At 33.8% G+C, this 105,612-nt stretch overlaps 1 protein-coding gene across 13 annotated transcripts; it reads left to right on the top strand.

Moving 5' to 3' along the window:
* Nucleotides 1–14,184: 14,184 nt before the first annotated feature.
* Nucleotides 14,185–99,307, top strand: LOC123550579 (15-hydroxyprostaglandin dehydrogenase [NAD(+)]-like). Of its 13 annotated transcripts, none has more exons than XM_053545525.1 (8): nucleotides 14,185–14,320; nucleotides 70,080–70,267; nucleotides 71,175–71,298; nucleotides 73,307–73,419; nucleotides 94,828–94,924; nucleotides 95,752–95,828; nucleotides 96,272–96,435; nucleotides 98,429–99,307. In XM_053545525.1, exons 2-8 carry the CDS (start codon nucleotides 70,175–70,177, stop codon nucleotides 98,550–98,552), a joined length of 792 nt encoding a protein of 263 aa, XP_053401500.1. In that variant the 5' UTR covers nucleotides 14,185–14,320; nucleotides 70,080–70,174; the 3' UTR covers nucleotides 98,553–99,307. The 13 variants fall into 13 exon arrangements, with proteins under 13 accessions (XP_053401500.1, XP_053401488.1, XP_053401497.1 ...); XM_053545513.1 differs by lacking the exons at nucleotides 94,828–94,924; nucleotides 95,752–95,828; nucleotides 96,272–96,435; nucleotides 98,429–99,307 and adding exons at nucleotides 73,961–74,057; nucleotides 75,427–75,503; nucleotides 75,824–75,987; nucleotides 77,152–77,894 and having other exon boundaries at nucleotides 14,188–14,320; XM_053545522.1 differs by lacking the exons at nucleotides 14,185–14,320; nucleotides 94,828–94,924; nucleotides 95,752–95,828; nucleotides 96,272–96,435; nucleotides 98,429–99,307 and adding exons at nucleotides 19,097–19,209; nucleotides 73,961–74,057; nucleotides 75,427–75,503; nucleotides 75,824–75,987; nucleotides 77,152–77,894.
* Nucleotides 99,308–105,612: the final 6,305 nt, after the last annotated feature.

The following is a 105,612-nucleotide window of genomic DNA, read 5'->3' as shown; positions in this document are numbered from 1 at the left end:
GGGTCATAATTTTATCACTTATAGCGTATACCTGTCCACTCATTGTGATTTATTTATTGCATCGACTTATCATATAAATTGTTATACGTGCTACTGAATGAATATAACATTTTTATTAAAAATACATACCAAAAATAAACATAACACGTGCTTGATATTTATTCAATGATGCGTGTCGCTTTTCTTAAAATTAACCAGTCGTGGAAAAAGGTATCTAAAACGATGCAAAACAATTAAAATTACGAGCAACGAACTAGAAGCAAATTCACTATTTACAGTTTTATTTTTCGGAATGATTTGCATAGCCACTTTTTATTTACAATGTGTTAGCCGTCAGTGGTGTTCATTATAGGTAATCCAAGCATATACATCAAGAACCATTACAGATTACTTGTTTTAACTGAAAGAAAGTGTTTTAAAAATTTCGAAACTTGCATATTTGTATGAGAAATTATTCACATTCCAATAGATATTCTACTCTTCTTATAGGATTATTTTGCGGGGAAAAAACAATGTCTATGATTGATTGTTCAAATGACTTTGTATGTATTTGCGATTTCCTCATACCCAAATTTCAAAACAAACGACGCAAATAATTATCTAGGTATCACATCACGTTTTAGAAACAAGCTGCAATCTTACTCCCACAACCTCAGACAATTGTCTATTACCATACAGAGTAAACGCATATTTGAACATGAATATCAATTAATTAAACCCAGTTCATAACTGTAAATAAAACTTAAGTGTAAACTGATTAAGTTATTATGAATATGATTATTAAGATAAATCTACTTTCCACAGAACGGAATTTAGCTCTTTTTAATCATACTCTTTAAAAGTAGTACATTATAAAGTTAACCAAACAGTAGTTCTATTGTTACTATAACACAAAGGCATATTATTACGATACGAAGAAATAATATAAAACAAAGGCAAGGAAATTTACAGAATAGATATATGTCTGTAAATAATGTTCCAATTCTGAAAATCAAATTGATATGGAATTAATTGAAATTAATATGATTTATACTGGTGAAAAGTCTCTTGAAATTCAATTACTGGATGACAATGTACTATATCTTATGTATTTTATCCATGTTATATTTTGCTGAATATGTACATTGGTGAGACTATAATAAATAAAAAGATAAATAAAAAAAATAATAATTCAGTTCTGAAAATCTGAAAAACAAATTGTAATTGCCGTTAATTAGAGGAGCATAAGCAGTAAAGAAAGAAATGTTCATAAAAACGAACATGCAATTCTGCATATGTGCACTATGTTCGACTGCCACCGCCCGAATTATCGTGGCAGGTTTCTTTGTTTCTTGCGAGAGTTTTCATCCTTATTTATTATTGAGTTACATATATTATATTATATCATGCTCCTAAGCATTATAGAATAATACCTTATAAGCTATAAGTTGTACAGTCTGGTATCAAAAGTCTAATTAAACCGCTATACATCTAGTAATTAATTCTGTGCGTACGCGTAAATCGTAATTAATGATTATATCTTAGCTAATTAGAACACCTGACACACATGACCTGCGTAGAAAAGCGAAAATATGTAGATACATAAAAATAATGAGCGCAGCTGATCTGTCACTGTTTCTTGACCATCTGGATGGGCAATAGATACGTTTAATTTCTTGTCTCAAAAGAAAAACCCTTAAGAAATACTTTTAACAAATTCTCTAACGCCCACTCTTGTTTTTGTTATCTCTCGAAAGATTTCAGTCAAAACTGGACAGGGTGATTAATGATCATTTTATTTAAATGCAACAGAACTATAGCGTTTCAAGCATTGCAAATTCAGTAAAATTAACATTTATTTTAATGCAACAGAACTATCGCAAATTCAGTAAAATTAACATTACTTACTGATTTTTTCAACGTTTGACTCACCATATATAACAACCTAAGAGTTTGATCACGAGGTTTGAGAGGGTCGATCAGGGTATTAAAATTATTACCCTTGATGTCGCCCATATTGGTTTCCAATCAAACAGTTTATACAGTAAATAAAACATTGGAAAATGATGTTTGCCATAAAATATGGTCACAATATTGCTAACCTAGTCACCAAGCAGCGACTGTATCTCAGATGTCATACCCAACTTTTTTCTTCTTAGGCGTCTTATCAAGCCATCCGTACTCAGTACTTTTAATAGAATACTCGTCTGAAAGTATAGCTGTCATGATTTATTTAAGTAATTGTATGTTTCACAATGATTTAACTTCTATCAGGCATAGATCTGCAAAACTGTTTTGCATAATTACTGAACAATCACTGAACAACTGTTCTAAGCAAATTTAATGAACAAACACTTTCATGAATAGACAATCAATCAGAATTTTGTTTCAGAATTCTTAAGCACAGAATGCTGAGAGGCTGTCACGACCAGTCTATACAGTATTGAACCAGTGAGTCTTTATGAGCTGATGTTATAGGCATCATACCTATAATTTTAAATTACTGAAATTGATATATTAAGATAGTGATGGTTGTTCAGACCAAGTATAACCCTGGAATCAGGATTTGATCATTTTTAAGTACAATGTTGTTTACTTTTTTATATTTGATACTTTATTTCCATACTGTTACTCTTGCAAGCAATCTTATACCTTTTAAACCAAAATTTAAATGCTATTAAATTATATAAAACAGTTAATGAAGACGAAACCTTAAACTAAGGTAGGAATTTATCAAGTAAAACATTTCCTGGCTTCTTTGGTGAAAGAAATGAAGCAGACAATTTGTACTTGGTGAAACATTCTTGTCTTAGAATTGCACTCGCTATCATTTATGTTTTGCAAAGTTTCAGATCTGAAACAAATATTTAGACTATTTAGGTGAAATGATTACCAGGAAACTATTTTGACTCGAGAAAAAATATTTAAATCCCATCCCTTGCGATACAAGACGCAGGGTTCAGCTATTTTCATTTCTACAGTCATGTAAAAACATATTAAATGTATATTACAAGACCGACGCCAAACGTTGTCAGATACAAATGGCGTCGTTTCATAACTGCAATTTATCGTTAAACACATAATAAACTGTTAATGGACTGCCGGTTTGTACAGGTTCTTCCTCTTTCTAAAATAAAATAATTGTCGAGCTGAACTATTTTCATTGAGTAAACGTAAATATTTAAAAAAGGAAATATAGTACAATGGATATATCCAAGATAAAATAATAAGTGTTTCAAACATGATATCATATGTAATAAGGAAGTTTGAAACATAATATTGCATGCTATAAGGAAGTGCTTTGATTAAGTCAATGGAATAATTGCATGATCGTTTTCTAGTAAATAAAGAAAGACAGTCTCTTGTTCATTTATTTTAAGAAAGGAATCAATTTTATCAGCCTTGATGAAGATCATAACTGTTTAACGTTTTAGAATTCGCAGCCATGATGTTAATGCTTGACGGAACTTTCCCGTATTTCCGCTGTGGTGCTTAAAAAGCCATTTTTCTCCCCGGGATGTAAGATTACTAATGTACTGTAAGTTAGTGAATAAATGCGTAAAATCATCTATTATATAGGCAGTGTTGAAAAGGAAAAAGTCGTTTTACATTATTTCTTTAATCATTCGAAGAATAAGGTATGCAAGAAAAAGAATATATCACTGTTTGTATTTGTGGATGGAAATATCCGGCTCTCAGGTAACAGGTTTTTTTTTTTGCTGTATCCCGGTAAAGCATTGTTACAGCCTAAACAATCACCGACAACACGGTCAGGGACTTTACTGACATTTTCAAACATTCTTCGTGCAAGACAGAGCATACACGTGTATCTCAACTTTCTTTTACTTTTATTTTACATTGTTTAAAAAAACGACGATCAAAAACGAAACAAGTGTTTAGACTTATTTTGCAACAGAGTCCTAACTTGTGTCTAAAACGAAACTCATCAAATCAGTGACTCGTGGTCGTATAGAGCGATAGTATTTCAGATGGATGACAAAATTCTGTTAATAATCTTTTACTTGTGTCGTATGTAATCATTCAATTATCACGCTATTTTTAAGGGAATTATCGATAGACTTTAGCATCTGATGATAGTCAGTACGCATGTTGAATTTAACGTTACAGATATGGTCAGATTAATGATTGTTGTCATCCTTGGTACTTGTTCAGAAATTGACAAAAAACAAGTGAAAACTCAAAAATGATCGTCGATGCAAATTGTAACTGATTTGTAACAGCTTTATTGTACGGTATTGCGATATTATGTTTTGCTCGAATACAAGGAAAAAGACCGAAACTATCAAATGCTGTAAAATTTCCCATAATCTTGCATTCCATGCTGTAAGGTGTTAGCAAGCAGACAGCCGATATCAGGCAAAAATATATACTATTAAAATATTTCAATCAATATATTTTTGGAAAGGACTTTTAAATATTAAAACAGATATATAAAACTAATTTCTATATGTTATGACTATTAATATAAGTTGGTCACTGAAGAGAATAGATATGTCAATAAGGGTTAGAGTTATCGGAGTATATAGCCCCTGTCAAAAAATACATAAAAAGTAAAGACGTAGTCAACTGACGAAATATTCAGCTAGTTTTTTTTCGTGCAACTGTTGAAAATCCAAGTCATATTTTTATGAAATAACAACCCTTCTTCAAATGACCTAGAAGAAAGATAACCTTTACAAATCATGTTATCGTCAGATTGAGAAATGAAACATACACGGTAGAAATTCTTTGCTGCAGTAATGCCTGGACGGGGCACCTCGAGTCTTTCTCCACCACAAGAAGCTGAAAAGACGGCCTATAACCTGTAAATGTGACGGTGTGATGTCATACCTAGCAAAACTAAAACAAAAGAGAAAAAATTCGTTTTATACGTCACATTAAACCGCTATTCACCTTGTCTTATTCCTTGCTCGTAAATCATAACTAATGATATTATAGTTGGTAATTAGAACACCTGTTGTACATTTTCTGCATGGAGATACGAATATATGAAGTTTATGATAGATGATTATAATAATGGGATCGGCTGGTCGGTCAATGATTCTTCTTTGACCGTACGGGCGATAGACGCCATAAATTCATCGTCAAAGATCACACTCGAATACAAGTAAAATGATTAATAATGTAAAATATCAACATTTTTGTGGGTTGAAAGGGTAACAGATAACATCTTTATTAAACATAAAAATAACCTTTTTTTGTAAAGTGTTAAAGGATAATGAAACTATTATTTTCAAAAGTGAAATCGACGGTGTAGGAAAGAATCATATGCTTTGTTTTTGTATAGACATGATACCTTCATATTTCCGAATTCAAGAAAACTATAGATAAAAAACAAAACCAGTACTGAAATATAACTGAAATTTCACGTTAAAACTAGAATCAAACGTAATGTTTTTCATTATAAAGGACTTACAACATGTGTAAATTTTGGTTAAAATCATTGACAAAACATGAAATGAAAATCAGGATATATTGCAACTGTGAATGGAAGATCTAACATTTTACATCCCAACTAATTACTCGTGAAATATTAACGTTGTTTACTCAGTGAAAGACGTTACGACCTTACACCGAACAAGAACTTGAACAAATGGTTTGATATGTGTAGCACTTCAAAAACGTTTTAAATGAGAATTAAGCGATTTAGCTAGACAATGCTTCTATTAGTTCAAGCAATTAATTTAGTGTAGCTTTAATGGAAATAAAGTCTGTAACAAGTTCCTTTAGAAGCATAGAACGCAACAAAGCCAAAACAAAATATAACTCAGATTCGGTTTGACTCGGTCTAGCCGTCAGAAGAAATGAAATATACACTGGCTGAAGTTGAAATCTATTATACTTCAATGGACTCCTTGATCCCCAAAGATCTAGACAGCCTTGTTATTACGCGCTTCTCAGCATTACAGCAAACAGTTAATTATAAAATGAAAAAGAAAGAAAGAAAAAAAAGAAAACCGCAATCGTTTTTTTTCTTCATTTCTTCACGTAACATTGATATATGAATACTTATTTATTCAGGACTTTACTCCATTCTTGCGTTGAACAATTTTGCGATGAAATGGGAGCCTACACAATATATCTACAATGTATGACACTTATAAAGCAGGGGTTGGCATGTACACGCTAGTAGTTTTGTTGATAGATTTTGGTCTGGAACAAGTGGCTTATAGAGGCAACCTACTTTAGAGGAGTCTAACATTTGTTACTGTTACAAAACACACTTTATAAGGACCAAACAATAAACTCGGGTTGCAATTTATCATGATTAACGTTTCTTGGCATCTGTGATGAGAGAAATGAAGCAGTTAATTGGTTCTTACCGGAATAGTCTTATCTTAGAATTGCATTCGCTACCTTTCAGTTAGTGCAACGTTTAGATGCCTGAACAAATATTTATACTATTTGCATGAAATATTACCTGAAATCTATTTTTAACTTGTGAAAAATAATCCATAAAAATGTGCAGGATCTCGGAATTAGTCCAAAGAAATGCAGGAAACTAGATGAAGTGTTTGCTTATTTGATTTCTTTATTTGTGTAAATGTTGATCTTTTTCTTAAGTAAGCTACGATTCATCTTTATGAACTGAGTTATTCGTATGTACTGTCCACAAGATTATGTATCAGGACCCATCTGTATAAAAGATAAAAGGTAAGGGGAGATTTCCCGGAAGCACAGAGCACCCAAAACACAGCCATAGAGTCATGCATCGCAAAGTAGGCCCAGAACAAAAAGAAGCTGTATCGGAAAATTATTGTAGTAAATATTGTTAAAACCATTTAACACTAAGTTACCAGCAAGATATACAAAGAAAAACTTCCAAAGCTTTTTATGTCCTGAATGGAAGCAACCCGCCAGGAACCCCTTTAGTTCCTAATGCAAAATGCATGCTATACTGATACTTGTTTAAATGAGTACAATCAAATATTTACAAACAACCATTAAGAGTAAATATTTTCAAAACAATCTCTAGTTCTTCCAAAATAAAAAGCTGGTGACAGAATGAACTAGTTACCATTGAATTAATTAAGCATTTACATCTGAATTATACTGTTATGATTATAACCGTCAAAAAGAGTAAATAATTTCAAAATATAATATGGTATGTTATAAGAAAGTGCTTTGAATCAGCCAAAGCATCCAATAAAATGTGTAGAATAACTATCCACATATGACTGTTTGCCGATTAGTTTGAGAGCGTATTGGTGAGACTGTTGGCTTACTTCATGAAAGACGACAAATTTCATCTGCTGATATGATGGTTGGGTAATGATAAAGTTTGGCAGATGAAAATATGACAAATGCCGTATTGCCAGTGGCATGCGCGCACACCTCAGTGTACAACATAACATTATCTGTACTGGCGTCGCAATGTCACTGTGGATTTGACGTTAGCGTGATTTTTGTAGGGATAATACACGTTTTTGTGTATTAACGTCTGCAAAAGGCCGCGAGAACGAATGCATATACCAAGAGGTTCTACAGACGTTAAGACATAAAACAAACGTGCATTGTCGCTATTCTTCTATAAAAATAATGACACGAAGACTAAATGTATTGTTTCCATATGTTATTACTGTACGATTCCGGTACAATTTTTAATTACCATTTTGTTTTTCTTGGAAACGGTAAACATGTTGTAAATATTTAAAACCGGGGCCAACAAATCAACAACACTGCCAAAAGCATGTATTGAAGGTTTTTATACGATTATTTCATTTCTCATTTATTACAAACATGACCTTACCCGTAGTTTTGCATATTTCTTTAAAATGCGGTAATAAAACAAGAACTTAATTTCAAGAATAATAATTTAACATTCGAGTTATTTTGAGTAAGAACACTTATTTCGTGTACGGATGAGTACGACAAGCTTTCAAGATGTATATGAATTCTGTGAGTAATTAAGCAAAAACATACCGACTGATATTTTCCAAAATCATTGCATTAATTCCTAAAAGCAAACAATCGCACAAGTTACACGCGATTCAATACATTCACTGTTATAGGCAAAAAACTCAACCGATTTCAAAAAGGAGTAAGCAGAGGAAGAAGCCCGTAAGCACATTGTTGGCTCTGTAGGGGAGAGGGCAATGTGTTTGTGGTATGTAACTGCAAAATCTGGTATAATAATAATAATAATAATAATAATAATATAACTGATACAGCAAAACATACTATGGATTAGACTGCATTTTTAATGCTACAAAAAGAGGTATATTACTGAAGAAACAAGACGTAAATACCAGATGTTCATCTGCGCAGTAATAAATATGTGTCGCTGGTACATTATTTCAAAAATAAAAATCATGTTTTAACAGCACGTGAATCGCCTTGTTAATACACGATTTTGCCCCTGTTAATACATGGACGAATCCTATGAAAAAAAGAATAAAGAAAACACGTTCATCAGACTAGTTGCAGAGTCTGTTCGTTAGAAGAATTGACATGTGAAACACTCCTCACACCTTATGCAATCTCTGTTACATAAACTCCACTGTCCCAAAAGACAAGCAATAATAACATCTGACAATATATTGACAATAAGTCAAAATTGAGCACCGTTAATTTCCTATCAACACCGGATATAATTTCTCTGAAATAATTGCTTCTGGTATATGATGGATATAATTTAGAAGTGATGGCTAATAAAACAACCGGTTTACAAATGATATTCTTCCTTGGGTCAGAAACGAAGCACATAATGTAAAAACTGAAATGAAAATATCGCTCAGATAAATGCGATCAGAGTCTTCTATTCAATTAACACTCCCTTTTAAATAATGCGAAGCAATGGAAACTCGTAATCATTCCGAATATTCTTAGAAGAAAATGTTATCAGGAATAAACGTTCGCTTTCGGAGAATTAAGAATGTTTTCCGTATTGATAGCATCACAAAACTTTACAGTTCTTTATGAATAACTTCTAGTGTTGTTAGCATTACTGGAAAGACAACTGTTTGAAGTACCAACATAAATATGGGTAATTTAGACAAATTGACACCAACTTCTTTGTCGAAAATAACAACGAGTTTGGAAAGCCATGCCAACAATATGAGAATGAAATAATGTGTCACTTCATTTCTCAGCAAACTTTCAGTTGACTGAAATGAAAGACCACAGCATTTACACAATATTGTTTTAAAAGACAATGTTAATTTTTTTTTTGTATTTTAGTAACAGAGCTGTTTCAGTTTTGAGCTATGCAAAACAACCGGTAATGACCAGTTTTATTTACACATTCCCATGTTAAACAAAGCGAGAGAAATGAAGCAGATACTTTGTCTGATATTAGAATTGCACTGTTGTCATTTATTTCAACGGAACAATTTTCAATATCTTAACAAACATTCAAATCATACAATTTTCATGATACAGAATTCCACTGCATCAATAAGATAAAATGAAACATGGTTTGCCAAAAGGGATTTAAAAGCTTCCCCTAATATAAAACATCTTCTAATATAAAATTCTAATCACATTTTGGTATTGTTAACAAACGGTCACACGTATACAAGTCTTCATAGGTAGTCGTATCTTTATACTGTTAGAAAAAATGAAATACGTTATTTAGCGATCCCTCTGATTTATTTTTCATTACAAGCTTACAAGCATAAAATTACCATATACTGTTCATGTAAGTCTTTAACTCTGCATTTAAAAAGATTCAAATACCATTCTGGTTTTTATTCTATAGCTATCTTTCCTAAAACAATCCTGACTCGAGAAATATTTTCAAACGAACAAAAGTCAACAACGGGGTATCTACTTCTGTCCTGATTTACAGACTTATATTGAATAAAGCAATGAGATACCAAGGTCAGTATTAAGCTAGTTAGTATAAGTTATTTTAAAAAGTAACAAAATGTTTTATAAAATACTGCATAAACATGTATATTAGATATGTACGGAGACCTAGTTGAAGCACATAACGCAGCTGATAAAAACAAAAGGTTTTACCGAGTTTACCTAATAGAAATAATGAAACTTGCCACATTCTCATGCGCCAAAGCACCAGCCTACGCTGAAGATTATTATTTTTCGCGAAGGACTCAATAATTCCAATGGACCAGAAAAATAGCAAAGGTTGAAGTACAGGGCGACTGAGACGCACAATGAAATATATGAAAAGCAGACTTGGTTGTTCATGAAAGGTGAGGAAAGTCAAGCATCATTTGCTTATCTCTTCCTGATATCCTGCAATATCATTTTCAGAGGTTATGACGCAATTGTTTTGAGACGTGCCATATGTTTGGTATACAGCCCATTTGACAGAGGGACGCTATATACCTCTTTGTGATCTGATGAAACAGGGCGAGGACTCTACAATAGAAAGTTCTTAAATCCCACTGGGACTGAGATGTTTTGATATCTGTTTTCTGGCCTGTTTCTTCGGACTCTTAATGGTGTTTCTCTTGATGCTCTGTCTTATGCAAAGGCATTGAGACAATGAGTTTTTTTATTCCTCATAATTTGTTTTCTCTATAAAGTTACAAGAGTATTTTTGTATTTCATATGCCATGCCTTCTGTTGCAGTTGCGTGTGTTATGGACTTTTTACTTACACTGAGATTTTGCTTTCAAACATGGAGAACGTTGACAGTGAGGTTGAGTACGCACCAAAAACCGGTTTAAACTGTTTCTGTGTATTTTGCTTTATCAATGTTTTGTGTGTGCGTTCGGGCGTGCGTGCGTGCGTGGAAGCGTGTGTAGTGCGTTCGTGATTGTGCATTAAAGTACATGTATTTAAGTCAGTAACATGTGTTGCAACGGAAACTCCGAGGATGGCCATAGATTATATTCCCAACCTATTTGAATGCTTGCATAAATCTGACGCATGCCCTGCAGGTATGTGTGTATAGTTATATGCAATAAAAATACTGAAACTTTATCAACAAGGATCTAACTATGTTTACTTGTATAAATTTTACTTTTTTGTTAATATTTCTAAAAATGTCATCAGTTTTATGATACCTTATTAAGTTATTGTTCAGTTTGTGTGACATATCATTCAAGTATTACCTCTCTTATTATTTTTAATTCAAATACGACAAAACGTTTACAAAATGGCTTAAATGGAAAATCATACACTTTTAAAAGTGTATATTCCATTTTTATTGATACCGTTACCTCACGGAACTGCTGTATTGGCTACATTATGCAACTGGGGATCTCCAATATTGTGGTATAAAATCATGATGCTATAAGAGTCTTTGCTCGTAATTTAATATCCGCGTTAAAAGATGATTTCCTAGAAATAATTGCTTTTTGTAGAAGATTGATATAATTTAGATGTGTGTACTAATAATTTCAATTGATATACAATACAATTTTGTCATTACTAGCAAAGAGAATATATTATGCGTGTTGTGTATGTGTATGTCTGTGCGTGTACGTGTACGTGTGCGTATACGGATGTGTCTCTGTGTGTGTTTATGTTCTGGTTTAGCGTATTTTTCAACAATTTTTCATATTAACGACGGTGTCTACTTTTATCAGTGAGCGCAATGCCCAACTTTATAGTGCTGCCTCACTGGAATATCACGCCGTAGACACGTGAAATGTTACCCCAACCAGTCACATTATACTGACACCGGGCTGACCATTCCTAGTATTATCCTCTTAATGCTGAGCGCCAAACGAGAATGCTACTATATAGAACCATTTTTCACGTCTATTGCTATGACGCGGTCACGGATCGAACCCACGACGTCCCGCACTGGAAGCGGGTGCTCTACTACTAGGCTATCGATGCAAATTGTATCGATTCTATCTGTTTCGGAAAGAATAACCAAAACATTTGAACTTGGAGTTTATTATTCGTTTATATTTTGGCATTATGTTGCAGAAGGAATCGTAAATAATCACCACGTGTCAAGAACGTATACTATGTATTTCCTAAATCAATGTATGCACTGATGCGTACAAAGTGGTCAAAATGACAACCACGTGAAAGTATACGCTTTGACCCTGTTTTTGAACGGTAAGTAGTTAAAAACCAACACGGATATTTAAACCTGCTACTTAATCTCACATCCAATCTCCATTCTACTCAGAGTGTAAAAAAGCTACCCCGCCAGGCAGATTCCTATGACGAGATAGCAGCAGACGTATCTATCTAGTATTGTTTTGAAACGTTTTGCATTTCGTTTATTTCCAGTTTCAAAAACTGTTGGTAAAACAGCTGGTTAAAATTAAGTATCTCATTTATCGAGATAATTATCTGAAACATTTGCTGGCATATATCATGAAAGATGAACAACGTGTCTTATCTACGAATAGCTTTTGTTAACAAAAACATTTTCTGAAAACCGTTCAATGTTTTTGTCTCTTTAGACCTTTCTATGAAATAAACGCTTCAAGTTGAGTTATTATTAGTTAGATTTTGGGGTTGAAAAAGTAAGAAAGCTGCACAATGTCGTTTTATAGGAAGCATTTGAATTTTACTAGCTCAAGGTCACCAGTCAAGGTAAAAGGTACGAACCTTTAATTTCATGTCTGCTCCTTCAACGAACGTGATTGACATGTTCCCCTTCCCAAGACAAAGTGCAGATCTTGTGCGCCGACTACGGGCGCTCAGGGTCAAGGTCATCAGTGAAGGTCAAAGGTTTGAACCTTTGGATTTCATATCTACTCTATTTCTCATAAACCCTGGGAAGGATTACGATGGTACTTGGGTGATATGCTCCCGTCCTGCAGAACCAACATGCAAACGATGCTGGCTGAAGGTCAAGGTCACTAATGTTTAAGTGTGAACCTTGGATATGGCCCTTTTATGACAGCTGCTTGGATGCAGGCGACACAAGTGTTGCAAGTGTTCCGAAGAACACGTCTCTAGTTTCTCAGATCTATTGTGTTATATAGAATATAGATAACTTGTAGACAAGTGTGCATTTAACCACAAAGTGGCCACATGAGAATGATGATAACGCGACAGTACGATGATGATAACGCGACCGTACGATGATGATAACGCGACAGTACGATAATGATAACGCGGCAGTACGATGATGATAACGCGATAGTATGATAATGAAATTGCGATATCACGATACTACGATAACATATATTTATCGTAATAATATATATAAATCAAAGCATTGAAAAGCTGATTGGATACAGGTATATTGTTATTGTTAGGCAGGGACAAAAACCTTTACATTAGTGAGATTTTTGTAAAAGCAGAAACGTTATGTAATTGTTATAATGTCTTTCACATAACGCTTTTTTAATCGTTTCGTCCACTTCTTCATTAAAAATAAAAGTATTTTGTATTCAAATTCTTATACAAATCAGCGCTCCCGCAAAACAAAATCATAGACCATAGGTTTCTTCTTGTAGGAAATACACTGATGTTATGGCAAAAAAAATGTCAAGAATTGCAGCGATAAAATGAAAGTTGGTGTCGTAATTAAAACATGAAAAATACGTGTACATATTGTACCAGTATTGATTCGTACGTAATTGTTTAAGGATCGATATACTGATGTTATGGCAAAACTGTCAATAATTGCAGCGATAAAATGAAAGTTGATGTGAAAAATACGTGTACATATGATACCAGTATTGATTCGTACATAATTGTTTAAGAATCAATATTGTTTTAAGTTTTAAAAATACGGTGCAACATAACCCTAATGCAACTGTATATAATGTCTATGACTGCTATCATTTGTGATCTAGGAGTCCAATGTATCTCAAAGGTGCAGTCTCATTTAAGCTTGTCCATAACGGGTCGTGATGAGGTTGTGACACATTTCGTTACTCCTCTTTGTTTAATGAATCATTCAACCCGAATATGCTACTGTTTTACTTGATTGTGTTCTATGCTTTCAAAAGTTTTTCAAATAAAACAACAACATGTTTTAAGTTTCGCGATATATGTGAAATTGGACTCATGCAGTAGTGTCATAAGTTTGGTCAAATGGAATCATTAAGTCAATGAAATGCATTTGTATAATTCTTTGGAATCATCAAGTCAGTTTAATGTATTTGTTTAGCTGGATTCCATTCAGACACACGATTAGACTCAGACTGAGATATTATTTTGCTGGGTTGAGTTCTACGCTCCCAAAGGTTCAAGCAGGAACAAAAATATAACATCGCGTACATATTCGTTACAATCGATCAAGCGAGATAAGAATAAATTATGATGCCTGTAAAACACTTGAAATTTAAATCACAACTTTTCTGTCAAGTGTATGTTTGCTGGACAGAATGAGCTTAAGCCTGTTATAATTAAATTACCAGGAATATAGAGAAAGACTTATAATTGAAACTTCGTTCTACCGGGTATAAATGGATTTAACAGTCAACAGGTATGTGTTCCATTTAGTGACATTTAAATATTTTATCAGTGTTTTTCCTTATATACTAAATCAAAACATTTATATATTTATCAATATTGTTAAATTTAAAGCACATTTAGAAACATCTGTATTAATAACGTGTGGAACTGACAGCAAAATCGAATCATGCAATAACGTAATTTTTATTAGTATATTACCTTAACCCATGTTTGAAAAAGGCACAAATCTACGAATTAGTAAATAATTTGTTTCATGAACTAAAACATCTATTTTAAACTGCAATTTTAAAAGCGACATATTATATCAACATGATTTTCTGCCATTTGACCCTTAAAGGTTAATATTGTAAGAAATAGTGTAGATATACACAACAAACAGTTCAACTCCGATTAAAGTTTTAATCTACACTAAAGTCATGTTATAACGAATATGTACTGCAGTTGTTTCAAAATGATAAGTTCTCCTTCTCTCACATATTAGCGACTTCTGCACCGTCTGCCCAGAAAACATGAAAGCAACCCCTTTTATATCAGTAATAAGATACTGAAAGCTATCTCCCAAATATGGAATGCTATCTCATAAATTATAGCATTAGCCCTGCCAGCTAGGTAGCCTAGACCCTAAATTTTTATTGAGCTACATGTTGAAATACACACTGACCCTAACAGCTGGCCCCAGCATTCTGCAGAAAGTAGCAGAGATTCTCTGCAATGAAATACTCTAAGTTGAAGAAAGTAAGACATTTTCATTTTAAATCTGTATAAAATTACAACACTATAATATTATATTAACTCATCATAAGACACTTTCAAGGGGGAAATTTAAAACGAATATTTGCATGTGCTCGACAAGTTTTAATATTGTTTTCACCTCATGTTATTCCCATTACACTTCATATTCACACTGATGAAATATTGTCTATATGAGCGGCGCCATGAGAAAATCAACATAGTGGCTTTGCGACCAGCATGGATCCAGACCAGCCTGCGCATCCGCGCAGTCTGGTCAGGATCCATGCTGTTCGCTTTCAAAGCCTATTGCAATTAGAGAACCTGTTAGCGGACAGCATGGATCCTGACCAGACAGCGCGGATGCGCAGACTGGTCTGGATCCATGTTGGTCGCAAACCCACTATGTTGGTTTTCTCATGGCGCGGCTCATATACTTGCTATCTGGTACGCTACTGTGCTACTGTGTGGATGGCTTACTAAAATGAAAAAAAAAAATCAATAGCCCAAAGCGAGCTTTTCAAACAACAGAAAGTTTTGCAAGTACATAATGAAATATTGTCTGTATAACTAACGTTTCCAATAAAGAAACTTTTCTATCTGGGTTTTTTCCCGTATTTACATTTCCTATATTTAGTATGTCTTAATGAATTAATAGCGAACGTTTTCATTAATCATTGCAATTATTATCACTTGCTTCATATAAACATAAACACTTCCAAATCCTCGGACTATTTTTACCGGTGATAAGTTACACTACAAAGTGGGCACTTTGGTAATCGACTTTGGTAATCGACAAAGTTTTCGTCGTAACAAAATGCGCTGAACAAGTTCATACGATTTGTCAAGGCAGATGGAATGATACGAATTTGGTATATATCAATCAGTTTTTAAGATTGAATATCCGTTACATTTTTGTCTTGAAGTTTAATTTATTAGATAATTGCAAAGAAAGTTTACAAAGTCAAGGGTTATTATATTTTGTATGAAGGAAATGGTTGTTTGTTTTAGAATCGAGTTCTTTTACAAATTCCTTTGCTGTTAAAACTTGCCGATATTAAAACTTCAACAATCTATCAATATCCTTTAAAATCAAGCTGTATCTCATAGGCGATAACAGCATAACACTTTTCCATCCCTCCTAGTCGATGAGATTGCTGTATAAGTTTCTGTCTAATATTATTCTGTAACATTTGCTTTTCGTTGATTTTCAGTTTCAAGAACTGTTTGAAAAACAGCTGGTTAAAATTAAGTATCTCATTTATCGAGATATCTATCCGAGACGTTTGCTGGCAAATATCATACGATGAAAAAGATGAACGACGTGTCTTATCTAGGAATTGCTTTTATCATTTACGAAAGTGAAATAAAGTATGAAAACCGTTCAAATTGTATGAAATCATTTACCTCTAATATTTACCCTTTGGTTGATGTAAAATTTGTGATACTAACATGACGAAAGAAATCGTCAATCTTTCAAAACCATATATTTCCAGGAGTTTTGGCTCCTGATGACGTCATAGTCTATATCGTACCTAACTGAAAATACTTACATAGAATATAAAATAGTGAATTGTGTTAACTGTAAGCAAAAAGAAAATGTATATCAGAAGATATGCCCTTAATTTTCTAGTTTTTAAAACGCTTATATTTCATTATTATTATTGTCATTACATACTCTTATTATTATTCCTAGGGACCTCCATGACAGTGTGGTTAAAGTCGCTTACTTTGAGTCACTTGCCCTTCACCGATGTTGGCTCGAGCCTCTGTTGGGGCGTAGAATTTTTCCCTGTGAGGAGGCCATCCAGCTGGCTTTCGGGAGGTCGATGGTTCTATCCAGGTACCCGCCCGCGATGAAATAATGCCTGGAAGGGCACATGGCCTTCCTCACCATCACAGACTGGAAAGTCGCCATATGGCCAATAAGTGTGTCAATGTAATTTTTTGTAAACATAATTCTGCATTTAGATATGTCGGTAAGTTAGTTCGCCTTTGTACTGTAAATAAAACGAATATTCTCTAGCTCCAAACTAGAGAGAAAATTCGATGCGAAAATAAATGGTGAATTGTTCAATTGTATAAATAGATTGTGTTTGTATAAATTTGGTTTCATAACGTAGAGTGTAACGTTATAAATGAACAATCGTAAAGAGACAGGCGCACCAATTTTCTAGTTTTAGCAAATACTGGCTGGTAATAATTTATGGTCCCTTTAGAGCGATCGCATTTCAGAAGGAAGGCACTAATTTGCAAACAATGCTTTATGTATGTCAAATGTTATCATTCAAACATCACGTTATATTTTAGAGAATAACTGCGGACGTGTTGGACTTTTTTGTCTCCTGAGACTTTTCTGTATAATAAACGATCATTTTGAGTTATTATTCAGTTGTATAAGATGCGTAACATACAGACTAGATATATTAATGTTTCGCATCAAAAGTAACAATATTAGCCACCGGACCACTGAGATCTTTGTAATAGTATTTGATACTACACTTGAAATACATGAAAAGTGTATAATAGACGATATAATTATTCATGGAACTAAAATTGCAAATGCGAGTATACAGCGATATATCATACATTCTTCCAGTAACCTTTATCATTATACAAAAAAGCATGTAGCATGTATAGTTAAAATCATACTTTCATTTGTATCTTTTGGATCATTTTGGATCATTTCACAGATTTTAAACTCTCTTTGCACAGTTGATCTTTGATTGATACATTATCTGCTGTTGTTGTCAAGGAGGTGGTAAAATAGAAATGCAGAATACATTCACACACGTTAAATAAATAGAAAATTAGAAATTGATTTTTTTTTCTACGAGACAAAGGCATGACTGACATAGCAGAAATAAGTAATAAATCACTTCAGATGTATCTGGTCATACAGTTTCCATGACTACAGTTTTCATGCTTTTGTGAATGTTTTACTTATAACTAATAGGCAATCAAGAAACAAATGGTTTACCGAGTTTTGTTCGTTTCCATGACTTCTTCAATAAAAATAAAACTATTTTTGATCTCAAATTCTTATACAGATCAGCATTCATTCGAAACGAAATAATAGATCATAGGTTTCTTCTTGTAGAAACTACACCGAGTTTTTGACAAAAATGTCATCAATTGTAGCGATAAAATGAAAATCAGTGTCGTAGTTAAGACCTGAAAAAAATGTGTACATATGTACTAATAATTATTATTGCATAAAAAGGATACCGCTATTGATTCGTATATAATTATTTAAGGATCGATATTGTTTCAATTTTGAAAAATACACTATTACATAACTCTAGTGTAGCTATATATAATGCCTTTACCTTATTTAGACTGGGATCGAGGAGTCCATTCAATGTATATGAGCCGCACCATGAGAAAACCAGCATAGTGGGTTTGCGACCAGCATGTATCCAGACCAGTCTGCGCATCCGCGCAGTCTGGTCAGGATCCATGCTGTTCGCTAACAGTTTCTCTAATTGCTATAGGCTCTGAAAGCGAACAACATGGAACCTGACCAGACTGTGCGGATGCGCAGGCTGGTATGGATCCATGCGGGTGCAAACCCACTATGTTGGTTTTCTCATGGCGCGGCTCATATGTATAATACAGCCTCACCTAAGTCTGTCCAAAGGGTCGGGAAGAGATTGTGGCACATTTAGTTACTCCTCATTAAGTTAATCATTCAAATTGTGTATGCTTCTGTTTTGATTGCTTATGTTCTATGCTTTCAAAAATTAATCAACTATCACAAAAACTTTCAAGTTTCCCGTTACGGCGGTAGAAATTTACATGTAATTATGGTTTTAGAAGTTTTGTCCTTTGGGATCATTAAGCCAATTAAATGTATTTGTGTACTTTGGGATCATTGAGTCAATTTGATAGATTTGTTTAGCTGCATTTCTCTCAGCCAAGTTCAAGCAGGAACAAAAATATAACAACGTGTACATATTCGTTACAATCAATCAAGCGAGATAAAATATAAAATTATGATGCCTGTAAAACACTTGAAATAAAGATTACAATTTTTCTGTTAAGTGTATGTTTGTTGGACGGGTTGAACTTAAACCTGTTAGATTTAGATTGGATGGGATAGAGATAAACGCATTGCAAGAAGACTTGAAATTAGAAGTTCATTCTGTTAATGGATTTAACAGTCAACAGGTATGTATTCCATTTAGTGACATTTAAATAGTTGGTCAGTGGTTTTCCTTATACGTTAAATTACATATACGCTTAACAAATCTTTTTAAGGAAACATTTATATATTTATCATTATTTTTAAATTCAAAACATTTTTTAAAACATATGTAGTAATAACGTGTAAAACTGACAACAAAATCGAATTCTGCAATAGCTTAATTGTTTATTACTTTAATTCCCCAACCCCTTTTGAAAAAGTCACAAATATACGAATTAGTAAGTAATTTTAAATAGTATATTTTATGAACTAAATTATTTATTTCAGACTGCAATTTTAAAAGCGACATCTATTACATAATTATATCGACATGATTTTCTGTCATTTGACTTTCTAAGGTCAAACTATATATTAACTCATCCCAAGACACATTTGAAAGGACAAATAAAACGATTTACATGTGCTCGAAAAGTTTTGTTATGGCTTTCACCTCATGTTATTCCCAAATTTCAGAAATACGTTTTTGGTTGCGGGTTTATCCCATTACCAAAGTTACAAGACATTTCTGACAATCATATAGCATCTTTATTTGATTCCTAATCACATGCAAAGGATGTTCATGTGCTACACAAAGAAGTCCCATTCATGAACAATGCGGATGCATTATCAATGATCCAGCAGTTCTTATTCAACCTGTATTCCTCACACCGACCATTTAGATTATACAGGGTCTATCAATGATAAGGTATTCCAGCCCATGGTTACATCACTGATTTCCAGCTAGAAATTTATTTCTTGTAAGGTCAAGCAGAGTTCATCTTAGATATGAGGCACATTTCTCATACATGTATATTTATAGATTGGCATTTAAACAGAAAATAAATCTACCTAAACCCGCAACCACCAGACGTCGATCTCAAGGCTTTGATTCATCTTACTAGGAGCATATAATTTCCACAATACTAACTGAAAGTTTATGCAGGAAACCTTTATCACACAAGTGTAAAAGGTATAGATAAAACCTCATCCAAAAATGTGCTCATTTTCTAGCGATGACCACGATATTTTTTGTATGTTTAAATGTATTTTACTATTTTACTTATTTAAAAATACCATTGTTTTAATGTGTTTTGTCTGACTTTTTGAAGACCGTTTACAAACAACGAATCCAACACAGTTTACGATTAGACGAAATGAGACATGTTGGATTTAAATTAGGAAAACGTTTTCCGAAATCGAACTTATCACCACTTTTTGAAATAAAATTGATACATGATATGAGTGATTTAAAAAAAGGACTGCCTCCATGGCCAAGCGGTTAAGATAGTTGACTTACTAACTTGCCAAACTTGCTGTTGTTTGAAACCCCATTTGTTCATTTGAGGAAGCAATCCAACGATTTGACTTTAAATCGCATAAAACAAAATGGTTGGAAATCTTAAATGTATCGGGTTTTCACAAATTTTGTCCGCACAGTACTGCAGGATAGGTCGGTGTTGTCTCGTTTTCATTTCATTTTAAGGTTTCTTATATTGAAATAACGCGTGTCTTTTCTTACATCTGCAAAATGTCGAGGGATTGTGCGGCGGGGAGAGGGCCACAACGTTACATATGAGATTCTAAGGGATTCTGCAGATGCTATAACAGTGAAAAACGTAGGTTAACATTATACTAGCAAAATAAAAAAGTGTAGAAATCTAAATTACATTATGTCGATAATGGCTTATTTCCGCTTTGGTTTCTTTTAATTATGCGTGATAAGGTCCTTACGCAGTTTACATCTTGCCACGGACCGCGCATACATAAAACATCATGGAAAAAAAACCCCACTGTCTCACAATGAATTAAGACGATACTGGATGGCTTTGATTAATAAATTTTATTCCTCTTATCTGATGCTCAGAAATGTACCTCAAGATATAAGGATATTCTTCGTAATTCGGTGTCGATATTGAATAGCAAGCGGTCAAGCTTTTCACGGCTGATTTGGATTGGTTCGCGATGATTTGCCGCGAAACGTCGCTGAGTAGCTGAAACGTTTTACCTGTAATGTTTCCGGTTAAAAATATCGGCGAAATGTACCGGAGATTCATCTAGGGAACCGTATGCGAGAATGACATAACAAGGAGCGTTAACCCCTGTTAAAACAACGAATCCAGAATCCCAGAATAAATTGATACAATAAATGTTATAGAGAAAATCACAAAAAAAGAGTGTTTACGAACGAACTGAGTTGCAAAGGGTACATGTTTACATGTGTAAGCTATCTAAAAAAATATCACTTGAATTTTAGAGCAAGCGTATAAACACTATTTCATTGGTTTGAATATGACGAACATTTACAGATGTTTTGTTCGAAAAATAGCTACGTTTCCAAAAAGAAAGTCTCACTAAATTCAGAAAAAAAATGAAAAGACAATGAAAACATGAACATAATACGATGTTTACGAAATGAAATAACTGATATCTTGACTTTACGTTCTTTGATGAAGGATATTGCAATAAATCATTGATTACTCTAACTTGGAGTATAAGTGCGATTATAAATTTAGATTTTTAAGATTGAATATCCGTTACATGTTGTCTAAAAGTTTAATTTATGCGATTATTGCAAACAAAGTCTACAAGATTAAGGATTATATATCTTGTATGAAGGAAACGGTTGTTTGTTTTATGATAGAGTTCGCTAGAAATGCCTTTTCTGGTGAAATTCTTCGATATTAAAACTTCAGCAATCTACATGTACAAATGTTTTTACTGTTTTTGCATTTAAAGTCCAACTGTGCCACAGAGGCGATAACAGTATTACACTTTGCCATCCCTCATGTTGTTTTAATTACGTCATGTATGTAAAACTATGCCCTAGCATCTCAAGAACTTTAAAACGCTTCATACATTAATATATAGCAATTATTTCATTCTTACAACTTGTATTGCAATATATTGATATTTACTTATTATACTTCAATAAATGAGATCCGATCCAATATGATTGTTTTTTGATATGTAATACCCGAAATCACTTGTGCACGTGTAGCTTGTGCTATTCACAGTGTGCATTTACAAATATTAAATGTTATTATATTTTGAATTCGATAACAATCTCATGAACAACCATTTTTTATATAAAAAATACCGGCTTTTACCCAATTAAAATTCTATTCATTAAAATCAGTATTGACCTATATTAACTAGGCTTAACGTAGTTTTCAGCATTTGTTTACTTTTATTCCTTTACAAACGACATTCAGTTTTAAAGGGGGACATTTTCTCCAGAATATCTCAAGTTTTCAGTCGTATGGGACAGTGCATGAATAAGGTCGGTAATTCTGTCAAAAATTTGCTTACGTGGTCTATTCAAAAGAAATCCAAAGTAAATAGATCCTAATTGTTCACGTTCGTGCAGAATGGGTGCTTTAATCACACATTTTAACTGCTAAAATGCATTTTGCATGGAAAGAGACGGTTTTCATGCTTAACTCCAATGATGGCGAGTATTATAGATCGAAAGAAGGTGTTTATTGTGAGCAATTAAGAGCATTTTTTTGGTAGCAGACCACCACTGACTGGCATTTCACAAGGAATTATTCACCACCTATTTTCTTTTAATTTTTCGCCAATTGATGATCGAGATTTCATGGAAAATATATGTAGGAAAAAGAGATGTTCTATAAATAAGTAAATAAATAATTAAATAAGATTTGTAGTTGTAGTTTTGATATGAAACAAAGAAAGATTGAATTAATGACCTTTAACCTACAGTAAAACATATATTGGACAGGTAGATTGTCCGTAAAGATGATGTTCGTTTACCAAATATTTCTGCTGTTTGGTGGTATATTGCTAACCGTTAAATATTTATTCAACCTAATATTTAAATTATACGTACTAATTAAGCCTTTTTTCTCATGAATTTACTGACAGATATAGAATTACTAGCACACAATTCAGATTTTGAATAATAATTTGACATGAAAAACCAGTTTGTTATTATTCAATGTTAAATTAACATTATTTTGCATCAAAATTGATGGGGAAACAAACTCTTTTATCTTGCAAATATTTATGGAGAGAAACATTTTCTTCTGTGCCATTTACACTTATAGTTTAATGTACATTTCTCTTTACATAACACATACTTACTGGAAACTATTGTACTTTTTCTCTTTACATAACACATATTTACTGGAAACTATTGTACTTTTTCTCTTTACATAACACATACTTACTGGAAAGTATTTTATTTTTTCTCTTTACATAACACATACTTACTGGAAACTTTTGTAATTTTTCTCTTTACATAACACATACTTACTGGAAACTAGCTCATATTTTGCGTGGTGCAACAATGCAGACATAAAAAAACTGGTTCTGCAAATAGTATTTGACCATGAATCTTTGAAAAGGGAACTCTGGTTTCAATGCCTGCGTTGTAAGTTATATGAAGTAACAATTACTCATTCATGCATGGTCAAAGCAAACAAAATCAAATATCTTTCAAGGATGACATGAAGAAAGATGGCATGTATAATATATGTGGATTTAACGAAACATTAAAGTTTTCTGACAAGTTTTAAAATTACATACTGAATCTCTATTAGAAATAATTATTAAGAGAAAACGTCCTGTCTTGAAAATGTAAAACGTGTATACACCAATAAAACATCTACCAGGATGAGAATTTCAGAACATGCATGCCTGTTTAAAAACACTTACTTTGATAACGACTTCCTACGAGGAAATGCGCCGCGCCATGAGAAAACCAACATAATGCGTTTGCGACCAGAATGGATCCAGACCAGCCTGCGCATCCGCGCAGTCATGCTGTTCGCTGTTTCTCTAAATGCAATAAGCTTTGAAAGCGAACAGCATGGATCCTGGCCAGACTGCGCGGATGCGCAGGCTGGTCTGGATCCATGCTGGTCGCAAACGCATTATGTTGGTTTTCTCATGGCGCGGCCAATCAGAAAATTTAAACTTGTATCAGGAAGAATAAACAAGATACAGAAAAACGTTACACAAAGGTGTATGGCAGTATTTCATCACTGTGAGTTTCGTGGGTTGGTTGATAATAATTGCTTTCGTATTTCTACAATTATTTATATTACTTGTGTAAATATGGATTTGTAAATTACGCGAAAATGTTTTGCTAAGTGGACGAAATCTGTATTAATTGTTGCAATAATGTGTTTATGAATACGGGAAAACTCTAGTATTTGTTTCAGTGTCTGAACTCTTTTGATATATTTGCTTCTTGTTGAATAAAATATATAAGATGAATACACAATAAATTATAGTGTTTATCATAAAATATAGATAAATAACGTTTGTGAACAGGAGTTTGGGATGCAATAAATTATCAAGATTCCAATATTTGTAGAAGTGTTACAATGGATCTATATTTTTTCATCGTCATCCGGAATAAACAGGTTGGTGTCCTTTTTTCATTCTTGTTTATTTATCATACCAGCATAATTTCGTCACTTTATTCTGTTTTTAAATAAGCCGCCAATGTATATACTCTTCGAATAGAGATTTAGTTTTGTACCCTCAAGCAAAAAAAAAAAAAAATCAGAAAAAATCAATAATTACAGTTACAGAGAATCTTTCAAAATTTCTGCCACACTTAATTTACCCATCATACAAAACTTTTTTTACTATGTTCAAACAACTAAGTAAAATGAGAACTGACTTTTAAGATCGGTCGAAGAAATGTAGCGGTGTGCGTTACTATGGTAAAGTTTTAAAAAAAAAAGGTTACAATGTTAGCTGATTTAGAATATATACGTTTGTATGATTTTTCGTTTATACTTATTCATTACTACGTTACTATGTAAGGTGAAAATGGCGAGAGAAAAAAACATACCAACCTGACAAGGCTCCAAGGTGAAAGTTTGAGCACTGTCTGCTCAAATGTTTTTGTAAACAGCGTTAGAGTATTTTTATTAAGTAGTATATAAATTGGGTCTTACCTTTGCATAATTTGGACATAAATATTCGAATCAATACAGATCAAACATACCACGTACAAAATATCATATGATAACAGCAATCTTTACGTGTGGCAGCAGTAAAATGTCTCCAAGTACCTAGGCTCAGTGCTTCTGTAATTCCTTGGCATTTGGAATACTTGAATTCATTCAGTGTATTTGTATTCTAGAATTAATTAATTTACGTGAACATTATGTAAACGACGATATGTAAGATGTAAACAGACGTTTGTATGTTGTTATTTAATTTGAATTGAAACAATAATATGTATTTCTACAGGAATCGCAGGGATTGCAAATTGGTCATATTTTGATATAGATTGGTGAAACAATATTGAAGCGTGTATCCCAGAAATTTAGTTCTTTGTTTCTTTATTTCAGTCTCTTCCATTTACAAAACATATACAAATACTGACTAAAGCATTTAAAACATAAGTAAATGGCCATTCAATTTTAGAATTATTTAGAGCGTCAGTGCTATATGCATTTCATTTATTAACCCGAAATTTCGAGATTTACGTAACTATCCTTACTATCTCGTAATGTTGACCTATGTAACTCGAAATTTCGACGTTACTAACTCGAAAGTTTGGGTTAGTATCGCGCGCAGATTCCAAAATATCCTTATGTCCAAGGCAATACGCGGGTCAAATGTCATTTTAGGGCATGTCCGGGTCAAACTGAACTCCAAACAATGATTTATTCAGCGACAAATCACTAAATGAGATATATTATTTCTTAAATAAACAAATGTCCACATATCAATGTAATCCATCAATGCATCTTCATGAAAGTAAACACCAATTCAGATCTCTATCGGGCGGTTGCGCATGCATAGCTGGATATCAAGTATATTTCAAAATATGGTCGAGCTCCCTCATTCACAAATAATACTTATTCAGCGGGGGATATAAATTCACGAATTTGCTTGTTATTAGAGGGAATTGAACATAATTTTAACACGAAATGTATTTAAAAATGATAGTCGGCGAATTGTAATAAGGAAAGAAGTTTATGAATTTTTCATCAAACATTCATCTTTCATCTAACATTTTTTCAAATTGCAAAACTAAACACCGTACTTTAACAATTTAAATGGTTCTCTTTTAATTTTTTCGCAAAGGTTTCGTAGGGTTGCAATTTTGTTTCGTTTATCCTTAGACGAATAATTACAACAGTAGTTTGATGAAGATTCATGAAGCGGTTCATGAGAAGAGGTCATTAAACGTGTTTATATTTTAGCTAAATTGGTCCCTATCCCCATTTGTAACAAAATAGCAGGAGACCTTACGATGTTGTTACACATCGAGTTTGATAAAAATCCATTACATTTTACATTTTGGTTAATGCGAAGAAAGGCATATCTACTTTTAGCTATAGTGGTCCCTAATAGGGCCCAAGTTCCTATATAAATAAATTTGGAAGAGGACCTTATAATGATGCTGCAGACCAAGTATGACAAAGATCCACCAAGCTGTTCATGAGACGCTGTATAAAGGCATTTCTAGTTTTAGCTCTAGCAGCCCCTAAAAGGGGTCAAATGTCCCAGCTGAACAAAGTTGGCTGCGGGCCTAATAAAGATGCTACAAATCAAGTTTGATTAGAAAACATGAGAAAAAATCAATTAAAGGATTTTTTTTATTTATTATTTTTATTTATTTCTAAAATAGGCCAACTGATCCCGCTTTAACAAATAGCATATTCGCTATTCATGAATCTTTGGACAATGACGTCCCACCTATAAAAAAAGTGAAGATCAAGCAAAACATACAATTGTAATTATTTCAATATTTCTATTTCATAAGCAAGGTTTGATCGTAGTCATTATCACATAGATAAACTGTATGCAGCGTACCTTCATTTCAGTATAATGAGATTCAGTCATTATATTGCATATATATAATAAAACAGATTTCAACTGAGTTCAATATTTGCATACTATACTTAAGAAACATATTCATGTATAATAAATCAGTTAAATAATATATAACAAATAAGTCAAAGAAAACAAGTACTCATTTTAATATGCAATCTGAATAAGTCACAAAAGCAAGAAACATTTTCATTATAACAAAGAAAAATTTTTAAAGTGCACTTCTCTACATAAAAGACTCTTATCACATCCTTATTCATGTGATACGCAGACCGTATTCAGCTCTTTCTTTAATTTGATATATATTGGTATTTAAACAGGTTTTTATCTAATTTATTAAACTTACTTATCATTTTGAGATATATCAATATTCTTGCTAAATATACTGAGCCAAAATTAGCTTTAAAACTGTGAACAGCGTCGTTTAGGATAAACGCTTTGTCTACATTTCAGTCAGCGTAGCACATTCAACAGAGTGAAAGAAATTGACACTCTCGTCCAATCAGGCAGAGTGTTGCATAAATCTTCCACTTTGATAAATTATCTATAATGCGTTATCAAGTAGTTTGATTCGCAAACTGAAGTCACGTGGCATAGGTAACGAAAACGAATTTAGACGGCGTCGCCGAAAAAAGCGCGTGTCAAAGAAAAGGTAAATTTATCACTGAACATCTAATTCTTTGCTAAATCATATTCGGTTTACCTGCTTTCACATCAATGAATTCATAGACGGATGAAGCTGATTTTGCCGGCCGTGCGTTCCTGAGTCTAATACCAACGTTATGATATGAAGCGCTTTACATGTATTGAAACATTTTGGTAACCTTAATTATACATGCACAGACTGTATAATTAAGTAAACATTTCACAGAATAAGTTTCTGCAGTGTAAAACCCAGTATTGTATAGTATGGACTGCCGGTTAACACCCGAGATAGAAGGACCAACTTGCTCGACTATTGAATGGTAAGTCATCAAGTGTTATCTGACATTAGAACATAATTTTTTATATTCTTTCTTCAAGTTTGATTTCGCTCAACAAAATTTAGTGTTGTTAAGGACCGTTTCGGTTAATAGCACAAGCCATGTATGGGCGTACATGAAACAATGCATAATAAATTCCAAAACACATATTAAGCAAATTAACTTACCTTAAATTCAAAATTCAAATTGTAAATAATTCGGAGCGAACGTTTATCAAATATACGAAACATGAGCCTGATGCTGATATCGCTGTCGTTCCTTTATGAAAAATAGGGTTATACCACAACATATAAACATTTTGCATCCAATAATAGTAACAATTTTACCTTAGCAATTAAAAACATGCCCATTTCACTATTGGTCATTTACATCAGTAAGTCTTTTTTTGGGGCAGGCGTGGGGAGGGGGTGGAGGGGGGGGGGGCGGTGCATGTAAATTCCATTCCAGTTATTATAACATCATTATATGATTGAAGAAGAATGTATGATGTATTGAAGCACTGTGAAGTTAATTTGTTTCATATCGCTTGTTATCATTTCGAGGTCAACAAATCGCTGATTTTCGATAGCGCGATAGCATTCCAATTCTCGTTTTCCGTTACTATGTTTGAACGAGACAAGTTCGCTTGTTGAGACAAAACCGCACATAACTAGGACTCAAAGTAACCATTTCTTTCCTTTCATCTGATAGTTAATTTCGTTTGGATATTTCTGTGTGATTTTTTTTCTTATTCATATAAACAGAAAATTCTGTTTTAGTCTGAACACTTGCGGAATAGGTTGTCATAACTTGGACCAGGGCGTAAGTATCCATACATACACTTAATAAATTCTTGTACTGTTTCTAGTTTTTTAAATGTATCTGTGAAGTTGTAAAACTTTCTTTCTATCGGCGTCAAAGACTTGTAACGTCATTAAAATTAGCTGTAAATATTCGTTGAAGATGACCACAAGAATATTTTGTAAAAAGCCTCTAAATATTAAGTTTATAGGATGAAGTGAACTTAAATTTGTTTGATTGTTATTTACTCGGATAAAAGAATAAATGGATTGCAGCTTGAAAATTTTTATTGGATGCTTGTTTGAACTTTGAAATTTTTGAATAATAATATTTTCTTGATATTACTAGCTTCCTGGACGTAACGCACGAAGTCGGGACAATATTGCGCTGCGTCACCTATTGCTATGAACCGACATTAATAATGTTGCTTTTTCCCCACAGTGTTTCATATCAAAAATGCATTTTTAAATGATATACAACTGAGAGTCATTCTTAATTAACCAGTCAGGAAAATTTGATATTCTAGTGAAAACTAGTAAACAGTAGTATTGCATGAAAATATTGAATTATTTTCATGGCCTGTTAAAGTAAACTGTTACCACTTAATGAAAGTCAGAATCTATTCCGGCGAGACAGTGAGTGTAAAAGTATCTAAGAGAGACACTAATTCTATTCATGCATGGTTCAGTTGGTAGTGTCAGCAGGAATTCAAAACAATATCATCTCGTATTTTACTAGTAATTGCTGAAAACCTTACATTTTACATGATATTTTACTGTGTTATTAAAGCAGTATGTTTTACAGACTGCAACCTACAGCAGTGATTTATCAACTACAATTGTAAGAATCTCATTGAATCACGTTCTTTCTATGCTCACAATCATTAAACATGTACATTCCATATAAACTAGACTAAGCTTAGAATGCCCACCGAATGCGAAAGATATGTCCTAACTGGTATTGCACGTTTCATAGATGATGACGTTTCGGCTGCATTATTCTTCAGTCATATATTTTATGTGTATCGTTAATTCCTAGTCTTCTCTTTTATTTATTCGTAATTGTTATCTGCGGCCTGAAGGCCGCAGGTATATTGGAATGCAACAAGTAGTATAGCACATGGGGACTGGGTGATTTCACGTGACTTTTTACCGATATGCGATTGGCTTATCGCATTTATGGAACGCCGTTTTTGCAATATAGCTAGCACTCTATAATGATATATAGAGAAATGTTTGTGACTTAGATTCCTCATTCATTATTTCATATAATTTATTCAAACTTTCAGCAATGATCAATATTGATACCTTGTTGTGCATAAGGGTTTTCATGTTAATTGCTCTTCAATTTCCTAGATTATGGTCCTGTGTTGTCAAGCAAGTCCAGGTGAAGGCATGAATTACATTTGTGAAAGCTCTAGTAAAGTATTTCAATAGTCAAGGAATGTGACCAGTTGTGCTTAAAGTTATGTTATACATGAAAGGGAAATATAGTTATTTTTGCTCAAAACAAAACTTTCAGAATTAAGAAATACATAGTTCATATATCTACTTGTAAATCATGTAGAATGGAGTAATATTTCTTACATTAAAGAGTAATGGTATAATAGAAACAAAACAAGTACGTTATTCACCCATAAGTTATACTATCAACAATTTCTGGTCTGTATAACTTATGGCCGCAGGAAAACTTTCGACTTGTAGAAATATTTGGAAATAAAAGTAACTACGCATGTTGGAATTCTTTATTTATCATGGGACTGTAAGAGAAAACCCTCCCGCTCATTGTTTAGAAAGATAAAACGATATTTTGCACGAGATAGAAAGAGCACTGCTATTCGGGTTTGCAAAAAAAAAAAAACAACAACAGCTAAGTGCAAACAATTGGAGGTAGAAATAAAACGTAATATGAAGTTACAGTAACATCTCTACAACAAGCAGAATTATAGTATTTTTCACCGAGTCCCTCTTTAATCTAATTGCATATAAGTATTAAGTAGGCAAAATTAAGTTGTAACTTGTTACTGGAAATGACTATTCTTGAAACAAGTTTCTTAGTTTGTCTTCAGTAAATAAAGTTTGATCAAATGTTGTTGTTCTTTTTTTTTTTCATTTTAACAATTTAATAAGAAAGTTGTAAAAGTAAGGAAGTTTAATTTGAATAAACCATCAGGTATACTGTACAGATCGACAATATTGAAAAACTGGCACAATGAAACTAAACGTTTTTGAAAATAAATTACATTATCAAAAGTCTAATCAAGCGAAATTCACCATCAGCTAGAAGAAACATATACTCAACAGAATATAGATATACATTTCATCTGTTTGGGGATCGGATATTTCGTAAAGGAAGCAGAAAGTTAAAATAATATCATACACCAAAAAATCATTACAACACCTTCCAGAAAATGATACGGTGCCCCTAAAGTGACATGTCACACACTTTTTTCCACTGAGGTAATGTGAGACGTTTTTATTTCGTTTAAACGAAATGATTTCGTTTTAACGAAATAACTATTTCGTTTAAACGAAATGATTTCGTTTTAACGAAATAACTGATTCGTTTAAACGAAACGAAATCATTCCGTTTTCACGAAATAACATTTCGTATAAACGAAATGATTTCGTTTAAACGAATAAGTTATTTCGTTAAAACGAAATGTTATTTCGTGTTATTTCGTTCAAACGAAATGATTTCGTTTAAACGAAATAGTTATTTCGTTCAAACGAAATGATTTTGTTTAAACTTATTTCGTTTAAACGAAATCATTTCGTTTAAACGAAATAAAAAAAAGTCTCACATTACCTAAGTGGAAAAAAGTGTGTAACATGTCACTTTAGGGGCACCGTAAAATGATGCTATTGAATTGATTCTTTTGGTGTGAATATGCGTAGTCTTTTTCAAATTTATGATTTAATCTTTATCGATCGACTTGAGGATCTTTGTTTTCTTGGATTATTTTGAGCTCCGAACTATAAATAAGTGTGTTATTCAGTACATGCTCTCTGTGTGGTATGCGTGATAACACTTTAAAACAGGATATTGTAATAAAATGTTATAAATTTGTTTGACCAAATTTTACCTAGCAAATTTAAATGTTAAGACACTCGAAACTAAAATTTAAATCATATCACACAATTAATGTTGGTCAGCATGTCAATATATATGAGCCGCGCCATGAAAATCCAACATAGTGGCTTTGCGACCAGTATGGATTAAGACCAGCCTGCGTATCGCGCAGTCTGGTCAGGATCCATGCAATTCGCTTTCAAAGTCTATTGCAATAAGAGAAACTGTTAGCAAACAGTATGGATCCTGACTAGACTGCGCGGATGCGCAGGCTGGTCTGGACTCATACTGGTCGCAAAGCCACTATGTTAGTTTTCTCATGGCGCGGCTCATATATATTTCAGTTTTCATTGAATAACTTACAATAGTTGCAACCGTAATTGCAATTTACATTAAAATAAAACGAGTCTTGCTGCTTGTGCTTGAGCATTTCAATAATTTTGCACATGTTCATTTATTGCAAAACTCTTTGCTGCCTCCGGATGTCTTTCAAGTCTTCTCCGAAAAACGAAACTATGCTATGGTCTAAAAGTACACAGATGATAAAGAAACAAATTATTATTCTACATATATGATTAGTTTCAAAATTGAGCCTTTCTCTGAACTATTGTTAATTTCAAAATTGTACATACTGTACAGAATATAGATATGGCCAAACTTGTCTACAAAAACCACCCTTTGGGGAGACAGAAATGGTCTTTATAGGCGGGTGGTCTTTATTTACAGGTAAGAATACATTAGGGTTGGGTAACTGAGCCATTTTGGACAATTCATCAAATCAAGTTTTCCAAAAAAATCAAAATAGTGTTTCGGGTATTTTTGCCCGAAATGTAATATTAACATGTATCCAATAACTGAAATAATAATACTTGAGAGATGCTGCCATTTGTTTGCAAGAAACACGCTTCATAGTTCTTAAGTGGCTCAGTTACCCTAATTTCCCCTATAATGTTCAAATAAGAAACAAAAGCAGCGTCCCTTCGAGCCAGGTGGTCTCTGTTCAGAGGTTTAACTGTATTAAACAGAACATGCCTCACAGTACAGATGAACATCTTCTTGCAATCTTGCATTTCACATGGCATAGGTAAACGCCAACTTATTTCATAGAAAGCAATCTAGTTTACTGCAGTTTCTAATATGCTTGTCTCTGTTAAAACACTCACGCTAGAATGACCTCACGTTAACGTGCGGTGACGTCAAAGTTTTTGTTGCGGCCAAGAAAGAACGCTTCTATATTTTATACCCTGTTTTAGAATAAGAGCGTATTAGAATCGAAATAATTTACTAGTATAGAGAAATCGTGTTTTAACACTATTTATACACTCGGTACGTCGTACAATAATTTTTGCCCTCGTGAAATTATTACGCTGGACATAGAACCGCCCATCGTGCATAAATAGTGTTAAAACACTCTTTTGCTATAAATTATTTCTTAATGAAAAAGGGCATAAGCGCAATAAACAAAAAATTCTGTGGAATTTTAATATCGGCTGTATCAGTCGAGAAGTAAGTAAAATATACCTAGTATCAGATGTTTAATGATGGTTAAGTGATTACTTGTCTTCTTTAGAAGTGTATCAGTACCATATTATATTTGTCGAAATAGATTCTCCAACATAGAACAAATTCATACATTATACTTAAATTAATATTAAAATGTCCTACCAAAATGAACTGAAGACTTGAAATAATATCAAGTAGGCTCTTGCTGTTTACTCCGGTACGACTAACAACATAAATATGAAGATCTGTGTTTCTGTTGTTAAGGTGGATATGTATGTTATTTTACTTGAAACTTCGGGGCCTTCTTGGCCAAATGATTAAGGTTGCTGGCTTCAAAATCACTTGCCCCACACCGATGTGTGTTCGAGCTTCGCTTGGGGTGTAGATTATTACCTCACCTGAGCACGAAGAGCTCAAGGATGAGCTTTTGTGGTAAGTGATTGTCCGTCGTCGTCCGTCGTCCGTCAACACCTCCCAGCCTAAACCACCAGTCCAATTTTGATGAAACTTCACAGGAATGTTCCTTGCATGATCCTTATTAACAATTAGTCAAAGAAATGAATTCCATACAGAACTCTGGTTGCCATGGTAACCGAAAGGAAAAACTTTAAAAAATCTTCTTGTCCAAATCCACAGTAGATAGGGCTTTGATATTTTGGTATGTGGCATCTTCTAATGATTCTCTGCCAAGTTTGTTCAAATTATCTCCCTACGGTAAAATATGGCCCCGCTCTGGGGGGCTAACATGGTGTACATAGATTTATATAGGGAAAAACTTTGAAAAACTTCTTGTACAAAACCACAGGGCCTAGGGCTTTGATATTTGGTATGTAGCATCATCTAGTGGTCCTCTACCAAGACTGTTCAAATTAATTCCCTAGGGTCAAATGTGGCCACGCCCCGGGGATCACATGGTTTATATAAGGAACATATTTGAAAATCTTCTTGTTCAAAACCACAGGGCCTAGGGCTTTGATATTTTGTATGTGACACCATCTAGTGGTCCTCTACTAAGATTTTTCAAATTATCTCCCTAGGGTCAAATATGGCCCCGCCCTGGGGGTCACATGGTTTACATAGACTTATATAGGGAAAACTTTTGAAAATCTTCTTGTCCAAAACCACAGAGCCTAGGGCTTTGATATTTGTAATGTAGCATCATCTAGTGGTTCTCTACCAAGTTTGTTCAAATTATCCCCCTAGTGTCAAATATGGTCCCGCCCCGGGGGTCACATGTTTTGTATAGACTTATATAGGGAAAAACTCTCTGTTCAAAATATCCCCCTTGGGTCAAATATGGCCCCGCCCAGGCTCGGGTCTCATGGTTTGTATAGACTTGTATTGGAAAAACCTTAAAGATCTTCTTGTCTGAAACTGGAAGACCCAGGCTTTTGATATTTGGTATGTTGCATTGCCTAGTGGTCTTCTACCAAGATTATTCAAATTATGCCCCTTAGTTGAAAAGAGGCCCCATCCAGGGATAGACTTATATAGGCGAAAAAAATCTTTTAGTCTGAATGTTCAAGGTCTAGGCCTTTGATATTTGGAATGTATCATTGCCTAGTTGATCTCTAACAAGATTGTTCGAATTATGCCCCTGGTGTGAAATGAGGCCCCGCCCTGGGGTCACTTGTTATATGTATAACTCATAAGAAATTTAGGAAAAAATTACTAACAATTATCAGATCATATTTCCTAGACTGTTTAATTATAATTATCTGATGATCCCAAGTGATTAGGGGTCACTGAGCTTGCCCTACTGATCTACTTTCTTATTTTACAAGATACAGCCTTGAAATTTGGATGACATGTACAGTTATGTACACCGATTTTAAAACTGACTTTCAGTGACCATGAATTTGACCTACTGACTTACTTTCTTGTTTTTAAGATACAGCCTTGACATTTGGATGACATGTACATTTCTGCACACATATCTTAATACTGACTTTCAGTGACCATGAATGTGACTTACTGACCTACTTTCTTGTTTTTTAAGATACGGCCTTGAAATTTGGATGACAAGTACAGTTTTGCACACCGATTTGAAAACTGATTTTCAGTGACCTTGAATGTGACCTACTGACCTACTTTCTTATTTTTTAAGATACAGCTTTGAAATTCGGATGACGTATACAGTTTTGCACACCGATCTTAAAACTGACTTCCAGTGACCATGAATGTGACCTACTGACCTACTTTCTTGTTTTTTTTAAGATACAGCCTTGAAATTTGGATGACATGTACAGTTTTGCACATTGATCTTAAAACTGACTTTCAGTGGCCATGAATGCGACCTAGGACCTACTTTCTTAATATTGTAGCATCAGTTTGACATTTGAAACATGTAGCTCATATTACTCAGGTGAGCGATCCAGGGTCATTATGACCCGCTTGCTAATATTAGGAAGCCATCCCGCAGGCTTACAGAAGGTCGGTAGTTATACCCAGGTGCCCACCCGTAATGAAATAATGCCTGAAGGGGCACCTTGGATCTTCCTCCACCATCAAAAGCTGGAAAGTAGCAATATGATCTATAATTGTGTCGGTTTGACGTTAAACCTAGAAAAAAAAACAAGTTAACTTGAAAATCAAACTTAAGTGACAGAATTATCATAGTGTGATGGATGAACGCATGATATACTATGAAGCTAATATGCTGGCATAATGCTGCAAATTACTTGTAATGTTAGAGGTCAAAAAAATTCGCTTTGTGAAATTGCTATGATATTTGATAAAATTCCAGCTGTAGTCTTTCGTAACTATGATTGGGAACGAGATTAATCAGTAAGTTGGCTTGTTTTGACAAAACCAAATATAACTAGGGCTCAAAGTAGAAATTGCTTTGTTTGTTGACAGTTGGAAGCGTTTGGATATGATAATATTCAGACTAAAAGGCATTCAATAGTTCACCACAGGTTTGCAGAGCTAACGCAAAGAATTGAACAACTTTGAATAAAACTTCTCTAGTTGTGTTATAAATCACTAATTGAAATTATTTTCATAGTAATAATATTAAAATAAAAATGCACAATACCACAACAAGATCTTGGGTTTTTACGTCTGACTTACCACATCTTCTAACATTTGCTTAAAACTACGATTGTCAATTTACAGATATTTACATGGAATTCCAGGAAAAGGTCTGTAGAAAGGAGCCACACTTTTGGACAGTTCAGCGCCGTTGAAACTCGCCATTTTCAAAGAACTGTAACAGTTGTATGTCTTCGTTTTGATACCTTTACAAAACTTCCCAGTATTGAAATTTCACATAGCAAGGTTAAACTGAAAGTTGAAAGTGAATTGAATACTACATCTTCAGAGCTCACGTATTCTGAAATCACATGTAGAAGAACTTTTCCTTAGTATCACTTTATTGGTAAATCTCTCATTGCAACAAGGTGTTTTTCCTGTGAAATACAAATAAGCTGTTGTTAGACCTTTGCTAAAAAGGCAGGTCTTGAACAGGAGCTTTCCAGCTATCGTCCTGTGAATAACGTATCATTTTTTTCAAAACTTATTGAGAAAGCCGTTCTTTACAGATTAAACAAACATGTTTATCAAAACAGTCTTTTGCCTAAGAACCAGTCTGCATATAGAAAATACCACTCCTGTGAATCTTCGCTGCTTCGGTTAGTTAGTGATCTTCTAAGTGGTATGGAGAAACAGGAAGTCACGGCCTTTATTGCATTTGACACTCGACCACGACATTCTGTTAGATGTCCTAAAAGCACAGTATGGTGTCTGTGAAACAACTCATCAATGGGTAGACTCCTCGTACTTGTGAGGTAAATATCAACAACAAACATGCATTAACTGTAAAATTTTTAAATAAACATTTCATAATATAAGTTTAGAACGAAATATTTTCTGCAGTGTACAGCATACTGTTTTATAGTATAATCGTATTGAATGGACTGTCGGTCAATACCCGAGATACAAAGGACCGAGTGTTAATTGCTTGACTTTTCACTAGCAAGTCAATCACCAAGGTTTTATTATCTGATTAAAAATAATTCTTTATATTTTTTCTTTTAGCGTAACAAAATATAGTGTTTTTATAGACTGGTCAATATCACAAACTATGGACTGGCAAATTATATAAACAGACGTGTAATAATGCGTAATAACATTCAAAACACGTATTAAGCTTGAAAATGACTTGCCTCATAATATTAACTTGTAAGTTATTCAAAATTATAATTGTCAAAGATAGATAAAATGTGAGACAGAGAATGCTGATGTCGTTCCTTTATATAAAAAAGAATGGGGTTGTACCATAACATACAACACATTTTGCAATCACTGGTAGTAATATTTTGTCTTTGTAAATGGAAAAATGCCCTTTTTCTTTTGATCAACTAGTTCAGTAAGTTTATTTTTGGGGGGCATGAAAATTCTATTCTAGTTATAATAACATCATCAAATGTTTGAAGAAGAATGTATGATGTATTGACGTGCAGTGAAGTTGATTTGTTTCGTATCGCATGTTATCTTTAGAGGTCAAAAAATCGTTTAAAGAAATTGCTGATTTTCGATAGCGCGATTGCATTCCAGTTCTCGTTTTCCGTCACTATGTTTGTGAACGGGATATATCGACAAGTTCGCTTGATGAGACAAAACCGCACATAACTAACGCTCAAAGTAACCATTTCTTTCCTTTCATCCAGAACAGAAACTTATGTATTAGTCTGAATACTGAAAGAATATATTGTCATAGCTTGGACCAGGGCGTAAGTATTCATATATATAATTAATAAATCAAGTACTTTTTAAGTCCTTATTTAAAATAATTTATAAATGAAAGCACATTCCAAGTTTTCGAAACACATTACATAAAACTCGAGAAGTAACGTCATTTTGCAAACGCGTACTTCGTATGACCCATTTCATACCGTTGCATAACTCTTGCTCATTTTCTTTAATTCGCCCAATCAAAATCCACATATAAGTTAGTGTTCAAAACTCATTGCAGAATTGTTTAGATCTAAAATGTAACATACGAATTATCAGGATTCTATTTTTATGATGGGAGGAGGAAAGTAGTAATTACAGGGCAAACACTCTCCGCCTGTCATTTAGAATGATACAAATATTATGCACGGCACTGGTGATGTTTGGAAAAAAACTGCAGTGCATATGTTTGATGGAACGGAAAAAGATACTAAAACGTTTTACGAAGTTACCGCAGAATCTGTTCAACAGACAGAATTATAAACATTGTTCGTTTAGTCCCATTTTATTAATTCGAAGTTCTAGAATGTGTTATTACGATCAAACTACATCCGCTTCACGTATGATCATCTTTACTGACCACTTTTCTTCGTTACTAGTAACATCTGTAAAACAATCAAATATCATCTCTAGTCTGGATATGGGCCAAACCCGGATACGGCGGTCACGTGAGCGGTATGAAAAAGAATCTCGCCGGTTTTAGAATAAAAGAACACTGTGGCGTACGCCGGTCACTTGAGTAACACATTTCAAATTTGTTATGATTTACTGTCATGGCCTGTTCCAAAATAAGTTTGCGATTTTTTCTTGTGTTTTGATATCTCCTTTATAAAGGTATTTTGGAGCGACTGCTTGTTATCTTTAGAGGTCACTAAACGTCGTTAGAGAAATTGCTATAATACTTTATATCATTCCAGCTGTCATTTTGCGCTACTATGTTGAAAACGAGATAATTGGCGAATAAATCCGCACATGATTTAGCTGACAGTCAGAATTTTTTGGATATTAACTGGTATTTTTTCTTCCTCATAGAATCATATTCCCACAAGTAGTCGTGCAAATAATTACATCAGTCAATGCTATTATGGCCTACCAAAATTACGTAGATAAGCGCAGTAATGGGAATGAGTTAGAAGACGCGGTAAATCAGGCGTTAAAACCGTTGGAATATTATGACAAGAGTATGCTGAATACCTTTAAACCGGGTTATACATCGGACATCATGCAGAAGTTTGACGTCATAATTCACTTATCAAAGCCTATATCACTATTGTTTTCCATCTTTATTTGACGAAATCGAAAACCAGATCATGTTAGAATTGACCGACTTCCCGCACCAGTGATTGTAAAGTGTCCAGTAATATGGACCAGCAAATCCTTAATTTGATCTATAAATAACTGTTACCATTAAGAATTTTTCCCCTAAAAGAAATGAGCCTGAGACTTGTACATGTTTAACCCTTAGCCTGCTGCAGGCGAATTTAACAGCCTTTGCAAACAGCTTGGAACCAGATCAGACGTCGATTAAATCGGCGTCTGATCAGGTTCCATGCTGTTTGCTACTCTGATAATATTTCTTCCATTTTGGAGCAAATTGAATGAACTTTACAATTTTAGCAGACGACATTTCCAGCAGACGACAATTTATCTAGCATGCTAAAGGTTAAAGATACTATATACACTGTTTAATGTATTAAAGCAACAATTTAGTTATTCTTGGCACAGTACTTGTAAAACTACTTACGATTTTGACAGTTCCTGTCAGTTTCAATCGAAGACATAATAACCAGGGATCCGCATCACGGTGTTGAGAATTTTGACGTATTTCATATTTCCGTCGTTTAGATCTGGATTCAATAAGAATATTTTTAGAGAAAAGAAGAAAAAGGGTTTTTGTTGGGGACAAACTATTTGCTTAAAGGCGAAACAGAACTGTCAAAGGCAAAGATAAACGCAAGTGTGATCGAGAAGTACATTATTGCGGATAGGTACATTAATTTAGAAAAATAATGATTGAATAAGATTCAATTCTGTTGCAGGCATGAATTTTCAATAGATAATATTAACACAGATTTTTATATGCATTAGGAATTCAAAACTTTGACATAATTTAGATTTATTATTATACAAAGAACAGCCAAAATTCGTCTCTTTTACATATTTTTACTTTATGATTTAGGCAGTAAAAAAAGGATATATTAAACAGTTTTATTACTGGTTACACAAATCAGTAAGTCATAAAAATTGTCAGCAAGTCCCTGAATCCATTGGGTTTTACTGTTTAATTACAATCACTAAAAGAAGCTGCAATGAAAAGTTTCGAAACACAACATAAATCTTGCAGATTAATGCCATTTTCCAAAAGCATCTTACTTCTTTTGAAATATTTCATACATTTCCACGCCAGTTATTATATTATAACGAAACGTCAATAGAATAACGTAAAGCATGCGCAGATGTCCCATCATGAAGTAATAATTAAGTATTGTCGGAATTCTGTATTTATCATTGGACTACGGAAGATAACTTTTATTACAATAAAATGGAGGCAGAACTGTAGAGATACTGAAAAGCATTACATGTGTTGTCGTAAAGGCTAGCTATAACGTAGATGTCATTGTGTACATTAAGATTAGTTTTCATTTTGTAGATTGTTTCAATAAATTGAATCTTCTGCTTCTGCATTCCATAACAAATTGTCTCTAAATAGTTCAAGGGTAAGCACTTTAAAAGGGCAATAACAACATTGTAAGTGTAGCGGCAAAGGAAATGAATATTCTTACTATAAAGTAGTATCCGATATAGATTGATTATTCCGTAAATGTTTTAGAAATGTATATTACCTGATACAAACATTTTGAACTAAGTTACGATAGCATATGAAGAGGCAACCTATGCCAAAACAAGCATTTATTTCTATTCATCACGTGATAATAGAAAGATACATTGAAAATATGTAGATATACCTTTCACCTGTCAAGAAAATGCTACCGATTATCAGGATATATTGTAAATAATACCAGGTACCGTACGTTACACGTTACATTAGGTTCTGTGCGATAGTAAAGATAAAGCGCGGAATCTTTATCACCATGTGTTTAGTTTTATGTTTTTTATTTTTGCCATTTGATTAATTCTTCTGTTTATGTTACTGTTGTAAATATGCACTACATAGATTAAGTCAACATTTGTCATTAATTGGACATAATTAATCATTATCAACCGACTCGATACTTTCCCTGGAATATGTTGAGCTCCGAGTGTTCTGCATACACAACATACTGCTAACATGCTTGGTATTAACTGGAAGTGTTAAACAATTGTTTTAAAGCAATTTAAATGGCAAAACATTTAGGAATTTGGAGTGTAGTCTTGATTTGCTCTCATACAATCATTTGGGCTACAGAGAAAGGTTGGTAAAAAGTACTTTGATTAGTCGTCAATTAAACCCAATGCATATCATGAGAGAAAAAGAAGTGTTTCTAATAGATAATGTATCTTTATATGATCATTAAAGGTATTTAATAAGCTATTGATTGGACTTTAACAGATGTTCCACCTGTCACGGAAAGCTGATATATTAAACTGTAAGTATTACTTCATTTTATATGAATTATATGTGATATAAAGAGGGTATTAACAAGTGTATGATCTTAATGTAAAAGAAAACCTTAACTACAGGGTTGGCTACGTGCAGTTCATGCAAAATACATTTCTATATGTATTAAATAATCTTTAGTTTAGCGAAACATGTTTTAGTTGATTATTTAAAGACCCACCACAACCTAGTGACATTCTTTTTTTTTCTCCCACAAGAACTTCGCGAAAAGCATTCTAATAATACTGCTTTATTACAGCTATATTACATGGTGACAGGTGGACAAGTTAGGCTTTCCCTGAATTAATATGTTTTCACAACCCCATCTTCAAACTTAATCAGTCAGTCGCTTTTCAGTATAGGATTAAAAACATTGATCAATAACTATCTTACCCTGTAGAAACAAATATTGATATAAACTCAGCACTGTTTTTAATGCTACGTTCATCCAAAACAATGTTTAGATATTAGACACATTGTCTTGGCCTAAACTATGTCACAGTAAATTTGTTAGAAGATACTTGTACTTCTCACTTTTCCATAAAACCTATGTACGATAATTACCATCATGGAAATACAAAAGCATACAATTATTTTGTAATGCGTCTTTAACATAAGTAAATATGTCATGAAACATATGCTCTTTTTGAATTTAAATATTGCTTTATTTATAAAAAAAAATGAAAGGCATCTTATTTGTAGGCTAATTAAGATAGGTGGGAAATCGCTGTTCGGTAGTGTTTTTTGTAACTCTAAAGACAAAGCAAATGAGGAAGTAAATTAAGGTCTTCATAAGCTTTTTGCGCAAAGAGCTTACTGAAGAATGCACGTTTAACAAACTATACAATACTAACTGTTCTGTTACAATCGGAAACATGATAGCCATGTTTACCTGCAATGATGTCAGTCATCAAATCCTCGTTGTTGAATGCACACTAAATACATAGCAAAATCATAATCATATTTCTAATGTATGTGTTATGACATTTTCTAATGCGACATAATATTTCCTGATGCTGCAAGTATTGTTTAATTTATTTCATGTTTGTTTTATATTGTTCGGCCAAATATTTTTATATTAGGATTTAAAACAAAAAACAAATAGTTTTATGATTTCCGTAAACAAGTAAAAATTGTAATGAAATGTTGGGGATAATATCAAGGACATTTCTAACAATTACTGCATTGATACTGGAGTGACAAATGGCAAGAAAATATTGAGCAAAATAATGTAATATGAACTGAAAGTGGCACAAATAAGATGAAAATAGCACATAGGGTATACAGCTTAAATTGAAAACAATGATATCTGAATAGCGTAAATACTGTAAAAAGCAGACGATTAATATCCATTCAGGAAAAGCAAAGTTTCAAAAACCTGACATCCTCAAACGGCAAACCGCGGCAGTACACGCATAGGCGCGTACACGACCAATGCGCACTCAATCACACAAAGACATAAACAAAGCAAAACACACAGGCATGATATTTTACTGTGTTATTAACGCAGTATGTTTTACGGATCGCAAGCTACAGCAGTGATTTATCAATTATAATTGTAAGAATATCATTGAGTCACGTTGTTTCTATGCTCACAATCATAGAAACATGTACACTCAATATGAACTATTTAAGATAAATTTTGAGAATGCCCGCCGAATGCTTAAAAAATGTCCTAATTGGTATTACACGTTTCAAAGATGAAGACGTTTCGGCTACATTGGTCTTCAGTCGTTCAGTTTATTCGTATTGTTATTTCCTAGTCTTTTCTTTGATTTATTCGTAACTGTAGAAATGTTTGGAACTAAAACAGACTAGCGTACTGTGGGAATTCTTCATTTATCATGGGACTGTAAGAGATACTGATTATCATGATTATACGAATCTTTTAGAAAGATAAAAAGATATTTTACACGAGATAGAAGGAGCACTGCTAATACAGCTAAGTGCAAACAATTGGAGGTAGAAACAAACGTTATACGAAGTTACAGTAAAATCTCAAACAAACAGAATTATAGTATTTTCATCGAATTTTTAATCCAGTGTATATAAGTATTGTTACGTAGGTAACATTAAATTGTAATTTGTTACTTTTGCTTGTTGTGTAGAAATGAAAGTTCTTGAAACTAGTTTCTTTTGTTTTGTTTATCGGTAGATAAAGTTTGGTCAACTGTTTTGTATTTTAACACTAAAATATTAGAACGAAGTTGTAATGCTACCTACATGTAGTAAATTTAATTTGCAAATACTAGAAGTTTCATATAACTAAAATATAATATACATGATAGCAATTATATAAACCACTTTACCCAAAACAGGCTACAGATATGGGATTTACAGAACATAATACACCTAATTAATTATTTTATGCTGCGTTTTTTTGAAGTTCACAATAGAGATCGACAATATTGAAAAAATGACATATGAAAGGATACGAAAATGAAATGTTTTGAAAACAGATTATGTTATTAGAAGGGTTCTCAAGAGATATTCACCATGAGACAGTAGAAACATACACTCAACAGAGAACAGATATACATTTTATCCATCTGTTTGGAAACAGGAAGCAAAAAGTTAAAATAATGTTATGTACCAGAACATCGTTACGACATGTAACATAATTATATAAATGCTATGGGCTTTTTTTTAGTCTTTGATTCTTTTAGTGTAAAATTTTATGCTTTGTGTACATATAGTTTTCAGTCAGTCTTTTCATAATTATGATTTAATCGTTATCAATCTACTCGAGGATCTATGTTTTCTTGGAATATTTTGAGCTCCGAGCTATAAATAAGTGTATTATTCAGTACATGATCTGCGTAGTTTGCGTGATAACACTTTAAAAGAGGATATTATGATAACGTAATATTGATTTGTTTAACCAAATCATACCTAACAATTTTAGATGTTAAGACACTCAAGACTAAAGTTTAAATAAGAAATCGTGATATCACACACAAAATGTTGGTCAACATGATTTTATAATTTCATTTCTCGGTAAATAACTTGCACAAATTTGAACCGTCTTCAATTATGTCCGATACATACCATTTACATTAGATGGAACGAGTGTTGCTGCTTGTGCGGATGCTTTTCAATAATTGTGTACATTTGCATTTATTGCAAAACTCCTTGCCGTCCCCTGATGCCTTTAGATGAGAATCTCCCTTAAAAGTCATCTCCGGAAAAGAATCTCTTTAATGGTCAATAAAAGTATGTAAATAAGAAAGCAAGAAATTATTTATCTACGCAAATTTAATTAATTATTCTAAGAAATGATCCTTTCTCTACACAATTGTTCAAACATGTACATATTGTAAAAATATAGATATGGCCAAACCTGTGTACAAAAAACACCCTTTGGAGAGACAGAAATAGTCTATATTGGCAGGTCGTCTTTATTCGCATGTTAGAATACATTATAGTGATCAAATGAGAGACAAAGGCAGTATCCTTTCTTCGAGCCTAGTGATCTCTGTTCAAAGGTTTGTCTGTATTCATGAGAACATACCTCTTTGCACAGATGAACGTCTTTTTGCAAACCTTACATTTTACGTGGCATGAGATATTCCAACTTATTTCATAGTAAGCAAAGTTTAACATTCGTCATCGCTTAGTTTACTCCAACAGCAAATACAATAGGGACTGTAGGGCAATATTTACAACATTCTGTGCATTTTTTAACATCGACTTTATCAATTGAGCAGTCAGTAAAATAGACGTTTACTGAAGATCAAATATTTGTACATATTTGCTTTAAACGTGTGTCATTATCGTTTCTATTTGTCGAAATTGATTCTCAAACATACAGCAACTTCTCTGGTATAGAAAATGAACATACAGCTCCAAGTGTCTTGCTATGAAATATATATTTATGTTTACATTTCTCAGACAAATGAAATTTGATCTGAATACTGAAGACGTTATAAAACATTATCAATATTCATAAATTATACTAAAATTTATATTTGAATGGCCTACCCAAATTATTTGAAGACTTCCAATAATATCAAGTAGTTTCTGGATGTTTGCTTTGACATGGTTAACACCGCAAATGAAAAGCTCTATGTTTCGTCTTTTGTTCATTCAGATTGGAATGTTATTTAACTTGAAAGTCTTATTTCAGTTACAACGACGGTTGGACGGATGATATACTATGAAGCTAATGTGTTGCCAATTGCTTGTTATCTAAGAGGTCAACAAGATTTTACGTGAAATTGCTGTTACGTTTGATAAAATTCCAGCTGTCATTTTTCGTAACTATGATTGGGAACGAGATTAATCAGTTTGTTGGTTTGATTTGACAAAACCAAATATAACTAGGGCTCAACGTAGAAATTGCTTTCTTTTTGCTGACACTCGGAAACGTTTTGATGGAATATGATTCAGACTAAATGAGCATTCAATAGTTCACCACAGGTTTGCATAGGTAAAGCGAAGAATCGAACCAAAACATTGAAAATAATTTCTCTTGTTGTATACGTGGTGTAGACGTGGTCACGTGGTGACCCCCTATATTTCTGTTGAGGGTCAAAGTTGATCTAGGCTATAAATAAGTGGTTGATAAAACAAATGAATTAACGGGTTTGTGAGTGACCGTCCAGGGAAAAAGTTGGGGTTAGTATGATAAAGATGGGCATTTGGATGACGCCTCGCCCCCACATTTATCATACTGACCTCATATATATCCATGGAGGGTCACTAACAAACCAAATAATTAATAGTAGAGGGTCAGTAGATTTTCATGTTAGAGAGAAAAAATAATCGATACAAATCAGTAATAAGGTTTGTTAATGAGCTTTGGGATCAGTATAATAAATCGGAATCGAGGCTTTAACCTACCGATAAACATGAAAATTCGTATAGGAGTCAGAAAGGTTGAAGAGACGTGTTTACAAAACGTTACATTATGTTTTCTGCGATAGTGAAGATAAAACGCGGAACCTTTATCACTATAAGTTTAGTTTTATTGTTTTTTTCTTGATTTTGGATTTTTTAGTGTTAATATGTTATAACGGTTTATTTTAGGTTCTCTGCGATAGTAAAGATAAAGCGTAGATTATTTACCAGTATATTATTAGTGTTTTGTACTTGAAATTATTCGTTTGGTGTAAATATGCGTTCAATGTATACATTTAGCTAACATTTTTCATTGATTTGGTTTAACCGTTATCATTTGAAAATCTATGTTGTGACGGAATATTTTGGACTCTGGTCTAGAGGGGAGTGGGTTACTGAATGCAGACATTGTGTGTTTTATGTGATATAATTCAAGAGATCATGTAGGTAACGTGCTCGATATTAATTAATTCAAACAAGCTGTTACCAAGCAATTTTTACGATAAAGCCTAAGCTTAGGAGACTGGAAATTATTCTTTATGTTTAGTCAGAAAATCAGACTGGATACAAAAAAAGGTTGGTAAACAATGGCTGTTATATGTTTACTGCTCATTAAGTAATTTACATTAATCACAGTGTATTTTCTGATGGTAACAGTCTTTAGGTTGTTAACAGATGTTTCCACCTACCACAGGAAACTGTTGCGTTTAACTGTTATCATAATTTGACTTTGCTTTAAATATTTCTTGCTTTATACAAGTTTTTTCTCGGGCTTCAAAGAGGACATTAATAACTAAAATTATGTCTGAATGTAAAATTCTATAATTGTATGGTATTGAAAAATATTTAGTTTTACCACCTGGACGTTTCGAACAGTTTCCAAACCTGAGTAACAGAAAAAAAGAATGTGGTATTACTGTTTTTTGCAGAAAATGTAGCATGTATTGTAAGCTGTTAAAGTTAAGAAAAGAAATATTCTTACACCATAAAAAGATAAACGATGCACTTTGCTTTTATTTTCAAATTATAGCCGTCATCATAATAATACGAATACCATGTTATAAAATGATTTTGGTTAGACGGACAAAGGAAACATATATTATGATGACAGAATACCTGCTTTATGTAAAAAAATAGGAAAGGTAGAAACTCAACAGGTCGCTCAACACAACAAAAACGAAAATGTTGCAGGCTCGGTTTGATTGAAACCATGTTTCATTTTGTACCACGACTTGAGAGATGCGGATACTAGTATATTCAATAGTAGATGAGTATGTATTTTTGCATGAAACACTTTCTCAAATTCACTTATTGGTGAATGTATAATGTATAATAAAGGTCATTTGGAGCGACAGCTTGTTATCTTTAGAGGTCACAAAACTTCGTTTAGAGAAATTGCTATAATCTTTTATATCATTCCAGATGTCATTTTCCGTTACTATGTTTGAGAACGAGAGTAATTGGAGAGTAAATCCGCATATAATTTAATTGGCAGTCAGAATCGTTTGGATATCATTTGGGTTTTTTTTCTATCTCATACAATCAGAAAATTTAATTTTAGTATGAATATCTAAGAAAAAGATAATAACATGGCAATCTGACTAAAGTACTTGATCTTCTAAACGAAGATCTGAGAACGACCCATTCACATTCGTCTTCTGTATATTTTGGATTTCCAAGATTGCTTTTTTTATTTTCGCAAATCTATTTTTGTTTGAACCAATCAGACAACTTGTTCGAATGTTAAAGAGTAAGAAAAATTTGCAGTTAATCCAGGGCTCGAACCCGGGACCTCTCGCTTACAGAGCAAGTGCGCAACCGACTGAGCTAAACGGCTATCTGACATATTTCTACATAAAAATTGTTAATATCAAATACCAAGGCATTTTAAAGCTTGCAGAATGTTGGTAAGTTAACTTTTGATTGGCTAGCGGAAGGGTTGTCAGAACGAGGCCATCAATAGGTCGTTGTCAGATCCTATGCGTAGCGTAATAGGAGATGTACTTTAGTCAGATTGATAACATGGAGACACACAATAATGGGAATGAGTAAGAATACGCGATAAATCAGACGTTTAAACCGAAGTAAAAGGTTTCGTTGTAGTATTTTGTATTTTAATGTAACATGCTCGTTGGGATATCATGATAAAATATACTAAATACCATTAAACCGGATTGTAATGAATTCGACAACTTGCAGAAATTTGATGTCATAATGCAGTTGATAATGTTGTCTCGACGGTCGCGCGTCAACCGTTTTCATCAAAAATTATATCACTTTGACACACCAGATCATGTAAGAATTGTTTACCTTCCATAAAACTTATGTATACATCAGTAGTTTAAAACTGTCCAGTGATATGCATTAGTAAAACTTTAACTTGATCTGTAAACAACTATACCATTCAGAGCATTTTTTTTCGCGGAAGGAAATCAGCCTTTCTTAACATGTACTCTGTTTACTGTAATGAATCAACAATCAAAATATTCTTTGTATATTCCTGTAAAGCTACATTGGATTTTGACAGTTTTTGTCAGTTTCAATCAGAGACATTTTAATCACTCATCCAGTTCACTATTGAGAATGTTGAACGTATTTCATATTTCCATCGTTTGGATTGGATCAAATAAGAACTAATTTTAGTGAAAAGACGATCAGGGATTTGTTGATGGCAAACAATTTGTTTTGAGTTGAAAACAGAACTTCTACGTCTACGTCAATGTCAACGGCAAATTTGTTTTATTAAAGGTAAACGCAAATGTGATCGAGAATTACATTTGGTGCATTGATCCATTAATTTGGAAAACTATAATGCTTGAATGAAGTTCAAGTCTGTTAAAGAAATGAATTTTCATAACGCAGTTTTTTATGTATATCTTAAGTGTCGTGCAACTAAATAGAATTTAGTTTTATTATAATACAAAGAACAGCCAAAATTCGACTGTTTTACATAATATTTTACTTCATGACTGAGTATATAACCTGTTACGAAATTTAAAATAACTGATCCAATCAGTCGTTTTTGTTAATACAATTTATAAAGTAATCTTGAAAATGTTCGAAGATTGACTATGAATCGCGACATGTCGAGACAATTAATGCATGTTCACTGTTTTAAAACATTTTTGCCTCCATCGAAATCTGTAAATGGTACAGGAATATAATAATTAAAACCTGTAAGAAGTAATACTCGTTTTTTGCTTAATTAATCATTACTAAAAGATAATCTTTGAAAAATGTTGAAAGACTTGAAATGAATCTTGCGGAATGTCGATTGAAAATTAATGTCATTTTCCAAAGATATTTTACTTCGTTTAAAACATTTCTGCCTCCATAACGAAACAGCTGTAGAATAACGTACCTAACAGATATAATCTTCAAGACCTGAAGTAAGAACGTATATACTGTGTTTTTTCTGTATTTATCATGGGACTACAGAAGATAAATCTTATTACAAAATATTGAAGATAGATACTGAAAGACATAAAATGTTTTTGTCGTAAAATTTGTTATAATGAAAATGTCATGATATGCATTGAACTTAGGTTTCCTATTATATTTTTTATCAATAAACAGTAGCATGCTTATGCCATCCGTGACATTTTTTTTAAATAGTTTGTATGTATACATTATGAAAAGGCAATAAACACATTGTAAGGGTTCTGGCAGAGGAAAATGGATTTATATTCTTACTTTTTATTAGATATAAATTAATAATTCCGAAAAAGTTAAAATGCATATAACCTGATACAAACATTTTGAGCCAAGTTAAGAAAACACTTGATAAAGGCATATGAAAAGGCCACCTAGCCCAAAAAAAACAAGCATTTATTTCTATTCATCACGTGATTGTAGAAAGATACATTGAAATTATGTTGATATACGTTACACCTGTCAAGAATCCTACCGATTATCAGGATATCTTGTATAGCAATCAGAAACTGTAAATAATACCAGGTACCGTACGTTACACGTTACATTAGGTTCTATGCGATAGTAAAGATAAAGCGCGGAGTCTTTATCACCATGTGTTTAGTTTTATGTTTTTATTCTTGTCTTTGGATTTATTCTTTTGTTTATGTTACTGCTGTAAATATGTGCTGTATAAATTAAGCCAATATTCGTCATTAACTGGACTTATCTCGATACTTTTCCTGGATTTTATTTTAGCTCCGAGTGTTCTACATACACTACATACTCGGTGCTAACATGTTTGATATTAGTTTGAAGTGATAAACAATTGCTTTAAAGCAATTTCGATGGCAAAACATTTAGGAATTTGGAGTGTTATTTTGATTTGTATTCAGAACTTCGAGAAAGGTTGGTAAAAAGTGCTTATTAATAAATCAATATTTAAGTTTGCATTAATTACAGTAGTTGTCAGTTAAACCCATTCGAAACATGAGAGAAAATGAAGTGTTACTTGTAGATCATATATCTTTATATAATCATTAAAGGTATTTAATAAGCTTTTGATTGGACTTGAACAGATGTTTCACCTGTCATGGAAAGCTGATATATTAAACTGTAAGTATCACTTCATTTTATATGAATTATATGTGATATAAAGAAGGTGTTAACAAATGAAATTGGTTACGTGTATGATCTTAATGTAAAGGAAGGTTCATTCGAAATACATTTCTATTGAATAACTTTTAGTGTCAGTTTGACGAAATGCATGCTTTAGTTGATTATTTAACATAAGTAATTTTTATATGGCCTAATACATATATCCTTTTTGAATATTTAAAAAGAATATTTAAAGGGATTGGTTCTCAGAAACATTAACACGCTATAATACTGTCTTATCCGCTAGTTAATAAAGTAAGATAAAAAAATCGCAGTTCAATAGTTTTTTTTGTAACTCTAGTGACAAAACAAATGAGGAAGTCAGTTCATCATAAACTTTTAGCACCAAGAGCTTACTGAAGAGTGCACGTTTTACAAACTATTAAATACCAACTGTTGCATGCGGAAACAGGATTATCAGGTTTACCTGCAGAGGTGTCAGTTATCAAACACGTATCGTGCTTTTGGTGTTGATATGGTTTCCTGTTTCATCAAACGTACTCATTCTTGTTATTCACACATCCAAATTTGATAAGAATAGTTGCAAAAACCTGTTATGATATACTTAAAAAAAGAAGTAATACTTTATATAATATAAACACAGTTTAATGTACCTGTATAGATAGGCTTTTATTTATTTATAATTTTTTTTTACTAAATTGTATGTAGATTCTTTAAAATAATTACAGTATTTTAGTGTTAAGTAAGAGATATCTGCTAATCTGTTCTCTACCAATCTGATTGGTGGGGATACTTGATTCTTTAAGCCATTTTTTACTAGCGCACATTTAGTGCACCTGTCTAATCTGGTTCAGTGTCTTATAACCCTTTTTTTTAATTAAATTTTAGGACACATCTTTGTGTTATGATTAGCAGACATGTCTTGCTTTTTACTGTAATATATGAGAATTGATTTATGTGAAATATGTGATATGTAGAAATTTTATATATATAGTCTCTTGTAATTCAAATTTGAGTGGCCATTTACTTGTGTTTTATTATGTATATGTCATGCTTTTATACTGTAAACATGTAAATGGATGAGACTGAAAATAAACAATAAACTTCTTGAATAACACTCGATATATTTCCAAATTAAAGTGCAGGTTTTTTTTATTCGGCATAATAATAATCATATAACTATTTAAACTGTATGTTTTATGACATCTTCGGCAAAACATGATTAAACTAAATATAAACGAAATAAAAATATAATTGTATGTTTTCTGTAACCAAGTGAACTCTATGATGAAATGTTGAGGAAATGATCAATTAATCACATAAGGACATTTCTAACAATTTACTGCTGTTTCGTATGGTATAAGCAACGTATGAATTGATATTGGTTGACGAATAACAAGAAAATATTGAACAAAATGGCGTTGGAGTATGGACCTCAAAGTAGCAAAACTAAGGTAAAAAGTGCAAAGAGAGTATAAACAAACAATGATATATGAACAACGTAAAACCTGGTAAAAGCAAACGATAAATATCCATTAGGAAAAGCGCAAAGATTCAAGAACGTAACATCGTCGACGGCAGTAAATGCATGGAATTTTAAAATAATTTAACAAAATAGTTCTTAATCTGGTTTCTACTACGATTGTTCAGTTTATTCTCATTTGTAAAAAACGTGGCTGTCTAAGGGCTTTGCTACATTTCAGTGTACATCTTTAAAAATCTACTTGTTAGAAACTGCTGGTCTAATCCTTAAACATTTCACATGGCTGTCTGTCAAGATTGTTCGAACAATTTTGTTTCGAAACAAAAATCATGCCTGCAAGGGGTGTGTCCAATTTTCTTTCTATGTACATAATGGAATCTTTAAAAAAAATGTCAGAAACTCAATCATTATTTTTCCAAATGTTTCTTTCAGTAACATTCTCAGAAATGTGACTTGGGATACTAACCCTCTGCTCAAATTGTTAAAAGCCATTATAGTCTCTTTATGGCTTTGTGGAAAACCTTGTGATTTTTCATCCCCGTTTTTGAAGTATTTTTGTTATACTCGCTTGAGCTGTAAAACTGGTGGGCGATATCAGGACATCATGGCGTTCTTATCTGAGTTCCTTTCAAATGCTACATTAGACAGTACAAGGTCAATAGTGTTTATACATGATAATAAAACATAAATTATACGAATAAATATTATTATTTTCGTTATCACGTCCAACTCTTATTTACCAGGAGACAAACAGTAATGGTAAAATATCTCGAGATTTTTTTTGTGAAGTGCTCTCAAGGGCTGAAATATACTTGACAATGTCTGTACATAATTTGGGACGTTTTCATTTGTACCGAAGCAGTTTATTACAATATTTGGTACATACAAACTCGTAAACATTAATCCAAGTATTATCTTGGCAAAGCATAGGAGATATACGTAACAATCACTCAATTAATTTGTAAATATTTTGAATAGATCAAACGAGATATATTAACATCATGATTTTGTTGAACAACTTAAGTATAACGTAAACATTCCCCGTGAAATATTTGTATTGTTTTCTCAAGGGATTGAGCTTGACCTTGTTTGATTTAATAACTTGGATTACAAGATAAGTGGATTACAGTACGAACTGCGATTAAAACTACATTCTGTTAGTGGATATATTCAGGTTTGAAATGAAGCTGAACATTTCAATTAACATCTTTTTATTATATATACAGTCGTTGGTAGTAAAACTATCTTATGGTATGCATTAATAATATTCTAATTGATCTATATATAAACTATAGAGACAAAGCAAACGAGGAAAGAATGCAGTGTTCCCTAATTAGAGGCCCTGCAAAAGTACATGTATTTACATTTATGTATCTGTCCATTATTGCAATCAATAAACACAAGAAACAAAACACCTCTGCAAGTTTTAAATGAGTTAATAGTGCAAAAGCAATCCTCTAAAGAAACGTAACCGTAAGAATTCAATACGTCTACCGAAGGCAAAGTAACAAGAGAGGAACCAGATAAAGGCCCGGCGAAACAAGGAAGAAGAAAGTATCAAAAACTCTTAGTCTCAGATAGTCAGAAACTAGAAACACGAGTGTGAGACTGTTTGATTTATTCAATGCAGAAAATATGTATTGTTTTTGTTTTATTACTCAGCATGTGAATTTGTCCATGGACAAGTGATTAAGGTCCCCGGCTTCTAATCACTTGTCACTCTCCATAGACTTACACAGTCTGTTGAGATTTAACATTTCCCATTTTTTTTTATTTTTTTTTTTAAATATATTTCAAATTTTCTGTAGCTCCCTTTTACTGTGGCTTATCTCAACACGAGACAGAGGCTAGAGATATTGTAAATTTTATGAGAAAGTGGTATCAGAGAGGATTTTATGGCCAAGTGCTTTACAGGTAATGACTCTAACGACTGATGCCAGTCTACACTCTCCATTGTGAGTTCGAAAACGCCCCTTGGGATTAGTATACTTATATAAGGAAACCGTCCAGTTGGCTGACGGAAGAACTGTATCTATTACAAAACTGGCGACTTTATACAGATAAGATTTTCACTTGATCTTTTACCAAAATTTGATTTTTTTTCAACCCGGTTGCCCAAGATTTTTAGCATAAGATAAACTTGAAAATCATTCTATGCATAAGTAATGTCAGGACTATAGGAATATTTTTATTATATTTGTCAAGGATGTTTATTACCAATTTTGAGTTTAGTAACAATTCGTTAGAAATATACTTTCGTAAAATTATCCATTCCTCTTCTTTAACTGCCTTTGTTTCGTACTAATGTAGACTGAATATAATTGTATTAAAATTGTGTTTGGTTTCAGATTGTTGATTTATTGCTATATCTACCAAACTAGAAATTCCGTTGAAACCGAATGAATTCAAATATCTTTGTCTGTAAGGGGCAACAAAGGAAATAAAACTTAATTTCTAATGAAGATCAAGGTCTATATAATAGATTAGTTTGTTCATTAAATAAAACTCTAGGTGAATATATGACAACTATAAAAAAGATCATAATATGTTGCATATTACCTTTGGTGATAGTGCTAGAGAAATAAAGCTGACCTTGTCAACCATCTCTTTTCATTTTCTATTTGATTTTCTATGTGAATTTCAACCATACAATTAATATTATATTGCACTTATGAATTAACTTCTTTAGAAAGCCGCATATTTCAAGTTCCAATCAGAATGTGTAAATATTTTACCCCCTTTAATGTCAGATACCGAAAACTGTTAAATCATTCTACGATAGTAAAGATCTTGATCCCGTTAGTTAAGTGTTATGCGTTTATTCTTGTCTTTGGATTAGTTCATTGGTTTATATTACTTTGTGTAAATATGTGTTTCGTAAAATAAGCCAGTATTATCTTTTATTATTAATCCAACTGAATGGTTATAAATCGGCCAAACGAACTTATATTTTTATGGAATATTTAGACTTGTGACTTTTAAATGAGTCTATCTTATTTAACTGCACTCTGGATATTAATACATGTATGTGTTATATTTTAAAACCTATTTGAGTTTGGAATGTTTTCTAGTATCTTACATTATCACGACTGCCTAAAAGGGTAGGTCAGTAAGTATTGTTTTAACGGTACGTTTTATCACGGAATATCACTTTATTAATCAGAATTGATTAGCCCTTTATGCCATGGAAAGATGTTACGTCAATCTGTTTTTGTTCTGTCGTTATATTCTACCGCAATACTTTATAAGGAATATAATAAAATGTGGTTTGGCCTTTCAGCTCACGTTTATAGTCAGTGTTGTATAATCATATTTTATAGCAATATTTTATAAGGTACAGAACAAAATGTTATGACCGCACACAGAAGTATTATCTTCAACATTCTAAGTTTTATAATCATTCATTTAAGTAGATTGATTGAAATAAAATATTATGATCCTATAAACACGTTTTATAAGTAAAACCCTTTGTTTGAAATTCAGTTGATAGATAAAACTTGAACCAGGCATGGATTATTCAGTGCAGTTTGGAATACAAACTATATTTTGGAATTAAGCAGGTTTGAAATGAATTTAACTGGTCTGATTAATGACATTTTAATATAACACATAGACACTGACGATTGTAAATTTGTCGTGTGATATGTATTAGGTATGTAAATTAGCAATCATATATACAATATAATTAAAATAAGTGTTACAATTCGATGAAAATCACATTTTACTTCCTGTTAAGTAACATAAAGGATATGTCAAGAAATGGGTATTTGATTTTAGAAGAAAAAAATGTCCTCTAGTTTCAATGAAAAACCTCATAACCAAAGTGAAACCAAAGAAGGAATACTTTTAGAAATAATTCAATACTTTTATTAAAGGCAGAGTAACAAGAGAGAATCCAGATAAGTCAAAAGAGTCAGAAAATTACGTTAAGATATAATACACGAGTGTGAGATTGTTTGGCTTATTCGAGGCAGCAAATATGCATCGCCTTTGTTACTATATTATATACTCTGCATATGAAATTCCGTATATAATACATCATATGTGGTCCATTGACGAGTGATTAAGGTCGCCGGCTTCGCTTCTAATCACTTGCCAATTTCAATTGTGAGTTCGAAAAATCGCCTTTGGATTAGGATACTTATATAAGGAAGCCATCCAGTTGATTGACGGAAGATCGGCGTTTCTATACCCAGGTGCTCGCCTTTTTTGCCTGAAATAATGCATGGAGGGGTACCTTGGATTTCTTTCATCATGAATATCTTGACAGTCGCAAAATGATCCATCGATGCGACGTAAAATCGAACAAAAACATCTTGAGTAAATGTTGCTTCAGTATATTAAAATATTTTCCTTATCACCTGGTGTATATAACCGAAATGTCAATACTGACAGTTGGGACAATTTAATTTGTTTAACTTTTACCTTGCTAAATTTCTGAAATGTACTTATCTATCATTCAATTTGGGCAGTACCATTTATTATTCGAAGGGGTGTTCACTGAAAATTGAATGACCGAATAGCGGACAATGCAGACCAAATTGAGCCTGTATGTCCGTGCAGACTGCTCGTGGTCTGCACTGGTCGCAAATGCATATTTACTCGCCGGCAGAAGGCTAAAGGTTTATGTCAGAACAGAGCTTCTCGTCCATGTACATGGCAACAGACAAATTAATTTCACAACAAATGCATGTGCATTACATTCGCCTGAAAAGTAAGTTTTGTATGTTGATAAATTAAGTAAGTTAAAGAACAACATTGTATCAAGAGTTTTACACATGTAATAAACTTATGGTTTCGTTAAACTTGTTGATGCATTTAAGGAAGGGAAAGTCGTCAGGAATTCAAGCAATATTTTTCTAACAAAAAGTATTGAATGATATAAAATAATCATAATTTACACATCAAAGCCAACTTTAGTCTCTTTTAGATGATACAGTTTTATAACACTTCGTAAAATATACGCTTTTCATTAATTAATCAATTTTAGAAGCTGCATTCTGGTATTTTCACATGCCGGAAAACTTCATATTACAACCTTGGTTAATGACTTTTGTGTTATACACCAGTGAAAAGAACTATATCTTTTACACGAATGGCGACTTTATACAATAGTTGGTTTTATCAAAATTTAATTTTTTTCAACCTGGTTGACCAAGTTAAAGTTTTAGCATTAGATAAAGGATTTGAAAATCATTCTTTGCATAAGTAATGTCAGGACTATAGGAATAATTTTATTAGATTTGTCAAGGATTTTCTTTACCAGTTATGAGTTAAGTAACAATTCGTTAGAAATATACTTTCATAAAATTATCCATACCTCTTCTTTAACTGGCTTGGTTTCGCTCTAATATATACTGAATATAATTGTATTAAAATTGTGTTTTGTTTCAGATTGTTGATTTATCTCTATATCTACCAAACTAGAAACTCCGTTGAAACCAAATGAATTAAAATATCTTATCTAAAGGGGTAACAAAGACAATAAAACATAATTTCTAATTGAATTAAAGGTCTATGTAATAGATTAGTTTGTTCCTTAAATAAAACTCTACGTGAATATATGACAACTACAAAAAAGGTCATAATAAATTGCATATTACCTTTGATGATAGTGCTAGAGAAATAACGCTGACCTTATCAACCATCTCCATCGAATCATTTTTGGTTTTCATTTTTTATTTCATTTTTTATTGTTGTGAATTTCAACCATACAATTAATATTATATTGCACTTATGAATTAACTTCCTTAGAAAGCCGCATATTTCATGTTTCAATCAGAAAATGTAAATATTTTACCCCCTTTAATGTCAGATAACGAAAAATGTTACATCATTCTACGATAGTAAAGATAAAGTGCGGTAGCTTGATCCCGTTATTTTAGTGAAATGCGTTTATTCGTGTAACTTAGTTCATTGGTTTTCTTTGTGTAAATATGTGTTTTGTAAAATAAGCCAATATTATCTTTTATTATTAATCCAACTGAATGATTATAAATCGGCTAAACGGACTTATGTTTTTATGGAATATTTAGACTTGTGACTTTTAAATGAGTGTATTTTATTTAACTGAACTCTGGATATTAATACATGTATGTGTTATATTTTAAAACCTGTTTGAGTTACATTATCACGACTGCCTTAAAAGGGTAGGTCAATAAATATTGTTTTAATTGTAACGCCAGTTCGGTATATTTTATCAAGGGATATCACTTCATTATCAAAAATTGATTTGTCCTTATGTCATGGAAAGCTGTTATGTCAAACGGTTTTTGTTTTGTCGTTATATTCTACCGCAATACTTTATAAGGAATGTAATAAAATATGGTTTGGCCTTTCAGCTCACATTGTACAGTCAGTGTTGTATAATCATATTCTAAAGCAGTATTTTATAAGGCACAGAACAAAATGTTATGACCGTACACAGAAGTATTATCTTCAACATTCGAAGTGTTATAAATATTCATTTAAGTAGATTGATTGAAATAAAATATTATGATCCTATAAACACCTTTAATAAGTAAAACCCTTTGTTTGAAATTCAATTGATAGATAAAACTTGAACCAGGCATGGATTATTCAGTGCAGTTTGGAATACACACTATATTTTGGAATTAAGCAGGTTTGAAATGAATTTAACTGGTCTGATTAATGACATTTTAATATAACTGGTCTGATTAATGACATTTTAATATAACACATAGACACTGACGATTGTAAATCTGTCGTGTAGCGGGTTATTTCTGCGGTCAAAATATTCTGCGTTTTGGCCCCAAATAATGTGAAACAAATTTCTGCGTGTTTAATTTCTGCGTTTTCACTTAAAAGGAAGAGAATTTTTTGCGTTTTCGATGCCAAGGGGGAGATAATTCCTCGCATGATCGGACGTTGTGAGAATGATAGCGTATGAAAACAATAAACTAAATTACTGGTAACTGCTGTAATGTAATTTGCATTTAATGAATACATTGTAGGATATAATAACTTGCGAAATGAAAAATTATAAGTCCAATAACAATAAATGATTGCACAAACAACAACTGCAAACTACGGTAAATATATAACGGGTAAACTTATATAAAGGTTACTAAAGTATACCTAGTTTGGAAGATCGCCACAAGAGATTAATCAGAACAACACAAGTGAAATTCACTCAGTTTATTTCATTCACAAAAGAATGTTTTCTGAGGGATTAACAGTTAGGACTTTGATTGACCATCACACCTAATTATCATGATTATACCATTATCGGTAATTATTAGATGGCGACGGTAATTTTCAATAATTAGACCAGGCCATTGTGAACTTTGGATTACCTCGGGTAACATAGCGTGAAACAACGTTGATAAAAAAATACAGATTTTTTCCGTTTTAAATTTTTGCTGGATGAATATTCTGCTGGAAATATTTTTGCGATTCTATCGAGAGACCGCAGAAACGCAGAAATATTCCCCCCGCAGAAATAACCCGCTATACGGTACTCTGCATATGAAATTCCATATATAATACACCATTTGTGGTCCATTGACGAGTGATTAAGGTCGCCGGCTTCGCTTCTAATCACTTGCCAATCTCCATTGTGAGTTCGACAAATCGGCTTCGGATTAGAATACTTATATAAGGAAGCCATCTAGTTGGTTGGCGGAAGATCGGTAGGTTCTACCCAGGTGCTCACCTTTTTGCCTGAAATAATGCATGGAGGGATACCTTGGGTTTTATTTCATCATGAATATCTTGGCAGTCGCAAAATGGCCCATCGATGCGACGTAAAATCGAATAAAACTATCTTGATTTCATACATACATTAATACGCAGATTGTTCCCTAGTCAATGTTGCTTCAGTATATTAAAATATTTTCCTTATCACCTGACGTATATACATTGTAACCGAAATGTCAATACTGACAGTTGGGACAATTTAATTTGTTTAACTTTCACCTTGCTAGATTTCTGAAATGGACTTGTCTATCATTCAATTTGGGCAGTACCATTTATTATACGAAGGGGTGTTCACTGAAAATTGAATGACTGAATAGCGGACAGTGCAGGCCAAATTGAGCCTGTATGTCCGTGCAGACTGCTCGTGGTCTGCACTGGTCGCAAAGACATATTTACTCGCCGGCAGGAATATCAGGACTATAGGAACAATTTTATTACATTTGTCAAGGATTTTCATTACCAGTTATGAGTTTAGTAACAATTCGTTAGAAATATACTTTCATAAAATTATCCATACCCCTTCTTTAACTGCCTTGGTTTCGCACTAATATTAAACAGTATTAAAACTGTGTTTTGTTTCAGATTGTTGATTTATCTCTATATCTACCAAACTAGAAACTCCGTTAAAACCAAATGAATTCAAATATCGTTGTCCTTACAGGGGTAACAAAGACAATAACAGATAATTTCTAATTGAATTCAAGGTCTGTGTAATAGATTAGTTTGTTCCTTAAATAAAACTCTAGGTGAATATATGACAACTACAAAAAAGTTCATTAGAAGTTGCTAATTACGTTTGATGATAGTGCTAGCGAAATAACGCTGACCTTATCAACCATCTCCATCGAATCATTTTTGGTTTTCATTTTTTTTTCTTTTTTTTTTTTTTTTTGCGAATTTCAACCATACAATTAATATTATATTGCACTTATGAATTAACTTCCTTAGAAAGCCGCATATTTCATGTTTCAATCAGAAAGTGTAAATATTTTACCCCCTTTAATGTCAGATACCGAAACATGTTATACATCATTCTACGATAGTAAAGATAAAGTGCGGTAGCTTGATCCCGTTAGTTTAGTGTTATGCGTTTATTCTTGTCTTTAAATTAGTTCATTGGTTTATATTACTTTGTGTAAAATATACGCTTTTCATGAATTGGTTAATGCATAACCGAAAGGACTATATCTATTACACAAATGGCGACTTTACACATATCCTTAGGACACCGAGCACATTTTTATGCAATCTTGCCAGGCATATGTATGTTTTTGACAACACAGAAAATGACATAACTCGACCTTCAACTATTTCCAGAAGTAAAGAAAATGAACGTAGACATGCTAAACTTGAAAACGAAAGTCGCCTTTGCATTGTTCGATAGTCAGGGGTCACGCGCAGGGGTCACCCCGTCAAAATATAAGCGCGTGGGCTTCTTTTTTTTTACTAATGGGATGGGGAGTCAATTTTAACGTTTTGAAAATACCTGGGCTATAACACGACATATCAGCTTTTCATCTACGATAACATATTTGAACTCGGAATACACACGAATCCCACAGGGGTCCGTAACGGAGCAAGGGTACATAGAGATTTTGGAACTTCGTAAAAATCGCTCAAAGTTGTCTGAAAGTGTCAGTATATGCCTTGAATGTAAGATATTTCCATATTTCAGAGCTGCAGAACTAGACATTTCAGAAATATTTTCAGAATGAATTTCGTATTACAAATGTTGATTCTACAAAAGCGTAAAAGGGCCATAACTTTATATATATTATTCCGCAATACTTTTTAAGGGAATATTATATTTTACTTATGCATTAACCTCTCCAGAAAGCTGCATATTTTATGTTCCAATCAGAAAGTGTAAATATTTGAGCACTTTAATGTCAGATAGTGAAACATGTAACTGTACAACACTCTACGATAGTAAAGATAAAGCGCGGTAGTTGTGTCTCTGTAAGTTAAGTGTTCCTGGTTTATTCTTGTCTTTGGATTTATTCTTTGGTTTATATTACTTTGTGTAAATATGTGTTTTGTAAAATAAGCCAATATGTATAGTTATAATTGTGACACCAGTTTAGTAGATTACGGATTAATATGTGATTTGTTCTTTATGCCATTGAAAGCTGTTACGTCAAACAGTTTTTGTTCTGACGTTATATTCTTCCGCAATACTTTATAAGGAAAATAAAACAAAATGTGGTCTGGCCTTTCTGCTTACATTGTACAGTCAGTGTTGTATTATTATATTTTGTAGCAGTATTTTATAAGGCACAGAACAAAATGTTATGACCGCAAACAGGAGTATTATCTTCAATATGCCAAGTGTTATTCGTTTAAGTAGATCTATCGAAATAAAATATTATGATCCTATAAACACCTTTTATAAGCAAAATCTTTTGTTTGAAATTAAGTTGATAGATTAAAGTTTAACCAAACTTGGATTATTCAGTGCAATTTGGAATACAAACTTTATTTTGGAATTAAGCAGGTTTGACATGAATTTAACTGGTCTGATTAATGACATTTTAATATAACACATAGACACCGACGATTGTAAATCTGCCGTATGATATGTATTAGTTATGTAAATTAGCAATCATATACACAGTATAATAAAAAATAAGTGTTACAATTTGGTGAAAGTCACATTTTTACTTCCTAATAAGTAACATGAAGAATATGTCAGCAAACGGGAATTGATATATCTGAAGGGCATAATGTCTTTCAATTTCAATAGAAAAAACACTCTGAACGAACTGGCAGTTGAACCAAAACAGATAACTCTCAAAACGCTTAAGCCAGTCATATAAGCTTATGGTTTAGAAGAATTATTGTCAATACCTAGCCACTTGATACATGTACTGTTAGTTAATGCATCCACGTCCACAGAAAACTGAACTTATCTTTTACGTCAGTGGAATGTTATGGGGGTTACGTGGAAATATTGAATTTGCGAACATGGTAAATGATGCGTGTATTTTTTAAAATTCCTTGAAGACAGACACGAAACGTGTAAACTCCTCAGCTCAGTTAATTTCTTGATATAATAAATGTCAATACAGCTTGCAATAAGATAAGCTAATTTTATTGATGACAAATAATAGTGCTTATTGTTCAAGCAAAGATGGCTGTCGACGGGTACAATTGCTAGCATGTCTAAATGTGTTACACAAAATATTCACGTACACTGAAAGTGATTTAAAAGGTTATATACAGTGTAATGTTGATGTATTTTCTGAGAACCCGGTCTGCTTTAAGACTCCAAGAATATACTGCAGTTTCAGATATACCTTGGTGTAAGGCATAAAGTACATATACCGCATGCTCATTAGCAACCTAGTAAGAGATTTTAAATAAAATCTTTTAAGTTTACCGAGTTTATGGGCTCATGTCAGACAAAGTATGTGATTTATATATTGGTATTCCACAAATTTAATAACCGTTTGTGTGTACATGTAGCAGAATATAGTTTTGTGACAATGTGTATTTCTTATCAGTGATATATAGTGATAAATCGTATTATTTATTACATGTTTACAGTGCATATTGAGATATAATGTTCAGTGAAATGTAATCTGCTAATTTCACACTGTCTCTGGTTGCACGGGTCAACTATGTTGGTGTTTAATGGGTGAAAAATATTTCGACGGTAGAGATCAAAAACATAATACAAATTTCATTACTTGTGATGACCAGTCTTAATCAAACAGCCTGCTATTACTTCAGACGGATCTTCTAATTGACTGATTTATTTAATCTGTGTATTTCACTTTAATAAATACGTCAAGTGTAGTGGTTGTAAATTGCCTCCGTAGTTTAAGATACACTACTTTCTTGTTATATGCTCTATTAATACTCCGTATGTAAACACTTTTAAAAGTGTAAAAGGTAAAATGATGTAGGTTTTTTTTTCTATTAGGTATGAATACATCAAGTTGCGTATTTAATTCTCAAAAAAAAAAATGTGCAAAATTTTAAGCTACAATTACAGATATGAATTAGCTAACAAAATTAATGGCATTCGAAAATCGGCTACTAATATTTAAAAATACCGAAAATACGTTACATTACGTTACATGTAGTAAACATAATACGCGGATTTTTTTATATTGCACGTTTTAGTGTTGTGAGGTATTTCTATTGCCTTTAATTCCGCTGTTTATATAACTGATTTTAATAAACATGGGTTGTGTAAATCAAGCCAATATTTGTCATTACTGGGACATAATCGTTATCAACCCACTAGGAGAATGTATGCTTTTATCGAAAATAATGTAATTGGCAAGGTTTCGATGTAATGTTGAAAATGCATTCAGTGAAAGTGGGCAAGGTTTTGATGTATGTTGAAAGTTCATTCAATGTAAGTGGGCAAGGTTTCGATGTAATGTTGAAAATACATTCAATTGTAGGTGGGCAAGGTTTCGGTGAAATGTTGAAAATACATTCAGTGAAAGTGGGCAAGGTTTCGATGTAATGTTGAAAATACATTCAATTGTAGGTGGGTAAGGTTTCGGTGAAATGTTGAAAATACATTCAGTGAAAGTGGGCAAGGTTTCGATGTAATGTTGAAAATACATTCAATTGTAGGTGGGCAAGGTTTCGGTGAAATGTTGAAAATATAATCAATGTAAGTGGGCAAGGTTTCGATGTAATGTTGAAAATACATTCAGTGAAAGTGGGCAAGGTTTCGATGTAATGTTGAAAATACATTCAATTGTAGGTGGGCAAGGTTTCGGTGAAATGTTGAAAATACATTCAGTGAAAGTGGGCAAGGTTTCGATGTAATGTTGAAAATACATTCAATTGTAGGTGGGCAAGGTTTCGGTGAAATGTTGAAAATATAATCAATGTAAGCGGGCAAGGTTTCGATGTAATGTTGAAAATACATTCAGTGAAAGTGGGCAAGGTTTCGATGTAATGTTGAAAATACATTCAATTGTAGGTGGGCAAGGTTTCGGTGAAATGTTGAAAATACATTCAGTGAAAGTGGGCAAGGTTTCGATGTAATGTTGAAAATACATTCAATTGTAGGTGGGCAAGGTTTCGGTGAAATGTTGAAAATATAATCAATGTAAGCGGGCAAGGTTTCGATGTAATGTTGAAAATACATTCAATGTAAGCGGGCAAGGTTCGCGATAAAATGTTAAAAAATTATTCTTCGATTAATATGGATGTAAAAAAAACGATGCAAAGTGTAAACAATGTCGTCTCCAAAAAGTTGACTGTGCTTGTTTTACTTGATTACTTAGTAATTCTCTGAGGCATTGATAACATTACATGCATTTAAATATTTCTTTTAACTTACGGAAGTTTCTGAGAATAGAAAAAACAACTGGCTTCCTGGATAAAATTATATTAATACGGCCTCTTGTAAAATTGGTTTGATACAAAAATGAATAGTTTGTCGTCAATGCACTTGGTGTGTTTGTCTAAAAGAGCATTTATTTTGGATTAAGTACTTGCATTGCATCTTTCAAAATAGTTTAAATACTTGATTTAAATACGTGGATTGATGCAGTTTAGTTAGATAAAACGAAAGATAATAGTACTGTCGTTTTATAGGCTCACCGCTGATCAAAGGGGTATTTGAATTATCTCCACTTCTGCAGGTGTAATATTTGTTTATTCAGTAAACCGTCATTATATATTTTATTCAGTTGTCATTTTAAATAGGCCACACTTTCCGTGTTCAAATATTTGTAAAACTAAAACTAATTATGTTTTCATTGCCCAAGTACAGTCATCGTAGAAACTTTTTATAATGAAGTATTTGATTAACAGCAAAGAAAAGTTGTTTTCAAGTGAAACGCTTTTCATCAAAACTAAATTTAAATAAATTTTGTAAATGTAGATTTTGCAACATTTGACAGCGTGTCTCAGTTTGTTTAATAAGTTAAGTTGCTTTCATGTAGGTAAGACAAACAGATATTAATCAGAACTGGCTAAATTGAAATCGAGTCTAATATGAAATGGTTTCTTGTTTGATTTCGAAATAGAACTACGAAATCTTGATTTGCAAAAGTTACTTATCAAAAAGTTGTTCCTAGTACGTTTGTAAAGATATTATGGTCGACGTCCGGGATGATTAGAGAGTATTCCATGTTATTTAAGAATTGTCCTATACATAGTTTCATTTTAGAATTGTCAGCATTTATATATTTATGAGACTAAATAATTTTGTCATGAATTTCAGATTATTTCTTGCAGCCTTGATGAAATTGTATCCATTTGTGTCTAATTTTAGAAACGTTTATGTGTTAAAGTATCACATTATATCTTAAGGATGTTCATGATCTTCCTTATACGTGACTAAATGTATGTTTTACACCATAGACATACAATGATTTTAAAATCGTGCAACATTTTTATTTGGGCGAACACTGTGACACTCTATGTTAGTGGTAAATGAATATATTAATGTGGTTTTCGCCGTTATTTCCAAAGGTATATGTGACCTGTGAATCTGAGAGGTCAAATAGCACCGAAAATAAACATCGGGGTTATATCTGTGACAAAAATGAAGTAACAAACACATTTTTGGGAACGGCGAATTAGGAGGCAGTAAACAGTTTTCAGCTGTTAGTGTCGAATTGGCCGGGGTGAAATTTACGAATAAGAGGCAATTTACGGAATGAAGTGCATATTTGAACTTCTAAATAATAATAATTGCTAGAATTGAAGTTTCAGCGGCTAGAATTGAGTTTCACTTATTTAAAGAAAATCAGTTGGGTAGCCTTGATCTTGATAGTATGACGTAATGACTTGCAGGAGCGTATACATGCTTCCTCTGAGCTAGCTTAAAGTGGGGTTGTCATTTTAGCAGGGGCCTCAGGAAAAGTGTAATAGTGAAAAAACGGTACGGATGGCCCATATATTTCAGCTTATTTTCAGATTTTACAGTGTTACTGGAGTATGGAACAGTGTAGCAATTGGGGCTATCATTTTCAGGGAATTTTCTGCAGCGACTGAAAAATTGGCAAATTTAGCTTTTTTCGTCATCAGTTTCCGCGACCGGGAGAGCACAAAATTCAGGTCTTGTAAACAGAAAACTAGATATTAGAGATGTATTGCAGGTGGTTTGTAACGATAGACATACAGTGATGTTAATGTTGCAATATCTTTATTTCAGGTGTGTGGTTACAGACTTTTGTGTGAGGTTTTGAAAGTTAGGTAGGCGACTCTAGGCCGAGAAGCTCAGAAAACTGTTTACTGCCTCCTTAATTAAGAGCAAATCTTGAAAATTTGTAAGTTCTTCCATGTGCATTTATTTGATGTCTTAGAGGTTTTTCAGTACGATTTGTGAAGGAATATGAGTTTTAAAGTTAATTTTGAAGCAAAATGAGAGTTTTTAAGAGCAAGAACTAAGGGGAGATAACCGCGATTCAGACATGAAAGTCAGTTTTACAGTGTTTTCCGAGCCGATATAATGAAAGATATATCTGTTGTGACACCATTTTACTTAGACATATGCTTACTGTGACATTAAAAGTCGTCAAATAAGGCATTCACATGCAAATTCATTGATTTCTATTAATTCAGTAAGCTTTTCAACAGCAAAATAGCGGCTCGGGCTGTGGAACAGACCTCGGGGGTACTTTCGGCAGTATGTCCTCTGAATCAGTGTTTCGTTGTTCGTTTCAGTTTAGAATTTATGTACATATTGCATATAACATAGACTCCAGTCACAGCACACAAAGTTTAGAGAATAGACATCTTTTTCCCTGAAATAGATGGGTTTTGAAAGGTTTGTCTCAAAAGTAACGTTTTTCACATATTTCATCACTCACGGAAGGTGATCATTATCAAACTGAGGTCTTAACATAGACTCGTGGTCTGATGCAGTCAGTTCTATGGGTTGAAAATCATGTACATCATAGCTAAATATCACAGTGCAGATAATTATCTTCAAATAGACACCATTTAGTGTCTTGGAATAGACAAATTAGCATGTAGTGGTATATTTTGTGAAACGTTAAGACGGTGACATATGGTGCTCATGCATGTGCTTGTAGCTTCCTGGAGCAGGTCCAGCACAGTACCAGTGACTTAAAATTGCTATAATATTCAGCCAGCTTGGCAGCTGAACATATCTAGATACTAAAAACATGGTTGAGACCTCATTTTTGTATGCAATGGGCCTTAAATGAAACTATAATGTTACTAGTTAATTTCGGTACGCGTTCCTGGTAGAATTTTTGCAAACATGATGTACTCCAGTTGTCAAAATTTTCAACAGCATATGTTGGATATGTATGAAATTGGGTTTCTTTTGGTCAGAATTGATTAAATTACAAAATAAACAGCAAATGTCATACTATTGGGGTCACTTTTGTCTCCCTTAAGGAGGCAGTAAACAGTTTTCAGCTGTTAGTGTCGAATTGGCCGGGGTGAAATTTACGAATAAGAGGCAATTTACGGAATGAAGTGCATATTTGAACTTCTAAATAATAATAATTGCTAGAATTGAAGTTTCAGCGGCTAGAATTGAGTTTCACTTATTTAAAGAAAATCAGTTGGGTAGCCTTGATCTTGATAGTATGACGTAATGACTTGCAGGAGCGTATACATGCTTCCTCTGAGCTAGCTTAAAGTGGGGTTGTCATTTTAGCAGGGGCCTCAGGAAAAGTGTAATAGTGAAAAAACGGTACGGATGGCCCATATATTTCAGCTTATTTTCAGATTTTACAGTGTTACTGGAGTATGGAACAGTGTAGCAATTGGGGCTATCATTTTCAGGGAATTTTCTGCAGCGACTGAAAAATTGGCAAATTTAGCTTTTTTCGTCATCAGTTTCCGCGACCGGGAGAGCACAAAATTCAGGTCTTGTAAACAGAAAACTAGATATTAGAGATGTATTGCAGGTGGTTTGTAACGATAGACATACAGTGATGTTAATGTTGCAATATCTTTATTTCAGGTGTGTGGTTACAGACTTTTGTGTGAGGTTTTGAAAGTTAGGTAGGCGACTCTAGGCCGAGAAGCTCAGAAAACTGTTTACTGCCTCCTTATTGAAAACCCGGATGTTGACAAAATGTAGTCACAAATGTTTTAAACTCCTGGCAAACGCTTAACGCCGGTGTCCGAATTTCCTTTAGGAAAACTTACGTTTAATAATCTTGATCAAAGTATATCAAACGCTAAACCTAAACTTTTACACAATATTAAGATTCCCTCTTATTCAGTCTATTATTTGCATTGAAAGACACCCCGGTGGCATCCACGGTTAAATGGACTATCAGATTAAATTGTGCAACATAAAGATAACATGGGTTAAGACGTTTAAGTTTATTTGCTTGACCATTTAAACATATTTTAACTGCCAGTGAAACAAGACTTAAATTTTGAAGTTACTACCGTTGTTTATGCACTGGAGTAATTAAGCTTTCTGGGGTTTTTTTTTTTGTTTACATAAGGTGTGTGTTAAAACTTTGTAAATTTGTAAATATCATTCATCATTTTAATTGTAAATATTTTTATGCGAAATTATAATCGATTTCGCGGGGCGTCTTAGTGAATTTGTCACTGTAGATGAACGGATAACTATCACATTGATCGTAAGGTTGAATAATCTGGCAAAAAAATATAGATAGAAAAATGAGCATTTTACAGCTTGTAGGCCTATAAATGTTTTGCACATGGTGACGATGTCTTATGCAAAAACTAAACAACTTGAATACGAAATATCAAAATATGAATTAAAATTGCAGTAAAAGGACTTCTTACGTTTTATAACTTATACATCGTGTTTATTCAGGTAGTGTTGGACATTAATTTTGTTTTCAGAGCACGGCGCATTTGAAGAAAAACGAAGAATTGCTATGAAGGCCTGTTAAAGAAACGTTCATGTGACTAAGGACTCTCGGAGGACATTTGGCAAGATGAAGGTGGACGGGAAAGTAGCACTGATTACTGGAGGTGCCTCAGGAATGGGAAAAGGATTTGCAGAGACCCTAGTAGCTGCTGGGGCAAAGGTAGGTATTTTATTGATCTGTATTTATCTAAAAAATACTTTGATTCTCCTTTGATATATACAAAGTGCGCATTGGAAATCCTTGCTATAGTGGCTGTATGTGCCATTCCGTTCTGTCGCAGGAACGTTCGGCGGGGCGACGATTGTCGTGACGCCATAACGACATTCGGCGGGGTGACGTTCGGCGGGGCGCCATACGACGTTTGTCGTTGTGTCGCTGCGACAAAACGAAATAACGAAGTGGCACAAATCAGCCACCATAGATGGTAGCTAAATTTACAACACCATCATAAATAGAGAGAGAGAGAGAGAGAAAGAGAGAGAGAGAGAGAGAGAAACATTTTGATATCAAGGTCATTTGTAGATACTTGAACAGCTTTTCACTTAAGTGTAGTCTTAAATATACCAGTCCATTATATGAGCCGCGCCATGAGAAATCCAACATAGTGCGTTTGCGACCAGCATGGATCCAGACCAGCCTGCGCATCCGCACAGTCTGGTCAAGATCCATGTTGTTCTCTAATGGTTTCTCTAATTACAAAAGGCTTTGAAAGCGAACAGCATGGAACCTGACCAGACTGCGCGGATGCGCAGGCTGGTCTGGATGCATGCTGGTCGCAAACGCACTATGTTGGTTTTCTCATGGCACGGCTCATATAACTTTAAATTGTATTAATCATACTTAAATTTTCTCAACTTCTTTGTTGTTTTTTTCCCCAGGTTTTATTCAAGATGAATAATAAAACAAAATATTAATATCATGTATACAATATTATCATAATTTCTCTGTCTATCATACAGTAACAGTAAATTCAAAGAGATGAAAATTACGTTATTCTTCATAGTTTAAAAGTTTTCTTTTTGTTACGGTTAAATTCTTGCATAACACATTTTATTTTGACATGTAGGTGTGTGTGGTGGATTTCAACAGTCAATGTGGAGAGGCCACAGTGAATGAACTCAATACAAAACACGGAGATGGTAAAGCTATATTCTGTAAATGTGACGTCACATCTCAGACAGAGTTTGAAGGTATTTCATGTCATCTAAAGACATTACTTCTATAACATTCTGAGTTTCAATTACCCTTTATGTTTTGAAAAAAAACACAAGAATAAATATTATGCCACAATGTAACTGACAGATGCAGCTGATTGTCAACGATTGAGTTAAAAAGATCGATCTTACGACGTTTTGACCATGAATAATTATACAAAAAGGAAACAAACAAAAAACAAAACACCTGCTGATTTTGCTTCAAAATTCAGAATAGTGTATTTATAACTTCAATGTTTTCTTTATTTTCGTCATTTTCTTTTCATTTAATTATTGTTGGAATGCCATTATATACTTTAGAAAATGTCTTAGCATTTTAACACCTGCTTCCGGATACCGCAATACAAGTATACCAATACCAATACCAAAAAACTTTATAATATAAAACATCTTACAATATTTATAGTAACATATATACCAGCTTTCTTTGCAAAATATGGCCTGGTTTGTTTCATTTAATAAGTCATTTGTCACCCATTTCTGATTACCACTTAAAGTGGTTAGTACGGGTCAATACTGAACACTGATTAGGCCAACTGGCCGCCGCGAATAACTAAATTTCTATTAAAAAGACAACAAACAAACACGCAAGTCATAGTTTTACTTGAATTTCAAGAAGAATTGAGCCGTGCCATGAGAAAACCAACATAGTGGGTTTGCGACCAGCATGGATCCAGAACAGCCTGCGCATCCGCGCAGTCTGGTCAGGATCCATGCTGTTCGCTAACAGTGTCTCCAATTCCAATAGGCTTTAAAAGCGAACAGCATGGATCCTGACCGGACTGCACGGATGCGCAGGCTGGTCTGGATCCATGCTGGTCGCAAACCCACTATGTTGGTTTTCTCATGGCGCGGCTCAATTAATTAAAATACAAGTATGCTAAACAAAAGAAACATTTCGACGTAACTAAAGCATGCTATGCCGTACTATTCACCGTACAATTAATTAATAAAGATACTGAAAGGCAGAAAGTTCTTCTTCATAGTGATTCTGTCTAAGATCAGCAAGAAATTGCTTTGGATTATTTTAAAATGTGCAGTTAATTGAGTACTTGTGAAAACCTATTTAAACTCGAGATAATAATAAATTGATTTTGGCATTTCTGATGGAAATAACGTTCGCTTTACCTTGTGTTTGCCAGTATGTATCCACATAAAAATGCTTTCAGACCTTTTCCTGGGCGACTTCCTTAATCATAATTTTGGAAATGTGGCCTATAATACGGACTGTGCTGAGAAATAAACTTTATAGCTGATACCGTATCGCGGTTGTTGATGAGGCAGACATACCATTATGACTTTTTAAAAAATTATTTTATACTTCTGTTTAGACAACTGTCGCCAGTATATTATATAATTTAATTAAATATAAAGGTTTTTAGATAAAAATACATGTCTTGTAGTTAAAATCAAGCCAGTGCCCATAAACCTTTTACCAGTCTAATACATTTCCTGTTGATGGAATGTTAGGATAAAATATTTACAAAGTTGTCTTCTATGTAAAGCGCATTTGAACGCGTTTATCATGAAAAAGGCGCTACATAAATCTTGTAAAATAATAAATTAAATATAAATGTACTTTTTACTAGAATAGAACTCTTATTCATGCGCAGTTTTAGACCTTTACGATAAAGCAATGTACCTATATATTCAATTTAGTATTCAAACGCTGAAATACAGAACTATTACGTTCATACTTTTGAAAAACTGCATCAGTTTATTTGCAGTTTTATATTAAAATTTCTTTACGGATACAATTACATCTTAAGAGTTTTTATTAATGTTTTCATATGATAATTATATTTCTGAAAATGTTATACCGTAACATTGGTATTAAGATTACGTTTTAACTTTTGTGTATGTGCGCGAATGTTTGTACAAAAGGGGCATAAAATACGAACTGATTTTTTTTTTTGCATGAAACTGCGCAGCAGAAGAATAACATGATGTTATAAATTAACCAGCCGATATATATTTTTTTCAGAAGCATTCAAACGGACGAAAGAAGTATTTGGCGGGATTGATATAGTTGTAAATAACGCGGGTATTGGGGGAGAATCAGACGACAAGTGGGAGAGAGTCGTTGACGTCAACATGGTAACAATTTCGCTTCATTAAATACTTAAGTTTGCGGTATGAACTGAATCTATTCCGAGACGGGTGTATGACGTAACCATAAATTGTCAACGTTTTTATCTTTAGGTGTCCGGTCCACAAAACTTTGATATTAAAGCAAGTTCTATATGACTGTGCTATTAATATATATCAAATATTCGGATGTCTGGTAAGCTCATATAATTTTGGTATCATTTGAATGTGTATTGTCTACTGAAAAAGAAAATATATATTACATGACAAAAACATGTCACAGAATTATTTCTTTTTACATGTTATAATTTTCAATGATACTTCAACACAAATCCAATTAATACAGTGTAAGATTGATCATTTCGCAGTGAAAAATAAGATGACTGAAGTGATTCGCGCATATTATTATTGCCATCTTATTTACTAATTCTTGTTCAGCAGACGCAACTCTTTCGAACGATACCAAAAACATGGGGTCACCAGGCATTGCAATGTTATCTATTTGTGGATCGGATACCTTTACATGATATACACCATATATTCTTTACAGAAAGGGACCATTCGAGGAACCAGACTAGGCATGCACGACCTCAGTAAAGATAATGGCGGGAATGGAGGAATCATTGTAAATATGGCTAGTGCTGGAGGTCCGTCTTTTTTAACATATTTATTGTCTGTTTCAGTTTTGTTTTGTCTTCTTACTTTTGAGGTGAATCAATCTTCCTTCTATTGTTTGATAACTTGCATAACTTTGTGTCAGACAGTAAAGTACCATCGCCATACTTCAATGCATGGCCAGCAATTTACACAGCAAAGTACCATCGCCTCACTTCAAAGGACCGATCGCATTGTTACAGACAGCAAAGGACCCTTATTTAACTCCATGGCAACTACTGTATTGCGTCTGACAGCAAAGTGACCTCGCCTTACGTCATCGCACACACCTCATTGCATCAGACAGCAAAATACCCGTGCCTCACTTCATCGCAACCACTCTGCTCAACCTCACTCTGTACGGCATTTTCAGAATAAGACACCTCCTGCAGATAATGGGGGTCATACATTCAGTCATAGTTATACTGTTAAATGGATCTTATGCAAATTTCCCGTTAACCCAAAATTATTGCATATATTTAGGCAACACACATTAAGGCAATGTTCAAACTTTGATTGAGTAGTTTTATTAAAATATTGACGGCAAAATAATTTCATAAAATAGAAAATTAGTTCAACAAATATCTAAACAAATATATTTATCTATAAAACTAATCAAAATACTTCAACATTTTTAATCAAAATCGAATTTTCTACGTCAGTTTAAGCTTTAGGGCTAGCATAACCTGTTAGTTATCAGTAAATATACCACTTTTATCAGTTTATTGATCTACTGAGAAAGTCTTAAGTTTTTATTTATACCTGGTGCACCTGTATATTTAAATCCTTTATCACTTGTTTCATCCAAATAAAATGGCGTTAAAATTAATAAATCTACTCATTTTACATGCATTTTGGAAGATCTGTGCTTGTTCGTGTTAAATAAACGCCGGGTGGGTACCTGGTGTCTTCCTCCAATAACTTGGGTGTTCATAATATTAAGAAATTTTAAGTTGTTAACCATAGGTCAGCATACTTTTACGTTTTGCTGTTTTTGTCTGTAATGTTTTCGCCACACAAATCCCGTTAGTGAAAAGCTAGCTCATCACCAAAGGTGATTTATCGCTCTTATTTACTGTCATCTTACTCCAATGACAATTGACAGGTTTACAAATTTGCATATTAATGGAATTACTTCCCTTTATGCATTCAGTAATCGTTACATCTCTTTTATGAAAATGTGTATGTTTGTTTTTATATAATCTAACACAGGTTCAGTAAGTAATAACGTAACTCGACAATAAAAAAAATAGAAATAATAATCTTTATTTTTTTTATATATCTCTACAGCTTAGATAACTAACCAAGCATGAAATATGTCCGACAAATTTCCATAAAGATTTATAATTCTTCTGATTTCAGGAATCAATCCAAACCCTTTCTCGCCGACATACGGATGTACAAAAGCTGGCATTGTTCACGCAACACGATGTTATGCGGTAACAATTTTCTGCATTTTTTTTTTAAATATCAAATAATACAGAGTACAGTTTCAGTTGAAGTCTTAATGATTAAATTCAACATAGGCGTATCTGATATTCCTTTAGGAAAGTTAGTAACACTCATAAGTCATTTATCACATAGTTATATGTGACAGTTTAGAATTCGCACTCAAGCTTACTGCTTGTTTCTTTCTAAATTCTGCTCGTATTTATACGGCGTCCCATTAAAACCCTATGGAATAAATGACCGATATTTCTAAATTAAACTAAATATTGTTTGCTATTTAAAGCTTCAGACATGATTTTATTGTTTACAGATTTCAGAAGAAGCAGTAAAGTCTGGTATCCGGCTTATGGTATTATGTCCAGCATTTGTAGACACGCCAATGCTACAGAACCTGTCATCAGGGGACGGTACTCAGGTTATTGGTGGAGACATGGCAAAGGTCAACGCATTCATAGAACATATAGGAGTTATGTCGTAAGGCTTTTTACCGAATTTTGTTTTCCGTAACAGTAGTATAGGTTGTAAGATTCTTCCGCTGACTGCAGGTGCAGCTGGGAATATCCGGCTATATCCGACTGTTTTACTCGAGAGCCGGATGTTCTCATCTGCATCTGCATTTTCGTGCGTCCTACATTGAACAAATACTATCAAAAATAATGTTAAACAATTCGATGCAAAAGCACGACGTAAGTTCCGCTTTTATTTTATCATCTGCAGCGGAACCTTTTTTTCGTAAAATAACTTTTTGTATTGAGAAATAAACAATAAGGAACATAGAAGATGTATTGAAGTATTTGGTTTTTATACAGTTCTGCTTAAAACTTAACTATTACTGTACTAGTCAACTACAAAGATATTGTTCGGTGTACGTCATTTACAGAAGCATAGTCGCCTAACACCAAAAAGTGTAAGATGGAGTTTTCTAGAACCGGCGAAAACTCAGAAATCTCCGTCCGGTATGAAAGAAATATGTTCCTTTGTAGACTTACATAGTCCGTCATTCCAGTTTCGTGTCCGTAGACTTACGTAGTCCGTTCTTCCAGTTTCGTGTCCGGTCCATAAAATCATAAAATATCGACCGGATATTCTCCACATCTGGAGAAAAGTTCATGTTGCAATTGCATCGGCCAAAGATCAAGATGAAAACTCAATGCCAAAAGTTCTAAGCGTTGAAATTGTGTCTTCATTGAACTGTTTTAAGTAACTTGTTTCAGATGTTCGCCACATTCCGGCGATATGTGGAACGCACGCTCAAGCCCAAGCTCAATGTCTTTAATGTCATAAAATAGGGAGATCAATCTTCAGGGCGGGAACAATGTTTCTGTGCTGTTCTAAAAGATGACAATATAAGTCTTAAGTATTTGGTACTCTTTTTATACTGCCTGAAAGTTGTCAGCAAATGGTTCAGATCGTGATAGTATGTTGGACTATAATTACATAAGCGAATAACAAAGCAAGAATGGTGACAATTGTCTGCACCTATCGCTAGTTCAGACGGAAGCTGATATACTCAGTACACGCAAGAAAATAAATATTGTTATTCCTTCTACAACTTTTTAGACAAGAACCTTAAGAAAGTAATTTTGAAAAGATGGCAGTGACATTAAGAATACTAATAACGTAAATATTATATTTCAGTGTGGAAGAAGTTTCAGCAGTATTTATGGAAATGATTGAAGACGACAGTAAGAATGGCCTCATCTTAAGATGTGCTAAAAAGACCGGAAATCAGTATTGCACATTGGCGGTTGAGAATGTGTAGCCGGTATGGATGTCAGTCAGTTACAAAAGTAGGCGACGCAGTGAGGGCTGTTCAGGAAGTTGACGCTGATTGTGTTTTTAACTGTATTATGCAAAGGGAAAAGACAGATCCAAGAAGTTTTAACAATGAGTAAAAGTCTGATATAATGTATCCCTCACGCAGTAATTGCATGTTGCCGTAAATACATGATAAACAGAAATCCAGCGGATTAAATTCCAAGTCGAATTACGGTGTTTTTTTGTGTTTTTTTTTAAGAAGTGATTCTGATTCTAACACAATACGGGCTTTTGATTTACCTCAGGGATTGCATAGAGTAAGATCAGTTATCCATAACTTGACTACAAAGAGCTTGATTCATTATCACATAAGCAGAAATTCATTTGTGTGATCTGTGAAGAAACATTCGAATGCTTAGTTTTTCTCTATACATTTACGCAAGAGGTACGTTTTGTGTCCTGATCAAATGCTGATAATAACAGTTGATGTATGATTTTGCATAAGAAGATATAATTCTTTTTTTTTAGCTTACATAATATTTTATTTCAACACATGTGTTTTACATTCATATGTGAATTGTGTACTGTAACATTTATCATTGTGAATAAACAGATATACCGTTTGTGTCAATTCCTTTTTGTCGAGCCCGCTTGCGGAAGCGAAGACATAGTTGTCAAAATGGCTGTTCGGTGGATGTGCGTGCGTGCGTGCATGCGTCCGTGCATCCGTCCGGATTTGTTTGTCCGGACCATAACTTGAACATGCAAGGAGCAATTTCTTTTATATTTGGTAAGAATGTTAACCTCAGTGAGACGGAGTGTCGTGCGCAAACCGCAGGTTCCTATCTCAAAGGTCAAGGTCACACTTGGAGGTCAAAGGTTAAATTCAATAATGACTTTGTCCAGAGCATTTCTTCTTCATGCATGTCGGGATTTTGATGTAACTTGGCACAAATGTTCACAACCATGTGACGGAGTGGCATGCGCAAGCACCAGGACCCTAGGTCTAAGGTCAAGGTCACACTTAGAGGTCAAATGTCAGATACAAGAATGACTTTGTCCGGAGCATTTCTTTTTCATGCATGGAGGGATTTTGATGTAACTTGGCACAATTGTTCACCATCATGAGACGGAGTGCCATGTGCAAGAACCTAGAATTACTTTCCTTTGTTGTTACTATAAATAGCTTATATTGTAACTTTTTATTACTGGTCGTAGGGAAAAATAAAGACCACTTTTCTGAAGTACAATATGCATGTTACATCCAATTTTGAGGTGTATTTTGACCTATCTCTACTGGTAAGGATTTTTGTGTGGACTTAGATTTTTTTTAAAGATTTACTCCCCTTTGTTGTTACTATAAATAACTTGTATTGTAACTTTTTGCAATCATTTTTCATTTGGCATAAATGTTTGCCTCAGTGAGACAGGGTGTCATGTGCAACTCCTAGTCCTTTTGACAGCTGGAGGGCTCGACATATTGTTCTGCCCGTGCACCTGCCCTTGCACGCGAACATTTAGGGTTCGTTACTAGGCGCTAGCTGTTATATAAGGGACCAAGCGGTACATGCTCTCCAGGAGTCTATAACTCTACCTATGTATGTCAGGATATATATAGAAATAGAAACTTTAAGAGGCCGGATGGCTCATTCAGGAGTCTCTCTCATGTACTCTATTAAACAATTGGCCCTGGGTTCGATTCCAGGTCAGACTCCATTTCTATTACACAGCTCCTTCATACTGGGGACCTCTTTGGGTTTGTAATAAGTATATGGTTACTACACTACATAACACAACACAACACAACACCAGCTCAAGGTTATTAGTTTTAATGAAGTGATATATATCTCTTCATATATAAGACGAAGTCCAACGTATTATGTATATAAATATATAATATAGGCTCTTCGTAGTAGCTCTACATAGTGTACCGTAGAGAAAAGATTCTATAACCGTAGAGTATATCTATTAATAAGAATATATTTGTATATGTTAATAGTGTTCTTGCACAATATGGTGGTCTAAGTCGTGTAGATCTTGGTAGATAGTGTAAATTCTATATAGGGATTATCCGTAGTTCTCTGAATGGGGTAATTTTGGGGGAGACCACAAGTACCAGTTCGTAGAGACCAGGGCTACTCATTGTAGAGCTTTATTATTGTAGAAATGTAGAGACAAACCTCGTTCTTCGGTCTAGGCATAAGTACTAAGCTCTTCTAGATCTAAAGATAGAATGTAAACAATGTAGAGCTAAATATTCGAATGACCTCCAGTAAGGGTCACCTACACTTTAGGAGGAGTTTTGATTGGCAAAGAAGAGACGGAAACCGGGGTATTTATACCCGTCATAGATGTTCTGCCTACGTCATCAACATGATGACGCAGAAGAGCTCCGATAACGCATTTCGGGTGTTTCCGTGGACATCGAACTCGATTTATTTGGTTTCGTAAAGAATCGAGCACAACCGGAAACAACCGAAGTAAACAACAAAGATGGCTTCTGACCTAGGTAGAGCAATGTAGAGATGAATATGATTTAAAGGACAAATAAGGGTCTAGGGGCTAAATTGTAAGGAATACCCGGGCTAGTTGGGTAAGGAAGTTGATAACCAATTGAAACAGATAGGGTTGACCACAGACAGCCATGGATAAGCTGGGAAAACGAGGAGGGGCGGGCTGGCACTGGTCTCCCGGTGAGATCTAAAATCTTGGACACAAAAGTAAACGGTAAATAACATCAAGTTCTGACAAGGCGGGGTGCCTAACAATATTGCCCGTGGGCATCTAGTTTAGAAAAATCATAGACAATTTAAAATTTTACCTAATTGTCATCTTAACATGTATAGGAAGGCATGGACAAACCCGTGTACATTTTATTTAGCATGTTTTGAAAAATTCCTGCAATCAGTTGATAATGACAGCAAATGCACAAGTCATCAAAATCTGGAGAGTTGTTCGAAATTGCCGCTACAAAAAGGACTGTTATTTTAGAGGTTGGATATTTTTCTACACGTGTAAGCACGTAAACTACATTCCCATGCCAAAGAATGCTATCAAATAAAATGTAATAAAGTGGCTTATCACTAGTAAACTGAAAAGCAATATTATACGTTTTCAGGTGTTTTATAATAGTGTAGGTCTGTGTTTGATTACATCTGCTGTGAACTGTATTAAAGCCTACACGGCATATCAATATGAATGCTGAACATCTCGAATTATAGCTCCCGATCTTCAGTCAAGATGGCAAATAAAGTTGGCGATAAACAAACATTTTATCAGGTTTTTGCTTCTACAACCTCTGAGTATTAAACGCACTGTTGAAGGACGTTGAATATAATATTTTTATGATTTGCGGCAATTGAATTTTGTTTTCATTTGTGAAATATATAATCAATACACAGTCACTCAGTTAGTAAAATATAATATGACTTTACCATGATGAAGAAAGTGCAAAGGTATCAAGGGATTTTAATTTGTTTTTTATCCATTTCTACTTTATAGTAAGTCTAAGAGAACAAATAATACTTGTAAAATGATGGTGTAACTAGTCAGAAGCTCCAAAATTGCACAGTAAAATAAGAATCCATTGGCATTAATCAGGATTTGGTTGTATGTATGTATGTATGTTTGTTTGTATGTATATGTTTATGTATGTTTTAGTGCAATTATGCAGTTATCACTATGTGTCACAAATGTTTTAAACAATACGAGAAATGTCTGCCTGTTTGATTCATGTATAAAATTCAGGAATCATTGCAGAGGGATTTCTGAGATTTGTCAAGAGTCAATATAATTTATTTGGCATAAATACATGTATTATCACCGTCGTAATATGTGTCATGTTGACGGATTCAAAATGTTACTGTAAAGCACTTCCAGAGGATGTTGTGCGTACCTTATCAAAATCATACACGCACTGAATAGGAAAATCCAAATTTTAAGAAAACGTACCTTTGCAGCAGATACAAAGTGAAGGTGTATAAGTGACGGAACTTTACACAAAAACACATGCACAAACATAACGAACACATACAGGGACATAGGCAATCATAGCCTTGAAGCATTTGGGATTTTAAACCGATAAATAGTGCGCAAAATATGCTCGTCTAATATAAATATAAATTTGTATTCAAATATTTTGATATTCATTTATTATTATCCAATAAATCTTATCCACTGTGGTGATTTCTTTGTGATAGCGTGTCCATTGTCACCTAAGCATGTGTATTTGTAATTCACTTTATACAAAATACACTGCGCGCATGATCAAAATGTGTTATATAAGTCATGACGGGTCGTTATTTTAATAGAAGTTTTCTTTAAACACAACGAAGAAGACAGAATCTTTCGAATCACATGGAGGCTATTTTAACCGCCAACATTAAATCGCCCCTTTTGGATGTAAGCACGTATTGAGTGTACAATATACTGACTAAAGGTTAGGGTTAGGTTTAACATAGGTTTAATAGTGTGCGTACACTAAATTCGGGAGAATTAATACCGATCCCTTTTTTTACTCTTTCTAAATGGAAGTTGTTCCCTTATTGTGTAACTGGTCAAAGGTATACCAGTATGCCTATCTTGCAGATATTCCAGTCGCAGTTTTTGTAGAACCGGGCCGCTGACTAGCTTTTATACAAAGCTAACCTTGTTGACTTACTGATACTCATGAACAACCAGTTGTTTTCAAAATATGCAGTATTCTGTTGAAGTAAATGTCAGTATACCTAATCAAGTATGTTGTCATTTATCCCTGGTATGGTTTTCCTGATGTAAATTATAAGATTATTTCAGATTGCAGGTGCAGGTGCACATATCCGGCACCGACGTAACTGTTTAGATGATAACTTAACGCAGAACAATTACCCGAGCGCCGGGTGTTTACATCCATACCTTATTCTTCCAATAACCAAAACTAAGAACAAATTCATTTCTTTTAGATACTACTTTATTATAGTAGTGTATGATTTTATGCATTCATTCATAAATAACATCACGAGAGTCATCTGACATCCTCTAAAACACGTAAAATTCTGTCCGGCATGCAAGAAATGTTTTTGGTTTATTTTTAAGTAATTCGGGTAAAATATGCTAAGTCAATTACCCATTACATCCGACTTAAAAAAAAGAATCCTTACCTTATCATAAATCACCAAAACTAAAAAAAAATGTTATTGCTGAACGATTTTGTTATACTCTTGCACTGTGCATGCCCGTTTTTCAAACAAACAGCCACGGTAACAAACAAAACATTCCGGAAGTTGCACTGGTTTTCACTTTTGTTTAAACTCATTTGTATACTAGATCTGGTGCTATTTGTCCTTTCGAGGTTGAATTTTGTCAGTGTTGCTGAAACGCTACTTTTCATGTAACTCGTTGATTATCGTCCTGTTAGAATAATTAGTAGGCAGACCTGATATGAATGGCACTTATAAATTTGTAAACGAGGGTAATATATAAGATAAAGTACTGTGAAAATCTTTTAATTTCGTGGGGATGAAATGTCCTAGATTTGGCCCAAAATATTATTGCATGGGTACTTTAATTTGTTGATGAATATATAGGTATTTTCTTTGTTCGTTGCGGTTTTATTTTGGGGATTGATGCAACCACAAAATCCACGATAATTAATCCACCACGAATATTATTGATTTCACAGTATACGATGTTTTACGCATGATGATGATATCTTAATATTATATTTCATTTTCTGAAATAAACAATTTGAATGAAAGCTTTCAGGGCGACATATCAAAATATGTATCAAATTGCAGTAACAAGGCCATACACCATTAATATAAATCCTACATCATAAATTGAGCCGCGCCATGAGAAAACCAACATAGTGGCTTTGTGACCAGCATGGATCCAGACCAGCCTGCGCATCCACTAACGGTTTCTCTAATTGTAATAGGCTTTGAAAGCGAACAGCATGGATCCTGACCAGACTGCGCTCAAATCACTATGTTGGTTTTCCCATGGCACGGCTCAATTCTATTTGTACAGGTTACATTAGTTACATAAACATTTTCAAAGATCTCTGGGATTTGAAAAAAAAACTAAGCTTCCAAAGGATCTTCTTACAGATTTTATTTCATTTGACAAAAATCTCATAAAGATTACTCTTATTACGGAGGGGCCTAAGGAATGAGAAAATGTTTTGACAGGCCCTAGTAACTGCTGGTGCAAAGGCCGGGCTATTATTCGTCTTAGTTTATTGACTCCTTGAAATTCTTATGACGGTTATTATATCAGCTTTTTCGAGGCACCACTTTGAGAGACAGAAGAAGATTTGTGTACATATCATGTACGTATTTAGAATTTAATGTAAAATCAATTTTAGCCTAAGCTTGACATTAATGCATGGACAAAAGAATTCATTCACCACTAGTACTCACCAGCTGTAGCCTTTTATAGTATTTTTATGTTTTGAAGCAACCCGTCTACCATATCTTCCAATACACCACAGTTTCTTTTTTGTTGCGGGTCTACTTGGCGATGCATTGCTCTCTGTCTGTGTTTGGGATGCTTCAGGCTTACATGAAATCTACCCTTTTATTTTGTTTCAGTAAAAGATTGATTTGTGTCCTCAGTCCGTGTAAATGTGCAATTTGTAAGTACCCTTTTTTATGCAGAGTGTTGTGTTGTCGGCTGCATTCTTTGAATGTGTCTATCCTTGTTGGACTTTTGTCCTTGTTTGAATCCTATTTGTGTACATACTTTATAATCAAACTCTAATCAATTTTACGCTACAGCGTATAATCTAGATTTCTAGATTCTTGGATATGAAAAATAACACAATGATTCCATACTTATATAATTTATAGACATTCTACCACTTTTCTATCAATATTGTTGTTTTGTCAAACTTCAGCCATACTATATGCACAGCTTAAATAATAATGGAAAGTAAATGACACCTCTTCAGTGCCAAAGCTAGCTGCCTGCTCATAACTCTGTGCTCTCCAGAATAAAAGTTGCAGTCCCCAGGTTATTTTGTTATATTTTCACTCTGTATTACATGTTTTGTATTTTGGTATTTGGTAAGCAAGTCAAGACGGATATAAAATGTAAGTGAAACTTACTTTAGAGGGGACACAAACAGACAGCATTGCAAAAGGATTCTTTTAGTTCTAAGTATCTTTTATTTGAAATATATAAATACTCGAGTAGTCTTTTTAAAAATGCAAAATTCAACAGCAAGTCTAATTCAACATTAATAACTCTGTAAAAGAAAGAAGGTAGCTGTATTGGTGAATAATTGCTGCGCTTCCATAGGCGTAGAAGAGGGATCAGGGGGAGGGTCGGCCAATATGCTAGCCCCCCAAACCAAACCTCTTTGATTTTTTTCTCAGAAATAACAGTGCATGTAAATGGCAAACAGACAATTTGAGAAAGCATTTAGGTGTACTTATAAAGAAATTATAAATAATGAGTATTTTTTGAAGGTCTATATCGTTGCCTACCCTATTGACTGCACCTCTCAACTTTAAGATCGCTCCTACGCCAGTGTCTTAATACGTAATACATTTACTAAACAAGAATGGTTTTGATTGCTTCCCTTTTGTTTGCTTAAAAGCATTTCGATGCACGTGTAGTACCCTTCATGTACTGTACGTATATGTGAGCCTTGAAAAATAAAAAAAAATACTTTCATTTGCTTTTAGAAAAGTCAGTCACACATTTGAAATACAAATGTATGTCTGTTCACATTTTGCATTAAGTGTGATTTTATATTCCAATTTACATGCTCGTTTTGCTGTCCAGGCGAAGAAATTCACTCGCAGGCAAATGTATTATGGCTGTAGCTGATATTTCGTATTTAAGAATAACACTTACGATTTTCTTCTTTACTAAAACATTTTATTTCAAATTTAAGTATGTTTAAGTCAATATTGAGAGACCTCAGTAAACCACAAAAAAAACACAGTGATTGTAAAGCCATTTTCTGTAAATATATGACGTCACATCTTAGGCACGGTTTGTACAACTAACGGCATAAGTTTACATTAAATCTATACGCTTGACGAATAAAATCCTAGCTTCAAAGAGTTGACATCATTAAAAACTCTTGGATTGCTGCAATATCTTGCTCTAATTCGCAAAAACAGCAAAACAAAAACAAAATAGATAAAATGCATTCAAGAGAAAAATGAAGCCACATATTGTATTTCATCAAGTCAGAAATTGTACATATCTATATTCTTGCGTATGCCGAGGACGGTATGCGTTTTAACCATATATTGAATTATCTTGAAAGTCTTCCAATAAGGGGTCCTAATGTTCAAATCCCACACGAGGTATGGTGAGCGACTTCGACGCTTTGCATCCTTCGACTGTAACTCATTTTGCCAGTTCCTGACAGAAAACATGTTGAAATACTAGCAAAGAATCGAAAGAAACCAATAGCCTTACACATATAATTTTATTACTGAATTTTTATCGAAAAGCGGCATAAAACATGTCTGATCAGTAGAAAAGAGTGGAATAGTAAAGTTCTTTCTGAATTTTGGAAATTATGTTGTGTATGCAAAACTTTTGAAAATCTGCTAGGAAATGTTCTATAACGTTTTCAATGCGTGTTCTTAATTATATTTACACTTTAAATGCTTAATAAGTTTTTGCAGAGAAGGTAAATCTAACTTCAGTTGTCAGTTTTGAAGGAAATACGGGAAACATTCTCTGTATGAACATGGAAATGCTTTGAAATTCTTACATTTCCTAGGCACCTGTTTTAATCATTTTTAGAATAATGAAATATGCTTTACATTGCATTCCATTATGACTACTTAAAATTCTCGTATACTAAGATAAATTGATTGTGCAAGAAGAAGCTGTGAATACATTCATTTTTTTTTTGCAAAAGCATTCAAGCGGACGAAAGAAGAATTTGGTAGGGTTGACAATCGTTAACGGTTACATGGTAAGTTTATTTGAAATACTGAAGGCGAGAGACGACAGTCTTTATTCGTAGCAATATCAAATATGTTAAACCCATAGACGGAACTTCTTACAAGGCAACACCAGATATGTTAAATCCACAGACGGAACGTCTTACCAAGCAACTCTAAATACGTTAAATCCATAGACGGAATGTCTTACCAAGCAACTCTAAATACGTTAATCGTCTTACCAAGCAACTCTAAATACGTTAAATCCATAGACGGAACGTCTTACCAAGCAACTCTAAATACGTTAATCGTCTTACCAAGCAACTCTAAATACGTTAAATCCATAGACGGAACGTCTTACCAAGCAACTTTAAATACGTTAAATCCATAGACGGAACGTCTTACCAAGCAACTCTAAATACGTTATACGTCTTACCAAGCAACTCTAAATACGTTAAATCCATAGACGGAACGTCTTACCAAGCAACTCTAAATACGTTAAAAGTCTTACCAAGCAACTCTACATACGTTAAATCCATAGACGGAACGTTATACCAAGCAACTCTAAATACGGTAAACGTCTTACCAAGCAACTCTAAATACGTTAAATCCATAGACGGAATGTCTTACCAAGCAACTCTAAATACGTTAAATCCATAGACGGAACGTCTTACCAAGCAGCTCTAAATACGTTAAATCCATAGACGGAACGTCTTACCAAGCAACTCTAAATACGTTAAATCCATAGACGGAACGTCTTACCAAGCAACTCTAAATACGTTAAACGTCTTACCAAGCAACTCTAAATACGTTAAATCCATAGACGGAACGTCTTACCAAGCAACTCTAAATACGTTAAACGTCTTACCAAGCAACTCTAAATACGTTAAATCCATAGACGGAACGTCTTACCAAGCAACTCTAAATACGTTAAATCCATAGACGGAACGTCTTACTAAGCAACTCTAAATACGTTAAACGTCTTACCAAGCAACTCTAAATACGTTAAATCCATAGACGGAACGTCTTAGCAAGCAACTCTAAATACGTTAAACGTCTTACCAAGCAACTCTAAATACGTTAAATCCATAGACGGAACGTCTTACCAAGCAACTCTAAATACGTAAAAACCCATAGACTGAACTCCTTACTAGGCAACTCCAGAGATGTTTAACACATCAGCAAACTGCTTCTTGCGTATCTTACTCTGTACATATTAACTTCACTGCATGTACAAGCAATTAGTAAATATATCAACAGACAATATTGAACTAAGCTTTATTTAATAGTCAGCTTACTTGAACAAAATATCTGTCTGAAAATAATGGACTCCGGTGATTGTTGTTTTGTAAGCGTCTGTCAAGGAGCAATGCTTCACATTCAACTTTAAGGTAGTTGACAATCGGCAATTTTCGTTCTTTTACGGATTCTCCGTATGCGAATTCTGCATTCAGCGGCTATGTTCTTATGAATATGACCGAAGGATGCCGAAATAGAATACGGAGAATACGCACACGGAAGTTGCCGAATGTCATCATGCGTGCATTACAGGTTATAACACACTAAATAGCCGCCACTATATATTCTATATAAAATGACAAGTTTTCACAATGCTGCAATACACACCTAGACCCATTTTAAATTTCTTTAACTTACATTTTCTTGTAGAGCAACATTTATACTGTAAAAATATCTAAAGAAAAGTAGGGGTCATGTTTGATGCAAGAAAAATATTTCTGGTCAAACGGACACACCGTAATTTTTACACTGAAATGACAATCACAATTTAGGGTAGGGGTGTATGAATAAATTTCACATGTTAAATCAGTTTGGAGTCTTTTTTCAACATGCAAATGCTACCAGTATGTCAAGTATAGGCATGCAATATGATTTCAACCAATATATAGCAATGATTTCAAGGAAAAATCCTTCTTACAGCAAAAAAATACTGAGAACTATTTGAATCCGCCATTATGCGACTACCATTTTTTTCATAGGTGCTCAGGCTATTTAGTGTCTGTATGCCTATAACAGTAAGAACTGAATATTAATTGATTCTTCAGTACATATTGTAATTAAATAGCTTACACCCACTCGTTCTTATATTTGTAGAAGTAAAATACTGTTTATTGAAAGGACAATCAGCCTATGAATTTGTATTTTAATGAAATCGTTTATTTGATTTATAGTAGATATAGAAATATCTAATAAATTGGTAAATGAAGTGTTTTACAACAATATATAATCATTTCAACTAGCATTTATTTTGCAAAATATCTTTTTTATGCAGGCCCAAACTTTGATAAATATTATAATAGTGGTAAATGAATACAGCATTGAATTTCTAACAGCACTACATCAATTTTTAGAGGTATTAAATTGTGCAAATATCGCAATTTTCGACGAATGGGGATGTAAACATCTACCAAAAACATGGAATGTACAGGGCTTTATTAAGGCTTTGAGAAAATGGAATATGTGAGGAGAAAATTATTTGTACTAAATGTAAACTTTAAACGTTTAAACAATAGTTATATATCATTACGTGCGATGAAAGTCGTCCCGGCGGCATCTATGGTTAAGTAAAAAAATCAGGTTAGTTTAGGCAATATAAATATAACATGGATTCAATGATAACTTTGTTTTGTTTTGTAATTTCAATGGGTAAAGAAATTAAACCTTAGTTGATATCAATACGCTGGCGTAACTAAACTTACTGACTTCTTATTTACAAAAGTACATAAAATGTATTTTGTATATCGCTTATCATTGTAATTGTAAATATTCATTAAAGCGAAACAGCTATAAATCATTTGATATGGGAATTCTATTACACGAACTGGATTGGAATTAGTTAGTTTTGTTTCACTGCTAATTAATTCCTTGATCTTTTTGATAGGATAAATAGTAATTATCTTGCAAATGAGCGTAATATGCATTCTGCCAAAATATTTTGTGCAAAATGATGATATCTGACAAAGCATTTCATATATAAAACTAAACAACTTGATATGCGATATATCAACATATGAATCAAAGTATAATAAAAGGATACCCAATACCCTTTAAATATAAAATGTAATATATACAGTGTATTATTCAGGTTATATCGGACATAAACATTTATATACGGAGCATTGACACATATAGCATGTGAATTATAGATAACAGATTTTAATTGACATGAAGGACTGTTAAAAAAACTTCGAGGGGGAACATACAACAAGATGAAAGTGGACGGGAAAGTAGCACTGATTACGGGAGGCGCCTCTGGGATGGGAAAAGGATTTGCAGAGACCCTAGTAGCTGCTGGGGCAAAGGTATGTCTCTTTTTTTGGACTGTACACTTTTTATTGAATCCAGTTCGTCCCCATCCCGGCGAACCGTTATTTCGAGAACCGAAGCTATCGTGTACTATGGAGGATTTTTACCTTGCTTTCTGTGCAATACGCAAGCGGTAAGCGTAGAACCCGCTGACCTATCGCATTAAGCCTAAACTTCAAAACAATGAATGCTGCAGTATACCATACTATATGTATTATACTATGTGTTTCGATATATCCTTTTAAAAATCTTCAAACTGAGTTAAATTTAAATAAAAATCAGGCTAGAAGATCTGTGAAAAAAATATAAGAAACACGCTTGTGAAAGAAAAAATATCTATATCGAGAGAGAGTTTAAAAACAAGGTTTTACATCTTAAGCATGGTGAATTATGAACAATTATATGCTTTAAAAAAATTATGTCCGGCTTTGTCGTATATGCAGAAAATATAAAGCTTCTCAAATACCCCAGCAAACTATAAAGCCATCCATTCTTTATTGCTCTTACATCAAATTGTAGAATCATAAAATAAACAAGTTACTATTACGTATACAATGTTATCATTTTTCTCTCTCTTATTTACTTTATTTTTTGGCAGTTTATATGAATCATACAAAACAGTGTGCCATAAATTAAAATCTATAGATATGTTTGTTTACTTCAATACCTAATTTAAACGTTTCTTGTTCTATCAACGCAATCTAGGATATAAACTGAAATGTTTGCGTATGATCGGTGAAAGGGTATGCAAAATACAACTCGAGTGGTGAATGCGAAAGAAGGCCAAGTGTTTCTTTATTTATATATACTTTGATCTCTTTCGAATTCTCCCCTAGAAATATTCTTATTTGAATAGTTTATGTCTTGTAAATCCTGCATCTGATTACGCTTGTATATATTCAGTGTACAAATTCTAATCATCTCTACTCCATATCCTTTCCGCACTTGTAACCTAAAACTTTTAGCGTCTGATGGCCATTTCACGCTTCCGTAGAACCAACATTTATTACACCAAATTCATTTTGAAAATATTCTGAAATCTCTAGTTTGCATCTCTCAAATACGGAATTATCTGATATCCTTAACATATACTGACACTTTTAGACATCATCAAAAAAGGTCCTTTTGAACGATTTTTACAAAATTCCAAAAGTCTTCATAATATACCTTTGCTCCGTTACGGGCTGGGGGTTTGTGTTGAGTACAAATATGTTTTCGTAGATGAAAAGCTGATATGTCCTGCTAAAGCCCAGGTAGTTTCAAATCGCAAGAAAGTGCTGAAAATTGACTCCCAATTAGCAAAAAAAAAAAAAAAAAAAAAAGATAAAAACGAAAACAAAAAAAAAAAACGAAAAAAAAAACGTCCACGACGTAGATCTACATTTCTTGATTTGGGCTGACAAAAAAAACATGTATGATAATCAGAATTGATGTATTTTAAAGATTGTTTTATTTACTCTTATTTGTATCTTTTCTTCATTCAGGGTAAGTTGATATTTCGCTATCAAATTCAACAATCATGTGTAATCAGTGAATCGTTCTTTTTAGTTTGTCAAACTAGAGTCGTACCAACGCTTGTATTCAAAATAATCACAAACACATGGCACAGCCAAAACACAGCTTCTGTAAAGTATTTCGAACCTTCGCTCTTGATAAATGGATAAAAATTTGGTTCGATTTCCATTTTCATATTTTACTTGTATTGTACTTTGTAGAGTCAGAACAAATTATTGAGATGACTTTTGCCTGGCACCCCTATAGATCTATGTCTCAAATATTTTAAAATTTAGAAAGTACTATTTCAAAGACAGGTTTTTATTAATTCTATGCCGCATTTCAGACTGAAGGTTCTATATCCGAGTGGTTAAGGTCGCTGACTTTGAATCGCTTGCCCCTCACCGGTGTGAATTCGAGTCTCGCTAACGGAAGAATAGCGGTTCTGCCTTGATGCCCGTCCTTGATGTAATAATGCGCGAAGGTGCGCCTGAAGTTTTCCTTCGACATCAAAAACAGGGAAGTCGCCACATGACCTATATTTGTAGGTGTGACCTAACAAAAAAGCATTTACACATACACAAAAGTAGTCTTTCAATATCGTAAAAAATCAACTTTATTATTTCTTCTAAAACACTAATATAAAGTAGACAGAAATAGTCCTGTTCATATACTACTACATTAAATTAATGTTAACAATTGTTGCTGTTGTGACGTAGTCAATTCTGCGACCAGTGTAGTTACTCTTACAACAGGTGGGGCCTTTTTCTCTTTAATGCATTAACTTTAAGTGAACTATTTTTGTGTGTCAATTACTTTCCTTTCCTTTACATAGAATGTTTTAAATGTGTGTGAAATTACCTTTCATACGTTGTACATGTAACTCAATTTGATTAGCGAAATTATAAATACTCCTCTTTAAGATTAGTTCTTAAAACTGAAATAACTTACATGTAACATTTGTACTGCCCTTGTACTTTGTCCGCAGTCCTGTTTACTGTTTCTGTATTTTTGTGAACATATTTTCATGTATTCCCCACAGAAAATCGTGCAAATTTGTGTATTATAACCAGTAAGATGGTGCTCCTGGTAATATTTAACAGATGGCACTCTCTAATAAGTCAATTTACAATGCATTTTGACATTAAGGTATGTGTGGTGGATTTCAACCGTCAGAGCGGAGAGACTACAGTGAATGAACTTAATGCAAAGCACGGAGATGGCAAAGCTATATTCTGTAAATGTGACGTCACATCTCAGACAGAGTTTGAAGGTATTTACAGTCATCTGGCAATATTGGTTTACATTAAATCCATACGCTTTACGTTGATATTGTAACATTTAAATTCTAAAATGTCTGATTCTGTAGTTAAGATTGTCTCTTACAACTGTTTTCCTTTATTTACTTATGTAACTCGATACCTCGATATCTCACATCTTCCAGTCCAGTCCCGAAAACACGTGCGTGCACAAAATCTCATTTAAAGTAGAACTTCTGATATCTCTAAGTAAAACGCTTGATCCCTTGGTATCCGAGATATACAGTTTCAACTGTATCGTTTGCAAAAGCAGCAAAGTAAATACAAGCAGGAACCTTTTGAACATCTGGCAAAGGTGCTTGAATATCCAAACAAGAGCATCGCACATAGGAGCAATATACACCCGAAGGTATGACCTTTGACCCGTAAGTGTTACTTTGAATTTGAAGCGTGTCATACGAAACATGTGCTCTGCACGTCGTCTCGATGTGGCGAAAATGTGTGATAAGATTTTTTTATATTTCACGGAGTTCAAGAGTTATAGAGCGGACACGAAATCACTTTGACCCCTAAGTGTGACCTTGATCTTGAAGCGAGCCATCCGAAACATGGCTTTGCACGCCGTCTTGAGGTGGTGAACGGTTGTGCCAAGTTTCTTCGAAATCCGGAAAACGGACGAACAGAAATCGGCGTCATAACACAATACGTCCCTTCGGGCGTATAAAAAGTAAACGAAAAAGATTGATTTCAAATTGTTTGTTAAAATTCAAATTGGTGCCAATCAATTTCGGTTTTTCTCTCTATTGAGAACAATACTTATGGCCTGTTTTGAAAGACGATAACGTTCAGATCAAATACATGGCGTGATCTGTGTTTTGAAAAGTTGCGACTTAAAGATCTAGAATTCAGGGGAAGGTAATGATATTCTGGAAACTACATTGATGATAGTTTGATATTTAATTTGTATCAGATTATATATTTATTAAATGTTTTGTGTAAAGAGTTGAATGCGACGAAAAACTGATCAGCGTAAGAACAGCGTGGTCGGAAAAGGTGATAAAAATTAAACATAAGGTATCCACAAATGTTTAGCAAGAAGTAGTTAATTATGTTCACAATATTATTTGCAGAGGCCTTCAAGCAGACGAAAGATGAGTTGGGCGGGATTGACATAGTTGTAAACAACGCAGGTATTGCTAGTGAATCAGACGACAAGTGGGAAAAAGTAGTTGATGTCAACATGGTAAGAATATAATGATATGTAATGAAAGCCAGTAACCGAATGTCGACATACACCGAGGTCGTTACATGTCGTAGAAGTACTAAATAGGTCGATCCTACTGAGTAACTACACACAGATGGCTCCACAAATTCGCCATGCGGACGGCCTGAAACAACCTACCATTATTTTTCCAATGCACATATTACGACAACATACGCACATTACTTATAAATGAATTTAGCAGGTATTAACCTTTTCCAATAAAGACTATTCTCTTTGGTAATACAGCATTAAAGGATAAAGACAATGAAAGAATATTTCATCACTACATTGAAAAATCCAGACTGTTTGATTGAAGCAAAAGAAACTATCCAACCGTAGCAATCAGGCATCCATCCCCAAGTCGCTCCCTACTGCTTTCTTCTACATGTCCGTACTAAACCTATATCATAACTACATTGGGATATAGGGACGGTTTGACTGAGGTGAACGAAAGTATCCAAAAGTAACGATCAGACATCCATCACCAAGTCGCTCCCTACTGCTTTCTTCTACATGTCCGTACTAAACCTATATCATAACTACATTGGGATATAGGGACGGTTTGACTGAGGTGAACGAAAGTATCCAAAAGTAACGATCAGACATCCATCACCAAGTCGCTCCCTACTGCTTTCTTCTACATGTCCGTACTAAACCTATATCATAACTACATTGGGATATAGGGACGGTTTGACTGAGGTGAACGAAAGTATCCAAAAGTAACGATTAGACATCCATCCCCAAGTCGCTCCCTACCGCTTTCTTCTACATAATACTAAACCTATATCTACTGAACATTATTCTGCACTTCTTTAATTTCCATTTCCATTACTTTAAATCTAAAGATATACATAAGAAAAAATAACTTCGTCATACAGTCATATTTTGTCCAATTATCTTTTTAGATCGCAAATTCTTACACCAATATTAAGTATGTGGTGGAGAAATTTTTTGTAAGTCAATCCACTTGTCTATACTATGAGTAAAACCGTATAATTGTTACTTGCTATGCGATATAATATAGATGAATAATTTTCGCCAAAAGTTTTCCTCTGAACTGTAACACGCACAAGACCGTGTATAGCATAAGGAGATATAAAATGTTTGATACACTGTACTAGTTCCGGCTGTCTGCAATGTTACAATATTATTGAATTTTGATTTGGTAACTTTATGGATGTTTTTCACTTTAAATGTATTTCAAACCAGAAAGCGTCGTTTTCTTGAATTCAGGGTGCTGAATGGCAGAAATATATTGAATTAGATTTGGGGCATGTTTTACTTTTTTTACAATTATAAGATATACACCATTCATTCCTTACAGAAAGGGACCATCCGAGGGACCAGACTAGGCATGCACTACCTCAGTAAAGATAATGGCGGAAATGGAGGGATCATTGTAAATGTTGCCAGTGCTGGAGGTCTGTCATAAATGATTACATTTCAGTATCTTTCCTCGTATTTTGTCTTTTCCTGTTTTTAAACTGAATGTAGTTCCTCTTTTAAACATTAGCATAATACACTTTAAACAGCATGGCGCCTCGCTTCTTTTAATCACTTCCAAAAAGCACGTACCTTCATTCTGTTGCAAACATTCTACTAATCACTTCATTAAACGAATTCAATATTACTTGTTTGTCAGTGAAATACCTTTTTGAACTGTATCCACTTCCTTTACCCCAAAAAGAATGAACTGTCCCCCCAAAAAGAATGAACTATAGGAAAATAGAATCAAATCAGGAATGTCTACACAGATATAATATTTATCTATAACATTTAATCTAATCCACATATTTCAACATGTTCTACATCAGTATTAAGCTTTAGGACGCCTTGTACCCATTAGCTATATACATTCTATTTAATTTAGTACATATACCGCTTTTATCAATTCAACGTCTTATGTTTGAATATTACATGGTTATTATGTAAAATGAAACCCAGGACAACATTTATACCTGTATATACATGTATAACTAAAAGAAAAGTAAAGAAAGATCTGCAGTACCTGCCTGAGCCTGAAATGCCGTAGGATACTTAGTATCTTCTTCTGCAGTCGCAAGTTCATCCAGTTAATCCGTTTAATAAATCTATTTCTTCTGTGTGATCATGAAATCGTAGATTCTGTAATATTTCTGTGAAACTAAAGGTTGAGTGAGCAACAAGCTAGTAATACGGCAAGATTTATACACGAGTTTAGTATAAATCATTGACAAAATGCTGCGATAATAACTATTCTTTGTTTTAGGAATCAATCCAAACCCTTTCTCACCAACATACGGGTGTACAAAAGCTGGCATTGTTCATGCTACACGGTGTTATGCGGTAATTACAATTATTGTCATCAGTGGATCTATAATCGTACACATATACTATTACTGATTCGAAGGAACTACTGTCTTGTTCATATCGTACCATTTCCTATCACCCACTTGCAGGATGGATATGGTGTTAGAATGTAGAAAAGCGATAGAAGGATGGCAATATGTCATTTTAACGTCTTACATTCGCTGAACACAATTCTTTTACCATTTGCATCCTTACGTATGTACGTTTTTCTCTAGGTAGTTCACCGAATAAATGCATTATTTGACTGAACAAAGTTCACACGATTTATTGAGGTATATTGCTTTCTTTTTACCAATATTTTAAATAAATCTATCAATACTGAGAGATATTAAAGAATGGGATCATGACTGATAAGTACTAAAATTCCATCAAATATTCTACATTGAAACTATTCTGATAGATGCCTTTTGCATTTACAGATTTCAGAAGAAGCAGTAAAGTCTGATATCCGGCTTATGGTGTTATGTCCAGCATTTGTAGACACGCCAATGCTACAGAACCTGTCATCAGGGGACGGTACTCAGGTTATTGGTGGAGACATGACCAAAGTCAACGCATTCATAGAACATATAGGAGTTATGTCGTAAGAAACATTTACCGATATCATGTTTCAAAAAGCATAGTCACTTAATGCGTTTGTAAGAACACTAAAAGCGACAATATTTAGAGCTTTTATCACTTGAAATATTTTCATTATCCGTTTGAAAAAGGCGTGGCATAGAATTACTTTTGCCCGTCCATTAGATTCTGTGTAAGGTCCATATAAATAATAACGCCTTGAAAGAATTCCAAGAAGCCAATATCGATACTTATGTGAAGATACCGTGATAGATATATCGACACAAGACCAGTGACACAACTCAACATCTTTGCTGTTCTTATTTAGTCCATTGCTTCAAAATCAGTCGACGAATGTTCAAGAAAGGTTTACAAATTGTTCAATGTATCAAGACCACATGACAGTTCCAATAGCACTGGTTCAAGTTTAAGAGACCATGAGAAAAGTCAGTGAAAGAGAAAGCTAAATTCTTGTCTATCAGAAAAAAGACAATACTTCTAAAATAAGACCTTTGTAAAAGTCCTTTGGAATGAAGGAACGCAACCAAGAAAAGAAGTGTCAACTCTTTGATTGAGTCTGTTCATGAGAGCTACCGAAATGTGCACTGTCAAACACACCTTATCCACCCTAGCACTTGCAAAACCAAAGGTCTGTTAAAAGGACAAGAAATTATAACAATATTAAGTTCAAGTACGGAGAGACGTTTTACAGTCTCCACATGGCACTTCAAGACCGCTGTTGAGATAAGTAATAAAATATTTCAAAAGATCCGTTGGAAAGATAAAACGCAACCAATGAAAATGATAGAATATTCGGATTGATGGAGTCTGTACATGAGAGGTAAGGAAATGTGCAACATCCCCAAGGCCCTTAACACCGGCTTAAACGGAATTCTATTCAAATGAGCCGCGCCATGATTAAACCAACATAGTGCATTTGCGACCAGCATGGATCCAGACCAGCCTGCGCACCCGCGCAGTCCGGTCAGGATCAATGCTGTTCGCTTTCAAAGCCTATTGGAATTAGAGAAACCGTTAGCGAACAGCATGGATCTATGCTGGTCGCAAAGCCACGATGTTGGTTTTCCCATGGCGCGGCTCAGATAAAGTTGAATACTCTCCATAATCCCAAAGGACAATAACAACATCGAGTTCAAGTACGGGGAGACTTTTTACAGCCGCTGTCGTGATAGTTATCAAATCTGTGAAAAGTTTTTAAAGGCATTTGCCTCCTTGTCTGATTCATATGGAAAAATTATAAGTAGCTTGTAAGGAAATTGTCCTGGTATAAAATTGTGGACCACAGATCAGACGCATATGCCTGACATCAAGCTAAAACCTGTGTTATACTTCGGTCACAATACAATAGATAGTTTTCCCTATATAAATTCTATATAAAACTGCAATTTTCAATGAGCTACCATCCATAGCTAGACCCATTTTAGAGAACAAATCCTAACTTCATTTTAAACAGTTATGGTAAAACTGACATAAAATGAAGAAAAAAGTAGGGGTCATATATCTTCTGAGAGAGATTTCTCTTGTCACATTTGATTACTGTAAAATCACATCAAAATCACACTGCTGTGACCTGGAAGTACTACTCATACTAAAATTGAGTTTCACTTCACAAAATGCAACCTCCTCTCCGAATTGTTCTCCCAAAATGTCAAAAATACACCCACAAGGAAATTTAAACAGAAACCAGCTTTAATTTAGACCTCTCTGGCCATGCCAAGTGAAAAATTAGTGTTCAAATACCTGGCAGCCATTACGCGACTAGACCAGATGGTTCCCACACTGGTTCCTTTATATTAGTTAGGCCAACTTATACTAGCGTATTACGTAATCAGAACCTTCACAAATTCAGATGCGAGGAAAGCGGACGTCATTGCTGCACATAACTTTAGCATTAGCTGTGAGCAAAAATCTAGCAATTTCTTTAACAAGTTGATATAGATAAGTAATCGTGATAAATAGAATACATTTAAGGTAAATGCTACAATATAATATTTCAGCGTGGAGGAAATTGCAGCAGTATTTATGGAAATGATTGAAGACGACAGTAAGAATGGTCTGATACTCAGATGTGCCAAAAAGACTGGAAATCAGTATTGTACATTGGCTGTGGAGAATGTGTAACGTGTATGTTTGTCCGAGTCAGTGACATAAGAAGGCAGGACAATGAATTGTGTTTAGAAAATTGATGCTGATGATGTAAGGGAAACAGACAGCAAGAAGTTTAGACATTCATAAAAAGTGCGGGATACTGTTTTTACTCTTGCAATTGTGCCATGCTTCCATACATGAGTAACAGAAAAGCAGTTGTTCAAGTTTCAAATCGAATATGTTGTAAACAATATGTCGGTGTTTCGTAATATGTTAGGGTTTACTCGACAAATGTAGACAAATGTACAATATAACCTTTTTTCCAGAACTATTTTAGCATGAACAATTTAACATGTGTAGGAATTCATTTGATTGATGCTTCAAATAGCATTCAAACGCATATCATTTCTCTAAACATCAACACAATATATACATTTTGTGTTCTGATTAAATTTTAGTAGTGAAAGAGATTTAGCTTTTCGAATTTATATGTATTCAATTTCTAAATGTATCTGAATTTTCTCCTTTTTACATTTATTATAACTGAGAATAATAATTTGTAACATAAAAAGAAGTATCATTTTCATCTACATCTATGTTATAAACTCTGTGGCTGATAAAAATTTCAACTTTTTGTCATCTTAAAAGTTTGATTAATCCCCCGTCGTGGCGGAGGGATTATAGGAATGGTCTCCGTCCGTCCTTCCGTCCGTCCGTCTTTCCGTCCGTCTTTCCGTCCGTCCTTCCGTCCTTCCGTCCGTAACAAAATCGTGTCCGGTCCATATCTCCTAAACCCTTGAAGGATTTTTCATGAAACTTGGGTCAAATGATCACTCATCAAGACGATGTGCAGAACCCATGAGTCAGCCTTGTTGGTTCAAGGTCAAGGTCACAACTCAAGGTCAAAGGTTTGAGCCTGCCATTTTGTGTCCGCTCTATATCTCCTAAACCCCTTGAAGGAATTTGATAAAACTTGGGTCAAATGATCACCTCATCAAGACGATGTGCAGAACCCATGAGTCAGCCATGCCGGCTCAAGGTCAAGGTCACAACTCAAGGTCAAAGGTTTGAGCCTTCCATTTTGTGTCCGCTCTATATCTCTTAAATCCCTTGAAGGAATTTTATAAAACTTAGGTCAAAGATCACTCATCAAGATGATGTGCAGAACACATGAGTCAGTCATGCCGGCTCAAGGTCAAGGTCACAATTAGGGTCAAAGGTTTGAACCTTCCATTTTGTGTCCGCTCTATATCTCCTAAACCCTTGAAGGATTTTCATCAAACTTGGGTCAAACGATCACCTCATCAAGGCGATGTGCAGAACTTATAAGTCAGCCTTGTTGGCTCAAGGTCATGGTCACAAACTGAAGGTCAAAGTTTGAGCCTTCCATTTCGTGTCCACTCTATATCTCCTTAACCCTTGAAGGAATTTAATAAAACTTGGGTCAAATGATTACCTCATCAGAACGATGTGCAGAAATAATGAGTCAACATGCCGCTCAAGGTCAAGGTCACAACTTAGGGTCGAAGGTTTGAGCCTTCCATTTGGTGTCCACTCTGTATCTCCTTAACCCCTTGAAGGATTTTCATCAAACTTGGGTCAAATGATCACCTCATCAAGAACTCATGAGTCAGCCATGTCAACTCAAGGTCAAGGTCACAACTGAAGGTCAAAGGTTTCAGCTCTGTATCTCCTAAACCCCTTGAAGGAATTTCATGAAACTTTGGTCAAATGATCACCTCATCAAGACGTTGTGCAGAATTCATGAGTCAGCCATGTCAGTTCATGGTCAAGGTCACAACTGAAGGTCAAAGGTTTCAGCTCTGTATCTCCTAAACCCCTTGAAGGATTTTCATCAAACTTGGGTCATATGATCGCCTCATCAAGAACTCATGAGTCAGCCATGACAACTCAAGGTCAAGGTCACAACTGAAGGTCAAAGGTTTCAGCTCTGTATCTCCTAAACCCCTTGAAGGATTTTTATGAAACTTTGGTCAAATGATCACCTCATCAAGACGTTGTGCAGAATTCATGAGTCAGCCATGTCAGTTCAAGGTCAAGGTCACGGCTACGGCTAAAATCAAAGCTTTTACCCTTTCACGATCCATAGCAGTGGCGGGGGATTTAGATGTTTTTCAGACTGCCTTGTTATAGTGGCGATACATGTGACTTTTCCTATTCACTGTTTTTACCAGAGTATTCTATTCATATGCACGATCTTCATACAGGTACTTGTAAATATAAATCTGCTGGTAATTTTACAGACTTTCAATCAATCTGAAAATGCTTAATTACTAGCTGAAAATTACTTTAATTTCGTTATAAGATGTACTTAATTCTAGTGTTTATACTGTATATACGTTTCCCCTAAACATTCTATTATTTGCAATATGAAAGACACCCCGGTGACATCCTCGGTAAATGTTAAAATTTCTGCAAGTAAATCTTTCAGTTTTGCTGAAATACCAATTAATGCATTGATCATTAGGCAGAATAGTATTAGGAATGGAAGATGAATGTAGATTTGTTTACTCAACAAGAAGTTTTGGCTAAATAAGTTGAACGGCAGCTTGATAGATATTAATCAAGGTTTCAATAAAAGAAAAACCCATACCTCGTAAATATAAATCTACACAATTATTAACAAAACGGTAAAGTTAGATTTACCTATTGGCTTCTTACATAAAAATCATTGTACTGAGTGTGGTGACCCAGTTTGATTTGACATGAATCATAACAGATACATATTTTTACGTATTTTTTCTCTCTATTATTTACTTTAAATCTTGGCAGTTTGTGTAAATCCTGCAATAACATGTATGATTGTAGATAAAGAAATGTGTGTTTGTTTACACCTCAAAGCATACTTTAGATGTAATTTCTGTCTATATCTTTGTCACCCTGACATAATCACACCTTCATGCCGTTATGTTACAAAAGATAAATATTTGGAAAACAGTTTTTTTGTTTACGTTTTCGGGTAATACAAAAGTTCTGTTCTAACCAGTTCGTTGGCAGATCTTGTAAATATTTTCATTCTATTAGTTTATTTAACTAAATCATCTGTAGGTGTTATTACACTTGTATGTAAACAGTATATAAATAAATGCTAATTTATCTACTTTTTTTATATTATCTGATATCAATGTCTTGTTCGTGCCAGCGATAAACATTAAAATATTAGCAGATCGGTTAATACACCCGTCCAACTTTATTTTATGGTACTGGGGTGGTTGGGCTTTATAGGAATTTCTTTGTTCCGAATGTTCCCGTCCTGTCATATCGCTAGATCTATGAAACTTTTGAACTTACAGTATGTTTTAAGAATCATAAGTCAAGTTGCGAACAGGTTCCCATAGCTCTTAGCATTTGATTTTAAAAGTTATTTCAAAAGTTCCTTGAATTGACATTTCTTTCAATATTTCTAGAGGTAAGAGACCACCAATTCAAAAAAAGTCATGATCCGACGTTGTTCACGCAGTGCATTGCTATGCGACAAAGGACAACAGCTGGTATTGTCGACACAGCAAGTCGTAATGCGGTTTAACAATTTTCCTGTGATTGCTCAAGATATCTTATTGTCACTGGACATGTCGATACCATTTATGTGCAATATCAATCGTTTTGTACATACTTCTTTCTGTCATCTGCTCAAAGATGGGGAGGACCGTCAACTGATCGATGTTGTAAGAAGTTTGTGTTTGTAAAATTGTTATATATTCTTGTTAATGTTGAATGAGCAATAAAATAGAGGATATTACATGAGTCCCTTATCATATTGAATTTATTAAACGAGTTGAATAAAATGATAAAATGCGAAGCTCTGCTGAGCATTTTATCAATTTTATTCAACGAGTTTAATAAATTCAATCTGGAAAGTCACAAATGTAATATTCTTTTTATCACATGTTATCATTTCCTGTCGAAACATCAACAAATCCACTTTCTTTTACTATATAAACAAGTCAATTTGACCAACGTCTCCTATACCGTAAATGACGTCGACGTCAAAGCTTTATTACACTAAAGTGTGTATCATCATTTTTATTTAATGGCTTTATTACACCCCCGCAACGTCAAACATGTGATAAATATAATTACACTAAAGACATTAAATGCATTAACAATTGATATAAAAATGTCATTGATAACAGCCTTGTTCATGTTTGTTTTCGATTCGCTTGAGAAGAATCCGACCCAGCATATGCAAGTACAACAAAATCTACCATGTTGAGGAGGGAGGGGTTGGGGGTGGGGAAGGTCCGGGGATAAAATCTATGTAATCGGATGATTACCATTAACTATTACACGACCATCTTAATTAAATTATAGATAATTTGCACTGGGAAGTTTAGATGATAACGATGCTAGTACTATAATAAGGCAAGCAGAAACAAGATTCGGGAGTATAAATGCGGGAAACAGTTTTTCCTCTCGCATTTTTGTCATGTTACCATACATACATGATAACGAAAAATCCAGTCCGTTTAAATATGTTTTATATCGGTGTTTGTTACATATAACATATTTTTGTTACAGTCAGAAAATTCTCTAAAAATCTTTTTATGTCAGCCTTTAAATTATTCAGGAGTTCATTTGAATGATCAGCGGAAGAACTGTTGAAAGTTTTTATACGCATCTAAAGATTTCTCTAACCTTCATGTACGAAAGACATTTTAAAACCGACGGCCGACGGGACGCAACCATGTAAAGCATATTTTAAAAGCGAGTAACGGTTACTTCGCTGTTACTTATCTCGGTATTTCCTAGGGTCAAGTTGATATTTTTTATTAATAAAGTTATTTCCAAAATTAGAGAGTGAAGTGCCACGTTAGAACCCTTTCTCTAAGGTTGGCCTTGATTTTATTAAAGTAAATTATGGGGCCAAGAGCTTTCATAGCCAACCTGCAGTAAAGGTGTTCTTACACGACAATACCTTGTGCGGTTATATGGAAGCAAATTCCATCAATAAAAATATAAGATAATATAAATTATGAATGTTACTCACTTCTAATTTGAAAATGGTGATAGATGCACTATGGACATGCCGGCAGCTCTTTTCCTTGTGTCATGCGGAGTCGTGTATTTGACAAACTTCGGCGTTTAAGTCTTGAGAGAGACCATATAATACTTCAACAATTTTAAATGTGTTATATTCCTGTACATATCAATAAGGTCTGTTGAAAGTTCGCTACTCGTAAATGTACACGGTTTTTCCGAGCAAAAATAAACCTTTTCAAGTCTTCAATATAACTTTTGCATTTTTTATACCGCTATCCTATCTAAATCATGATCTTTTAAATAAAATACGCGATAAATAGAAAGTTAATGATAGTTGCTCATTTATAATGTACACCTTTTTATAATTTCTGTCGCTTGTGGTTTCTAAACTTCCATGCATGGTTTGCTGCAGTTGATTGACTATCAATAAGTTAAGGTATTAGATATTTATACATTCTTTTTTGATTTATATCTAGTTATTTTAAATAGAAATGACCTGTATCAGCCTAAAAGGGCAAATAGCTTAGAATTTGTATGCAAGTTGGCTGGTGATATATTTAGCCAAATAGCCAGGCCCGGAATCAGAAATATTTGTGGCCGGGAAGTTAAGGTCTCTGATTTCGAAACACTTACCCCTCACTGTGGGTTCAGACGTAATTCGGGGCGTTGAATTCTTCATGTGAGGAAGCCATCCAGCTAGCATACAGAGGGTCGGTGGTTCTACCCAGGTGCCGAGTTGTGACGAAATAATGCACGGCATGGCGTCTGGGTTCTTCCTCTACCAACAAAGCTGGAAATTCGCCACATGACCTACAGTTCTGTCGGTGTGACGTTAACCCAATCAAAACAAACCAAACAAAGATATTCAAGTTGAGGAGTTTTATGCTTTAATTAAGCGGATTATTATTATAATTGGTATCAATACCAATTCTATCTTGTTCTTTTTTTCACTTTTTAGAGTTTCTCACATCTCATCCATAGTATTGAGTTATGCAGTAGTATAACCGGGATATAACTTTCCCAAGGGAGAGTGTTGTGCTGTCCCAGTTGCGCTTTTGGCGGCGAATTGTTAAAATTGCTTAACTTTGTTATCTCTTTTTGCGCAATTTAGATGCGCACAAACTAGTGTGATGAATTTCTTTAAGGTACGAAGGTTGTGCCTCTTAATGCTGGATGGTAAAGAGGAATGTATGCGGATGATTTTACAACTCCGTTATATCAGGTCTAAGGCCACGGTTATTTTTTTACTATATGTTCTATATAGGCACTGGACACTATAGCAATTTTGCATGCATTCCAACCCCTATAAAAATACCTGAACTCAACCGTGAGAACTATCCAAGAGAAAAAATTCCAGCCACAGTAAACATTGGGTTGACCGGCTCTTTTTTCCACCATTTTGAACCAAATCACATGCGTATGAAGAATACTCTCTAGATGGCCGCCAACAGGCAAAACAGGCCCTATCAAAAAGTCATGTTATGCATATTCTGACATTTTCATTCTGTCAAATTGTACATGTACCTACTATTTCATATCTCCTCTATTAAATCATGCCATTTATTCCAGGTCTTTCACTCAAAAATTCACCAATATTCACCATCAAACAGAGGAACTATTTTCCGCGTAACCACTTCCGTATTGTGGTCAACCAAGGGCAAATAACTGTGGTCTTGTGCCATATGACTTCAACTGTTTGGTAAAATGAAAGTGAAAGTAGGTATTTCCTGATGTCTACCTACGCAAAGTCTCAGTCACGTGACCATGGTGTCATTTTATTATGGTCAACCCCATATTTTTTGGAAGTTTTTGATTGCCTAAAAACAGACCTTCTAAACAAGGGTAGTCTCACAAGAAGCGGAAGGCTAGAAATGCTGATAAAAACATGTTATAAATTGTTACTTTTACATAGAAAATAGTAGCGGAGACATTTAATTACTTCTAACCTTTAAGCATGCCATCATATAAAACGCAACAGTGAAGCCTATACTTATTCAGCCTTAAACAAAATTGCATCTCATCTAGACCTTCAGGATGAAACATTATGATAAATTAAATATTTATAGTCGTATTTTGTCATAATTGTTTGGTC

This window comes from Mercenaria mercenaria, chromosome 6, assembly GCF_021730395.1.
Source record: "Mercenaria mercenaria strain notata chromosome 6, MADL_Memer_1, whole genome shotgun sequence".
Lineage (NCBI taxonomy): Eukaryota > Metazoa > Mollusca > Bivalvia > Venerida > Veneridae > Mercenaria > Mercenaria mercenaria.
Note: the sequence above shows the minus strand (reverse complement) of the source record. Positions and strands in the feature narration are given on the sequence as shown.

Excerpts from the sequence above, each read along its gene's own strand:
- LOC123550579 (XM_053545525.1), top strand. The coding sequence starts at position 70,175 with ATGAAGGTGGACGGGAAAGTAGCACTGATTACTGGAGGTGCCTCAGGA. Across the intron at positions 71,299-73,306 it reads ATCTCAGACAGAGTTTGAAG|AAGCATTCAAACGGACGAAA; the intron begins GTATTTCATGTC and ends TATTTTTTTCAG. Across the intron at positions 73,420-94,827 it reads GAGTCGTTGACGTCAACATG|AAAGGGACCATCCGAGGGAC; the intron begins GTAACAATTTCG and ends CATTCCTTACAG.